General features: G+C 38.1%; 7 protein-coding genes and 2 long non-coding RNA genes across 18 annotated transcripts; 7 read left to right on the forward strand and 2 right to left on the reverse strand.

The window, feature by feature from the left end:
• The first annotated feature begins 33,475 nt into the window (after positions 1 to 33,475).
• On the forward strand, positions 33,476 to 37,475 carry LOC110792438 (NADP-dependent D-sorbitol-6-phosphate dehydrogenase-like). The gene is made up of 6 exons (XM_021997242.2): positions 33,476 to 33,732; positions 35,388 to 35,482; positions 35,593 to 35,710; positions 36,097 to 36,229; positions 36,429 to 36,648; positions 37,081 to 37,475. The coding sequence occupies exons 1-6, from the start codon at positions 33,600 to 33,602 to the stop codon at positions 37,309 to 37,311; spliced, it is 930 nt and encodes a 309-aa protein (XP_021852934.2). The 5' UTR covers positions 33,476 to 33,599; the 3' UTR covers positions 37,312 to 37,475.
• Positions 37,476 to 37,632: 157 nt separating this feature from the next.
• Positions 37,633 to 41,719, reverse strand: LOC110792437 (polyprenol reductase 2). Of its 2 annotated transcripts, none has more exons than XM_021997241.2 (6): positions 41,383 to 41,719; positions 39,987 to 40,336; positions 39,003 to 39,237; positions 38,192 to 38,327; positions 38,034 to 38,105; positions 37,633 to 37,951 (listed from the first exon to the last, which is right to left on the reverse strand). In XM_021997241.2, the coding sequence occupies exons 1-5, from the start codon at positions 41,551 to 41,553 to the stop codon at positions 38,077 to 38,079; spliced, it is 921 nt and encodes a 306-aa protein (XP_021852933.2). In that variant the 5' UTR covers positions 41,554 to 41,719; the 3' UTR covers positions 37,633 to 37,951; positions 38,034 to 38,076. The 2 variants fall into 2 exon arrangements, with proteins under 2 accessions (XP_021852933.2, XP_021852932.2); XM_021997240.2 differs by having other exon boundaries at positions 38,229 to 38,327; positions 41,383 to 41,715.
• Positions 41,720 to 47,060: 5,341 nt separating this feature from the next.
• On the reverse strand, positions 47,061 to 67,921 carry LOC130472001 (uncharacterized). Its single transcript, XM_056842404.1, has 23 exons — positions 67,863 to 67,921; positions 67,505 to 67,564; positions 67,133 to 67,192; positions 65,965 to 66,042; positions 65,813 to 65,869; positions 65,621 to 65,713; positions 65,498 to 65,531; positions 64,345 to 65,218; positions 64,140 to 64,256; positions 63,941 to 64,048; positions 63,173 to 63,376; positions 63,064 to 63,088; positions 62,818 to 62,933; positions 62,291 to 62,732; positions 61,322 to 61,673; positions 61,058 to 61,231; positions 59,815 to 60,606; positions 59,702 to 59,772; positions 58,967 to 59,125; positions 58,728 to 58,848; positions 47,605 to 47,748; positions 47,328 to 47,525; positions 47,061 to 47,165 (listed from the first exon to the last, which is right to left on the reverse strand). The coding sequence occupies exons 1-23, from the start codon at positions 67,919 to 67,921 to the stop codon at positions 47,061 to 47,063; spliced, it is 4,443 nt and encodes a 1,480-aa protein (XP_056698382.1).
• A 2,231-nt stretch (positions 67,922 to 70,152) lies between these two features.
• On the forward strand, positions 70,153 to 73,958 carry LOC110792436 (protein BASIC PENTACYSTEINE4). 8 transcript variants are annotated; one of them, XM_056827335.1, is made up of 4 exons: positions 70,167 to 70,319; positions 72,513 to 72,600; positions 72,731 to 73,308; positions 73,614 to 73,958. In XM_056827335.1, exons 2-4 carry the CDS (start codon positions 72,535 to 72,537, stop codon positions 73,627 to 73,629), a joined length of 660 nt encoding a protein of 219 aa, XP_056683313.1. In that variant the 5' UTR covers positions 70,167 to 70,319; positions 72,513 to 72,534; the 3' UTR covers positions 73,630 to 73,958. The 8 variants fall into 8 exon arrangements, with proteins under 8 accessions (XP_021852930.1, XP_056683313.1, XP_021852927.1 ...); XM_021997238.2 differs by having other exon boundaries at positions 70,153 to 70,277; positions 72,731 to 73,958; XM_021997235.2 differs by having other exon boundaries at positions 72,731 to 73,958.
• A 7,107-nt stretch (positions 73,959 to 81,065) lies between these two features.
• On the forward strand, positions 81,066 to 83,623 carry LOC110792435 (uncharacterized). 2 transcript variants are annotated; one of them, XR_002534408.2, is made up of 4 exons: positions 81,066 to 81,429; positions 82,050 to 82,188; positions 82,324 to 82,495; positions 83,260 to 83,623. It is a non-coding gene; the product is annotated as an uncharacterized lncRNA (long non-coding RNA). The 2 variants fall into 2 exon arrangements; XR_008919390.1 differs by having other exon boundaries at positions 81,066 to 81,377.
• A 20,737-nt stretch (positions 83,624 to 104,360) lies between these two features.
• LOC110792434 (benzyl alcohol O-benzoyltransferase) lies at positions 104,361 to 106,909 on the forward strand. The gene is made up of 3 exons (XM_021997234.2): positions 104,361 to 105,121; positions 105,493 to 105,766; positions 106,051 to 106,909. The coding sequence occupies exons 1-3, from the start codon at positions 104,666 to 104,668 to the stop codon at positions 106,713 to 106,715; spliced, it is 1,395 nt and encodes a 464-aa protein (XP_021852926.1). The 5' UTR covers positions 104,361 to 104,665; the 3' UTR covers positions 106,716 to 106,909.
• A 2,005-nt stretch (positions 106,910 to 108,914) lies between these two features.
• Positions 108,915 to 109,835, forward strand: LOC110792444 (uncharacterized). Its single transcript, XM_021997247.2, has 2 exons — positions 108,915 to 109,452; positions 109,588 to 109,835. The coding sequence occupies exons 1-2, from the start codon at positions 108,915 to 108,917 to the stop codon at positions 109,833 to 109,835; spliced, it is 786 nt and encodes a 261-aa protein (XP_021852939.2).
• A 2,691-nt stretch (positions 109,836 to 112,526) lies between these two features.
• LOC130459619 (uncharacterized) lies at positions 112,527 to 114,719 on the forward strand. Its single transcript, XR_008919134.1, has 3 exons — positions 112,527 to 113,853; positions 113,942 to 114,029; positions 114,189 to 114,719. It is a non-coding gene; the product is annotated as an uncharacterized lncRNA (long non-coding RNA).
• Positions 114,720 to 125,766: 11,047 nt separating this feature from the next.
• LOC130472339 (uncharacterized) lies at positions 125,767 to 127,801 on the forward strand. Its single transcript, XM_056843015.1, has 2 exons — positions 125,767 to 125,875; positions 127,041 to 127,801. The coding sequence occupies exons 1-2, from the start codon at positions 125,768 to 125,770 to the stop codon at positions 127,725 to 127,727; spliced, it is 795 nt and encodes a 264-aa protein (XP_056698993.1). The 5' UTR covers position 125,767; the 3' UTR covers positions 127,728 to 127,801.
• Positions 127,802 to 144,179: the final 16,378 nt, after the last annotated feature.

Here is a 144,179-nt window from a genome sequence, read left to right on the forward strand (position 1 = left end):
GAATGTTTGATTTGTAACTTCTATATACTTGTCCCATTCTTTTTTAGTTGACACAATTATTTTTATCATGTTTGTCAATGCAATATTTTAATTATTAATATCTTTAATTAGGAATTGGAAAAATTATAAAAAGTTGATATTATAAATCTATATAATGAAACGATTATAAAAACATTTCACATGAGTATTTTGTTTTAAGTATAAATCACAATTGATTGTCAAAGTACATTACATGAATAATATTAAAAGTAAACTATGTCCATTAAAAAAAACGGAGGAAGTATTACTCAATTCGTTTCAAATTATCGTTCTTGTTTGGAGAATAACACGCGGTGTTAAAACAAAAAGCAAAGGTGTGTAAGAAAAATCAATAATTGGGAATACTTTTAATGGGAAGGGAAGAAAATAAATTGTTGTTTAAGGGAAAAATACAACAAAGAATAGATGTGAGCATGATTGAGTTACGAAATATTTGTATGGGGAAAGGGAGAAATTTAATCGTTATTTAATGAAAAAGTAAGCTAAAAAGTGGATATGGGGATGGTTTGGTGGAAAAGTACATGGCTAAAAATAGATACGAGAACAACAAAAAGATTCTCGAAAACAAGAATGATAATAGGAGACGGAGGGAATGGTTAACTTGTGAGCTAGTTGGAGAACTATTGGCGAATTATCAAGCGTGTGTTTGTATTAGGCGAGTGGTCTAACCGAAATTGCAGTGAGTCTAATCATCCAATATTTTTCTTCAAGGTAACTTAATTCGGGGCATCATATTGGAAAACAAACGGAGTATTGATATTGTGAAGAGTTTTTTTTTCCTTTTTTTTCCCAAACCTTTTAAATACATCCAATTGGAGTACTATGCTTCCAAATAGTCATATGGGTGACAAAACCATGAATTCACTATGTAAGGAATGGATTTTACAAACCTTCCCTTTAGAGTTTTTATATTGGTGTTGCAAGCTTTTAAGGTTCAAGCCTCCTTACTTGCATGTTTTTCCTACTTCTTTTACTTTGTTTTGTTTTTCTCCTTTTCTTATTTCTTATATTTGTTTTTCCTCTCTTTCTTTCCCGTGTCTCTCTTCTCTCGTCCGTTCCTCTCTCCTCCGTCTTTTCTTTGGTCTGATCTTCCCTAGTCATATTTTTTTTCTAATATGATTTTACTACGGAGTAATTGATTTCAACATGTGGGGGACCGCGTGTAACACCCTAATGATTCCTTGCTTTTATAAAACCATTTTCCAACTTAAAATAAAGGAATTACTAAAGTATTACCGCCACCGTGATAACGGTTAAGACTATTACCAGAATTACGCAGCGGAATTAAATGTCAACTAACTTTTAAAAACATAATTAATGAAATATTGAGGTCTCCTACAATTTGGAACCATAATGGCCAAAACCCAAAGTATAAATAATTCAAATATTTCAAACATAAATAAAGTAAAGTTAAATAGTTCAAAATACGAAAACATGCAACTCTCTCGATCATCCCAAGCCACATGATTCCGATCAACCAACCTGTTATTTTATTCTACTCCCCATCAATGCAAGTGCAAATGATAGATCATCATAGGGTCATTAAGGCAAAGGCCATGACCAAAACACACAAAGCACGTAGTCAGCAAAAGCTGAGTACTTACAAGAATAGAGTAAATGAAACTAAAACATGCATCACTCACTAAGTACTAATCATCATGCAAAAGCCATCTAATAATTAACAACCAATCATGAATACAAGACTCGACTCTTGACTCACAATTTAATTAGAATAAGCTTCGAACGGGCCAAAAGAATATTCCACAAAGGGAAAAGGTGATGGGAGCCAACCATACACCAAATAATAAATAATAAAATCGGGCCATACCGAGTGTCGGGCCATACCGACGGAATTCCTGCGCATAATATAAATGAAACAACGTCTTGTATCATTAGTAGGAGTACGAGCTTTCCGGCAAGACTCCCCCCATTGTTCATACTCAAGGTATATACGTTCCAAGAGTTTTGAAGCTTGTTCTGGTTGCACTTTACGTTTATTAATATTTTATTAAAGGCGAACTCAAGACTCACCAACATGCACACATAAAATTAATAAACAACAACCAAAACAATCTTATTTTAAATGCTTTAGGACTTGTGATCAACAAGGAAAGACACTTGTGATATTACTACCATGTTCCTCCTCACCAAGGTGAGACTCCACATCATGCACATTAACATGAGGGTTGTGCCCTTGCACGACAAATCCTAATTCATTTCATACATAATATTCCCAACTGAACCCTACATGTGCGGTGGCTTACACGAACTAACCCTTCACATGTGGTAAAATAAATAGTACAACGAGGTACGAATAATTGGCTCAAAGTATGCTAGACATCCCGTACAATAGCATACAAATAAATAATCCATCCCTTGCATGTGAAATAAACCATACATGCATAAATATTGAACAACATGACTGACAATGAAATCCATACTCATAATAATTCCAACATGCTTGTTCAACAATTAATCCAATAAATCCAACATCACAAATCACATGCTCGTTCACCAAAATAAACATGATTCCACATAATGTAATTCACATCATCAACAATCATGTAATGTCATTGACAAAAGGTGTGGTCACCCTAGACTTGTACGTACCTTGAATACCTAAGCGTAGGGGCCACTTTGCAATAACGAGCACTCAACTAGAAATCACCTCCTATCATCAAAATAATGAAACTTAAATTATTTCCATGTTCATTAAATTTCCAGCAACTTTATAAAATTTAAAACCTCCTTTAAACTTTAGAATTCAATCGTTTTTCAATAATAAAATCGTCTCAATTTGCAAAATCAATCCCTAGTACAAAACATACTTTTTCCGCCTTTAAAATCAATAAAAATCGTCACTTTAAACCTTTATTCAAATCTGAAAATATAATTGATTATCATAATTAAAATCATCACCTAATTATGCTAATCAATTGACTCATTAGGTCTAGGTTAAAACCCTAACTTGAAAATCCCAAAACACTAGTTTATTATCATAAAAATCAATGCTTTATTCAATAAACAAATCTGAAAATTCATCCTTTAATAATTAAAACAAACCTAATGAATCACAACACGCAAATCCTCAAACCACGGTATTCATAACCGGTTCCCAGCGTTTTAATTACTCAAAACAATATTAATATAATAATTTAAAATACGGAATTTAAATAGAATAGGTAAGGAAGAAGAGAATTATACCAATCCGGCCTATAGCACGGAACAACCACGAATTTAAAGTGATTGGGCGAAAATTGAACAAGAACGAACACGAACAACACACACACACACGCACAATTCGTGTGCGGGTGCGCGCGCAGCGACGAGGGGACGAGGCAGCAGCAGCCGCGCGCGGGGGATGCTGGGCGAGTGAAGGCGAGAGGGAGTGCAGCACCGTGCGCGAGGGCACGAGCGAGAGAGAGCGAGGGAGGTGTTGGGCGCTGTGCGCGAGAGCACGAGCGAGAGAGCGAGGGAGGTGTTGGGCGCTGTGCGCGAGGGCACGAGCGAGAGAGCGAGGGAGGTGTTGGGAGCTGTGCGCGAGGGCACAAGCGAGAGAGCGAGGGAGCGAGGGAGTGCAGCGCTGGGCGTGAGGCCGAGCAGCACGAGAGCACAGCAGCGCGAGCACGGGGCTGCGTGCGTGCGGACGAGCCGAGCAAAAAGAGGAGAGGGAAAGAGGAGTGTTGGGCAAGCAAAGCAAAAATAGGGTTTATGAATTTTAGGGGCTCATTTAATGATGGGGGAGTCCTATTTATAGGCTCCCAAATCCCTTGATGGGCTAAGCTTAGGAGATTTGAGTTGGGCTTAGGAAATAAATGATTTGGGCTAGCTTAGGATTTAAATTAAACTCTTTTGATTGGGCTCGTTTAATAAAACGAATTGGACTTTTTATTTAAAACCCGAAGCTTTAAAAATCATTTGCAACTCATTTAATTTCCCGACTCAAGAATTAAATTCGTTTCGTAATTAATTAAAATAATAAATATTCTAATTAATTAAAATACATTAAATAAAATGCATTTAAATATTATTTAAATGTTAATAAATCGTAAAATGCTTTATAAATATAATAAAATATACTTATAAATATTATAAAAATACGAGGTATTACACCGCGCGCGGTCCAACAACTAGTAAATCAAAAAACGGAGAAAGGTTTTCAAAAGGACATTTGAGAAATAAATCTCCATGTCACATAATATTTAACAAAGCATATATGAGGTGAAAATCGCAAAATAAAATCGCTACTTTTAATTAGGTCTAGTCATTTCGCCATTCAGGTGGGGTTGTTGAGTGTCGCCCATGGTCTAAGTAATAAGAGGGCTTCTCTTCACCTTTAAAAAGTAATAAGTTTTTATTTTAATAATTTTAGATAAGTTACAATCAACTCATTAGGTCCATTATGTTTACTCTTTTACAATTAAGTTTGATCGGTTTCAATTAGGTATGATTAGGTTCATTAAGTATGGTTAGGTTCAATTAGTTCAATCATATTTAATCATTTACAATAAGTTTGGATATATACCGATCGCATCAGGTAAAATGAATGCACCCTAATCAGTAATCACAGAGGCAAATGAGTTTGTATTTTGAAACGGAGAAAATACTATTTTATACAATAAAAAACATAAAAATACAAGGCGGAAAAAAAGACTCCTCCTTCCTCACCAATTTCGGTTCTCTCGCTTTTCCCCGGTTTTCCTCACTCTGGTTGTTCCTGTCGACCGATTTCTTCAGTTCCCTTCTACCATTAATTTTAAGGTATGATTCTTTTCAATGCTTTCATTCAATTTAATACATCACCTAGGTGTTTATAGGGTTTTTTAGATTGGGTAATCTAGAATTCAAGTTGAACGTAATTAGTTAATTAATCAAGGTTCTCTTTGTAAAATTTGTGCATTTCTTTTGGATGACCGATACCTTTTAAATTTTCATTTAAACCCAATTCAATAATGAGATTTTTTGTACTAAATTTTGCAATGAATGCCATATTATAGTAAGAAACCCTAGGTCTTCTGCAATTGGGGATGATTAGGTTTCAATTTTTCATTACCTGCTTGTTGATGCAAGTATGCTGCTATAATTGATGTTGCAGAATTATTTTGGGGTTAGCTATGAGTTAGTGTGTGAATGTGGTTGTTATAAATACTTTTATGGTCCGTTTGGGAACACGGATTTCATTTGAAATCCTGAATTTGACCCAATTACCTTGTTTGGGAGGACATGGGATTTGTAGGGGATGGCAACTGGGCGGGGCGGGTATGGGTACCCCATCCCCCGTACCCGCACCCGCCAAAACATTTCATTCCCGCTACCTGCGGCGGGTACATTTTTAATATCCATACCCACCTATGCGGGTATGTTCCTAAATTCGCACCCGCTCCACTACCGAGGTGGATACCCATCATCCACCTTTAGCCGCCAATACCCGCGTGTCAAATAATGTAAACAAATTGTCTCCGAAATTCTAAAATTTGAACCTACCAATAGAATAATGATTTATTAGGCAGTAGCATACTAATTCAACAATTACCCAAATTAAATCTAATTTGACATAAATATTTATCTCAATTCACCCAATCTATCATCTGTATCTATCTAACTCAAGTATATCGAAAATACCCAAAAATATACCAAACACTAAAAACATTAAGTTGTTATAAATTGATTTATTTAAATTAACCAGATTGTGCTAAAATTTTAAGAAAAAAACAAAAGAAAGGGTTAGTCTTATCATCTATGACACGCGATTCTGCGCCATAGGTAGGCCTTTTAGCACAAAAATGGCATGTGCGCGCGCACAGAAGTTTTATGGGCGCGCACAGTAGGATTGTGCGCACGCACAAAATGAGTCGTGCGCGCACACAACTGAGCGGGGTCTTTTCTCGCGTTTTGTTTTGGGCTACGTGAGCTTTTCTACTCCATTGATCTAATTTCTTCTTTAGTACTATATATACCAACTAAACCTGTTTTTGATTAGTGTGGAGAGTTTATAGTGAGAGAAACACATAAACACAAGAGAGTTAGAGAGAGAAAGTAGATCTAAACTCATTCTCACACCATTTATGCTTGTAATATCTTCTCAAATTTTGAAGTGATTAATACAAGCATCAACCCCCCTCCCGCAAAGTGGATCTAGCCAATTTATGAGTGAACCACTATAAAGTTGGTGTTCTTTATTCCCCAACTAGAAAACCACAAATCAAAATCCTTCGATCTTTATGGAATTAATTAAGCTTTAATTCATAACAAGTGGTATCAAGAGAGAGGTTGTGTTTGGATTTTTTTTTGGTGGTTTCTTGATTGAAGATTATGTCAACTATGTCAATTAACTTTGGCCTTTGGCAAATAAAATGAGGGCTTCATTGAATCAAAATGGAGTCCACAAAGGCCCTTGAAGAGAAGGTAAAGAAACCTGAATCCATGACGGAAGATAAATGGGAAGAGATTGATCTCAAAGCTTTGTCGGCTATGCAACGATATATGCCTCTCAAATGAGGTCTTGCGGGAAGTTGCAAAGGAGGTTACGGCACAAGGTCTATGGTAGAGATTGGAACAATGGTTCATGACAAAGAGTGTCACAAACCGGCTCTTACTCAAAAGTAGGCTTCATGATTTTCGACATGAGGAAGGTAATTCTCTAAAAGCTCACCTTGATTAATTTTCTTCGATTGTTATGGATCTTCAAAATATTGATGTTGAGTTAGATAGTGAAGATCTTGCAATATACTTGTTGTGTTCATTTCCACCATCCTACAAACATTTTCGTAAAATAATTCTATATGGTAGAAATGATTTGAGTATTGATGATGTGATGGATGTTTTGACCCAAAGGTATTTGATTGACAATCAATTAGTTTCTAAGTTATCAAATAACTCTAGTAACGATGGCTTGTTTGTGAGGGGTAGAAATCATGAGAAAGGTTCAACGAGCTATGGTGGAAAAGGGAATGGTAAGAAGAAGGGTAGGTCAAAGTTAAAACCTCCTAACCCTAACCGCAACAAGACTTGTAACTATTGCAAGAAGAAAGGCCACATTAAATATGAAGTTTGGACCTTGAAAAGACAATCGAAAGGGAAAAGCAAGGACCCTCAAACCAGCGCCGAGGCTAGCTATGTAGACACCGATAGTGATTGTGATTCATTGGTTGTCACACTTGGAAGATACAAGGGAAAGGATGAGTGGATTTTGGGTTCGGGTTGCTATTTTCGTATGACCCCCCACAAGGATCTCTTTAGCTCCGATGAGGAGTATAATGGAGGTAATGCCATCATGGGTAAGAATGCTACTTGAAAGGTGATTGGTATTGGGACGATTTCCATCAAGATGTTTGATGGTATTATGAGAACCTTGAACAAAGTTCGACATGTTCCGGAGCTTAAGAAGAACTTGATCTCTCTTGGCACCCTTGACACTAATGGGTGTAGATGCATAGCGGAAGGTGGAGTTATGAAGGTTGTGAAAGGAGCTCTTGTGTTGATGAAAGGTGCCAAATTGGGGAGCTTGTATGTACTACAAGGTTCCACCATGGTTGGCTCGGTAAATGTCTCCACCGGCACTATGAATGATAATGAGACCAAGCTATGGCACACGAGACTTGGTCATATGGGAGAACGTGGAATGTCAAAACTATGCAAGCAAGGTTTGTTAGTAAGCATGAATCTTGGTAACCTTGGATTTTGTGAGCATTGTGTGTTTGGAAACACAAGAGGGTTAGTTTCAAACCCGCGATACACAACCCCAAAGGGATACTTGAATATATCATTCGGATTTGTGGGATCCTTCTAGAGTTCCCTCAATGTAATACCCCGAAATTTTAAATTCGATTTATTAAAATTGAAAATATTTATTAACTTAATTTCGTTTTAAGCAAATTACGAATAATCGAATTTCGTTATTTTAATCGTTTTTACGATTTATTTTAAACGACGAATTTATAAACTGAAATTATTTATTTTTCGTTAACGCTAATTATTTATTTTTAAGGAGTTATTTTAAGTAATTTCCGAAAATTAATTACAATTTCTGAGTTTTTGCAAAATATTGTGAAATTTATAAAAAAAAAAAAAAAAGAAAAGAAAAAAAGAAAATTCATTTTTTTTTTTGCTTGCTCTCCACGCTCAAACCAGGAAGTCAACTTCCTTCCTTCTCCTTTTCCCTCAATCTGATACACATTCATTGCCAAGTTCAAATTGGATTCTTACTCCTTCCCTTTACAAATTCAACAATCAGAGATCAATTTCCTCAACCAAAAACCAAAATTAAAAACTCCAATTCCACTCCCCTCCTCTTCTCTGATTCAAACCACCACCGTGACCACCATCGATAACCACCTTCGACCACCACCACCACAGCGAACCACCTTCGACCACCACCACCCCAACAATCACCTTCGACCACCACAACACCCTCCCCTGCTCTCTCCTCCTCCCGCGTCCCCTGCCTCCTTCTTTCTTCCTCCTGTTTCGCCCCACGCCACCACCACAACCACCACACCACCAGCACCACTCTACTCCTCCGACCACCATCAACAACCTCATCCACCAAACCACCGCCCAGAACCACCCTGCGTTTCCCCCTCTCCCTCGCACCTTCCCCTGCTTCCCCTGTTTTGCACCACCACCCCTTTCCCTTTTCGCAACTCCCCGCCCTCAGCCGCCATTAAACACCACTGCGCTCCGCCTGCTCGCACCGCCCCACCAAGCCCGACCACCCGAGCAACCCGAGCCAACCGCCACCTTCTTCCTTCTCCTCTCCTTTCTTCGTGCCCTGTTCCGTGTTCTTGCTCCCAGAAAACCAAAAATCAGGTTTCAAATGAAACCTTGATTTCATTTACCTCAAACCCAATCTAAGGTTGGGCCATTTTGGCTTGGGCCTTGGTGAGTTAAAAACTGAATTGCATATTCAGAATTTCTAATTACTAATTGGTTTGCCTTAATAAATTTTCATGATTTAGTTATTTTCCAATCAAATTATTATTTTTCAAGTAGAAAAATGTGTATATATATATATATATATATATATATATATATATATATACATATATATATATATATATATATATATATATATATATATATATAATTTCTGGTTTTAACTAAATAAAGTCACTAGCTTGGATTAATAAAAGTGGAATATAAATAATATATATGTATTTCGATTGAAAATTCGATTAATAATAACATTTTCGTTAAATTTCGAAAGTATAATTTTATTAAAAATTCGTTATTTATATTAAAACTCGTTATTTATAAAATTCATTACTTATAAAATTTATGATTTTATAAAATATTGATTTTAAATTATATTATCGATCTAACTAAAATAAGTTACTAAATGGATTTATCAAGGACAAAATTTAAATAAGATTTTTGTGTAAATTAATTAAGGAAAATATATATATTTCGATTGAAATTTCAATTAATTATATTCTTCACTAAAATTGGCGTTTTATTATATTTTCATTTAAAACTATGAAATTATATATTTTTTTAACATTATTATTAGAAAATTGGTTAATTATAAAGTTTCGAAATTATTAAGTTAGATTATTTATCATTTTGGTACTAATTCAATTATTTAATATTTTTAAAGAAATTGGACTCGGAGCTCAGGACGAACGAACCAACGAAAATCCTTAGCAAAGTCGTGGAAGTGAGGTAACGGCTATTGCTAGTACCCGCAATCCCCTTATAAATGTATTATGAAATTATGACGTTATGATTGAATTTATGAATTAAATGTTTTGACATGTTTTATGGATTGTGGGAATGAATTATGATTTGTTTGAATTATTCGTTATAATATGATTTGATTGAGTTTTCTCATAAAATGATGTTCTTATGATGCCACGAATGAAATGATGTTTTATGGATCCCAAGATCCAAATGATGCTTTATGATCTACAAAGAGTTATGTTGTTTCAACTGAAATACAAGCCAAGGCTTGGTAAAAATACATAAAACATGATAAATGAAAGTGAAAGACCTGGTTTGTCTGGCGGTATATAAACTACCATCTTCCTATCTATCGGTCATGCATGCACCACGGACACCTGTCCACCCATGGATTACGAGCCCAGGCCCCATGTTACGATGAGCCCAGGCTCTTATGGGCCCAGGCCCAGTGGAGAATTCTTTCACGGTTCGTACTTGCCGACAACTAGCATGTTAAAATTGCAAAGTTTATGAATGAATTGAATATGATGTTTTACTAAATGTTTTACTTATTCTATTCTCCCTGTGTTATTAAATAAAATGAATTGAAATGAATTTACGCTGCTAGAATAGTTCGTTACTGAGTCTTCGGCTCACCGTTTTGTTTTCCGTTTTAGGTACTGCGGGGAACGATGGACACGAGTAGTGGCGAGGAATTTCACGTTAATAATATTCACCTAGTTTATGCTTAAAGTTTTAATAGTTTTAATTAAAGACTTTTAGTAAGTTATGCACTTTTATTTTGATAATATAAAGGATTATTATATATATTTTGGAGTATTTAAAGGCTTATGATTGATGTTTGCCTTGTAATTTCCGAAAAGGAAGTTACGGCAGGTAATGTCCCGACCAATTAGGATAATTCCGCTGCTAATTATGTGTTAATTATTGAATTAGAGGTCGGGGCGTTACACTCAATGAGTGGTTGTTACTATTTGCTCACAATTATTGATGACTTCTCTAGAAAAGTGTGGGTGTTCTTTCTCAAGCACAAAGATGATGTCTTTGATATATTTGTCAATTGGAGGACCATGATTGAAAAGAAAACGGAGAAGACTTTGAGAACCGACAATGGTCTAGAGTTTGTTGAAAAGAAGTTCACAAGTTATTGTCTCAAGAATGATATTGTGCGGCATCGAACTTATGTGGGTAAACCTCAACAAAATGGGGTTGTGAAGCGTATGAATAAGACTCTCCTTGAGAAATCTAGATGCATGCTCTCACAAACAAATATGGGAAAATCATTTTGGCCGGAAGCCGTTTCTACGGCTTGCTATTTGGTGAACTGTTCTCCTCACTCGGCTCTTAACTTCAAGTCACCTCAAGAGGTATGGTACGGAACTCACATTAATTATTCTAATTTGAAAATATTTGGTTGTCCGGCTTATATACATCAAATTGAGAGTAAACTTAACCCTAGAGCTAGAAAATGTATTTTTTGGTGGGTTATGGAATGGGTGATAAGGGTTATAGAGTATGGTGTGATAAAACTAGAAGAGTTATAACTTCTAGGGATATTACTTTGATGAAAATTGTATGATTACTCCGGGAAAGGAGCTTTGCATTGTTAATGATGTAGGTACTTCCCGTGATACCGAGGAGGAGGTGGAGCATGATGATCATCCACATGAAGATGGCCCCTCACCAAGGAGACCACGTGAAAGTACACCAAGGGCCCAAAAGACATCCATTGCGGTGGAGAGAGCAAATAGGAAAATCAAGCCTCCAAATAGGTACATTGAGGAATGTGAATATGTAAAATATGCTCTATCCGTTGCAAGTCAGGTAGAGATCGACAATGATGATCGTTGTTCCTACAAGGAAGCTATGTTTCTGAGTCTTCGGCTCACCGTTTTGTTTTCCGTTTTAGGTACTGCGGGGAACGATGGACACGAGTAGTGGCGAGGAATTTCACGTTAATAATATTCACCTAGTTTATGCTTAAAGTTTTAATAGTTTTAATTAAAGACTATTAGTAAGTTATGCACTTTTATTTTGATAATATAAAGGATTATTATATATATTTTGGAGTATTTAAAGGCTTATGATTGATGTTTGCCTTGTAATTTCCGAAAAGGAAGTTACGGCAGGTAATGTCCCGACCAATTAGGATAATTCCGCTTCTAATTATGTGTTAATTATTGAATTAGAGGTCGGGGCGTTACAGTTTGGTATCAAGAGCAAAGGTTCTGGACCATAAGTGCTAAACCTTACGGGTTTTCGCACGAATAGAATTCATTAGGCTTTAAGTAAAGAATTTTAAGGAATGAGTTAAAAAGAATGTTCTAAAATCTTGCTAAGTTAAAATGAATATGAGTGTGAGTGTAGGAACGGGATCAAAGGGTTTATTTTATATTATTATTTCGCTTCAATCTGATAAGATATGTTATGCAGAATGTCGACCATTGATGCTATCAACGATGTTACCAACGGAGCTCGCAACGAGCATCATGTTCACGATGATAACGACATTACTCACGAGGAGTATGTCCATGTTAATGGCCATGAGGAAAGGATGGAACGATTGGAAAATGTGAGTGCAATGTTGGCCGAATTAGTCCATGATTCTCGGAAAAAGAAAGATGTTAGTGGGAACGAGAGCGCAACGATGTTCAAGAACTTTTCGTCGCTCAACCCACCGTCCTATGATGGCAAGCCCGATCCAGTTGAGTTCGAGGATTGGATAAGTCGCATTGATTAGTTGTTTGAAACCCTGCAATGCCCTGAGAAATGGAGAGTTGATTTCGCAGTGTTCTACTTGACGGGTCAAGCAGGATTATGGTGGAAAGTTAACAAGGAACGAAAGAATGGGCCTGGATTTGGTTGGAACGAATTACAGAAGTTAATGAGAGACAAGTTTTATCCACCATCCTTGAGGAAACAAAAAGAAGATGAATTTCTACACTTGCAACAAGGAACAATGAGCGTGTTGGAATACGCAAATAAGTTTATGGAGTTGTCAAGGTTTGCACCAGACTTGGTGTCGATAGAGCAGTCCAGGATGAACCGTTTCGAGCGAGGACTGCACCTTAAGTACCAGGATAGGTTGTCCACTCAGAGGTTTACTTCATACCAGGATATGGTTGATATTGCAGCTAACGTAGAGCGAGTGGTACTGCTTCGGGAAGCGAAGAATGTTGGGTATAAAAGGAGGAATGAAAACCAGAGTCAAGGAGGAGCAAAGAAGCCTAACCAAGGCTATCAGGGAAACCAAAGGAGGAACGATGTTGGAAACAAAGGACAAGGTTATCGTAGAAACCAGAATAATAGGGCACAAGAATGTGCCAAGTGTGGGAGAAGAGGCCACATCGAGAGTGAATGCCGTGTAGGATCGAACACTTTTTTTCGATGTGGGAGCCATGATCATTACATCAGAGATTGTCCGAAGCAGGTAACTCCAACCATGAGAGGACCAGTTTCAACTAACAACGATCGTGGTCGGAACAACATCAACACAGGAGGTTCAAACCGCAACCCACCCCGACCACCGCCAGCTGGAAGAGTTTTTGTGATGAGACAGGAGGAGGCAGATGAGAATGATAATGTTATCACCGGTACCTTCTCTATCCATTCTTTAGCAGCCCATGTTCTTTTTGATTCTGGAGCTTCGCATTCCTTTATTTCTCCATTGTTTGCAAAATATTTAAATTTGAAACCATGTTGTGACTTTCATGCTATGAGTGTTTCCCTTCCTAGTGGAGAAATTGTGAAATGTAGAACCATGTATAAGGATTGCCCTATTGTAATAGAGAAAGTTAAGTTTCGAGCAGACTTAATAGCTTTTGACCTATCTGAATTTGATGTAATCTTGGGAATGAATTGGTTGACTAAGTATGAAGCTAACCTTAATTGTTCGAGGCAAAGTGTGACCCTTAAAACGCCAGATGGAGATAAAGTTTCATTCCGTAAGTTAGTAAGAAAACCAACGATTCAAATTGTCCATGCTTTGAGAGCACATAAAATGATTGAGAGTGGTTTATCTGGTTATCTGTGTAGTGTTATTGACTTAAATACCTCTGGACCTTCCATTACCGACATACCTGTTGTTTGTGAGTACCCACATGTTTTTCCAGAAGAAATACCTAGTATGCCCCCACCAAGAGAATGAGATTTCAGCATTGAACTAATTCCAGGATCCACCCCTATTTCTAAGGCACCATATAGAATGGCACCAGCTGAGTTACAAGAATTAAAGAAACAACTAGATGAGTTACTTGAAAAAGGATATATTCGACCTAGTGTTTCATCTTGGGGAGCCCCTGTCTTGTTTGTGAAGAAAAAGGACGGAACTATGAGGCTATGCATAGATTATCGAGAGTTAAACAAGATTACTATTAAGAATAAGTATCCCTTACCCCGTATTGATGATTTGTTTGACCAACTTCGAGGTGCAAAAGTGTTTTCTAAGATTGATTTGAGGTCAGGTTACCATCAACTTCGAATTAAACCTGAGGATATTCCAAAGACAGCCTTTAGAACCAGATATGGTCACTATGAGTTTGTTGTGATGCCTTTTGGATTAACCAATGCGCCAGCTGTATTTATGGATTTGATGAACTGTATTTTTAAACCATACCTTGATAAGTTTGTAGTTGTTTTCATTGATGATATTTTGGTATATTCTAAGAGTAATGAGGAACACGAGGAGCATCTGAGAAAAGTGTTAGATATGTTGATTGAAAACCAGTTATATGCTTAAGGAAATATCATTTTTGGGACATATTATCTCTGAGAAAGGTGTATCTGTTGATCCTGAGAAAATAAAAGCAATTGTGGAATGGTATAGACCAACTAATGTACCCGAAGTACGGAGTTTTATGGGTTTAGCTGGATACTATCGAAGATTCGTTCAAGATTTTTCTAAGGTTGCCTTACCCATAACCCGATTAGTTAGAAAGAATACCAAATTTGTGTGGAATGATGATTTTGAATGTGCATTTCAAGAACTTAAGAAACGTCTCACCACTGCCCCTATTCTTACCCTTCCATCTGGAACCGACGGATTTGTAATCTATAGTGATGCTTCCAAGAATGGGTTAGGATGTGTCTTGATGCAAAACGGAAAAGTTATAGCTTATGCTTCACGCCAACTCAAAGTCCATGAACAAAATTACCCTACCCATGACCTCGAACTTGCAGCTGTTGTTTTCGCCCTTAAGATTTGGAGACATTATTTGTATGGAGTTTCGTGTCAAATTTTCACCGACCATAAGAGTCTTAAGTATATTTTCACCCAAAAAGAACTCAATATGAGGCAACGTAGGTGGTTAGAACTTCTTAAAGATTATGACCTTGATATTCAATACCATCCCGGAAAGGCTAACGTTGTTGCAGATGCATTAAGTCGGAAGTCTCACCTAAATTCTATCCTAACTTTCTCCCGAGTCAACCGAGATGATCTACAAAAGATGGAAATTGAGTTTATCAAAGGAAATGCTTGCTTGAATGTGTTGGTAATGAAGCCAACTTTGATTGACGAGATTAAGGAAGCGCAATGTAAGGACTTGCAATTAGAAAGAATAAGGAGTGAAGTGGAAAATGGGAAGTCACCTGGTTTTGTCATTCAAGAAGATGGCACGTTAAGGTTTCAGGGAATATTATGTGTGCCTAATGATGAGAAGTTGAAAAAGAGAATTTTAGAAGAAGCTCATAGTTCACCATACTCGATTCACCCTGGAGGAAATAAGATGTATAAGGATTTAAGGCAAGTGTATTGGTGGAGCAACATGAAGCAAGAAGTGGCAGAGTATGTGGCTAAATGTTTGACATGTTAGAGAATCAAGATCGAGCATCAAAGACCAGCAGGTTTGTTGCAACCTCTGGATGTGCCAGAATGGAAATGGGATTCAGTTTCAATGGATTTTATCATAGGTTTACCAAGATCAACCAAGGGAATGAATGCTATTTGGGTCCTTGTTGATCGATTAACAAAGTCAGCGCATTTCTTAGCCATGAAGAACAATTCGAGTTTAGATCAACTTGCTGAACTATATGTGAACACCATTGTGCGGTTGCATGGAGTGCCTAGTTCGATTGTTTCTGATCGTGATACGAGGTATCAATCAACCTATTGGAAAGAATTACAGAAAGCTCTTGGGACGAAACTTAACTTCAGTACCGCATTTCACCCAACGACTGATGGACAAACAGAACGTACCAACCAAATTGTCGAGGATATGTTGAGAGCATGTATTTTGGATTTTCAAGGAACCTGGGAGAAGTTTCTACCTATGGTTGAATTTTCGTACAACAACAGTTATCAGGCCACCATTGGTATGGCACCTTACGAAGCACTTTATGGAAGGAAATGTCGAACACCATTATGTTGGAGTGATATCGATGAGGCACGTATTATAGGACCAGAATTGATTCAAGAAACTACTGACAAGATTCGTTTAATCCAATCAAGAATGATGGCAGCGCAAAGTAGGCAAAAGAGTTATGCAGACCAACGTAGAAGACCACTAGAGTTTGAAGTTCGAGATCACGTGTTCTTGAAAATTTCGCCAACAAAAGGAATAATGAGAATTGGTCAAACGGGAAAGTTGAGCCCAAGATACATCGGGCCATATGAGATATTGGAAAGAGTAGGTGCAGTAGCATATCGACTAGCTTTACCAACCGACTTGGAAAAGGTGCATAATGTGTTCCACGTGTCGATGTTAAGAAAATATGTTCCTGATCCTAGCCATGTGATTACGCATGAACCCTTGATGTTGCGAAACGATTTGACTTACGAGGAGAAACCAATTGAAATTCTAGAACGAAGAGAGAAACGACTTAGAAACAAAGTAATTCCAATGGTTAAAGTCTTGTGGGCCAATCACTTGACATCTGAAGCTACATGGGAAGTCGAAGCGCAAATGAGAGCGAAATATCCCCAGTTATTCGTTTAGAAACGATAAGATGTACGAATTTTAATATGTTATTTGAATGATTATGTTATAATGATAATCCGCCATGTTTGTATAAACAAATAGAACGAATAAGTATGAATTGTATGATTTCTATGAATGGCTAGTTCTACTGAGCTCCAGTTTCGAGGACGAAACTTTTTCTAAGGGGGTAAGGATGTAATACCCCGAAATTTTAAATTCGATTTATTAAAATTGAAAATATTTATTAACTTAATTTCGTTTTAATTAAATTACGAATAATCGAATTTCGTTATTTTAATCGTTTTTACGATTTATTTTAAACGACGAATTTATAAACTGAAATTATTTATTTTTCGTTAACGCTAATTATTTATTTTGTAGGAGTTATTTTAAGCAATTTCCGAAAATTAATTACAATTTCTGAATTTTTGCCAAATATTGTGAAATTAATAATAAAAATAAAAAAATAAAAAAATTTCATTTTTTTTTTTGCTTGCTCTCCACGCTCAAACCAGGAAGTCAACTTCCTTCCTTCTCCTTTTCCCTCAATCTGATACACATTCATTGCCAAGTTCAAATTGGATTCTTACTCCTTCCCTTTACAAATTCAACAATCAGAGATCAATTTCCTCAACCAAAAACCAAAATCAAAAGCTCCAATTCCACTCCCCTCCTCTTCTCTGATTCGAACCACCACCGTGACCACCATCGATAACCACCTTCGACCACCACCACCACAGCGAACCACCTTCGACCACCACCACCCCAACAATCACCTTCGACCACCACAACACCCTCCCCTGCTCTCTCCTCCTCCCGCGTCCCCTACCTCCTTCTTTCTTCCTCCTCTTTCGCCCCACGCCACCACCACAACCACCACACCACCAGCACCACTCTACTCCTCCGACCACCCTCAACAACCTCATCCACCAAACCACCGCCCAGAACCACCCTGCGTTTCCCCTTCTCCCTCGCACCTTCCCCTGCTTCCCCTGTTTCGCACCACCACCCCTTTCCCTTTTCGCAACTCCCCGCCCTCAGCCACCATTAAACACCACTGCGCTCCGCCTGATCGCACCGCCCCACCAAGCCCGACCACCCGAGCAACCCGAGCCAACCGCCACCTTCTTCCTTCTCCTCTCCTTTCTTCGTGCCCTGTTCCGTGTTCTTGCTCCCAGAAAACCAAAAATCAGGTTTCAAATGAAACCTTGATTTCATTTACCTCAAACCCAATCTAAGGTTGGGCCATTTTGGCTTGGGCCTTGGTGAGTTAAAAACTGAATTGCATATTCAGAATTTCTAATTACTAATTGGTTTGCCTTAATAAATTTTCATGATTTAGTTATTTTCCAATCAAATATTATTTTTCAAGTAGAAATATATATATATATATATATATATATATATATATATATATATATATATATATATATATATATATATATATATATATATATATATATATATATATATATATATATATATATATATATATATATATATATATATATTTTAACTAAATAAAGTCACTAGCTTGGATTAATAAAAGTGGAATATAAATAATATTTTCATGGAAATCGATTTATAAAATATATATGTATTTCGATTGAAAATTCGATTAATAATAACATTTTCGTTAAATTTCGAAAGTATAATTTTATTAAAAATTCGTTATTTATATTAAAACTCGTTATTTATAAAATTCATTACTTATAAAATTTATGATTTTATAAAATATTGATTTTAAATTATATTATCGATCTAACTAAAATAAGTTATGGATTTATCAAGGACAAAATTTAAATAAGATTTTTGTGTAAATTAATTAAGGAAAAAATATATATTTCGATTGAAATTTCAATTAATTACATTCTTCACTAAAATTGGCGTTTTATTATATTTTCGTTTAAAACTATGAAATTATATATTTTTTTAACATTATTATTAGAAAATTGGTTAATTATAAAGTTTCGAAATTATTATGTTAGATTATTTATCATTTTGGTACTAATTCAATTATTTAATATTTTTAAAGAAATTGGACTCGGAGCTCAGGACGAACGAACCAACGAAAATCCTTAGCAAAGTCGTGGAAGTGAGGTAACGGCTATTGCTAGTACCCGCAATCCCCTTATAAATGTATTATGAAATTATGACGTTATGATTGAATTTATGAATTAAATGTTTTGACATCACTACTAGAATATGTGTATTTAACGACGATAATCTAACGACGGGCTCGATACTTAGTCGTGAAAAGCATGAACGCGCTACAACATTACGACCAAAAAAAAAGTTCGTGGTAATCGGTGAAAAGAAAAAAGAAAAAATAAAAGATAAATAAAATTGTCCGTCGCTATTTCCACTCTTCATAGCGAGACTTTAATTTTTCGAAGCCCTTCCCAAATTTCATTCACCTGCAACCTAAAATCCTCCGTTGAACTCGCCTCCAGCCTAAATTATTTTTCTTCTTCCTCCCTCGCTATAGAATTTTCATTCACGAGACTTCTTCATCAGGTTTATGCAGATTGCAGTGATTTAAATGGTAATTTTTATCTCTTTTCTAATTCCAATGATAAATCCCCTTTGAATTAGGATCATTTTTATTAATATGGTCGTTGCTTCATCGGAGGCACTACTTCAGAAATTGATCTGATTATTTGATTTCCCCTTTAATTAGAAGCTTCTTCCAATAGCTGGTTGGGATTTAAAGATTCGTAATATTATATTTGGAGTTGAAGTCTGGAGAATTGTCTTTCAAATTCGATCGGTATGTTTGTCTTTCTTTTTGTATTTTTTCCTTATGTAAATTATGTCTCACTGTAGTTTTGTATTCAAGGCCAGGTTTTAACATTCGTTTTCAAATTCTGGTTCAGGGCAGTTGATTCATACAGTTTAATTCGCTAATTTTTTTTTTAAGTTTGTAGTTGCGAGTTGTTTGCGATTTGTGAATTGCGAGTTGCATGTTTCGATTAAATGCTTCTCTGTCAATTATTTTATTTATGTCGTACATGCTTAATATTTGGAACTCATGAATTCGTACTCTTGATTGTAGGGGAAATTGGAATTTATGATTTGTTTGTTTTCTGATTTTTTTGTATTGTTGTAATCGATGAGAATTTTAATCTAGTAATAAGTCAATTTTTACAGATAACATTGACAATTACTTATGGCATAAGTCTTGTCAACAAGATTATGTATTATTGTTTGTTGATATCTGATTTTCTTCTTAGAACAACCTATACAAGCTCCTCTTATTCTTTTTAATTAGATTTTCCTTTGCTAATTTTGTTACCTTCATTTTTTTGTGCAAAAATCCCTCTACTTATCTAAAGTCGTGTGCACTGTGCAGCAATGTTCTTAAGATGGTCCCAGTCATACAATGATCTAGGAAGGTTGGTCTTTGCAGGTCTGGCTCTTTCTACCCCCTTCTCTCAATTTAGGATTGTTTTTGTAGCCTGCATCACATCCCTTTGTAATGTCATTAGCGTGTCTGTAGTTGTTGTATCAATGTAATACTTATACTACAAACAAAGACTTCTGGCAGTAATACAATTTGAAAAAGTTGATCATAGAAGCTATGTTTCGTATCTATGTTACAGTGTATATTTGGCCCTCTATTACAGGGTATATTTGGCCCTCTATTACAGGGTATATTTGGCCCTATATAAAAAACTTCAATTACGGAGTACATTGAATAGCATTCCATTTCACCCTAACCACCCTGATATAATAAGAATTCTGTTGAAAGGTTCAAGTGTTGAGCTAATTAATGTTTATACTGGATGGTTCACTTATGCAACATTTTCTGAAAGTCCAGTCTTGTGATTTTGTGAAGAGTTAGACGGGTGTAGTGAAGAATCTTTTGTACTTGCTACGAACTGATTTTTTCTCTAAATTCCAGAATATATCGCTTCTGATATTTATGTTGTTCAAACAATAGAGAAAACAAAGGGAAAGTGGTTGCTATTTGTTTCTGGTATATCTTCACGAACAAGTAGACATTAGGTGATTTATTCCTAAATTATCTTCCTTTTTAGTTGAAAACCATGAAATGCGCTATTATGTGCAAAAATTATCAAAAACAAATATTAAAATGCCTTGTGTAAGGCCAAGTGACTACTGCATAACTAGTATTTTGTACTTAAGAATGTTCACTTATCGTCGAGGAAAGATTTTCTGCATGGAAAAGTCTTGTTTTATCTGTTAAATTACTCCGTATCTGTTATGGAGTACTCTTTAGCTTTAGTGAACCTAGATCAGTGACTACTTGGGTATGATTTCCTGATTTATCGTTTAACCGAGGAAACTCTTATTTTGTTATGTTGCAGTTGAAGACTGAATTAGTATAGGTATCTATCTTTGGTAAAATTAGTTGCCTAGTAGCTTTATTTTCGTTTGGAAATGGGAGAGCTGAGGTTATGCTCATTTTGAACCTTTTGCTACTTGTATAATGTATGTACATATACTATGTGAAATTGTGATTTTTGAGAATCATAAGTGCAACTTATAAGAATATCACCTTGATCAAGTTTGGGCTTTATTGTTGCTTTGAGCTGCAATTATATCTTGGACCGTTCCTAAATCTGTTGGGTCCTTGATTTACCCAAATATTTGTATACTTTGTGGAGTACTAGAGTATTTGACTAAAGAAAACTCTAAAAGTTAAAATTTACTTACTCCATTTCTTAATAGATCCAGAATATTTGTAATTCGAGTATTATTTGGTCTTTGAAGAATCTGGATATTTTTTAAGCGGCGGTCCATTTTGTTTGTTGGTCTTATGGGAGGCACGCTGCATTGAAGCATTTGGTTGGGAACGGAAGCATATCTCTTTTGTATAGTATTGTTTAGAGATAATTATGGTTGGTAAAACACTGAATCCTATTTGCATTTTGTAATGCTGTTGTCTTTTTTAGCTTTTCCTAGTGTGCAGGACTCTATTTATTGGTTTTCATGTAAGTGTACATTTAGTTGTCAACTGAAAGACATGCTTGAATTCAACCTGTTAAGCTTCATAAACTGAGTTAGTGCAGGCCTTTATCGAGTAGTAACTTAATACATCTTTTGAATGTTATGTCAGTGGTTAAAAATCTCTCATTCGGTATGCATAAAACTAATTTGGGGATTTGCAGCTGTGGACAAGTTCAGACTTGTTCATTTTGGGATATGGTAGCTCCTAATGGATGTTCATTGACCTGTAAGAATGTTTGTAAGACTGTTACCTGCAAAAAAGGAGACACCGGACAAAACAAAAAGAATGAGCAAAAGGAAGGGATCTGAATAGTATGAATAGCCTAGGCTATCATGTAGGACTTGATGATTTCCGGTATGTGCTCACTTCATGTACTCGATACAGGTATATGCCTTATCTTCCATCGACAATCATTGCTTTAAGCTCTTATAGTTGGTTTATTGAGCTGTTATCTCTTTCTTTCTTTCTTTTTTCCTAGTGGGACTTATATAGCCAATTGAAGGCTATTTCAAAGTTGAGGCTTGGCAATGTTTTTCACTCAGCCAATATATCATTATGCTCTTCACCTGATGAAAACACAACAAACCATATAAATTTTACATTATATGATGTTTTTTTTAGCACTTACAGAGAATCAAAGTTGCTAATTGTGTGAGTTGTTAATTTACTAATTTTTATACTGTATATAATCAGTTGGGAAAAAGGTGGAAGATCTCTTGGCTGATCAAGATAAGAATGGACAGAATACTCTGCTGAACTTTGTGGAGGTATTATTTCTCCTTGATATTCTAACTGTTCATTTTCGAATTTCTGATTAACTTTGTTCTAAAACGTGCTTTGTGGATCATGTAGGAACCCATATATCTAATTTAAGAGAAGCCAAGGCATTTGCTCTTTTATCTTAGCATGGGATTGCCAAAGGAATTCGTAGAGTGACTGTTGTCGTAGAATGCAATTAATTTGGCATGCTCCCTCGAGCAACAATTGATTGATGCATCAAACATAGATGCAAGCGTGCTGGAGAAAGTTAGTTTGGGATATTGTTCTTTTTTTTCTTCAACACTAGCAATTTTAGCGATTACAGCTTGTAGATGACTGACTTATTAGTTTGGTTGTTTTGAATCACATTGAATTTGTTTATTGTAAATTTTTTTGTGATTGATTACGTTTAATTAATATAAATTAAGTGTATTATTCTATATATTTTTTATGGTTTTGAATGAATTATAGGTTATATATATTTTTCATATTTACGACAAACTATATTTATTTTATAGTCACATTAACGTCGAAATATTTTGTCGTTGTTGGACGATAATTAAAATTATTGTGTCCATTTGATTCTCTTTTTACGTCAACTCTGTTGGTCGTGGTTTGATGTTTGTTCGACGTCATTGAACACATAATAACGACGAACAACATTTTGTCGTTAATAAACAACGACGAACAACCTTTTTGTCGTTAATAAATAACGACCAACAATAAATTCGTCGTGTAAAATTCACGACGAACGTTGACGTTAATACTAATAACGTCGGCAGCTACTACGACAAAACTCACGACGAACTTTGTTCGTCGTTAAAGGTTTTAACGACGAATTTTGAGACTTATAACGACGAAAAAGTTTGTCGTTATAAACCCTTTTTCTAGTAGTGCATGTTTTATGGATTGTGGGAATGAATTATGATTTGTTTGAATTATTCGTTATAATATGATTTGATTGAGTTTTCTCATAAAATGATGTTCTTATGATGCCACGAATGAAATGATGTTTTATGGATCCCAAGATCCAAATGATGCTTTATGATCTACAAAGAGTTATGTTGTTTCAACTGAAATACAAGCCAAGGCTTGGTAAAAATACATAAAACATGATAAATGAAAGTGAAAGACTTGGTTTGTCTGGCGGTATATAAACTACCATCTTCCTATCTATCGGTCATGCATGCACCACGGACACATGTCCACCCATGGATTACGAGCCCAGGCTCCCATGGTTTATGAGCCCAGGCTCAGGGCCCAGGCCCCATGTTACGATGAGCCCAGGCCCAGTGGAGAATTCCTTCACGGTTCGTACTTGCCGACAACTAGCATGTTAAAATTGCAAAGTTTATGAATGAATTGAATATGATGTTTTACTAAATGTTTTACTTATTCTATTCTCCTTGTGTTATTAAATAAAATGAATTGAAATGAATTTACGCTGCTAGAATAGTTCGTTACTGAGTCTTCGGCTCACCGTTTTGTTTTCCGTTTTAGGTACTGCGGGGAACGATGGACACGAGTAGTGGCGAGGAATTTCACGTTAATAATATTCACCTAGTTTATGCTTAAAGTTTTAATAGTTTTAATTAAAGACTATTAGTAAGTTATGCACTTTTATTTTGATAATATAAAGGATTATTATATATATTTTGGAGTATTTAAAGGCTTATGATTGATGTTTGCCTTGTAATTTCCGAAAAGGAAGTTACGGCAGGTAATGTCCCGACCAATTAGGATAATTCCGCTGCTAATTATGTGTTAATTATTGAATTAGAGGTCGGGGCGTTACACTCAATGAGTGGTTGTTACTATTTGCTCACAATTATTGATGACTTCTCTAGAAAAGTGTGGGTGTTCTTTCTCAAGCACAAAGATGATGTCTTTGATATATTTGTCAATTGGAGGACCATGATTGAAAAGAAAACGGAGAAGACTTTGAGAACCGACAATGGTCTAGAGTTTGTTGAAAAGAAGTTCACAAGTTATTGTCTCAAGAATGATATTGTGCGGCATCGAACTTATGTGGGTAAACCTCAACAAAATGGGGTTGTGAAGCGTATGAATAAGACTCTCCTTGAGAAATCTAGATGCATGCTCTCACAAACAAATATGGGAAAATCATTTTGGCCGGAAGCCGTTTCTACGGCTTGCTATTTGGTGAACTGTTCTCCTCACTCGGCTCTTAACTTCAAGTCACCTCAAGAGGTATGGTACGGAACTCACATTAATTATTCTAATTTGAAAATATTTGGTTGTCCGGCTTATATACATCAAATTGAGAGTAAACTTAACCCTAGAGCTAGAAAATGTATTTTTTGGTGGGTTATGGAATGGGTGATAAGGGTTATAGAGTATGGTGTGATAAAACTAGAAGAGTTATAACTTCTAGGGATATTACTTTGATGAAAATTGTATGATTACTCCGGGAAAGGAGCTTTGCATTGTTAATGATGTAGGTACTTCCCGTGATACCGAGGAGGAGGTGGAGCATGATGATCATCCACATGAAGATGGCCCCTCACCAAGGAGACCACGTGAAAGTACACCAAGGGCCCAAAAGACATCCATTGCGGTGGAGAGAGCAAATAGGAAAATCAAGCCTCCAAATAGGTACATTGAGGAATGTGAATATGTAAAATATGCTCTATCCGTTGCAAGTCAGGTAGAGATCGACAATGATGATCGTTGTTCCTACAAGGAAGCTATGTTTCTACAAGATGCCGGGAAATGGTTGATGGCCATGAAGCAAGAAATGGAATCATTGAAGAAGAACAATACTTGGAACTTGTGCCTTGCACCAAAGGGCAAGAAAATTATGGGGTGCAAATGGGTTTATAAGAAGAAAGAGGCTACACTGGAGTTCGGAGGACTCGTTTACAAGGAAAGAGTGGTTACAAAGGGGTTTTCACAAAGAGAAAGCATTGACTTTCATGAGGTGTTTTCCCCGGTTGTGAAGCATTCTTCAATTAGAGTGTTGCTTGCCTTGATAGCCATTGAAGACTTAGAGCTTCACAAACTAGATGTCAAAACCGTATTCCTTCATGGTGAATTGGAGGAAGAGATCTATATGAGACAACCGTAAGGTTTTGAGGAAGTAGGAAAGGAAGGTCATGTATGTCGTCTTGTGAAGTCATTGTATGGATTGAAGCAAGCACCAAGGCAATGCTACAAGAGATTTGATACATTCATGATTGCACATGAATTCACAAGGAGTTCTTATGATAGTTGTGTGTACTTTAAAGAACTTGAAAGTGGTTCCTTCATCTACTTACTTCTATATGTAGATGACATATTGGTGGCTTGTAAGCACTTGATTGAGATTGACAACTTGAAGAAGTTGCTAGGAAGTGAGTTTGATATGAAAGATCTTGGAGAAGCCAAGAAGATTCTTGGCATGGAGATCAAGAGAGAAAAGAGCTCATGGTTATTGTATCTTAGTCAAAGGAGGTACATAGAGAAAGTGCTTGAGCGCTTCTCCATAATGCATGCAAAACCCGTGTCTACTCCAATAAGTGCTCACTTTAAACTCTCAAAGTAGCTTAGTCCTCAATCAAGAGAAGAAGAGGAAGCTATGACTCACATTCCATATACTAGTGCGGTTGAAATTGTGATGTATGCTATGATGTGTTCTAGGCTGGATATTTCTCATGCCGTGAGCATGGTGAGTCACTTTATGGAGAATCCGGGAAAGGTTCATTTGTAAGCCGTGAAGTGGTTGTTGAGGTATTTGAAGGGTACCTCAAACGTTTGTCTTGAGTTTGGAAGAGATACAAACGTACTTGAAGGCTTTTGTGATTCGGATTATGGAGGTGATATGGATGATCGAAAATCGACTTCGGGGTATGTGTTTACCTTGGGTGGTAGGCGGTAAGTTGGCAATCATCGCTACAAGATGTTGTAGCACTTTCAACTACGGAAGCCGAGTTCATGGCGATTATCGAGGCATTCAAAGAGGCAAAATTGCTAAATGGTCTTGTAAGAGAGGTTAGTCCAAGTTCAAAGTTGGTTTGTGTATTTTGTGATAGTCAAAGTGCAATTCATTTGTCAAAGAACCAAAACACATTCTACAAGAGAACGAAACACATTGTCGTGAAGTATAATTTCGTTCGAGACGAGGTTAGGAAAAAGAGCTTGGTCTTGGAGAAGGTTGGTACGAAGACAATCCCGCGGACATGTTGACAAAGCCATTGCCAACCACTAATTAAGTTCACTTTGTGCGTGGACTTAGTTGGTCTTACTCCATTATCGAAGTGATCCCCAAGGGGGCATGTTGGAGGGGGGAAAGCTTGTTGTATATTACTCAAGTTTGAGGAGTGTGAAGGATTGAATTCAAGGTGGAGAATTGTTGTGAATAGGTGAACTAAATTCTAAATGGAAGATTAATATACTTGCGTTTACTAATTATGCAAAGAAGAATTGGAGGAAGAAAGGAAATGAAGCAATTGGCTTCCTCTGTATTGTGCGCACGCACAACCTAAGGGCGTGCGCACGCACGGATTTTACAGTAGCTACTGCCTGTTTTTGGGAATTTTGTGCGCACGCACAACTGAGCGAGGTCTTTTCTCGCGTTTTGTTTTGGGCTACGTAGGCTTTTCTACTCCATTGATCTAATTTCTTCTTTGGTACTATATATACCAACCAAACCTATTTTTGATTAGTGTGGAAAGTTTATAGAAACACATAAACACAAGAGAGTTAGAGAGAGAAAGTAGATCTAAACTCATTCTCAAACCATTTCTAATTGTAATACCTTCTCAAAGTTTGAAGTGATTAATACAAGCATTAATCCCCCATCCCCAAAAGTGGTTGTAGCTCATTTATGAGTGAACCACTATAAATTTCGTGTTCTTTATTTGAGTATTTATTGTTCTTCATTTATTGCCCAACTAGAAAACTACAAATCAAAATCTTTCGATCTTTATTGAATTAATACGGTTTTAATTCATAACAATCTAACATGGGACAATCTTTTAGGGACGGAGGAAGTACAAATGTTACTTCATAATATCAATTTTGGACATTCACTCAGATCTTTATTGAATTAATATGATGAGACAATCTTTTAGGGATGGAAGAAGTACAAATGTTACTCCACAATATCAATTTTGGATATCCCCTCATTTTCATGGTAAAAGAGTCGTATGGACAACTCTACTCCTTTTTTACGAACATGACTCCTCTTTCTTCTGGATATAGTAATATGGACTAATATATGGAGTTTAAATGTTGCGAAAAATATTTTACTTTTTATGCTAACAATAAGTAATGGAGGTTGATTAATGGAGCGATTTCCTTCAATATTGTTTAAAGAACGTCAAATTCCCAAAATGCGCCACTTTTTAACTTAATTCCCACCATACCGTCCACGTCAGCATTAAAACCGGTTTTTTTTTTTACGAAGCGACACTAAACCGCTATCATAGCGGTTTATGTGAGATAGCGGTTTATAATCACTATTTATAAATGGTAAAAAAAATAAGCACGTTAGGTAAGGGTCGAACCTATGACCTTCTGCTTAGGAAACAAACGCTCTATCCATTGAGCTACATACGCTGATGTTGATAAGTTAAATTTGATAATGTTTATAATTAATATTAAGAAGTGGTAAAAAATAAATAAGCGCGCTAGGTAGGGGTTGAACCCACAACCTTCTGCTTAGAAACACGCTCTATCCACCACTGAGCTACAGACGCAATTGATGTCACAAAAGGTTATTTCTAAGTTATATTTCTATTTAAACTGTAATTCATGTTAAAAATAATTTACAACTAAACAAACCGCCATCTGAGATAGCGGTTTTGTTTTAAAGCAAACCGCTATCCCAGATAGCGGGGTTTATAACATTGAACCGCCATCTGAGATGGCGGTTTGCTTTAAAACGAAACCGCTATCTCATATGGCGGTCCAATGCTGAATCGGAAAAAAAAATTTACTTCTCTTTCTCCCTTGCTTACGTGGACGGTATGGTGGGAAATAACTTAGAAAGTAACGTATTTAGAGAATTATTAGATCTTTATGCAATATTGAAGGAAATCGCTCTGATTAATGGGGGAAGTAGGAAGGCAGACAATGACCATGAAAGGAGAGAAGTAATAGTCATCCAAAATTTTATTTTTGTTTTTGAATTACATTTGATAATACTTTGAGATTCCACGTGTTGTACAAAGTTTAATTGAGACTACTCACTGTTGTAGTTAGTAATTACGAAGGTTTTTTTTTACTTTACTAGTAGCCTGGTCGCGCGCGTTGCGTGCGGTATGGCTAGGAGGAGCTACTTGGCACCAACTTTGGTCCAAATACTTTATGTGCATCTATGTGAACGTTATGAAGTGAAGTGTCCTATACGCGTGACAAGGTAAAAAAGAATTTAATAAAAAAAAACAAGGTAAAAGACATAGAGCTTTAGTACAATATAACACCTTGTCATACAATTTGGTGAAATAAAACACTGGAAGCTGTGGTGAACATTTATGCATTGAGGGTAGATTCGGTACATTCTGAAGCTTATAAAGTCCTTGGTGGAATCAGTAGAGCTGCACTTGATGATCAACAAGGTTTGTCATATATGTGAATACCTAATATCTTGGTGAACCGGATAGTATTTATGCTAGAGAAGCAAGCAAATAATACATTCTATTTTTTTTGCTGTCACAGTAGCATTGAGTATTAATTTATTGTCCTTGTGTAAGCTTTTTCCATATAGGCCCTGTATTCATTGTAGAACTGGTTTCTCAATTCTGTTTCCTTGCAAGAATATGAGGTTGACCTTGTTTATCCAAAAAGAGGCAATTGTTGGCACCTTATTTCTAAAAGAAGCAATGTCATAAAACTGATGAAATATGCAATAGTTGAATTCACCAACTTGATGTCAAACTAACTGATCGAGTATAACAAAGCATGATGTTTAAACAAGAATTAATTACCCTACTCAATTACCTTCAATGATGTGATATATAAGTGGATAGATTTGATAATGAATTTAAGTCGTCACATTATTCACGCTTATTTTTAGTTGAACTTGACATCAACTATTTATCTCCTAGCAAATAATGGTTACAGTACAGAGTAAGAAGTAAAATAGTGCTTAATAATTACTTTCCATACTTGAATTATCATTATAGTAGGCCTTTATAATAAGTAAGCTTCAAATTCATAAAAGGCCTATTACTCTGTTCTAGTTAGGAGAAGGGAATATGGGAGTACCTGTCTCATGTGTGTAACTCCATAATACAGAAGATCTTTGGAGGACATGGATACTTGGGATTGAGGCTTCGACATTGTTATTATTGTTGTGGGGCTGGGTTCTTGGTTGACATTTCCATCACAAATGCATACATGTGTAAGAGAAGGTAAACTTACCTACTCTTCTTCTGGTTTTATGAGGGGGCTGATTGAACCAAGTCTTGACGTAGTTCTGCAAATGCTTCTTGAAAATGGCCATTAAGCACAAGTGCACAACATTATTATGCCTTACCATGACTTACCTAGATAATTACACAAGGGTTGACTTAGCAGTTAGCATGTAAGGGAAATTTCTACACCAATCTTACAAAACCTCCCACTTACACCACAAAAAAACTCAGCACATGTTCTTGCAATACCATCAACAAATTTCACTACTAATGTAGATTTTAAGATAATTACACCTTCCAAATATTTACGACCCTCAAACCCAACAGCAAAAAACACCATTTAATAAAGAATCTATAGCAACCCCCTCTACATACATGCCAATTAAGCAACACGTAAGACAAGGCGCCAACTTTCGGAATATGCAATGATATTGCTTAAGGGTCCATAAAAGTGAAGAAAAGACATTTTAATCAAATTCATCAAGCAGCATCTACACAAAAATGTAACAATAACATCACACTCACATAGTATTTACAAAATTACAGGGTTATCTCTCACCCCCGCCTCGGGATAAAGAACAAATTATATAGCAATGGTTCTGATAGCCAATGTACTACCTTTTGCGAACAATTATCCTGCTAAATAATACACATCGGCGTCAAACCATTAAAACCTAACAATACCCCTACTGAAATACCCCCTAAAACCATAAATAACCCTCTGACTCAAATACAAAATCACAATTCAACTACAAATTTCAAAAAAAAAAGAAGCGAAAATTGACCATTTCAGGTACAAAATCAACAAATAATTCTCGAATTTCATCAACCCATAACCCAGAAACCCAGCTCACGCATTCCCACATTGAACTAACTTTTCCCTTTTCCATATTTTACTCTGGCAACTGCTGTACTTTCCAAAACTGCTTACTTGTCATAAGAAATAAATAAAAAGAAATCAAACATAGGACGGCAAGATTGCTTCATTTGAGTGTAAAAATTGGCATGCGGAAGCAATACTCGGGATAAACATATTAGTATATCAAATTGAATGACAGAAGTACTCAAGCACAGAAAATTTGATATTAAATGCATGATGCATGGTCAAAGCTTCCTACTGCAAAGACATTATACAACAGAATAGAACATACCACCAGCTCTTCGCCGTCAACATTGCATTCTCGTAGAGCTTGGAGAACCCCTTCAGCATATTCAATTTCACATAACCCAATCTTCTTGGTGTTCCATCCGACGGATCCTGAGCTCGAAAATAAAAGATTCACCGCATAAACAATGGGACAAAAATATGAAAAGGAAAATTTATACCATGTCAGCATGGGAAGGAAAAAGAAACAAAATAAAAATGGCTTTCATGATATTAACATGTCTCAAGGAGCGAACGTATAACATCACTCTCCAACGAAAAGGCTATTTTGCCAACATAAACAGTAGTTTGTGGTTTCTCTACTGGCATAACAACTGGAACATCAGGGGGCCTAACAATTGGGAGAGTCATTGGAGGACGAAGTCCCAGAAAAGGACAAGAGAACAAAGAGGCAATGTACTAACCTACCAAAGGAACTTCAAGTCAAAATCGTAGTCAAGATATAAAGCTGCTATAACAGATTCTACTATAGCAGGATTCAAAATCACAGTCAATTTACCGAGAATTGAAGAATCACCTTCTGAAGAAATACAGCGGTTACCTGAGTAGTTTAAAGCAGGAACTCTCTAAGAAGAAGAAGAAGAAAGGAAAGCTTCCCAAAGAGGCTCGTCAAAAACTGCTCAGCTGGTGGGAGTTACACTACAAATGACCTTATCCTTCTGTAAGTTTGTTTAGTGCCTTGAGTTAATTCAAACGTCTTAGTCTTAATAATTAAGTTCATCAAAATGCTTAAGCAATAGATGCATGTTTGGGAAGATTATACTGTTACCAAATTAAACAATTAGAACAACTTATCTCTCCTCTTTTTATTTCATTTTTTCGTTTTGTTTAATTAAAAGTTGGTGGGAGTAAAAAGAATAAACGCAAATGGGAGGAAAACCACATATAGAAAACAACCATGATTACCCATTGGAATATCACCAATCGAATAAAATGATAAACCAAATGGATAGATCATAAATACAATTTATGAGGGAAAATGTCAAAAGAAGTTCATTCTCATATACCAAGGAAATTATCCAAACTCACAATGTTAATGCTCAAATACAAGAATCTTAATGCCTACGAAGCAAAACAAAAAAAATAAAGAAAAATGCTATATCAAGATTGGTAAAAAGTGATATTCATAGTTTTTGTTACCCAGTATTCACAAAAATTAATAGATAATAAAAAAAGATACATTTGACAGTAAAATCAACACAAGTTATTCTAAATTACCACTACTCCAAACTGAAACTGAAATCTCAAGAGACTCTCTCTCTCCTTCACCCCTCTCCCTCTCATCATGTGATTTTGCCTCATCAATCCCTAACATAGTTTCATCCATTGAACAAAACCCAATTCAATTCAGAATCAAACAATTGAAACAAATACCCAAAAAACCAATTCCCAAAACAGCACGAACCAATCACATCAAAAAAAAAAACACAAATCAAATACCTATCAAATGAAACCCCAAATCAAAATACAAACACATACCTAGATACCCAAAATTCATGTAGATGAACAATTAAATACCAAAAAAATAGAAATTAATCATTGATTAATAATTATAACAGATAGATAAGCCATGTGAATAAAAGGGTCTAAGCAAATTTTAAAATAATACCTTGAAGGTGAGACCCATCAGTGTTATGGGATTGCTTTTGCGCCTTTTTCTTGTAAGCTTTTCTCTTCTTAGCACCCGATGTCATGATAATTTCTAGCAAAGTTTGAACATTTTGCATTCGATTTCACCAGAAATAGAGAGAAAATTCAGGATGATTCTAGAAATTGACAATTGAGGCAAAATGGAGAGAAAATTTACCAGAACATTAATCAATCTATTAAAAGGAAGATCGAGAAAGTAATAATCCTTTGCTTGAATCCATGCATGAATAAGTCTCCCATGGATGATAGGGATTCGAGGGAGGAAGAAACCAGATGAAGTACGGATGAGAGGAGAGGAGAGGAGAGAGAGGAGTAGTGTAGTGGGGAATACGGAGTAATGCGTATCGCCAATTGTAAAAGGAGAGGAAACGAATCGTTTCATTTACTGTAGATAAGTTACAGTAGGCTTATTCCCACTTTTAAAGGTTAAAGATATAGCCTGATATTGTAATTTAGTACTCCCTCCGTCCCAAATTAGTTGTTACACTTACCTTTGCACAAAGTTTTAGGTAATAAGTGGTTATTTGGTTATCAATTATTATTTTATTAAAAAAGTAGATGTGATAGGAGTTGGTGGGCTATTTTTTTAATTGAATGAGAGAGAGTATTGGGACAAAAAAAGATTAGTGGGAAAAGAGAGACAATATAATAATTGTGGGGTCATTCCTAATTTAGAAGTATAACCACTAATCTGAGACGGACGAAAAAGAAAAGTGTAACAACTAATCTGGGACAGAGGGAGTAGTTAGTACTTCGTATTTCACTATAGTTTTATTTTGGTTTTGAAAACACATAATGATAAACCGGAAACTAGTTTTGAGTTTTCTTAAAACAAAAAACTGAAAACTCACACTTATACCGAACGAGCCCTTATTGGTTGAAAATGGTCGTACAGTAAATAAACTGCTGGTAATTGTTTTTATAGATGGAACATCAGAATATGCCGATTCAAAAACAACACCGTAAAAAAATTACAATCTGAGAGACGCAGAAACAACAAATTCAGCTTCTACGTTATTGAAGTTCATCGCTAAAAACCCGAGTGAGAGAGAGGAAAAATGGCGATCACATTGAACAATGGATTCAAAATGCCGGTTGTTGGGCTTGGAGTTTGGCGAATGGATAAGAAGGACGTCAAAGATCTCATCCTCAACTCCATTAAAATGGGTTATCGTCACTTTGATTGCGCTGGTATTTCTTTCCCCCTCTTCCTTTTTCGATACCCTTTTATTGTTAATTAGCAAATTCTCATATTATGATTTCCCCCTTTTTTCAATTTTAAAACTTTAGGGTAGGTGGTATTTCTGATTATTTCTGGGTTTCGTTTTTTGAGGGGGTTTCGTGATTAATTTATTGTTACTGTGCCCGCTGTGTTAATTATCATATTAAATGATGTTAGTTGGTGTTAAAGTACTACTTCTATAGAATATGAATTCATGATGTAGTCTGCTTTCTGGTTTGTGATTCTCCAATTTCATATGTGTATGTCAATTGTTGCATTTTGGGAAATAGTTGCTCTGTACAGATGTACTAAGTTGTCAAAAAAAGTTGTTATTATAGGTCTGTGTTGGAGTTTTGTTCATTGCAGGTGGTTTTGCTTCAAAAGAACAAATGTTTCCCGTTGATAAAATACCCTCTTATATATTTTTGGACAAAATAATTGATTGAATTCGTGTTTGATTCCGTGAAAGGTCATAATAATATATTTGACCATTCAATTGCATTTCCTTTGATTTGCTCTCTCTAAATATAGGCTAATTGATTCACCTTTCAACTTTATTGTCACAAATTAATTACCTTCCTTTTTTTGGCTCATTGACTAAAGAATATATAAGACACTCTCTCCTTCCAAGGGAAAAGACAGACAAAAAATATTCTCTAGCTTCTCCATAAAAATTGCTTCAAACACTTTGTCCTTCGAGTTCTTGGGTAGTGTCAATTTGGTTCTCAATCTACCTCTTTGCTACACCAACAAGGTAGACGTCGTATAACCTTGGAGGTTGATTGCTAAGAGGCCGTGTGTATGTAACGGGGCAAATTCAACTTTAGTGCAGTGATATCTTGTCATGTTACGACATTCTCAGATAAGCCTTTTGCATTTTTATCTACTATTAATCCAAATAAGTTTGTTATGCTCCATATACAATTAGTCATATTTCCTACACTATGTACATTTTGAAGTTTGCCTAACGTACTCGCTAGTTACCAGATTAGCTCGGTCTAAACCCAACTAAAGCTCGACTTTGGAGTTTGGACGGGGATTTTGATTAGCTTAGTACCCAAGCTAAACTAGGGTTGAGACATTATTAAATAAGAAAAGAGAGCTGGAATGTTTGATCAAATGTATGAATCAAATAGAGTAATGAGTTATGACTTAGTCTTATGAGTACCAATGGATTTTACGAAATACTTATGAAGTCATTAGTATTGGCAAAATGCTAAAACGCCCAAAAGTAGGATTTTTTTTTTTTTTTTTAACTTGAGAGTATTTGCTTTGTTGGAACTCGTTATTAAGGTCGAGTGCTTGAACTCCTTCGGTTTCTTATCAACCATAATTCCAACCAAGTCATAATGGAAGACTTATGGCTCGTCAATAGGTGAAGAGGGTGTTTTTTTTATGTTGCTGTGTGATTTATGATTCTGTACTGTTTGTTTGTTGTTTCAGAATGAATATTAAATTGGAAGGATGTATTTCGAAAACTTGGGGCAGTTTACTTCAGAACAATTTTTTATGCAAGAGCCTTAGAATGACAAGTAGAGAACACATACTGATGTTCAGTAGCACATATATCTTCAGGTCTTTATTGATAAGATTACGATGAGTAAGCAGTTAAGTTTTGTTGCAGCTGATTACCAGAATGAAGCTGAGGTTGGGGAGGCACTTGCTGATGCATTTCAAACTGGGCTTGTTAAGAGGGAGGATCTTTTCATAACCACTAAGGTCAGGCTGTTTTCAAAGGGCAAAAAGGGGACAGTATTTCTAATTTTGGGAGATATCTGGCTCACTAGCTGACAATTGCACTCATGTATCATATCTGATCCCAATTGCAGCTGTGGAACTCTGACCATGGACATGTACTTGAAGCCTGCAAAGACAGTTTAAAGAAACTTCGCCTTGATTATTTGGATCTGTACTTGGTTCACTTTCCTGTAGCCACAAAGCATACTGGTAAAATTAAAAATCTCGACTCTTGAATGATAAATTGCAAATATAGTTATGCTAGGAACAACAGCTGGCTGATAATCGGACAATAAAGATGTTGGGTTTTTGTGCGGTGGTATACTGGTATGAGATAGATGACCCGGTCTCGTACACTTATATAAAGATGTCTTACACTTGTATAATTGTAAATGGTCAAGAGCTCTTCATGTCGAGGTTCTAGGATGTTACATGAAGAATTATTTATACTTTATTTTGATAAACACCCTTAAGCAAAGCCGTCAGTTGTTGTGTGCATGATACTGAATTACTTGTAGATTTTCAGAGTCATGTAGTAACTTATCAGCTGATATTTTCGGTGTAGCAAAGCTTACTTTTCTTGTACAATGTGGCAGGAGTTGGCACCACTGCAAGTGCATTGGATGAGGATGGTGTGCTGGAAATTGACACTACCATATCCTTGGAGACCACCTGGCACGCTATGGAAGATCTCGTTTCTACAGGTTTAGTTCGCAGCATTGGTATCAGGTAACTCCGACAAAGCTTAATAATTTAATACTCTGATGTGAAAATGGAAAAAAGAAAAGGATCTTTGGCCACTTCTTGAAATATCTCATTATTTTCCATTATGTTTCTGCGCTATTTATAATTTATAATTTATAAATACGTTTATACGCATAATAGCTTAGAGTGAGTTTAGATCACTAATTATTAAAATTGGTTGCAGCAACTATGACATCTTTCTGACAAGAGATTGTTTAGCTTATTCCAAAATAAAGCCAGCTGTGAACCAGATTGAAACACATCCTTACTTCCAACGTGATTCACTGGTGAAATTCTGTCTGAAGCATGGGATCAGTGTTACTGCACATACTCCTCTAGGAGGTGCAGCTGCTAACACTGAATGGTTCGGTACAGTATCTTGCTTGGATGATCCAGTTCTTAAGGTAAATAATGTCCCAATCTGTTCTTATGCGGATATTTTCTTGCGAGTATTTAGTATCATCCTCATACCAATATTGTAAATCTTATGCCTCTAGTTTCTTTATGGAACTGTGTCTATATCAGTCATTGTCCGGAAAACAAGACATAAAAGAAGATGTACACCCCTAAATGAATTGTTGCTTTATGGGATGACTTTAATTTTTTGTCCACTATCTACAAAATGTCACCCAAATACCTGGGATTCATTTGCAAAGACCACAACTGTGTGAGATGACAAGATAATAGGATATCAGTGCCAATCAGGTGGTGATATATCCCTTCTTCTTCTGAGAGGCTTAATTAGGGAAACATCAAACTGAAATAACCCATTTTGAATCTGGTTGGCTGCTGCGAACCTGATCTTGTTCCTATTTTTATTTTTTTTTATTTATCAGGGCCTTGCGGAGAAACACAAAAAGACAGCAGCACAGATTGTTCTCCGATGGGGGATCCAGCGCAATACAGTTGTCATACCAAAGTCCTCCAAGCTAGATAGATTGAAGGAAAACTTCCAAGTTCTAGACTTCGAGCTGAAAGAAGAAGACATGCAACATATTAAAGCCATAGATCGCAAATACCGAACCAATCAACCAGCCAAGTTCTGGGGAGTAGATTTGTATGCATGAAGCTAACTATGAATAACATCTTAAGATCTACTCCGTATTAAAGGACATGTTAATGTTTAACGTTGGAATCATTTGTAAGCTAAGTTTAAAAACTTTCCACACATCTTTTGTGGAACTCTGAAGCATATTTTTTTGGCATACAAATTGCCATACGTCATTTTATCCCTGATTCTTCAACTTTATATGCACCTAACTGTCATTATATATGTATTAATTGCCACTATGATCGACTAAACTACAACATGGATATCACATTAGCAGGGTGTTTAAAATTTAGTATAATTCTTTTTCTAAATGTTACAAAAGAAAGGGAGTACTCAGTACTGTAAAAACAGGGGAGAAGAGATGTGATGTTTGAGATAGTCATCATCTCAGCATAGTCATTTAACATGGAGCCGCAGGGCAAAATTTATACATGGAGTTTAGGACTGGTTAACAAATTTCTATACGCTGGGTTCCCTCTAAATGGAAGTTACAACCAGACGATTCACAAACAATTTTCAGCGTATATGTACAACTGTATTATTGATCATTCTTAATAAACATAGGGAATAATGGCATAGCGATTGCTTGGGTAGTTGTCAAATTTGCGGCAATACCATCGCTGTGTCTCTGCTGCTGCAAACACAAGATTAGCCACCTGCAATTCACCCATTCATTTAATATTCTCAGCTTTAATTAAGACACCAAATTACGCCATTCAAGGAAAGAGGAATGAATACCACAAATGCGAAAATCAACCACACAGTCTGGTCTAGGCCTCCGCTAGCAACCACAAGACCGCCATACATAACCTTCATCATTAATCATTAATCATTAATCATTAATCATTAATCAATCATCAGTTTTTATTATTACCAAGGAGGAAATACTATTTTACTTTTTTTATTTGGAAGAGGGAGGAGAAGGAGCATTACTATCTCAGCAAAATAATGAGGACAGGAGACAACTTCGAACCAGTCACCATGAGGGATTCGGTAATCCTTAGCTTCTTCTTTCACTTCCCGCAGATTCCCCTGATTGAATATTAGTAATGTTGCATTAGTATACACTTAATATCTGCAACAGAGTTTGTAAAAGAGAAAGCAAAACTTTTACGGAGTATCTGCTAAAGCTATAACCAAGTCCACAGCCTTTCTCCAAAGATGCATAAAACAAAAGACGAAAAATAAGCAGTTTTTAAATTAAGGGCAATTAAAAACATGTTGAGTTATCCATTGAGTCTTTTAAAAAATAAAAATTTACCAAGGAACAGAAAATACGAGATACTAATCAGCTCAGTGTCTTCCTCAATCACGAAAGCCAAGCTGTCAGAAATCCTTATATACTACGGTCTACAGAATAAAAAAAACAAAAAAATAATAGCATAAGGCTCTCGATCTCAGATGTATGTTACAGCATTCTGTAGCTACCTTAAAACTTACAATTGAATAAGCACCATGGCCTTGGAACTGTTGGAAGGGAGAAGAATATGTAAAAATTCTACCAAATTAAATTCAACTAAGACAGTCTGAATAATTACGATTTTAGTATGGAGAGGATAACATGTTTTTACTTGTTTAGCTAGGGAAAGGACTTGTTAATTGCCATTGGAACAAAAACAAGATATCAAGCAAATTGCTGTAATAATTTGTTCACATATCCAAGATCTTTTTTCATGCCAACTGAAAATTGCAAAGAGGAATACTCACAAGAATGGCATGACAGCGACGCTGATGAAGCCAACCACAAAAGAAAATGACTGCACCAATCCATTGAAACCAACCAAGCTTCAGGAGAGGAGTAAGAAACTCCAACCATTGAAATTCAAGAGGCGGCATGCGATTTTTTCCTTTCACAATAAACTCAGCAACTGTGTTTGCCACAAATGTAAATACTTCTGGTGCACAATTGCAGCAAAGGGACAGTGGTGCTGCTGTGTAAAAGCTTAACACAAAAAGTACAAACATATAAAACAGAGTCCAGCCAATTTAAAGTAAATAATGGCATACAATATACAGTTATGAAAGCACAATGCAAGTTGTTCAAATGTAATAATAAACAACCAATCGAAGAGTTTTTGTGTCTCAAATTAAGAAAATCAGTAATCAATATGTTGAAGAAGCATAATGCTAACTAGATCCTACAACAAAACATATGAAACATGTTAAAACCAAAATAAGCATGTCTTAACAGAGGTTTAAGTGGTGAATTCAAAGGGTATCCTCAAACATTTCAAGTGCTAACTGGTTCCCAAGTTCATTGAATAACGAACAAGTCCTCATTCTATATTCTGAAGTATTCGGCCACCATAAAGCTTAAGCTTGATGCACAACCAAGAATTAATTCCTCAAAATTACAACAGAAAGTCTGGGATCAGAGAAGGGGCAACTGCAGCACTTAATTTCAAATCCAACAAATCAGAAATAAGTAACACTAAAACATATCACTACCAGAAAAATCATCATTTATCAGGTATAGTGCAGATGAGAAATCCTGTGTTTTATGTTCCAGTTTAGCATACATGCATACATCCTTGTTACTTGTTAGGGGGAAATAATTTTCTACGAAGGTTAAAACTCTTAAAAGATGCAAGGAAAATAAAATGTCAGTCAAAGCAGGAACGTATGTAGAATCAGTAATAAGATGCCTATTCAAATCAGGTAACTCTGACATAAAAGATACAAGTATCTTACAAGAAACCTGTTAGATATCCGCAGATATGCAACTGAGCTGTACTGCTGTAGTTAAACACATATAGCGACTCATACAAGCGCCGCAATACTTGAATTTCCATCAATATAAGAAGAAAGACTGCTTGCCAAATCCCAAAGTTGTGCTCCAGTGAAGTTGAATATGTTTTATAAATGGAAAAAACTTGTGAACCTCCAGTCAAGTAGCTGGCAACATTAGAGTGAGATGTCGACTCAGAAACCAATGATCCAATTTTATGTGCATAAATCCAAGTTGTGAGAAGCAAAAATGATGTCCATACCACAGCAAACCCATAGAAATGTGAGAAAAATTTCTGGGGCACTGTGAGTTTCTACAAGTCAACAGAATTACTCATGTCAGCAAGATGATTTGCTTTAAAAAAAGGACCGATCTACAACAAAAGGAAAGAGGTATAATCCTTTCAGATAAAAGACAAGGAGAAGAGTTCAGTATTTTTCAATGAAAGAAAAGTCAAGACTAGAAGCAATAAAATCCAAATACTGCCATTCTATGTCAATCCAATCTATGTAATAGTAAGTACTCAACAGAACATACTGCCACCCCTCAAAATAAAGTATTCAACAGTACATATTGCTTATATCTAGCTGTGCTTGCTAAAAATAACCACATTGTTTAGAAGCATGAGTTTACATTCTCAAGTACAAGCCTCAGCCGAATATATGATTTGAATATGAATCAATATTCTTATTCGTCTCCTTTGCCGTTCAAGCTCCAGCTGAGAGAAAGGCCCACTATTCATCTCAGGAGTTATCAGCTCCAGCTCCAAAGGTAATAATGTCATCCAGGAAATGCAGCTTCATCTACAAGACTATGATTGACCACGATATAACCCAGGTCTCCTTCATTTTCACATAGATAAACACCCTATAATTACAATACTCTAATTGCTCTTCAGTCAATCTGTTGTCGACCCTATATTATCCACAGTTACCAATAACGTTGGTGTCAACTAGCTTAATCGGTAAAGTCGTGTGGTGGTGGTCCACGTACTCATTAACATCTACATCATTGCCTATATGACTTTCTATAGGCTCATAACAAAAGTTCACCCAGTTACAAGTGCTACACCAATCTCCATTTGGGGTACTCAATCCTTAAACCATGTCTAAACCATTAAGACAAACAAATTATCATCTTTTCAAACCAATTAAGAAGGGAAAACAGTATCAAATCAAAATCAAACTAATTTCAATCCAAAGAAAGAACCCCACATGATAATATTTAACATAAGATTTACAATTGAGGATGCAAAAATAAAACACATAGCATAGTCTAACAATTTCAAAAGAACCAAATGAATCAAACCCAGAATTTGAAATTAAACATTAGAGTTTAAAGAGAAAAAAGAGGGATTACATTGAGACGAGAAGAAGACTGGATGATTTTTCCACGACCAGCAAAAACAAGAAGAGTTTGATGCACCGGATTGAGATAAGATGATGGGAAGGAAGCAATTAAAATGGGTAAAATTGCTGCTACCCATGCCATTTTCAGCAAACTTTCAATTCCTAACTCCATTTTCAGCATTCCAGAGACCCTGTTTTTTCTTATTAAGGATGGATTAAGAAGATACTAAGGTTGGGGCAAGAACAAATGGAGGGGCAATTTGATATTTGAGCAGTTTCTGGGTTTTCTTTGGCTTGTTTGGGGGTTAAAGGGCTACATATCTTGACTGCTATTCACTCGTGATTTTGAGGGAATTGAGTCGGGAGCGCAATTTTTTGGCTGCCCTCGGGTACAGCCAAGCTGGCTGTACCCCTAACCAAACGACGTCGTGTGATGCGGGTACAGCCAGCGCTGGCTGTACCCCGAAAACGACGTCGTTCAGCATCTTTTTCCTAAGTTTTCTAACTTTCTTTTTTTTGTTACTTCTTCTTCAAGTTGCGCAATTTTTGTTCTTAGAGTTTATTTCGATTTTTTCTCTCTCCTCTATTTCGATGGAGCTCGCAGTTATGGAAAATTCTGAAGCTCTTTTCGAATCTAATTCTGAAATTTTAAGTACATTGATGTCAGAATGTAAGTTTATATTTTTATTATTTTCATTTATTTGTTTTGATTTCAATGTTTTTGGTTTTGATTGTTTTCGATTTTATATTTTGATTTTGGATAAAATGTGTTTAGAATTTTGATATTTTTCGTGTTTTCGCTGGATATTTCGATTTTGATTTGTATCTTTGTTTTGGTTTTCTGCAGAATTTCTTATTTTTTTGCAATTGTACGTTAGTTTTTTGTTCGATTTTTATTCATAATTTTATTTATTATCAATGTATATAATGTTAATGAATTTTTAGCTCAGATCTTATGAACATTATATATTTTGATAAAATACATATTATGTTATGAATTTTTGAATTGTTCTGTCCCAAAAGAAAAAATTGTTCATTGTTTAGTTATGACATTCTTAACAAATTATGAATATTCAGTTCAAGGAAATTGAATGTTGTCTACAATAATAATGAACATTTTATTTAATGACTTTGAATGTTACGTATATTAGTAATGAACATTGCATTGAAATATATTGTGTCTTTTTTATTTAGATAATGAACATTCTGTTGTATTATATTGAACTTTCTATTAAGATTTATTGATCATTTTCTATTTTACAATGAACATTTTATTTAATATTTTGAATATTACCTATGTTCGTAATGAACATTTTACTTAAGTACATTGAACAACACCTATTTAAACATGGACATTCTATTTTAATATTTTTAACATTACTATTTTAATATTGAACATTTTATTTAAGGATATTGAACATTTAAAATTTCAAAATGTTAGTTATTATTGAAATTGATCATTCACTATATTAACATTGAACAATCACTATTTTAACATTGAACATTTCTTCCATTCGCAGTGAATAAGGAAGTAAGTCTTTTTGTTGAAGGGTCAGAATCTATGTTAATGATGAAGGAAGCTAAAAATGAAGACGAAGCTTATGATTTGTATAATGAATATGCTTTTAGTAAAGGTTTTGGTATTAGGGTTGGGAAAGGTCGGAAACGTCAAAACAGTGAACTTTATACTATGAAACGGTTCTTGTGTAGCTGCGAAGGGGTTAAAGATGAAAAAAGGAAGAGAACAAGGTCTTATGCTAGATTGGATACTCGTATTGGGTGTACTGCTTTTGTTCAGTTTTCTATTGGTAAGGATGGTGTGTGGATGGTTGTGAATCATAATATGATTCATAATCATGCTATGGTTCCTCTAAATAAGAGGCATTTGATAAGATCACAAAGGAAGGTTAGTAAGGAGGCTCTTTACTTTATGTCTACTTTAAAAGCTAGTGGTGTTAAAATGTCTGATACCTTGAGGGTTTTGAGGAAAGAAGTAGGCGGATCTCCTATGGTTGGTTTTACAGCTAGTGATGCTTATAATGCTTTATCACGTGCAAAAGCTAATAAACTTGAAGGTCATGACTGTCATCAGTTAATCAAGTATTTTGCTCAGAGAAATTCCAGTGAAGAAGGTTTTTATTATGACTTTGAGCTTAGTGAAGAAGATGGACTTTTAAGTTTCTTTTGGCGTGATGGTAGGATGAAGAGAGATTATGATTATTTTGGGGATTTATTGGTTTTTGATACTACTTATAGGACCAATAAATATGATATGATTTGTGCTCCTTTTGTTGGTATGAACCATCATGCTAATAATGTTATGTTTGGAATGGGTTTTGTTATCAATGAAAAAACAGAACCTTTTAATTGGCTTTTTCAAATTTTCCTTACATCAATGGGTGGAAATCCTCCAATAACCATTATGACAGACCAAGCTCCATCCATTGCTGCTGGGATAAGGAATGTTTTTCCAGATGCTAGACATAGATTATGTACGTGGCATATTGGGGAGAATTCAAAGAAGCATATTGGGCAGTATAGAGCTTTAGATGGTTTTTCTGACATATTCAATTATCTTCTGAAGTATTGTGAAACTGCTGCTGAATTTGAATATCATTGGCCAAGGTAATTAATTTGTATTGCTTATTTACTTCAAATTAATAAATAATATGTACTTGTAATCTTATGAACATTTACTTATAAAGAAATGAACATTTTATTATTTCATGTTATTACTAAGTTATATGCTTTTTCTGACTCTGAACAAATAGGTATATTCTGATGAACAAATTTGATTTTTATATTGAACATTTTGTTTTTCAGAATGTTGACTCACTATAAATGCGTTGAAAATCCATGGTTGAAGAATTTATATACAATCAGAGAGATGTGGTGTCTTGCTTATTCTAAGAACTATTGGTCTGGTGGTGTGTTATCATCACAGCGTTGTGAAACTACCAACAAGTCAGTTTCCCATCGACTTGATAAGACACAAGGCTTATGTGATTTTTATCATGTTTTTTTGGATGTTATTTCTGAGTGGAGGAGCAAAGAGAATGGTCATGACTACAAAAATTGGAAAGGTAGACCAGAAGTTGCAGCTGCAAATTACGGAATTCTTCTTCATGCGAGAAAGATTTACACTATAGAAGCATATGTTTTGTTTGAAGAACAATTTCTTAAAGGGTTGGCATGTTCTCAAGAAGAAAAACGCGGAAACACGGCTACAGAGAAAAGTTATTATGTGTGGAGGCCTAAAAAAGACTTGATTAAACATGAAGTTCAGTTTAACCAAGAGACTTTTGCAGTGGATTGTACTTGTCAGTATTTTACTAAAATGGGTTTTTTATGTTCTCATGCGCTTCGTGTTTATCATGTGCATTGTGTCCCAGAGATTCCCAATCTCTATATATTGAAGAGGTGGACAAAAGCGGCTATGTGCAGTCATTTGGTTGAAGATGATGGTGAAAAGTCCAATATAGTTGCGGCTTCTGTTTGGAGGGCACAAACCCTTAGGAATTTTGTTAAGCTTGTTATGTCTAGTCAAGATTCTCTTCAAGCTAGGGTTGAGGTTGATTCTGCCTTTGGTCTTTTAAAAGAAAAAGTGGAAAGTATTAGGGGTACTATTGATTTTTCTGAGCCTAAAGAGGGTGAAGATATCTTTGTGCCTTTAGTAAAAAAAACCCACAGAATTTAAGGAAAAAAGGTGAGAGGAATGACATATTGAAGAGTACAGTTGAGAAAATCTACAATAAAGCTAAAGGGAATTTGAGGAAGAGAAAAGCAATATTTACAGATGCAACAAGGTTTAAGGCTCAATCTGCAGTCATGGTAAATATTTATTAATATTGAACATATATGTTTTATAAATTGATCATTTGCACATAACTAATTGAACATTCCTTTTTTTTTCTTTTTTTTTGCTTGGTTTTTGCAGGAGTTGGATGAAGTTGGTGCCCCTGTGATTTTCTCTAATTCTCTTAATGACTCATCTGATCTAGTTGTACTAGATCCTTCACTATTTCAGGTTGTTTTCCTTGCAAAGTTTGAACATTTAGTTATAAATATATTAACATTATTATCTGATAAATGATCACTATATTATTTCAGGTTGATGCTTCTTTTCCGAAGCCACCTCCAAAATATTTTAGAAGAGGTGCTGATGTTGATAAAAATGTAGAATCATCGGACAAGGTAGATAGTAATATTTAATTCTTTAAAATGAATATTTAAATTTCTGTTTTTGAATGTCTTTACATTTTGTGTCAATTTTAGGAAAACAATTCAACAAATGAAACCTCAAATGATTCATATGTTCATGGAAGTACTAAAACCGATGCATGTACAAAAGTTAATGCATTATTGGCTACTAAAGCACCATCGGCTACTAAAGCACCATCGGCTACTAAAGCACCATCGGCTACTAAAGCACCATCGGTTAATAAAGCACCATCGGCTACTAAAGGAACATCAGCTACTAAAGCAAAAAAGGATCAGCAGAGATTTGAGTATGATATCAAGAGTGCATTTGACTTGGGACTTTCACCATCACCAATGGTTACTAAAGTTTCATCTGTTACTAAAGCTCCATCTGTTACTGAAGCTAAAGTTCAAGGACCTATTCATGCTTCAGAAATTATTCAAGTAGTACCTAAAGTTCAAGGATCTATTCAGGCTGAAAAAATTACTCAAGTTGGATCTAAGGTTCAAGGACCTAAAGTTTCATTGGTTACTAAACCTCCGTTGGGTACTAAAGGATCTCATCAATCTGCTAATGATCAAGCTTATTTGAAATTTAAGTATGATGCTTTTTTAGCTCTTTTTGATGAATCAATGGCTGCTGAAAAGGCCATTAAAAGTCAAGGATTTAGTAACTATTGATTATTGAGTTGAAAATTTGTACGTGCATTTATTTGTACTGAACATTTAGTTTAAATAGAATGAACATTGAGGTCAAACGTTTTGATCATTTATTTTTAATAGAATGAACATTGAGGTCAAGTAGTACGTGCTATTATTGTGTTTGAACATTTAGTTTTAATAGAATGAATATTGAGGTCAAACATTTTGAACATCACTATTTTTCATAATATTTTATGTTTGAATTTATTTTATGTTTTTTTAAGACATCCTTCTGAAGTTTATGAACATTTTAGTCAAATATATTCAACATTATCTACTTTTGTTTCCACTTGATTTTGAACAATACGTATTTGTCAATGTGTTTTCTATTTAAAGATTTTGAACAATACGTATTTCAAAGTGAATATTCTATATGAAAATTTTGAGCATTAAGTATTTTTAAAATGAACATTTTATTGAAATACAATGAATATTAGTAATTTTAAAATTGAACATTATATTGAAATACAATGAATATTAGTAATTTTCATATTGATTATTACTTATTTTCTCAATGAACATTGTTTAACGATATTAATCTTTATATATAATTTTCATAAAATCAAGCAGTTAATAAATATTTATCTTGTATGCATTATTGAGTTACAAATTTTGTTGTGCATTTGATTCAATACTGCAAAGGAAACTTAATATTAAACATAAAAGAAATGAACACTAAGTTATATGTTTTTGAACAAACCACCAAAATACCCAAATATTTACTTTACATTGTACTAAAAATCTATCTTTGTTTGTTAACCTTCTTACTATCTGCTTAATTTTTCATTAACTCCTCCATGCTTCATTTATGTTTGACTCATGCTTTTCATTTTGCTTTGAAAGCATTAGGAGACCACAGAAAGTGACACGAAGCTTCCTTATTTGATTTGTCTGTATATCAAAAATTAAAAATGTTTTATGAAATCCAAATATTAAATTATAAAATTAGGAATATAAAAGAAATTCAACAGACAGAACAATAAAACAGAAAAGACAAAAACAATAAAAATAATGAACAAAATACGAAAGAAGAATGAACAAAATTAAACTTACATCATTTGCCTTCAAGTCACATATCCATTTATGTTCTGGATCACCAGTATAGGTCTCCATGTGCTTCATGACATACACACCGCAGTTTGTATAGTCCTTCATGCTTCTCCATTTCATCTTGAGCAAATTCATTTCATACTTTTGCATTGGTTCTACCTCATAACCAAATGTGCCCATATATTTTGCAAAAGCATCCAACTGGAATTTTGGTTCAAAAATGTAAGATAATTATCTTTCGATGTTTCAAATATACATTTATGAATGATTTATTTCTTACCACAACTTCTGGGTGTCCCTCGTATTTAGCTTCAAATTTTACATTTCTTGGTAGAGGCCTGTTGTCAATTACATCCACAGTTGCATTGTAATGGTTGATGACTAGAAGATATAAGTGTTTTGCAGCAAGAACGGGGATGAATATCTGAAAAAGAGATAATTATTTAAGTTAAAAATAATGAATAATAATATACATTAAAATGAACATTAAAGTTTTAGGAATGGGTTAGAAGTTATATAGGTTACCTGTTTAAATTGATGAATGTTTTTGAAATTATAGTTATCCAGTTCTTCGTTAATCCTGCTTTTAAAATCATCAAGCCTTTTTTCGTAGGAGGATCCTGCTGGACATACCTTGTTTGTGCACATAATTGAAGGAAATAATGCCCTTGGTCCAAGTATGCATTCAATGTTAAGTCTAATATAATGCGGTTCAGTATTAATTAACAAGTTAATAATTCAGTGAGATCAAGTGAGCTGAATGCCTAGCTAGAGGCCGCTTCAGTTCAAGTGGAATTAATGATATTAATCCACAGCTTACTCTTGACTGAACCCGTAGGGTCACACAAATAGTACGTAAACGGATCAAGTATTTAATGGCATTAAATACTCCAACTATGGATATTCGGAATCGACGGATCTTGGTTTCAGTGGGAGCTGAGATCGTCACAGGCAAGAAATGAATACTCCGGAAACGATGATATTGCCGGAAACGGAAATATGGATCGTATCGGAAATATAAATATTATCCAAGTCGTAGATGTTGCCGGAAACGGAAACATGGTACGTATCGGAAAATATTATCGGAAATGGAAATATTGCCGGAATCGGAAATATTGCCGGAAACAGAAATATTGTCAGAATCGGAAATATTATCGGAATCGGAAAATAGTTCCGGAAACGGAAATATTAAATATTTGTTTGAAACGAAAATTAATTCCGGAATCGGAAATATTAAATATTGTTCGTATCGGAAATGAATTCCGGAATCGAGAATTTAATCGGAAGCGCATCGTACGAATTAGCATCGGACGAGGCCTGCCAGACGAAGGCCCAGCACGAAGCCGGGCCATCGCCCAGCAAGCCAAGCGCAATAACCACACGCCAAGCATGCGACCAGGCCCAGCGCAAAAGCCAGGCCCAGCCGAAGCTTGGGCGCGCGCGGGGGGCTGCGACGAGTGGGCTGGCGCTGTGCGTGGGCCGCAAGGCCTGCGTGCGGTGCTAGCGTATTACTCGTGTGTGTTACTCGGAATCCTAAGGCTATCGGGATTCGTAATATGATTAAATCTAATCCTAATAGATAAACTTTGTTTAATTAGAATCCTAGTAGGGTTGTAATTAAATAGATTTGTATTCTAATAGGATTATAATTCCTTTCCGTAAACTCTATAAATAAGTGCCTAGGGTCACATATTTATAACGAGTTTTTCAAGTATTCAAAGTGAGTTTTTGAGAGAAAAATTCAGTCACACAATTGCCTAAAAGTGCCGAAAATAATAGTACCTTAAGGGCGATTCTAGTTGGTCAATCTTAAGGCGGATCCGGACGTGCTGTGGACTATCTACGGAGGGACGACACTTGGAGTCCTAAAGACTTGTTCTTGTTCGGTTCGGGCGCAGCTAGGGAAGGCACGCAACAAAAAGTATGCATCTAAACTATGCTAAATGATTATGTGTAAATAATATGTATTCCTGGCTTTATGGTTTTTCCGCATGATTTATGAATTGTCATATGTATCATAACCTAACAGTGGTATCAGAGCCTCTTATTATTTTCATAATCTAAATTTCATGAACATGGTTAAATATTACAAATTTGCAAGAATTAAAAGGGGTGATTAATTTTCGTAATTGTTAATTAATTGCAAATTGCGTTTATTTAATTATACGTACGCAGTTTTTCGGCAGTTTCTTCGTTACTCATCCAAATCGAGTGATTTTTGTGTCAATTCCGCATGTAAAAGGCATTCTAAAATTTTGACAAAAAAAGGATTTTTCTGCCGAACCCAGAATTCTCAAATTCGAAGCCTTACTATGACTTTTCGAAGGTTTTAGTTTTTCGAATGCAAAATTTCGTAAATTTAAAATGTTAAATTAAATATTTGCGATTCTTGTTGATAAATCTTGAATTTTTGATTGACCTACTGTATATGTTTAACAAGTTTGAATGCCTAGCCTTGTTAATTATGCAATCTAATTTGTAATTATGATTAATTTGTTGAAAATTAGAATAATTTAGAATTAATTTGATTTTCATAATTAATTATAATTTAATTAGATACCTATGATTAAAAACCACCATAAAAATTGTAAATTTATGATAAATTTTAAATTTTTATGACCTAGGCTTGAATCCATGTTAATCGGAAATCAATTGAATAATAAATTTTCGATTTTTCGCCCTAAAATTATGAAATTAATATTATTTATTAATTTGTCATTAATTTTAAATATAAATTTTTTAAATTTTATGCGATTCGTTCATATAACTTGCACGCACAAAGCAATGGACGCTACGTGTTACCCTTAAGGGGTGTTGTATAGTGCGGGCATGCGACGACGAGCAAGGGAGCTCGTCGCCCATGCGACACGAATGCAATGAGCAAGGCCATGGTGCACGAGCACAAGGCAGCAGCCCTGCCTTGTGTCGTGGGCTATGAGCAATGGACGAATGGGCATGGGCGAAGGCAAGGCACGGCAGTCGCGTGTGGGCAGCAAGCGAGCTGCGCCACAACGCGCACTGCCTCGCACAAGCGCGCGCAGCCTCGCGCGCAGCGAGCGCAAGCTCGCGTGCCACGAGTGCTGCGCCCAGCGTCGATGCCTCGCATCAAGCGAGCGCTGGAGAGCGCGCACAGCGAGCGCTAGCGAGCGCGCGCAGCGAGCGCTGGCTCGCATCAAGCGAGCGCGCACAGCGAGCGCGCACAGCGAGCGATGGCTCGCAGGATCGAGCGCTGGCGAGCGCGCGCAGCGAGCGCTGGCGAGCGCGCGCAGCGAGCGCTGGCGAGCGCGCGCAGCGAGCGCTGGCGAGCGCGCGCAGCGAGCGCTGGCGAGCGCGCGCAGCGAGCGCTGGCGAGCGCGCGCAGCGAGCTCCAGCTCGCGTGATGTCTTGCGAAGGAGAGCAGCAGCAGCGATGCGAAGCAGCGCATGGGCTGCGCGCACATGGCCAGCGATGGCTGTGTGCGTGTGGCCCATGGGCGTGCATTGCGTGGGGTTGTTGCGTTGCGATTAGATCGTTTTGAAATTTTAATTTGAAATTTTCAGTTTACGTAATTTTAATTAATTTTAAAATTAATAATTTAAATTATTTTCTTGGATTTTAATTTTGAATATTGTAATTATAATAAATTTTATTTATTCTAATTATTTTACTAAAATTAAAATCATGAATTAATTTAAATACGACTGAAATTAAATTAAACTTTTTGGATTCAATTATAAATTTATATGAGCTTTAAATTTTAATTAAATTTGTATGTTTCCGGTTAGACTAGAAATACATTTTTATGTTTAAAATTAGTAAAGCATATGAATTTATTGGTTTAAGTGGGAGCCCTTTTAGTCATAAACTCTTGATTAGGTCTACAAATCCTTAAGGTTAAAACAACTTGATTAGAATTAATAAGGACTGAATAATTTGTAGATTATTGGTGCCCTTGATTAATTGATGCAAATGTTTATGTGATGCATAATGTGTTTTACTAACCAGCTATGTGGGCCATTCATGTTAATGAATGGATGAATGGTATATATTGTATATGTACGGTTTTGCAGGTTATGAAGTGACTAGTATGGCCCAAATAGGATAAAAAATATGGTATGCGTACCATTAATTTGAATGTAATTGGTCTAAAGTACCAAAGTTGTTTTTCAATTCAAATATGGTCTGCGTACCATCAAATAGTTGTAATTAGTTTTAATTATAGCTTATCCTATTTGAAGAAAATGGTGCCTCCCACGGAGATTTTCAAGACGGACTTTGAAGTTAAAGCTTCAAGATGAAGTCGGGCCATACTAGATCACATTTATCTTATGCATGTTATAAGTTATTTATTGCTTTTAAATATGTCTTAAAATGCATGAGATCAAAAGCTTGATTATGTTGCATGATTAAGGATTTTAGTTCACTTAAAATCTAACCAACATAGTAAGAGCCTTAAGTTCCAAACTTAAAAATTGAGTTAAAAGGTGCCATGCCAAAATATACACTTGCTTGGATATCCTTTACATCAATCTAGTAATAATTTTCGCTCAGCGAGGTGTTACTTATTGGTCTTAAAGGGGCAAGGTACACAAATAATTGTGAGTACACGTTAGTTTTGGTGAAACTCAACGATATAAGTAAGGAGTCCTTTTATGTCGTGGCAAAATCGATAGGTTTACCTAATAAGTTCTTAGACGTACCTATCAACCAAGAATAGTTTCTAGACTATTAGCAAAAGGCTTTTGCTTACTTAAAATGTTTTAGAATTGAGTCGACAAACTGTGCTTAATTCTTCAATGGTTTTAGGATCTTGGAATCATTTTATTCACACCTGCCGGAACAATAAATTCGAATAAAATGCTAATAACTTGTTGAAATTGCATGATTGCTTTAATTTTCAAGTTATTACTCATGATAAATGTTCAGACTTGCATGCTTCAATGTATGTTTTAATTATTGTTTATAATTAAATATCTTGCACTGCAGTAAATCCTTTTAGAAAGGTAACAGTAAATTTCCTCGATTGGTAGTGAATCCAAGAACGATTCACGGAAATGAGAGAAAATGAGCAATTTAAAATGTACGTTTCTTTTAGCGACTTTTATGGTTGTTTTCGAATATCAAAATCGAATGGCAAACCAATTGGTGCTTGTGAATTCAAAATACACTGTAGTTTTGAGATCATAAAGCATTGAGCTTAAACGCTCAGCTTTACCAATGGTTAACAACCTAATATCTTTGTCCATTTAATTCTCGAATGAGTCTAGTCCCTAGACATTCGAATAGATCGATGCTTAGAGAACTTTAGAAGCTTCTGGTAAGATCATCTAGTTGAAACAGAATATTCAACATAAATTAAATGGAAAGAACCTTGTTGGAGTGACATTGGACATGTCTAACAAAATATAAAAGTCAACACTAAAGAATTCAATTCTTAAGACTATAAGAAAGGGTACAAGAAATAGGAAAACAAGGAACAAATGAAAGGAATTTACGATTCCGTTTCTACCTATAAGTTTATGTTTAAAGAGAAGTGACCTAGCAATCAAACTTCCCTGGTATCATATACCGCTTGAGGTTCTTACTTCGGTAATAGCTCAAACAATGGAAGCTAGGCTACACTAATGGCCTACAAGTGGGAAATGAAGCATGGCAATGCTACATTAGTTGTAGGGTCATCTAGTTTGTTTTAAGTCCTTTCAAAGGCTGGAACTTAATGGCTATTTTGTTCCATAATCAGCATACCTAAATTTCTGCTTCAAACACAGAAAGACTCACATTCAAGAAAAACAAAAACAATGTTTGTTTGTTTATTTGAATGAAATGGTCAATTACAGGTTGAGTCAATATGCTTGATTAAAACAAACAACTCTTTAAAGAACTTTACTAGGTTCAAATCAACCCCTTGATTTGAGTTCCACTAATCTTTGGCATTGTTGCTTAGACCATATCAACAAGTTAACATTCATAAGCTCTATTTTGATGGACTTTTGAAAGTTGATTGATTTCTAGATCATTTTAAGACAACTAGTCTTACTTGTTGAAAGTAACAAAAGATATGAACTATTGTTAGAACGCCTAGACAATAGAGTTCAAAGCTAAAGAAAGATTTTATGACTTTATTATTTCACATGGATTTGAGTGAATATAGGTTTATTTACTCAAATGTGATATAAGTTGAATCTGTTTGGCTAGTTCAAAGATTCAGAAGTATAAAATCCACTTGGCAAGAAATCATAAAGATCTAGGTTAGATCATGTTGATGATTACTTAAAGAATGATCATCAATGATTGTGTGAAATAAAATTCACAATCTAGCTCCATAAGATATGGCATATCTAAGTTGGAATAATCGAAGTCGATTAGTAATTGATTCGATCAATGATGAATCATAAAGACTTTTCCTATAATTTCTAAAACAAAATGCTCAACTACCACCAAACTAAACCAAATTCGTCAAAGCTATTGAAAAGTAATTTCAGAATATCTTTTCATAATATATCTAAAGAGTTCCTAAACTCAGTGGGGGCTTAGTGTTTGTTATTCAACAAACTAAGGCCCCAAGTATAGATATATGTTTCATTGTGATTTATTCAAATGAGACACAAGGGTATTGTTTCTACCACGAATTTTTGAGAACATAATGTTTGTTTGCTCGAAATAATGTCCTTTTGGAGATTCGTTTCCAAAATGACAAGTGGGAGAAAATAGACCTCGAAAGTCTTCGAGGCGAACAACAAACATAAACGGACATTCCGGAGGCTTTTCGAAGTGCTTCAGAAAACCCGAACGTATTCTTTAAGGACTTTAGAAGTGGCTTTTAAAGAATAGACATCTCTTAGAAGACTTTTCAAGTGCTTCAAGGAGAACAGAATATTCAAAGGACTTTCAAGTGGTTATTGATATTCTATTGTTTGATGTTCTATACCCAAGTAGGCATAGAGTTCAAGTCACTGAAACTATGAGATTCTTCTATTAGATAGTGAAGAAACATGGAGTTCAGGTCACTGAAACTATGCAATTCTTCTATTAGATAGTAAAGAAACCTACAACTTACAGTCAAACTATTAGAAGTGACTTGTAAGAAAGCTATGACGAAACCCAGATTCCCTAAAATGGTTAGAGGCCATATATAGACTCAAATGTTTTAAATGGTTAGAGGCCATAAAACATACTCAATGTTTTGATGACAAAATTGAAATTTTGTTGATTTGCAAGAATAGTTTCACACCTATTGGTTGCAAGTTTGTTTTAAGGATAAAAACCATCAAACATGGAATTGTGTTCACACACAAAGCTAGATTAGTTGCTAAAGGTTACAAGAAAATTCATGGCATGGATTGTGTTGAAACCTCATGCAAAATCGTAATGCTTAAGTCTATAATTCAAGCAATGATTGCATATTGGTACATATGGCAATTGGATGACAAAACATCTTCCTCAGTCAAATGTTGGAAGAAACTATGTACATGGTATGTCATAGGATTTGTGGATCCAAATAAATGCTTGAAAAGAAAAGCTAGTTTATAAAATCTAAGTACAGATTTAAGCAAGCAATTGGGAATTAGAAATGTATTTTAGTGAAGCTAATAAGTATTTTAGTTTCATAAAATGTACATGATTCTTATAGATTTATAAGAAGTTTAGTGGGAGTACGTAAAACTTAATTGGTCCTATGTGTATCACACACATATCTCTCTATTGTGAAATAACATTCAAATGCTAATGACTTAGATTTGAAATTATTCATCAATGATGGACCATGGCAAAACTTAGTACATACTGGGTATTAAGATCTATTTACAAAGATCTTATAATATTGTTTTGGATTGAGTAATGGCATTTACTAAATCAAACACGAAATACTCCATTAGAGATATTCGACCCATGTGAATAAATCTAAGTAAAAAGATGTCTGAACTATGTATAAGCGTTTACTAAGTTAAACATCAAAGGATCTAAGTAAGATTCTTAACCTATATTATATGTCAAAGAATTTAGCTAGATTTAGTATCTACTGAAACTAGATGAGCTAAACTTACATGAATAGAATTCAATTGGGAATTATTCTGCAAAAGAATTTATCATGTATGATATAATATGAGGATCGCCAAAAACGTATCGTATGACTTTAGGCATGACGAACATATACCAATCTCTATTGATCTAAGTGAAGATCAACTAGATTGAGATCAAGAATACTTATGGTACTTGAAAAGGTACATAGGAATAGTTCTTGATTCAAGGAAATAAAGATATGCTAAATATTGATGCTACACGCATAAACACTGGCAAAGGATCAAGCAAGACCCTTTGGAGTTAACCATTTATAAGGACGAGCTATAGAGCATCGTGTTTTGAAATGGCAACATGGATTGGAGACCATGAGTTGTTGCGTGGGAAATTAAATATTAATTTCTATGTTCTAAGATACAACTGGAAAGTCTTCCACATATCTGTGAACTGGTTGGATAGGTAAATCCAAACAAAGCATCACTAGCAACCTATACAGTTGAAGTAAAAGTAATTATTGCCTAAGAAGCAATAAAACAGGGTTGTTTAAAGTTCTTCACTGAACTTGGGTAGATCACTTATCTGCTGGCTTGATGGTTCTTCATTGAAAAATGCGTAGAACCACTCTTGAAGCAAGAAAAACGTCTGCTAACTTGATGGTTCTTCATTGCAAAATGAGTAAAACCACCATCGAAGTAAGAAAGACTAGATCACATAATAAACAAACTCGAAAAGATCTTATCATCATATCTCGAAGAACATTCGATGAAAAGGATATTAAGATTGGCAAAGCATGATAACTAAACCTATGCAACAAGTGAGAAGCAACACTCACGTTGTAGCACTAGAAATCAAGCATAGCTTTGAATTCCATGAACTGTTTTAAAGATGGGTTTGAGGCCCATGGTTATAAAACATTGGGGTTGAACATTTATCATATATGAAATGTGTTTTCATATTCCATTTAATTTGTGGTTTATTAAATGATGAGTCCCTTCAATTTGACAATATATTCAAGATAGACTGTCAGGACCAGTCCTGTGACTAAGAAATGTCTATCAAGTGAACTTGAATGTCAAAGGTTGAAAATGGTCCCTAGTCGGAGTTTTCTATAAAATTGGACGCATAGAAAACGTTAAACGATTAGAATGCAAGATGACTAGTAGTTCTGTTTCTTGAACTATGTGGACATGGCAATGTCATAATCATTTGCATAGATACTTACTTTGGGAAGACTAGTATCGGACAAGACCTATGAAACTTTACTGTAAGAGATGAAAATCTGTCATAAGTAAATTTCATTAAAATTATTAGACACTAAATCCTCAATACCTGAGTGATTTGAGATTACTTGTTTGAGAACTGGTTGCTTTGACGTTGACCAACCGTCGCACCGTAAAAGGAGGCTATAAAGGCAACGCTCAGGTAATCACCTATCAAACGAAGTCTAATCTCAAGATCGCAAGATTGGGATTGTCCTCCCATAAATCGGGATGAGATGCTTAAAAGTTGTACAAGGCCACTCGGAGAGCTAGAAACTGTGAAATGCATGGCCGTGCTCGGATGAATCATAGGCTATGATTATCTGTTTATTTGATCAGTTGAACTCTGAAACCGAGGAACACCTCTGGACATAATAAGGATGACAACTCTTACCTTATGTTCAAGAGCAAGCATCGAGCGACAAAGGAATTAGGAAATGCACACTTGTCCCTAAGGACAAGTGGGAGACTGAAGGAAATAATGCCCTTGGTCCAAGTATGCATTCAATGTTAAGTCTAATATAATGCGGTTCAGTATTAATTAACAAGTTAATAATTCAGTGAGATCAAGTGAGCTGAATGCCTAGCTAGAGGCCGCTTCAGTTCAAGTGGAATTAATGATATTAATCCACAGCTTACTCTTGACTGAACCCGTAGGGTCACACAAATAGTACGTAAACGGATCAAGTATTTAATGGCATTAAATACTCCAACTATGGATATTCGGAATCGACGGATCTTGGTTTCAGTGGGAGCTGAGATCGTCACAGGCAAGAAATGAATACTCCGGAAACGATGATATTGCCGGAAACGGAAATATGGATCGTATCGGAAATATAAATATTATCCAAGTCGTAGATGTTGCCGAAAACGGAAACATGGTACGTATCGGAAAATATTATCGGAAATGGAAATATTGCCGGAATCGGAAATATTGCCGGAAACGGAAATATTGTCAGAATCGGAAATATTATCGGAATCGGAAAATAGTTCCGGAAACGGAAATATTAAATATTTGTTCGAAACGGAAATTAATTCCGGAATCGGAAATATTAAATATTGTTCGTATCGGAAATGAATTCCGGAATCGAGAATTTAATCGGAAGCGCATCGTACGAATTATCATCGGACGAGGCCTGCCAGACGAAGGCCCAGCACGAAGCCGGGCCATCGCCCAGCAAGCCAAGCGCAATAACCACACGCCAAGCATGCGACCAGGCCCAGCGCAAAAGCCAGGCCCAGGCGAAGCTAAGGCGCGCGCGCGGGGCTGCGACGAGTGGGCTGGCGCTGTGCGTGGGCCGCAAGGCCTGCGTGCGGTGCTAGCGTATTACTCGTGTGTGTTACTCGGAATCCTAAGGCTACCGGGATTCGTAATATGATCAAATCTAATCCTAATAGATAAACTTTGTTTAATTAGAATCCTAGTAGGGTTGTAATTAAATAGATTTGTATTCTAATAGGATTATAATTCCTTTCCGTAAACTCTATAAATAATTGCCTAGGGTCACATATTTATAACGAGTTTTTCAAGTATTCAAAGTGAGTTTTTGAGAGAAAAATTCAGTCACACAATTGCCTAAAAGTGCCGAAAATAATAGTACCTTAAGGGCGATTCTAGTTGGTCAATCTTAAGGCGGATCCGGACGTGCTGTGGACTATCTACGGAGGGACGACACTTGGAGTCCTAAATACTTGTTCTTGTTCGGTTCGGGCGCAGCTAGGGAAGGCACGCAACAAAGAGTATGCATCTAACTATGCTAAATGATTATGTGTAAATAATATGTATTCCTGGCTTTATGGTTTTTCCGCATGATTTATGAATTGTCATATGTATCATAACCTAACAATAATATGCTGCATTTAAAGATAATCAACATTCAATTAAAAAGATATGTAAAATTAGTTACAATGATAATGAACATTTCAATTTAATCATTCGTACTTTTTATCTTAATTTTGTTGAACATTAATTATTTCAATAATGAATATTCCATTTCAAACTTTTGAACATTATGTGTTGTAATTATGAACATTCTATTTAAATATATTAAACATTACTTGTTTTTATATTGAACATTCTTTGTAAGAAAATTGATCATTTTATATAAACAAAATGAACATTTTAAATAACATCAATTATTATACTTACATATGGAACTGTTGAAAGAAAGAGTTTATCTTTATGGCCCTTTGCATTTAGATACTTCGACCATGAATCAATCACACAGTCAACCACTTCCACTTCATCAACCAGTGTTTTCATGTCTTCTCTATTGATGTAGTTATATCCATCAAAATAAAGAACCTCACTACAAACAGGAAGAAAATTAGGAGGAAGTATTCGAATTTAAATTTTAAATTACTTTTACGTGAAATTAAAGAAAATACCTGTTGTCCTGACCACTTAAGACATAATCTTCTAGGCTTTGATGCATTGTGTCCAGATTTTTGAACAAGTCTCGATACTTGACCAAATATGGAGAAGAGAAGGCAGCCGGTAGTTTGTGAATCCTCTGAGGTCTTTTTCCTTCGTCACCTTTCTCATTTCTGTATATACAAAAAATTTAACAAAAAATCGACATAATTATAAAAAGAACATATAAGATTAAGAGTACGAACATATAAGATAAATAAAGAGAAAGAATATAAAATTCCAGAAGAAGAACCAAGAAGTTAACAGGTTTGAACAAGAAAGAACAAATAATTTTAAAGTATGAACATATAAAGTAAAAGAATGAACAAAAAGTACAAAAAGAAAGAACATAACACTCCAGAAGAATGATCCAAGAATTTAACAAGTTTGAAAAAGAAAGAACAAAAACTAGAAGAGTATGAACATATTAAACACGTTTGAACAAAACGTATAAAAAGAATGAATATTAACGAAAAACAAAAATATTAAAAAATTAAATCATGACATTTTAAATAACCAAAACATTATTATGTCTTTAAAATTGTTTTCATAATATAACCAAAGTTTCACAAATACAAATTCAGTCTGAATACAGTTAAAATTTACCCTTCTCCTTCATCTTCTTTTTCCTCTTTGTCTTCAAAAATTTCGTCCAATTTCAAATCTGTTTTTGTGCTTGAAATTAATGTTGATATTGAGAATTCATTCACTGGAGTTTTGGTGAAGGAAGAGAAGATTGTTCTGCACCAACAGATTGTTCAGCTTCCACTGCTTTTTGCACCTGCGACTGTGTAGGAGTATGAGGTTATGCTGGCTCCTCTACCATTTGTGTTGCAACCTTGTTCTCAAGCACTTGTGGTTCAACATTTTCATTTGTTTTATATGTTGCAGGCTGCTCCTCAACCCCATCTGTTGTAACCTTCTTCTTAATCACTTGTGGTGCAGGATCCTTTTCATTACTCACTTCTGGTGCAGGCTTCTCTTGAATTACATTAGTTACAGGCATCATTTCTGATACATGCAACTCAGGCTCCACTGTAGCTGCATCCAAGCTCACAATCTTCTCTTCTTGTACAACAATGTTCTCCACTGTTGTTTTTGGTTCTTCTGAAGCTGGTTCACTCACTTCTGATTCTGCTTGGATCATTTTCTTAGCTTTTGCAATTTCATTTTCTTTTTTCTCTTCCTCCCTTCTTTGTTTTAGATTCAGCATAGCAGAAGCCAAAGATTCATCTATTTCTTCCAGTGAAAAACTTGGCGTAGAGGTGGATGTACCAGCTTTCTGACCTTTCAACTTGTCATCATCTACCATCGGTGATGGTGTAAGTCCCAAGTCGAAAGCTTTCTTGATATTATCCTTTTTTGCTTTCTTTTTCTCCAGATCAATTGCATCCAACAACTCTTTTTCTTTCTCCAATAGAGCCTTAATGAAGTCATCAGACCACTCATCTTGGCTTAATGATGGTTCTTTTGCCATTTTTGACAAGAACTCTTCCACTTTAGATACCAACTCATTTCCTGGGAAGAATTCTTGCGCCTTCTTCAGTGAATCAGAAAGCTTTGACAAATTGTCACCAACAGCTTGAATTATACCCACAAACTCATCCATAAACTCCTGTGTTTTAAAACCCATTGACATACATTAGGGAATAGTAAACTTTTAGGTGTTTCAGTTTGAACATTTATAAGTAAAAGTATGAACAACTATATATACTGAATGACACTTGTGCACATACACAATATATAATTAAAGAGGCTTAAACACTTATTTTTATCATTTATTGATACAGTTTGAATAAATAACCAAAGAGGTTTGAACATTTTATTACTTTCTGTATATAATGCACTAATTCTTCATTATGTTATTATATGGATTAGAGAGGTATGAACATTATATGCAAAAATAAAGAACATTTAAGCAAAGGGTTATGAACATTTATTTATATATGTTCTAAAAGTATTTTTTAACATATTAAAGGAAGGAACATAAAATTAATATTACACATATTTATATTTTGCAGAAGAATTAACTTTAATCTATTAGAATGTGATGTATTTAGCAATACCTTGCGAGTTTGTTTTTCTTCAATATTGATTTTGGGTAACACCTTCCCCAATCCAAAGCCACTTTCCTCCAATTTATTCCGTTTTTGTCCTATTTCCTTTGTATAGCAGGACACAAGTGGAATTCGTCTTGGAGGAAAAAAGTTCATTCTTTGAACTCTGTCAAAATAGAAAATCTGACATAAAAAGTATAAGTGTTAGAAAAACCCTATGATTGATCAAGTAGATTAAAATCATAAATTTAGAAGGTGTAAATTATGTTATACCGTCAACAACGGCAATGGTCCTGTGAAAAATGTTGCTTTGTCCTTTAGTTTCAGGTTTTTTTTATACTGTGCAGTAGTTGAGAGCAGTGCCTCCCACACATACTTGCACCAGTTCAAGTTCTGGATCTGCTCATGATTCATCATTGAGAACAAAAATTTGAAGTATGCTTGGTTTGACAATGTGCTTTTGATCAACGTGTTGACAGTCACCACCAAGAAGCTTGTAATGAAATTTGCATCCGGTCCAGCCTCAATTTGGTCTTCTCGACTGTAGTACTTCAAAATTTTCTGAACTGATGGGACCTTATTCCCAAGAGGATTCCACTTTGAATCTACAAAGATCTTTTTCCAACTGTTTTTTTAATGAACAAAATCTAATTAAGATAAACATTCCCAAATAGAAAGGACAAACAATATAAAAAGAAAGAACAAACGCAACAAGAACTATGAACAATTATGAACAATTATATGAATCAGGGTTATAGAAAAAGAACAAGCATATACATATGAACAAAATTTAATTAAGAAAAACAAAATTTCATTAAATATGAACAAAATTTAATTAGGATTCCACTTTTCATGTATTAATGTCTTCTTCAATCTGTTTTTTGAACATATGACTGAAAACTTTGAACATAAAGGAAAACAACTTTGAACATATTGGAGAAAAGCTTTGAACATATTGGAGAAGCTTTAAACATAATAGGGAATTGTTTTGAACATAATTGATAAAAACTTTGAACATAAGGAGGAAAAACTATGAATAATTGTATGAGATAAACGCAGAAAAATCTTTTTCTCATTATAATTGTATGAGATAAACTTTCAAATTCTGAATGTATATTAAGCCATACACAATTGAACAAATAACTTTAAGTAAAAGAACATTTATAGTACATGCATAATGCAGTTAGATTTTTGAACTCTATAACATATTAAAAATAAAAGTATAGACTTAAGATCATTTACCTTGCCATGAATGCAGAAAATTCTTCACTAGCCTTGTCAGACTTTGCCTCAACTATTTCTACTTCACCGCTAGGAAGACCATATATCTTTTTCACGTCCTCAAATTCTATCAGAATTTTCTCATTCTTTGGCAGATAAAGATTTTGGCTGTTTTCCTCAAAGTTGTTACACAGCCATGTAACAAATTGTTGGGATGAAGTAGGTAGCTGGAAATCTAGCAATGCTCCTAGACCAATATTCCGAACGGCCTCCTTCTTCTGTTCATTTATCATGGAAATGAAAGTGATGAATTTTCCGTGTCCTCCTCTAACACCAGTTTTTTCTTGCTCTTCTTCTTCTACTCTCTCCTTGTAAACAGCGATTGATTTCATTGGTTTCTTTCTTGCAGGAACTTCTTTGGTAATCATCGCCAAAGGGGAAGCCTCCCGTTCCACAATTAAATCTGATTAACAAAGCCAAAAATTAATGCAGGAATAATAAGAATAAAAATAAATTACATATATTCATTCAAGTATTTTTATTTTTACCCTTTTCTGAATTGTAAATATCATCATTTTCATTCTCTTCCTTCCCTTCCCAATCCTCATCAGCTATTTTTCTCTTTCGTTTCTTTTCAGCAGGTAGGTTTGCTTTTGGTGTTGTTCTTTTTGATGCAGGAAAAGGAACACATATAAATGAGTTTTAATAACAATCCTAGAATATTTTATCTTATGGAAAACAAATAAATTTTAGTCTTACCTATTTCTTGTCTTTGTTTTTCGAACATAAGCAACCTATCCTTCACTGGTACTGTTTGCTCTGTTAGAGAAGAACATAGAATTAAGAAGTTTTGATAAATATGTAATACAATGTTTAACATTTTATTATTCTAAATATATATACTTTTTTTCATCTTTTTTTGTTGTTTCACTTCTTCTTCTTCCCATTCTTCGTCTTCCTCATCTTCCTCATCTTCTTCCTCTTCTTCCTCTTCTTCCTCAGTTTTCTCTTCATCCTCTTCTTCTTGAACCTCTTCTTCTTGTTCCTTTCTTTTTTTCAAACTTTCTTTCATTTTCCTTTTCCCTTTAGCTATGACTTCTGCAAGTCCTGTCAATAGAACAAAATGGTAAAATTGTTTGAACATATGACCAAAAAACTTTGAATAATTGTAAATTTTAACATATGTCCAAAAACTTTAAACATATGATAAAAAACTTCAAACATTATGCAGAAAACTTTGAACTTAATATAGAAAATTTTTGAACATGATGGAGAAAAACTTTGAACATATAACCAAAAATTTTGAATAACTGTATGAGATAAAAACAGAGAGAATTTTTATCCAAACAAAAATAACATTTTATGATAAATAAATGAACATTCCATGAAATTTTTTTGAACAATGTTAAATTTTATTAAGTTCAAAGTTATTTTATCATATGTTCAAAGTTTTTTGAACATATGATAAAAAACTTGAAACATAATTCAGAAAACTTGAACTTAATATAGAAATATTTTGAACATGATGGAAAATAACTTTGAACATATAACCAAAAACTTTGAATAACTGAGATAAAAACAGAAAGAATTTTTATGCAAACAAAAATAACATTTTATGATAACCAAATTAAAATTCCATGAAAAAACTTTGAACAATGTTAAATGTAAAACCTGTTTTCTGTTCATCTTTCACTTCTTCAGTATCCTTTTTCTTGTTTCTTTTCGTTGCAATCCTAAGAGGAAGAATTCTTCCTTTAACAGATGCTTTTTTCTCAACTCCTGTAAAAAAGATAATAATGTATTTAATATATTAACATTTTATCAAATATCTTATATTATTGTTTAACATTTTTTTTGTATGTATATTTACCTTTTTGCTTTTTTGTTTTTGTGATCTCAACATCCAAAGGCTCATCCTCAACTTCTTTCTCAGCCACTTTCCTTTTCTTTGGAGTATTTGTTACTTTGGAAGTAACTTCAGAAACATCTACATTAATAACAAATACTAAGTACAACTTACATAATAATATATTTGATCATTTATTGAAATAAGATTGAACAATGTAAATATTTACCTTTTCCATCAAATTCTTCTCTGGTAACTATTTCAGCACAAACATTTTCTTGCACTTTCACCATTGATCTTGTACTTCTTCTCGGATTGTATGAATCTGATATGTTGTGCAACTTCTTTTGTAGTGCTTCATCAATATATATATTTTGAATGGCTTTCTTCTTGTTAGCAGTTGTCTTCCTTCCTTTTCTTGTTCCATTACCACCATTGGTTGGATCTGCACTCTCTGAAGCATTTACATTTCCAACCACCTTGGCAATTGCTTTTGTGGCATCATCATCTTCTTTTTTATTTCTCTCAGCTTCTCTTTCCTTTCTCTCAGCTTCTTTCCTTTCCGCTTCCTCTATCAACTCTTTGTTGTTTTTAGCAATAAGCTGACTCATTTTATCTTCATATTCTTTCTTTCTTTCCTCAATATCCTTCTTCTTTGCTTCAGCTTTATCTTCTTCTTCCTTTTTCTTATTAGCCTCCATCCTCTTGTTTTCAGCTTCTTTCTTCTCAGCTTCTCTTTCGGCATCAGCTGCAGATGCCTTTTCCTCAGCCAATCTTCGGGCTTCTGCGTCAGCTGCAGATGCCTTTTCCTCAGCCACTCTTTTGGCTTCTGCATCAGCTGCATATGCCTTTTCCTCAACCAGTCTTTTGGCTTCTTTCTCAGCTGCAGATGCCTTTTCCTCGGCGACTCTTTTGGTTTCTGCATCAGCAGCAGGTGCCCTTTTCTCAGCTCCTATTTTTGCAGCTACGGCAGGTGTAGCTATCCTCTCCTCAGCTTCTTTGCTGGCTTTTGCAGCAGCTGCAGCTACCATTGCTGCATCCTTTTTTTTTTGTTGTTCTGCTTTATGCTCTTTGCTAAAAGTTGTTTCACTAACATGTTGCCCCTGATAAACAAAGTACAAAAAAATTCTATAAATTAAACCAAAAAAAGTGTGATCATATATATGAAAACGTATGAACAATATCATTTAAATATAAACTTACAAATAAACAAGAAAGAAAAAGCTGTTCAATAATAAAGAATAACCCATAAAAAATAAAGAACAAACAATTCCAAATGAATGAACAAACAATGAAACAATTATGAACAAATATGCAGAAGAAAATGAATTGTTAAAAAAAGTAAAATTGTACCTATTTTTTGTAGCAATCTTTTTTTGTACCATAGATTTTGAAGGATCTTCTTGATCTACTTCACTGTTTTTTGAATAAGATATTGTTAATATACATGCTATTTTATATAAAATTAAGAACGATTCAACTAAATTGAAAATTCATATTATTACCTTGATGTTTTTTGAACTTCGGACTGAGATTTTGATGAAGATTTCTCAGTAACTTCAGGCTGGGATTTTGATGAAGATTTGTCGTCTTCTTCACTGTAATTTGAATAATAAGGTGTAAACGTACAAATCATTTTATATAAATTAATAAAAAAAAAATTATTCAAAAAGCTAAAAATAGACATTATATTATACCTCAATGATTTTTGAACTTCTGTCTCAGAAGTTGAAGATGCATTTCCATCTCCTTCACTGTATTTTTTATTAATATGATGTTAATGGACACATTATATTATATAATATTAAAAATTATTCAAATTTAAAACAAAATTGATATTATCTTATACCTTAATACTTTCTGAACCTCTGGCTGGGATTTAGTTGGTCTTCGCTTAAATTTGAGTATTAACCTTTGTGGTTGTTCTCTAGATTTTATAAATGTATAACTAATGAGTGTCCAGAGCAAAATACAGTTTGAAGAAATGAATATTTTATGAAAACAAAATGATCATTTAACATAAAAACAGTTATCATGAGTTTTAATATTAAAAAGGACTTAAGAATTGAACAAAAGTTCAAACATTGAAATTATGAATATAGCAGTTGAAATAATTGAACATTTTCTAAACCAAACTTAGTATATCAGAGTAAACGAACATTTTATAAAAAGGAATTGAATATTTTACCAAAATGAATTGAATATTTTATCAAAATGAGTGTAGTTTTAAAATTTTACGATAGAAAAATTGAATATTAGTACAAAGAACATTTCCATTATGAATATAATTCTAGAAGTAATTCATAGTATATTCAAAAACAAAACTCAGTAACAAAATATATTCCAGAAAAAAATTGAACATTTTTAAAAAAGAAAATGAATATTTTATAAAAATATATTGAACATTTTATATAAAAAAAAATGAATATTTTATCAAAATATATTGAACATTTTGCAGACAGACAGTTATCATGAGTTCTGGACTTAGTTTTTTGGACATAGGAATGAACAAATGTTCAAATCATTTTAATTATATATATAACATTCGAAATAATTCAGTATTCCTAAAGAAAACTCAGTAGACCAAAAAGTATATCCAGTGTGGAATATATGAACATTTTTCAAAAAGATATTGAATATTCTGCTATAATCCATTGATCATTTTGCCTAAGATAGTTATCATGAGTTCTCGAGTTAATTTATTTTACAGAGGAATGAACAAAACTCAGTAGACCAAAATGAATATTTAGCTTAAACAATATGAACATTTACACATAAATTGAACATCTAACATAAGGATAGAAAAACTCAACAAAAGTTCATCACATTTACATTATTATAATAATATTTGAAATAATTGACATTCCCAATCCAAATTTTAATCATCAATAAGATTATTCTTAAATCTCTATGAATATGAACAATGTATCATTATTTTGTAATTGTATCAAATGTCTAAAACGGCACATTCGTAAATTAAATAGAAATTGATATTCAAAAACATAAAAATTACTTACTGGACTTTGTCTATTTGCTTTCCAGTTTCAATTTCATTCTCAATTTGGTATTGTCCAGTTCTGTGACCAAAAAACCAATAGTTAGGGTTTGGTAAAATCACTTCGCAACGAAAATGAACATTAACATAAAATTGATTGATCATTAACATAAAATTGATTGAACATATGTAAATTAAAATGAATTTTATCTACGAAAACTTAAAATAACATACTCCGTCATGTCTGTGACCAAAAAACCAATAGTTAGGGTTTGGTAAAACACTTCGCAACGAAAATGAACATTACATAAAATTGATTGAACATTAACATAAAATTGATTGAACATATGTAAATTAAAATCAATTTTATCTACGAAAACTTAAAATAACTTACTCTGTCATGTCTGATTGCTTTTCAGTGCCGATTTTTGGCTGTTCACTAGATCTTCCAGTACTATAGCAAAAAAATCAGAAGTTAGGGTTTGTTAACATCATAAACCAAAAAAATTGACCATTATAATGAAATTATTTGATCATTATAATTAAAAATACTGAAAATAACTAAATTAAACAGATATTTAACTATTTAAACAGTTGCATGTACGAAATCTGAAATTAAATTACATACGTTTCTTTTTTTTTTTCTTTCGGCATCTTCGTTTTTCTGAAATAGAACGAAAATAAACAAAATTAGATTTCATATTTAGTTCGAAAATAAAATCGAAATATCAGAATCATTTCTAATTACTTACTTTTTGCTTTTCGTTGGATTTTGTAGCTTGTTCATGTCAATTTCATCTCGAACATCCATTTTTCTCCTTTTTTTTCACCAAAAAGAAGGCACAGATTTCTTCTCTTGATATTTTCTGCAAATTCAGCTTAAATAATGAAGATTAGTAGCGGTTTGAAGAGAGAGAAAGTAAATTGAGGTGGTTGCAGGAAGTTTAATGGCGGTTTTAGGAGAGAGAAAGCAATCAACGTAGATGAGTGGGCGGAGGAGAGAGAAAATTTTTTGCGTGCTGAGAATTTGAACGGTTTTCGAAATGATTTTTTTTTTGTATTTATAGGCGATTCCTGCGCGAAATTATTACCCTCACGTGCCATTTTTTTTTAAAAAAATTAACTACCCGCGCGTGGGATTCACGCGCCTAACAATGGTAGGGGGTACTGGCTGTACCTGGGTAGTTTATGAAAAACGACGTTGCGCGTCGTTTTGGGCAGCGGGTACAACCAAGATGGCTGTACATGGGTATAGCAATTAGGGGTATGAGTGGGGAGACTTTGATGCGAAGGGAATGGGGTGTATAGAGTTGACCACTTATGGCCCGACCTGATCCGATTCCGGGATCAAAAGGCAGATTCGGTTTAGTCTAATTAGACTGACATCTCGCTTTCGCGTCTTTGAATTTAAAGCTGGATCCGTCTTGTGGTTTGCTTTAGTAGCCTCTAGACTTGCCAAAATTTGATCCGACCAAGAAACGACCCGAAGATACAGAGTCTTGAACGAAAATTTGTGACCCTAACTTGATTTTAACTCAACCCGAACAAACCGGAAGTAAAGGGTCAAAATCAGACCGAACTCGTTCTTGATCCGGCTGATTGAAAATTGTTGTACTTGTAGTAATAAACACAATAAACATGTTATTGTTACTATTGTTGGGTGTAATATGATTTCGATTTGAATTAATACGCCATTTTATGGTTGAATTTGACTACCTGTATCTTGTATATGATAATTTGCCATTTTGTGCGCATATTTTATATATTGTATTGATATACGGTTAAATTTATTACGCAAATAAAAAAATATAATACGCGTTTTAAAATCTCTCTCCCCGTTAGTCGACCCGAACTCGAAAGTTCTAAGTACGTCATGAACCAAACATTTACAAACCCGCACCCGAAAGTGACCGACTTGAATTAACCAAAACTTGCAGATCTAGTTAGCTCTGATTTTGTGGTTTTATGAGGAAATTGGGGCTGATGCGCCAGATACAATTTATGGTTCATAACTCATAAGTCATTGTTCTATAAGAAGAGGTCTCAATGTTCAACAATATAAAACCAAATATTAACGAGCATGGTAAATCGGTAATACTATGTAGGATTTTCTAGTTCAAATTTGTAGGGCATTGATAAGTGAGTAATGGTACCTCTGTCCCTTTTTGTTTTGTATGTATTTTGGTTAGGGTATCTCATTTGTTCTTTACATTGAGAATCTTTTATTTGATATAGCAATATGTGTACTATCCTTAATTGGTTTAAAAAATAATAAGGGTCTTGATTTGGTCAGAGGAGTAACTAATAAGGGCCTCCTCCTCGATTTGGTCTGACAAAACTTAGTCGAACCATGAGCCGGCTTGACAAAGGTAGACCCGTCAATTGACACCACACTTAAGGTAGACCCGTGAATTGGCACGACACTTAAGGTAGACCTATGAATTGGTACGTCACATAGACCTAACTTAGGGATGACCGGTACAATTTGTACATTTTGAATTGTGCAATCTAATCATGGCTCAACAAACATATCAACACGATCCACTATAAAACCTACTTATGTAACTCTATTAGAAAAATAGTCATCAAGTTTTTATATATTTTCATCCACTTCGGTTCATGTCATGTTTAGATCGCTGGTTAAATATTTCGTACAAAGTACTATGTAGCTTTTAACTCTGATATTAGTCACAAAATCACCATACCTTTAATATCACGAGTAAATTAATTTAGAATGTGACCATATCCATTTTCCATATACCATTTAAAATACTTGCATAATTCGGATTGGATAATCAAATACGAACCCGTTGGCTCAGGTCGGGTAGAACGTCAATTGGCTCATTGGCTGTAAAAAATATTAAAATTTTAATTTTAAAGGACTTCATCTCTTTAGTTTTTACATTAAGTACCGGTGAGTTAAAGTTGGGTTAAGTGGCGGGAAAATAGAAATGAGGTCCTAAAAGGTGGAAAAAAAAAGATATAGGTCCTTAAAGGTGAAAAATGTAAAAGGTTAGACCCCAACCTTTAGCTTAACTCATCAAAAAAGGGGGCAAAAAGGTTGGAAGTAACCACCAGAAAATCATACGAGACACATATTGGCAGCTGCTGCGCTTACTCTCACACAACAAGGGTTTTACTTTAAACTGCTAAGCTTCTCAAATAAGGTAACTTGGCAGATCATTCATACTCATTTTTGCAGAATTTTGGTGAGCTTCTTCTCTTTCATAACAAATATGTCGCTCTTTCCTGAATTTATTTCTAGTATTAGAAAAATGTCTCCTTTTTTGAATGATTTTGTTGTCCTTTTTAATCTGTCTTTTTGCATGTCCTATTTATGTTATCAAATTCCCAAAATTTTGTTTCATCTTTCCCCCATAAACAAACACGCGCAAACAGAGTTAGGTTGAGATTTTGCTGCCCAAAAAACTGAATTTTTTAAGGGTTTTTTTAAATTTTTCGTACTTCCATTGATTTGTTGAAGCAATGTGGGTAACTGAGTTTGATTTAGGGACATGGGTTTAGAAAAACAAAAGAGGGGAATTTTGTTGGTGTTTTCTCTGATTTTTTTTATTTTTTTTTGAAAGGGAGTGTTTTCTCTGAGTTTGTAGGAGAGAATTTTGAGTTTTTCTTATGTGTTACTGTAATCGGTGTTGTTTACCATAAATTCTGTTGGTTTAGCTATTTCAGCAACTTGTTTTTAAGAAAGTGATTTTTTTTTATTGTAATTAACTAATTGATACTAAAGCCGTCCCACCTTAATAGGTCACGTTGACGTCCCAAAATATTAGCCTACCCTTCGTACTAATTAAGATGTTTGTTATGAACAATTGTACAAATTATCAAGGATAATCATGGGTATTTCAAGCAAACGACCTCTTAACCCATAAAAGTGGGACAGACGGAGGAATTAATAAAGAAGTTATTAGCTTGTTAGTTGTTGGTAAAGTCTGGTTTGGAGCATGAAAAGGTTGGCAACTGTTGCTACCAGCCTACCAGTCAGCTAGTGTTTGTGTGTGGTCTTTTTTATTTGAGTGGAAACTGGAAAGGTGCATTTTTTAAGAAAGTAGAATTTTGGCTGGTTTCTGCTTTTGTTTTTTCAGAATAAAAGGAATTTTGTTTGACATTTTGGTCACAAAATGCTTTCTTCTCATGAAGTTGAGTTGAGCTGAATGTTTTCTTTAATGAAATCTGCTAGATCCACTACTTGCTACTTCACATCACTTTCAATAGTTTTACTAGTCTCTGGGAGATATCAGATGTACTGGCCACTGGGTCCGGTATGGATGCTATTCTATCCCTCCTAGTAATCATTTGCTGTTCTAATAGTCCCTTATAACTGCAGCCCTGTGCTGAGTTTTTCATCTTGTTTTCCCTTGACTTGTTGTGTTTCTAGAGATTTATAATGAGAATTATGTTTTCCCTTGTGCTGGTCTCTGCTCATTATTAGGTCCCCTGGATTCTGTTTACTGTGTTACCAAAAACATGTGAAGTTAATGTTGTGGTAGTCTGAAACATAGTTGTAAAAAGATTAGAAGAATTAGTTGTTACAGGAATAGTGTTTTGACTCATAGAGTCAAGTTAATTAGTTACTCCGTATATCTTTTTCTGGCAACTCAGAAGTTTGCTTGTGTACCGAAAGATGCAAGGCCGCCATTTAGTCAGTGTCTTAACTGTCTTTCATAAAGCCGTAGCCTGAAAACAACACCCATTTGGTGGAGGGAAAAGTTATTGTTGCTTGTGCCAACTGAGGCATTAGTATAGGGATAAAAGTTGACAAAATGTGCTCAAGATTCTGAATAAAACTTCCATCACTCCACTGTAGATGATGTCTTTACAAGTCTACAGTAGATTGGAGCTGAAATTATACGTCTAGTGATAATTCATAATGCTTGTAAATTGCTTGTTGATTTGCTTTGCCAAGCTGAACCTAGGCTAGTTTTTCCATTTTCTTCCGTTTGGTTTATAGGATTGAAAGCAATTAGGTTTGGTTGAGATTTTGTTTTCCCTAGTGTAATGCCATATTTTTCACCTTGCTCCTCATCTCCTACGCTCCTTGGCTCCATTTCCTTTTTTCATTTTCTCTGTACCTTTTCGAACAAAACGAATGATGTTTTAACCTGTTCTTTGAAATATAAGTTCCAAAATTCGTTTCAAAATGTTTAAACACAGCACTAGCTTGGGAATTTAACCATTGCACTCTCATCACAAGTGTTAGATTTTTTAAGCAATTTAAACGTGGGAGTACAAAGTTATCCATGTGATTTATGGAGTTCATTTGTTCTTGTATTATTATTTTGGTTGTTTAACACAAAGTATTAATTTGTACCAGTAATCTGGAACAGAATTTGGGTTTCTTGCTTGAGAATAACGTAACTATAAGTCTATACTTGTGGTAGCAGTACCTTTGATTTGCTAATTGCTATGGATTTTGGGGGGCAGCGAGGAGGTGCAAGACATAAGTGTGATCGTTTCAGGGAGCATTCTCCGGTAAGAAACCATATAATCTAAATCTCTCTTTTTCTTAAGTCTATCCTCCTTGAAATAGGAGTTTGATTAGTATATGAAAAATAATGCTGCTGCCACATCTCTTTAATTTTTTAATTTTTTTTAATTTCAGTGGAGTATGATGGCGTACCAGCATGAGGTTAAGGAGCAGACGGCTTTGATTATGAACAGAAATCTTGTGAACATGATAGCTGAGAGAGATGCTGCAATTGAGGAAATGAAGAGAGCTTTGCTTGAAAAGAAAAGGGCCTTTGAAGAGAGAGAAATAGCGATTTCACAGAGAAATTTTGCATATAGGGAGCGCGATGAAGCTATAATGGAAAGAAACAATGCCTATGCTCTTCAAAATTGTATATTAAGTTCAGGAGTTGAATGTGATAACAATTATGTCCCGCAAGAAATCAATGCTTTATCTGAAAGTAATAATAAGTCGCCTCAGCCAAAGAAGACCAAGGAAAGGAAGCCGAGGGAGAAACGAACTTGTGATGAGTTGAAGGTGAAGAAAGAGTGGGATGGTAAAAAAATGGGGTTGAACCGAGTTGATTATGATGACTCTGTAATGCCAAGTCCTGGATGCTCATGTACAGGGGTATTTCGACAGTGTTACAAGTGGGGGAACGGGGGTTGGCAGTCAGCTTGTTGCACGACCACGGTGTCAGTTTATCCTCTGCCACCTGTCCCTAACAAAAGGTATGCTCGTATAGGTGGTCGGAAAATGAGCGCAAGTGCCTTCTCTAAGTTGCTGAGTGAGCTGGCTATGGAGGGTTTTGATTTATCTGTACCTGTGGACTTAAAGAACCGCTGGTCCAAACATGGTACCAATCGTTACATTACAATCAAATAGAGATTAGAGAAAGGCTGATGAAGTAATTACATTACATAGGCGGTATTTCAGATAGAAGTGTGTACAAATCAGTGCAGTGATCCTTTATGCTTGATACTGGATACTATTATTAAGTATAAACTGACTTGTTGTTGGCCTTGTAATGTGGTAGTTTTGCAGGCAAATGAAAATTAGTGAGTGGATGGTGCAATCTCAGCAAGCAAGTTTTCAATGTTTCGAAACTGAACTTGTTTGTGCAAAGCAAGCTCTGATCGTATATGCCTAGATGCATGCGGCAGCGAACACTTCCCTTAATGTATGGGGGTACATGATGTGATTCTCATTCTTCCATGAATGGTAATGATTGAAAGCTAGAAAGAAACCAAATTTTAAGCATTTGGTGTTGGTTGTGTTTGGGTTTATCCCATAAACATATGTTACGAGCCTGGTCAATTACAGTTTGAACAGACCCTTTTTTTGTCACATATATTAACTCGGTTTCATAATGTTCTATTCACGTGTTCTTATTAGATTTCTCGCTACATGTATTTTCAAAATATTAAATTTTTTATTTACAATTTTCGTCATTACATGATTTTAAACAAGTTAGATGACCGGTGACTTGTTATACTTCCGGTCAACAAGTCAATTTTGATTTTATTTATTTATTTACTTTTTTGTATTTTACATGTTTTAATCTAATTTTTGTTTGTTTGTTAATTTTTTATGTTCATGGACATGGTTTTTGAGTAATCTTCTTAACAAAATTTTCGAGGCATTTTTGAAGATGTGCATATTAGACGGGAAAACTATGTATATATTAGAAGTGTACTATCTCAGTCCCTTTTTGTTTTTTACGTTTGATATTATGCATGCGATTTAACGTATAATTAATGAGGATAAACATTTTTTTCTTTTGAAAAAAATTGCAAATTACTCCATTCATTAATCATGTTTTCACTTTATCCAAGATTCATTTATAGTATTTTTTGGATAAAGTGAAAATAACTTTTGTTTTATATTAAAAAATTAATAAAAAAAATATCCCTAGGATTTTAATCCACTAACTAATTTAACAACCAATAAGATTACTTTATTTATTTATTGAACCATTCAAGCCAAAGTGCATAGATTTTTAAATAAAAAAAAGATTCACATTGTAAAGAACAAAATAAATAAAATACCATAAACAAAATATGTAAAGAAGAAAAAGAAAAGAGGGAATAGCGTGCTAAGGTACGAAACAATTCAGGACAACCAACCACTAGTGGAGAAATATGGGCCAAGAATTAAAGACAATAAGCCAAAAAAGGGTTGGCCTTTTCAACCTTGTTTCAAGTTGGAGGGGTCTTTGAGCCATGAATAATGCATGCTTTAGCCTTTACATATTGACCCCCTTAAAAGACTGCTCGCCAATCCTACTGCTTCCTCTTGAATTCCTCAATCATCAAATTTTCTCTAATTTGGTCAATTTATCATCATTTCCTCAGTCTCTTCCATTTCAACGTATATACCCGTACTTGCTTGTTATGAGTTATGAGTTATGAGTTATGACAAAAATCAAATCTGCACGAGCGTTAATTAAATACGTCCATATAAATACCTCATCTCTTTATATTAGATATAGATTAAAATCGGCAGAGAATATCGAAAACTTAAGCCGCGCGCATATATATATATATATATATATATATTATTACATCAAATTAATTAACTTGTACTTCATTTGTTATAGCTTAGGTTATTGGAGGAGTATGGAGAAAGATGGTGATAGATATGTTAATAATAAGCCTACTACAAAAGTAACACTTATCGAAACTCGAAGTGTGGAGGTTGAAGCTAAGGACTTCAAGTCTATGGTACAAAGCCTAACGGGGAAGAACTGTTCTGTTGCATGGATTGGAAATGATACTTACAACGCTTCTTCGAATTCTCTTCAAAACCAGATGAGGAAGCGACCACGTATGACTTCACCACCGCATCAGCCGCCACAACAACAACCACCACATTATGTGCAGGCCGGAAATAGTGGTGCTAGTGTTTGCCTTGGAGCCAATGCTGCTGTTGTTGTTGATAGTATGAATGCCGTTGATCTTGATGAGATGCTGCAAGGTCTACCTCTCATGGAAGAGTTGTACTTGGAAAGTTGGTCTGGGAATTATGTCAACAGCCAACTAAACAATTAGCCTCTTCATCTTGCTCGATCAATATCCGATCCCCATATGTATAATTTACTATAAAGTTTGTAATCTTCTTTATTTATTTTTCCTCTTAGACGTACGTAGCTATGTCGTCCGTCTTTATTTTGTTACTAGTCTTCTGAAATTTTATTTATTTATGCACTCATTCTTGTTACGGAGCACCCTAATGTACTAATCGGATTCTAAAAACTAATTCATTTGCTTCCTTGTTCTTTAATCCTGTGTTTAATAATGTTTCTTCTTGGAAAAGATATTAACCGTAGAGTTGCAAAATGCATGTTCAACCCTTCGCTTCCTCCGTCCTCTTGTAGATTTAACGTTTATTGTTCATCCTAATTTTTGTCATGTAAGTACGTGGATAGGTAGTACTACGTAAATTACATCCTATGCCTCCTTTAATATTGAGATCGATATAATTAGGGTTAAAAGAGGGATATTGAATAGAGTTGAGTATAGTTTGGTAAAGTCAAAGTGTGTAAAGTTGCCAAAAATAAAAAGGTTACAACTAGAATAGACCATAGGATGCATGTAAGAGCACTAATTATATGAGGAAGTATAAATCAATATCTAATATGTATTTCAAGATACACATCACCCCACTAAGCGACAAAATAGGCTAAAGACAAACGCTAAAGGACAAAGTCATTTTTTTTTAAAAATGGCATATGTTCTTTGAAAAAGGGCACTTGTTTTACTGTTTGTCTTATCCCTATTTTGTCGTTTAATAAGGTTGATATGTATCTTAAAATACATATCAGATATTTGCCTCTCCGCCCTCCTAGTGATACCCTATCTATTCAATCTCCTGGACAAACCGTTACAAATAAGACAAATCCTTATCCGGATATTTCATGAAATACCCCCGAGTTTTGCCTTAATTCACCAAATGCCCATCAAGTTTTCAATAATTCACCAAATACCCTTCACAAATGACTTAATACTCCAAATACCCCTCCATGACGTCATCATCCTCATAATCAACCAATTACAAGCTAATTACCCGTCTAATCCCTAACTAACCCCCCTAATTCCTAATTACCCACCCAATCCCCATTAACCCACCCATTTCTTTTTCTTTTCTCTCTCCCTTCCCTTCTTCCATTAACCCACCTTCCTTCTCCCCTGACATTTCTCTCCCCCTTCCCTTCTTCCATTAACCCCCCTTCCTTCTTCCATTAAATGGTTTCACTTCGTCATCGTCCACATCCTCATTTTCCGACAACAGTGGGATCTTCCTCCATCGTCGTTTCTCTTCCTCACCACCATCACGCACAACCACCGACATCGAGGAAGTAGGAAAGGGGGAACACCGACAACGTGCGTGGGTAAGTCTGGGTGAGCGTCGGCGGGGGGGGATTGGGTTAGCGCCGGCGGCGCGCGGCCGGTTAACCTGTATCTACATCAGGTGAGCGAGTCGGCGCCCTCTCTCCTCCTTCCTTCCTTCTCCCTCTGCTCGCCGCCCTCCTTCTCTTTCTGACACTCTCCCCTTCCCCTGAATATTGAAGTTTGGGTCCGATGATAGTGGTGGCGACTAAGGTTTTCCTTTGATTTGAAACTTCAATTTGGTTTCAGCAATGGCGATTAAGGCCTGATTTTAAGGGTTGTTGAAACTTCAATTTGATTTTAAGGACAAAATAATTTTTTTTTAAAATGGATTCCGTTTTTGAAAAATGGCATCTGTTCTTTGAAAAATGACATCCATTTTTCCAAAATGGCATTTGTTTTTGAAAAACGACATCTGTTCTTTGAAAAATGACATCCATTTTTTCAAAATGGCATTTGTTTTTGAAAAACGACATCTGTTCTTTGAAAAAGGGCACATTTTTTAATGTTTTTCTTGTCCCTATTTTGTCGTTTAATAAGGTTGATATGTATCTTGAAATACATATCAGATATTTGCCTCTCCGCCTTCCTAGTTATAACCTATCTATTCAATCTCCTGGACAAAACCGTTACAAATAAGACAAATCCTTATCATATTCGAATATTCTTATCCGTCAAATCAAGTATTCTTTTCATTCCATAACGATATTCCAATTTATAATTTTGTCACTATTCATAATTGGAGATAATCTTCTAAACTATTTCCAATATATAAGAAAAAAAACATATTCATGTGGAATCTTGTCTGATTCGTCTCCATTAGTAATTCAATATTATCAAAATTTTATAATTTTTACTTTTGTATAATTAGATACGGAGTATAAATTATATAAATTGTGCATAGACAAACATAAAATATGAAAATTGAAACATCATTTTGAAACGGATATAGTATTAGTTACTTCATCCGTCCCAAAATTATAGTCATGTTTTTCAAATCGGGGGTCCCATAATTATAGTCCTATTTCCTTATTTGAACACAAAAAATATCCCATGTCACCCTCATTTGGGACCACAAAACAAAAAGAAAATGTACTATATTCCTGTTTAACATGTACTATTATTTTCTCTTCTCCATGTACTTTATTCTTTTTTACATGTGCTATATTCTACTCCCTCCGTCCCAAAATATAATGCATGTTTTCCATTTTGGGTGTCCCAAAATGTGGTACAATATTTAATGTTTGTACCTAGAAAATAGTGTGGTCCAATCATTAATGTTTCTATCATGAAAATATGGTCCAATAATTTGTTATTTTTTGTCTTTTTGTTTAAAATTTAAAATAAATTGTGTACTTTTCTACTAAAGTACAACAACATTAATAGTTCATCATGTTATTTTTCAAGTTTCTTAATTTCCGTAAAAAATGTCAAACGGGCACTATATTATGGGACGGAGGGAGTACTTTTTCATCATCAATGTACTATATTTCAATTTCCCACACACTTAATTCTACTTTTCTTAAAATCCGTGTTTTTAATCAATCGGGACTATAATTTTGGGACGGAGCCAATAATTCCAAAAAAAAAAATCTAACTGGACTAAGCATAATAATGTTTTTTTTGGGTGAAGACTAAGCATAATAATGTAACAACAGTTGATTGTACACTCGTACTCGACAACTAAAAGGCGCATGACACATGATTAGCAGATTATCTACACTTAGCAACAAGATAACCATCGAATCAAAGTAGAGTTGCAACTTTTTTTCTTTATCCGCTCGGTATTGTTGATAATTAGTCTTAACATTATACTTCATCCGTTTAAAAAAATGCAACACTAGCGTGAAATTCCCTCCGAATTCGAATTAACGCTAAGGTGAACAGCTAGTAACACATAAAAAAAAAAATATTACCATCTTTTAAGTTTTAAATTTTAAATTTTAAATTTTAAGTTTTAAATATTAAAATATCCTTTAAATAATGCAATGGAATAAAAATTGTCATCTACTCGTCTTAGACAGAAGTGTTCAATAAACAAAACAAAGGAGATAAAGATAGGCCCAAGCCTTCCCTGATGGGGTTGGGTCGTTGGGGACGGTTGAGACTTACGGGTTGTGTTGGGGAAAGCCCATAGAATTTCCATCCGAAAGACATCTCTAATTGGCTATATATATACTACTCCCTCCGTCCCGGAATACTCGACCCGGTTTGACCGGCACAGAGTTTAAGAAACTTGAATTGACTTATTTAATTTAATAGGTAGTAGTTGATAGTGGGGTATTATTTTAATGTAGTTAGTGGGAGGTGGTTTAAGAGGTGGGGTTAGGGGAGAGTAGGGGTTGAATTTTTAATTATTTTTTGTATGGAGTAGGGGGTGGGTGGGTTAATAGGGGTGGAGTGAGAAATAATATAATATTGTTAGAATATTTCCATTTTTAGAAACAGGTCAAGTATTAAGGGACGGCCCGATAAGGAAAACAGGTCAAGTATTCCAGGGCGGAGGGAGTACTTGTCTACTAGTCCCATATGCACGACATTTTTAAAGTTTTGGTTTTATATATGCAAGTAACGTTACATTATATAAATGTCTTTTTAGCAATAGGGTACTATCGACTATTAGGTGGACACCAAAGTTCTAATGAGTTGACTTTTGCAATAATAGTTTTATATGCACGCGATGCGTGCGAGATTATACACAAACTAAAAGAATAGATGGATATATTGTCACAAATCAGACCAAATTACATAACTTATGGCGATTTCTTTAAAATAAGAAATGAACACAATTCAAACAGTTCAAAATTTGCATCATATAAGTTGAGTAGTTTGCATTTTATAGCATGCTTCATGTCCCAACAGGTGGTGCCCTGGATGAGCCAAGAAAAGTCATAGTGTGTTGCATTGCACATTTACGTCAGAATTGAGTTAACTATTAAATTTTTCTAAGGCAAATTTGTACATATATAAGATGAGAACTGCCTGCTTGCATGTGCATTGATGAAGTAAGGAACAACAGGTAACCGACCAAACGAAACAACATTATGTATTGACTTTTTTTTTCTTCTCCATATATTTTGCGTCAAAGAATTGGGTTGGGGGTACAAACTACAAAACTGACCGTGCTACCAAATTTTATTTGCCCTCCTAATAAACTGACATGTAGATGAAACTCTTAGAGCCACATCATATGTGATCCATTTGTGTACACCTCGAAAGCCTTCAATCCATCAACTGTCACATAAAAATTCAAAATAACAATTAGGATAAATTCATGAATTTAAGCAATACATAAACACAACAATTAACACCAGAAATGCAAATGCACCAGCATTTCCCGTATCTAGCAACCAACCCATCTCAAGTTCGGATTAGTAAGGGTCTATATATTAGGCTTTGAATTACCTAATATTTTAAATATCCACTTAAGTAGGCATTACAATATATAGTCTTGCATTAACCTTTTAGATAACAGAGAGATAGTTATTCCTTGGGGAAACAAAGACTTGACAGCAATATCAGGTCTGAACATAAGCAGTAGTAGTAGCAGCAGAAACAACAACAACAACAACAACAACAACAACAACAACAACAACAACAACAACAACAACAGAGCAACAATGTCAAAGAGATGGTCTATAATAGAGCCTCAACTACCTCAAATACACCCGTCTCATTCATGGCAATGTTTTGTAAATTTTGAAACAAATTCTCGGTACATCAACGAGTCTCACTTCACGTGGCTGTCAATTACTCTAAAAAGCTTCAATTTCTATCTCCTCTCTTTATCTCCTTCCCCTGCCTTTCTTGTGAAGTTCATGCTGCTATAATGAAAATGTAGACCAAACTCTAAAAAGCAATCACTAGTAGAAAAAAACTCAAGTGCTTTGAATCAAGTGCTTGAGTTTTGTTATTAACCCAAGCACTTAATTGCATATTTTACAAGTGCTTAGGTTTTACTATTTACCCCAAGCACTTAATTGCACATTTTACAAGTGCTTGGGTTTTTTATATTTACCCCAAGCACTTTGGACCTTCTTCTTAGGTTAATTTTCTATTCGGTGAAACTTCCCTTTGAAAACTTTTCATGAAACTTTTTTTTTTTAAAAGAATTTTCGTAAAACAAAACCCTGCACTTCTCTCCTCTACACCTCCCCACTTCTTCCCTACCACTACCCACGCCAAACTCTCACCACCGTCGTTGTTGCCATCGTCTCTCCTCCCGTGTCCCATCTTATCTCCTCTGATGTGTGCCATCTTATCTTCTCTCCTCTCCTATCTTCTCTCCTCTCCAGCAGCCAAGTCGCCGATTTGTGTACCGCTTAATACCTCCATCGCCTCCTCTCCTGGGGCAAAGAATCGCGCTCACCGCCACTATCGTCGACTTGCCTCCTACTGGAAACCGCTAAGAGGTTAGCTCATACACCGTTCTGCTGGAAAATCAAATTTCTTTTTGGCTCAAAGGTTAGGTTTTCTAATGTAATCGAATTGAATCGTTTCTTTTTCGTATGTTAATGTGTTTATAGAATTATTTTATAAGAATTGATGATTAGATGTTGGTAGATTTTACTGTAATTGATGCAATATGAATTAATTTCGAGGTTAATTAGGGTTCAAGGACGATTCTAGGACAAAAAATTCAGAAAGATGAATTTGGTGTTCTAAAATACTATAATCTGATTTGAAGAGCTTATTGAATGAAAGAGAGTGTAATCTGCTTTGTGAAATGCGAATTCAGAGAGGCTATGGTTTGGGTGTTATATCCTTCCTGCTGGTAATGGTAGTTTTAATGGTAGGAGCAGGACTAATTAATTTGGTTCTGGTGATGGCAATCAAGTAGATGTGCATACATCATCCTGGCTGTTTACATAATTACATGCTTTTCTGGAAACAACGATGATGATGATTTATTGATTATGCACACATTGTTCGGGCCTTAGTTGAAGTGTTCTCTGGTTGTTTCACATGAAAAATTGGCAATAGTTGCTAAGATGAAACATTGGGGCTAATAACCGAGCCACTTTTGACTTTTTTGTTTTGTTTTATTTTTACTGCTAATTTCCTCCCTCATTCTTTGTATTCAGAGCTTGCAAGTCCCATTCTCGGATACCAAGTGTTGTGAGTCGTGACTATATACGCCGGTCATTTAGCTCCTGGTCTCTTATTCAATCATGTATTGCAACTTACAAGCAGAGAACAAATTCATTTATGATGGATGGCTAGGTAATGATCTAAGCCTTTCTGATCCTTCCCTCAATTAGTATCATGAGATTAAGGAAGAAAATGTTCCTAAATATACACCGCTCTTTCTTTGTTTTTGTACTCCTGCTATACAGCTAAACATAAATTAATTCTCAGGATGTACCTTTCCGAGATGTCGTGGCTTATGTGAAGAAGATATATTCAAGGGCGTACCTGGATTTAGCACCCTTCCTGCTTTTAGAAAACATAATCGAACTTGCGCTTTATGTGCTCAAGAGTTAAGATGTCCTAGCCACCATCTCATGAAGCTCATTGCCTTCCATTGAAGGTAACGTACAGAAAATATAACCGAACTTGCGCTTTATGTTAGATGTTTTGTTTCATCTTACACACTTGCACCTATCTAGAATTATTCTTACATGTTCTCTCTGACCTACAACTGCTGAAGCAGAATTGTCTCTGCTGAAGAATAAAGATTAGGCACTTCCAACTTCTTATAATCAGAAGAAACAGTCTATTCACGTATGATACACATAATATGTAAATATCCTTGAAAGCGTTCAAACTGCTAAACACTAACTAATAAATTATACTAAGTATATATTACGTCTCCATAAAACTATGATGTGGAAGTCTTTTATGGTTTAAAGGAGCTGTATAGGAATAATTCCCTTATCCATATTTAAAAACTTCAAATTAAACTTGCTAAACAAATTTATTTAAAGTATGATTATTATTTTAAGTAGAGATAATGTAACCTTGCATCTGATAAGTCTTTTCTGAATATGTTTCTGTCATTTGGGTTAACTCTAGCTTCACAAATGTGTTATGGGATTTTTATGTAACACAATAACTATTACTCTTATTGTGCATGTCAATGAATGTTACTAAGTGTTTCTATGGTCTCATTGACATGGTTTTAAAAATGTTGTCATTCTGGTGTAGGTTTCTGCTTCTTTTTGTCTCGATCATGATGTCTCTGGTGGTGTGGCCATTAGTAGGAAAGATTTGAATATTTTCAGTTTGATGGGTCTCATAATATGACGTATTATTGAAGTGTTTATTTGACAATCTTTCTTGTTTGGATCTCAGGGTGTAGGGTTGCTTCTGCTGCTGCTCTGTATGTTGTTTCTGCTTTCCTTCGGCTGTTGCTCTATATGTTGTTGTTTCCACATGATTTCAGTACGTCAATTGGTTCATATGAAGCAGTTTCAAGGACAAGTCTTCTTATCGGTCTGCTTGTTTCAGCTGGATTATCACACTTAATTGCCAACATGGTGTTGTTCTTCGGAACTCCAATTAACATTTGGTTTTTTTCTTTGCATTGTTGCTCTTTTTTTAGTGGTTATTCTTTTGATTCTTTGTTCTTTGAGTTGTAGGAAGATCTGTGTTGGTTCTGCAGTTGCTGTAAGTTTATCTGAATTTATGAGAAAGGCAAGAATTTCTTCGTTGGTGATAGGTTTTTTGCGTTTTCGGTTTTTGTTGAGGTTCAGTGTTTGTCCAATGTGCTTGATTGCTTGTAATATGTGATTTTTTTTTTCCTGTAAATTTGTCCTTCTTAATGCATATGCTTATGACTTGCTGGTTATATTTGCGTGTTTTCGAGCTTGTTATGAGGTTCCAACTAGAAAGAAAAAGGCGTGCGTTTGCTTCATAGGTTAATCATTATGAAATTTGTTGCTTGTGGTTAGCCTATAATGCTTCTGAGTTTGCTATACGTGTTTCAGTCAGTTTGGGAAGGGGTGGGAAGGGGTGTCGGAGTTGCTGCCTTCTGCTTCTTGTTTTTGGTTTTCTTGTCAACGTTACCAGTTTTGAGTTGCTGAAGTTTTGTGCCTGTTTTGGTAGTGTGTTTGGTAGTTGTGCTCTTGGTAATTAAGAAAATAATTGGGCTTCTCTAAGAAAGATTAAACCTGAAATGGCTAGATTGTGGGGATTGTAAGTTTCTGTATGACCGTAGCTCATCAAGATTTTGTATCGCCGTTTTTATATATTTATATGTTCTACTTTTTCAAATGGTAAAATTGCTACTGAAGAACCTCATGTTATGCAGTAATTACTCATGAGGATCACTCTTTGAGTCTTAGCTTAGAAAAGATTGCTTAACAAGATTATTAGGTAAGTAGCATTGACTTGGAAATTGTAGTTCAAACTTGCTGTTGTTGTTGGTAAATAATTTTGATGTTTAGCTTTTTGCATAAATGTGAGCCTGCTAGGACAGATGACATATCTTTAGCTCAATGAGATTACCAATGTAAGTCTGCAAAGTTTTGTGCAAAAATCGCAACATGGATTATACTGGGGACTGTGGCATTTTGGATAGTAAGATTATTTACTAAATCTTTTTGATCCCTTGCTGGTGTGGTTACTTTTAACATACCTCGTATATTTGTTTTGGATTATTGATCTGCTTGTTTCAGCAGCTAAAGGTCTGGATTATCACACTTAATTACCACGGGTGATGGTATGTTATTAGGTTGCATATATTTCAACATCTGATGATGGGCGAGGTCAGCGTTAAAGCAACTTTGATGATTAGAATTTGCAGTCTGTGCTTTCTCCAGTTGTAGTTTTACTCATTCTCAATCTGGTACCTTGATGTTGTCACTTCAGTTTTTATACAGTTTTTTTGTTTGGACTCTGACTGCAGTATGTTATGTTCGTATTCTTCTCCTGTTTAATCAACAGAGTGTTATTTTTCGGAACTCCAATTGATCCTTGTGATTACGTACTTAATTAGAGACCTGTGAAAGTTGTCGGGCTCTGCCAGTTTTCTCTCTGTATATAGTTTGTAAAAATTCTCGTGTTAGTTCTCTATGTTAACTTATACTGTTATACAATATTAAATATTGAATTCTTTACTTGTAAATTTTGTGAATTACAATTGAATAAAGTTTACTTTATAGTCAAGATCGATATTCTAGTCTTTATTATTATATTGTAATCTTAAGTTTTATTTGAATCTGGATTTATTTTTATGCGTCGATTTAGTTTTAAAAAATGGGAGGAAATAATATTTTTTTTATAAAAACTTGGACGCAAGTGCTTGGGGTTTTTTTTTACAACCCAATCAAGTGCTTGGGGTTTTTCTTATTACCCAAGCACTTGAAATGTCAAGTGCTTGGGGTTTTTCTTATAACCCAAGCACTTGACATGTCAAGTGCTTAGGGTTTCTTAAAACCCAAGCACTTAATTTGTCAAGTGCTTGGGGTTAACCCCAAGCACTTGAAATATTATCAAGTGCTTCACCTCCAAGTGATGGGGGCATAATCACCAGCACTTGAGGGCATTTTCCCCCAAGCACTTGAGGTTTTTTCTACTAGTGAATAATGAATGGGACTATTAACATTAAAATCAATAACAGTGACTAATAAAATTCGGACTGTAACTTCAAAATTACATTATTAACGAGACTATTATATCGGAAAGGAAGAAACAATAATGAAGCAAAATTGCAGAGTAAAATTGAATTAACGGGATTTACTCCCTTCAAAATTATACTACAATTATGATTAGGACACAAAATTAAACATGAAATAATAAATAAATATTTACCATTATCATTATTCAAATTTACCGTTACATATTTGTACAGAGTACTGTTTTTAAGTATCAATTTTTGTTAAATTGATCAAATGCTGATTTATCGTGGTCGGTGGACGATAGTGACACACTATTCCAAAAATTCTAGCTCCACCACTGTTTCCAAAAATTCTAGCTCCACCACTGTATATTGTTAGTTGGTTTGTACTCCAATGGTTAACTACTACGAAGTACGTAGTAGCTTACTCCCTCCGTCCCTTAATACTCGCACCGCTTTCCTTTTCGGGTCGTTCCTTAATACTTACACCGCTTCTATAAAGGAAATTTTTTATCAATATTATATTATTTCTCACACTTACCTACTACCCCACATACACCCCTATTCTTTACAAAAAGTTATTTAAAGATTCACATCCTCCACTCACCACTCCCCACTTCTTACACATTTTCCACTAACAATATTAAAAAAATAATATCCCACTATCAACTAACACCATTAAATTAATAAGTCAATTCAAATGTCTTAAATTCCACACCGGTCAAACCGGTGCGAGTATTAAGGGACGGAGGGAGTATTATTTAATTGTGTCTCATTTGTCATTTATCAATCAACCATTGATTAATTTTTGTCAAGCAAAAATTAGCTAGGGTAGCTAATTTGCATGGCCAACCCGTTTTGTCATTTCCACTAAGTTAAGCACAAAGTTAGGGTCATCATTAAACACTTAAAAAAAAGTTACAGTAAGCATTCACATTTGCAAGCATCCCAATAATTTTGTAATCAACCAAAAGCTTAATCTCATTTGTAATCAGGTACATCAAGCAAGTTTTACAGCAATAATCAAGCATTTCACATCTGCAAGGAAAATAAATGACACATTGACACATTACTCTAAAGAATACCTATGCCAATATATCGAGACCGAGGACGGCGGTGACAGAGCAAACGGAAAGAGCTTCATAGAGGAAATCACAGAGAAAGAAAATGATGGAACCGAGGAAAGGAAGAGCGGCGCGAAACTCGAAAGACCGGTGCTTGTAAATGAAGATACGAGAGAGCGCGGTGAGGGAGAGAATTGACCAGATCGAGAGATGGTTGAAGACGAGAGTGCCATGTGGGGGAGATCTCTCTGAGGTAGTCGTCTATGGCTATGTATGAATATGTTGCTGGTCCGAGGCCGCCGCCACTTCTGATCGGTGGCGACACCGCATCATGGTTGTTGTAGCAAAGACTTGTATTTAAAACTCAAACCATAGCTCACAATTACCTAGTTCCTTAATTTCATACCGACTCCAATCAAATCAATGATTTTTAATATATAATTTTTCTTTCCTAATATCTAATAACCTCATTCACTAAGTGTTCCGGTGTTGAAGTGGATGGAACAATGGGCTTCAAATGAAGGCCCTTTTGTGTGTGTTGAAGATCTTGCTAGCTCGAATGTGTCGTGTCCAAATCAACCTGCACAATAAACAAGTTACTAGCCTCGGGGGTGTTTCCGAGGAAAGCCCCTCCGATGCCTAAGTAAGAACAATGCTCGGATTCTAGATAGAGAAGTTCTCTAGAAGAGTAGTCTTAAGGCGTGAAATGGACGTACCTTGGTATGTGAGCCATGGCGGCTTATTTATAGTGTTTGTACAATAAATCCCCTTAGGTCATTTATTGCAAGTGGGCCTTGGGCCTTGATTGGTGGCTGAATAGCCTTTTGGAATGTAGTGCTTGTGGGTTTGATGCTGCTATATTGAGCCATTGGGCTTTGGACTTAGTGGCCCAATTGATAGTCAATTGGGAGCCCGAACAACATGCCCCCCAGACCCGGTCCATTTAGGAATAAATGGGCGGGTTTCCATGTATCAGAAGTTGAAAAGTTTTCCCTCTCTTTTTTCAAAAGGGGGCGTTGGAACCATGCACTAGTGGGGCAGGTGTCACATGGATGCTTCATGAATGGCGTTGATCGAACGGCCCAGAACAAAGTGGAAGTTAGGTAGTTTCAGTGGGTGGTGGCCTATAAATACTCGACCCAACCCTTCGTTCAAAACTTTATTCGCAAAAATCTTTCTCAAATCCTCCCAGAATTCCGGTGGTTTTTCTTGTGAGTTTCCTTTAGATCTTCGCGAATTTGTCAAGAATCAGCTTCGGGTCTTTGTTCCGTTCGACTTGTCGGCGATTTCCGCTCCGAGGAAGGTAATTTGTTTCTCGTTTTCTCTTTTTTACTCTCTGATTCTTCGTATTTCGGCACTCTTTCTTTAGAGTTTTTTCCATGGCTGGGGGAAGATGGAAGACGAAGACGGGTGTGGTATCCTCGTCTAGTGGCTCCGAGGATAGATCGGCGAAGACCTCTTCTGAGGCTGAAGAGCGCTCAAAGAGTGGGGCTCGCGCTGGGCCGAGTCATGGAACCGGCGCTACTGGCCGTTTTCCTATTCGCCCTTTCTTCCCGAGGCGGTGGGAAGAGGCGGATCCTAAGGGTAAACTTGCGGCTCTCTTTGATGATCCGAGTGAGATTGCTGGTCCCGATGGCACGGCCGTTGAAGGGGAGTGGTTAGTTGAAGCTCGTCGAGGGCATTATCATCGGCTCGCCAAAGATCTTTATGGCATTCAATATGCCTTGGGCTACTGGTGTGATCTTCCGCTTCAGAAGCACGCTCGGGTGACAAGGCCGCCCCCAGGCTTAATTGCTGTGTATCTCCACCACTTTGATTATGGGCTTCGATTTCCTTTGGATCCGTTCGTCTCCCGAGTGTTGGAGGAGTATAACATTTCTTTGGCGCAGTTGACGCCGAAGTCGATGCATCATATCATTTCTTACCGCTGGACATGCGACTTTCTGGGTTATCCCCCGTCTCTCGAGGTTTTCAAGGAGATACATGAGCTCGGGAGGAATCAGAATGCCCAACATGGTTGGTGGACCATTACCAACAAGCGGCTTCGGAAGAGCGACTCGCAGTATCTGACTGCGTTCCCTTATGTGTCTTCGGTTCATAACTGGAAGAAGCAATGACTTCTAGTGCGGGTGCCCGTGGATCCGAAGCATCCCCATTATTATGCGCCACCGAAATGGTTTGTCAGGGTGGATCCGGAGATGTCTAAGGTTGGCCCGGTCGATCTGGGGAATCCGGATCATGTTGCTCTTCTGGAGTGGTTCCGAGCGAAAATGACTAGGGAGCCTTTGCATTGGCTTCCTAACTTCCATTATATCACTCAGGAGGCTCTCCTCGCTGCTGCCGGTCTCAGTCGGATCTATGATAGGGGTGAGATTTCTTGTGCTGAGATCGTGCTTCAGCTGAGGTATTTGCCTCTCCTTGGCTTTGCCTGTATCTGACCCTCTCTCTTGTTTTGTTGTAGCGTACGGAGAGGCTGCTATTGACCCTCAGAAATTGGGGTACTCCTTGGAAGGCGAGGTTCTTGAGAGTTTCCCTCCCTACGATTTCAAGGCATCTAACCCTCGGCAGCCGAGGCTAGATAGCTACAAGTTCTCGGATCACGCCTTGGCCCATCTTGAAGACGTTCGAGCCGACCCTTGGTCTGCCGACTGTGAGGGGGTCGAAAAAGCACGAGGCTAATGCGTGACCTTGTCCCTCATGGGTGTGACGTTTCTTTTTGTCAAATCAAGTGTAATTGGATTTCCTGTGAGTTTACATCCAATTGACTAGTAATATAGGAGTCGCCATTCAGTTTTTAACGACAATGAGAAAAACTGACAAAACCCGATTATCGTGACATAAAGGGAGTGGAATTATGTTTGACCACGACGGCCGTAGGTTCCCTTGTGATCCCTGGTGTGGGGATCTCTCAACGTACACCCGCAGGGTAGAGATTGAGGGTTCGGGGGACTGTAACTACCGAGAGGAGTACTCGCTCGTCGATAACTCCAGAGGCAGGATATCCTTACTAGCTTAGCATAAATAATTGAAGGGACATGCGTTAACTATTAAACTAATCTGAGTTGATTTTAACAATATGCAACATATAATACTAAATCGAGCGCGATTATCTGATTTAGATTGTATTAAGGGACCTAGCATGATAATCCAATTTCCCAAAAATATTATATTTATTAGGCGTGATAGAACAATCAGATTCAATTAGTTTAACAGTTCATAAAAGGGCGAGGAAAAGGGCGAGGAAAGCAATTAAATCATGGAAAAGGGACACATTACGACGCACCCTTGAGAGGTGCGTCACGGTTCTCAGAAAACTAACCACTTTGACTTTGCTATTTCTCCTTTTATTTAACGAATCTCAAGGTACGGGACAGGATACGTTCTGTTCGATTTATGGATCGATTGCGACAGAACGCGTGATCAATTTCGCAGCGTGAGGCTTAGGCTTAGGGGTTGGAGTCAATGCTCAGAAATAATAATTGTGTGTGTTTTCACGTCGGCTTTAGGGGTCTATTTATAGGAAAGAGTGGCGTAGAAAGATAGATTTTCAGGAATTTGAATACGAAACGGATGAGGAAAAGAATCCGTCCTAGGTATTTTCGGCGCCCAGCTCTGGGCGTCAAAGATTTCGGCGCCCAGGGCTGGGCGTTGAAAATAGGGTCTGGGCAGAATTCTTTGTCAGATTGGACTCTAGAGTATGGAGTCCATTAAGAGACTTAATCCGAGTTATTTGGTGCGTATCAATTTACGACGGAATGCGTCTGGGCCCTTTACGAACTCTAGGTTCGTTATGAGTTTAATTAATACGTTAACTCTTTTATCGAACTGCGATAGGAATAGAATTCCTTTTACAATTTCTATCTCTTTTAGGATTTATGTTGGAGTGCAACACCTAATTCTGACAGGTTTCTATCTTTTTATTCTTACTACTTTTAGAAACTACCCTTTATGGCAGTTACCATTTTTAGCAGGTTTCCATAAATAGCAGGTTTCTATAAATAGCAGGTTTCGGGTGAAATGAGAAGGGTGATTGAGAATCGTTATTTTATAGGAGATGCGTTGCCAAGTGGAGATTTATGCTTTCATCATCGAATCTTCCCTTTCGGGAATGGGGACAAAAGTAGGTGTCTACACCGACCGCCCTGGAGAAGCCGTTCCGAGACAGACTGTTCTGCCTGAGCTGGTAACTACTTCTGATCCGGTAACATTCTTGTTTTATCTTTTTGGGTATGAGGTGTTTACTGCTGGGGTAGAGATTCATCTCTTTCCTTTGGTTGCAGGGTCCCGAGGTGACAGTTACTGCTCCCGTTGTTTCGTCCGCCTCATCTCCTCCCTCTTTTACCCTTCCCGAGGTAAGCGTTGTTCTTTCTCCATCTTCCTTGTTCTATTTTTTGCCAGCTTTCTCACTCCTATCTTTTATAGGAGCCGCGGAGGTTGAAAAAGCGAAAATCTTCGGAGGAAGAAACTTCTCAGAATGGGAAGTCTGCTTCGGGGGCGAGCCCAAAGAAGAAGAAGAAGTCTTCCAAGGTAACTCCCCGCCCCGAGCTTCTTGAGTTTCTGAGCCAACGGCCTTTTTTAACTAAGGAAAAGGTTCAACAGGTTGTTGCCTCGGATCCAAGCCTCGCTGAAGCAGGAGAGCGGTACCTTGCTCGGCAGGAGAAGGAGATGGTTCTCCCCGAGAATCTGCGTCGCTTCATTCCCCTCCATGGCCAAAGGTTGAAAAGCGTCGCCGTGCTGGTGACTAATGATTCTGTGGATCAGCCTTTGGCCAAGGAGACTGATGTTCCTTCGCCGCTGAAGCCCTTGACTCCAACGGAAGTGTTCGTTGAGGACATTACCCACGAGTTGGAGCAAGCCGAGGTGGATATCCCTATGGTTCCCACTGAGGGTATTGCTTCTGAGGAGGTTGCTGCTGCGATGGGAGAGGATCCTCAGACTCCACCTAGGGTAGTGGTGGAGATTTCTGATTCTGAGGCTGCGGAGAACCCAACTTCTGCCGCCGAAGGTGCCGAGCAGCCTTCGCCTCTCCAACTTGCTGAAGGTGGACCCTCCGAAGGTCGTGGGGTTAAGAGGCCTCGTGAGACTTTGGGCTCGACTTCCACTTCTGTGTTGGAAGGGTTGGTCCATGGCGACCCCTGCGCGGATGTTCCTTTGAAAAGGATTCCGTCTGAAGTTCGGGAAACCATGGCTCGCTACGCTCGCCCTGATGTGTTGGGTGAGGACCCCTTGGCTCATGTGGGTTCTCTGGTCGGTCCCGAAGCTGCCCACGAGAAATTGCTTCGCGGGATCCCGCAGTTCCGCATTCCTGGGGAGGTGGCGAACCATCCGACAAAGATGGCTCAGTATCATCTGAATGAGGTAATGTGTGCGTGTTTTACTTTTCGTTTTTTATCGCTTTCTTTTCCTCGTTTCTCCTAACTTTGCCTTCTCCCAGTCTGCATATTGGAGCTCCTTTGCTGCCGTATGTCAGTTTCATGATGAGAGGCGGCTCCGCAAGTTTGAAGAGCTCTATGCTCGGGACATCCCCACATTGATCGAAAGTTCAGCTTCCTCGTGTCCGAGCTTGCGAAAGCGAGGCGGGAGGTCGCTGAATTTACCAAGGAAGGTGGGGATGCCTTGCTTCAGATTGGCAAGGAGGTTGGCGTTTTGACTTTCCAAGTGGAGGAGGGTGCTCTAAAGCATGCTGCCGAAGCGAAGAAGAGCGCCGCAGAGCGAGCTGACCTCGAGGCCAAGCTTCACAAAAGGGACGGTACTATTGTGGAGCTTCGGGAGAGCAATATGAAACTCCAAGACTTTGCTGATCGGGTTCCCGTTCTTGAAGATGACGTCAAGCGTCTGAAGGAGCAAGTTCGTGAACTTGAGGAGCAGAAGGCCCAGATGTATACTGGAGATCAATGCTAGGATATGTACTGGGAGGGGATCCTCGGCTGCCGCAGGATGTTTGCCAAGAACATGCCTGACTTTAAGTGGGCAGAGAATGTGCCTAAGTGGCTCGCAGCTGAGGATAACCAGGTGGAGTGCCAGGCTGATAGGAATGACGCTGCTAAGGAGCAGCAAGCTCGGAGGATCGCCTCGGAAGGTGACACCACTGCGGCTGCTTCTCCGAATATATCTCCTCAGGGACCTGTTGGTGAAGTCCCTTAGGAATTCGGGCAGTCGTCTTCTTCGGAGTCGGTTGGTTCCAGTTGAGGGCCTCCGAACTTGTGCTGACTTTCCCCCCTTTTGCCTCGGTGCTGCGTCGTACTTTTAATAATTTTTGCTTTCTGTGTACTTCGGTAGGCCGATTTTAATCTGTTGATGGCTGCCGATTTAACTGTTCATTTTTATTTTCAATTTTTTAGGGTCCTCAGGTATGTTCCGAGTTGACTGATGTGCTTGTATTTTCCCCCCAAATATTGAATAAAAAATGATTGTTTGTTAATTGACTGCTTCTCTATCTCTTATGCTACTTCCGAAGTATCTAGTTCTTTTGTCCTTGAATCCGCAGATTTATTGAGGCGCTTCTTTGTTTGTGAGTCAAATCCATAGATTTGTTAAGGGATTCGGTCTGCTCCTGAATCTACTTCGAGCTCTTTTGTAGCGCTGAAGATGTTTAGAGTCTGCTTTTGAGCTCTTCAGATCCGTGGATCTGTTGAGAGTCTGCTTTTGAGCTCTTTTCCCGTATTGGATATGTTTGGAGTCTGCTTTTGAGCTCTTCAGATCCGTGGATCTGATAAGAGTCTGCTTTTGAGCTCTCTTAATGTTTGTAGACATGTTTAGAGTCTGCTTCTGAGCTCTTCAGATCCGTGGATCTGTTGAGTCTGCTTTTGAGCTCTTTTGATGTCTATTTCTGTTCTTCCGACTTCTTGTGGTTCGGAAACCTGGGCAAGAAATCGCAAGTCTGATTTAGTTATGAGTTTCGGGGATCCGTGGATCTGAGCCGAACTCTTTATAACTGTTCGAGACTTTTTTTTGCGAACGGAATGTCCCTGGGTACCGCGAATCCGAGGATTCTGGACGGTACCTTGCGGGTTGTTTCGAATTAGCTATTTCTTGGGCCTTTTGACCCTAGGAAATGGCTACATCGGGTTGATTTTAGCTTCGGATTGATCAGATCCGAAGTTGCATGTATTCGTATAAAAACATAGTGATAGAAAAATAAAAAAGACATAGGGATATGTTTAATGAAACACATGGTGCCAGTGGCTTTCCTCTTCTCATTAAACGACTTACTTGGAATACAAAAGGAGGGGTGAGATCATACAAAATATTTCTTGAGAACATCGGCATTCCAATGGTTCTTCAAGATGGTTCCATCTAACTGTTTAAGCATAAAGGTGCCAGTGCTCTTTTCAGAGTGGATGATGTATGGTCCTTCCCATGTTGCCGAGAGTTTCCCGTGGATCTTTCCCTTCTGAACTGCAGCAGCATTTCTGAGCACTAGATCACCGACCTTTAGAGGTATGGCATTGACTCTTCGGTTGTAGTGCTTGCTGACTCTTTGCTGATAGGCTGCGTTGAGAGTTCTGGCTTCGTCCCGAGCCTCATCTAGTAGATCCAAGGATTCGGACAGAAGTTGATTGTTGCTTTGCCCATGGATTCCATCATACTTGTTGTATGCTTGGACCCTTAGGCTTTCTGTTCCAATCTCTACAGGGATGACAGCTTCGGAACCGTAAACCAGGTGGAAGGGTATTTGTCCTGTGGCTTCTTTCTCGGTGGTCCGAAGGGACCAGAGTGTCCCAGGGAGCTCCTCTAGCCATTTGCCTTTTTCGTTCTCAACTCTCTTCTTGAGTGCGTTGAGGATGAGTTTGTTTGTTGCTTCGGCTTGGCCATTGCTCTGAGGATGGCACACTGGTGAGTAAGTGAGGCGGATACCGAACTGTTCACACCATCTTTGCAGTGGTGTGTTGTCGAATTTCTTCCCATGGTCAAAGACCATTAGCCTCGGTATCCCGAACCTTGTGATGATATTTTGCCAAATGAACTTGCGGACCTGTTGCTCCGTGATGGATGAGACTGCCTCGGCCTCAATCCATTTACTGAAGTAGTCGACCCCTACAATCAGCCACTTTTTCTGATTCACAGCCGAAGGGAATGGACCGATGATATCCAAACCCCATTGTGCAAATGGTAAGGGGTAGAGTGTTGCTTGCAGGGTTTGGGCTGGCTGGTGGATTGCAGGTGCGAACTTTTGGCATTTCTCACATTTCCTTGTTAGCGCCTTTGCTTCGGAGACCATGGTGGGCCACCAGAATTCGGCCCTTAGTGCCTTGTGTGTCAGTGCCCTGCCTCCGATGTGATTTCCACATATGCCGAGGTGGATTTCCCTTAGGATATAATCGGCATCGGTTGGGCCTACACATTTCAGCAGTGGGGCTGAGAATGACTTCCTCATGAGCTCTCCGTTGGCGTCAATGATGAACCACTGGTTGAACCTTTTCAGCTTCCTTGCTTGCAGCTTGTCTTCGGGAAGTTCTCCCCTCTCTTTGCACGCAATGACTGCGTCCATCCAGCTCGGTTCTGGACGCACATTGCACACTGTGGGGGGTGGCATGTCAATGCTTCTTTCTTGGTGTACTTCCACGTGGACTGACCTGTTTAGGTTGGTGAGCGTTGAGCTTGCAAGTTTGGATAGTGCATCTGCTTGTGCGTTCTGACCTCGGGGGATGAGTATGACTTCGAAGGATCTTAACTTCGACGTTAAGGATTTGATTTTTGCTAGGTAAGCTGTCATTCTTGGCCATTTGGTTTCATACTCCCCTCGGATCTGGTTGGCTACGAGCTGAGAATCAGTCTTGAGACAAACATGTTCGGCTTCCAAAGATAAGCACAGCTCTATTCCTGCGATTGCGGCCTCGTATTCGGCCTCGTTGTTGGTTGCTTTGAAACCGAACTTTAGGGCGTACTCTATGTTCTTTCCCACTGGGGGTATCAGTACTACTCCGGCTCCCGAGCCGTCCACAGTGGAAGATCCGTTAGTGTAGACCTCCCATTGAAGGAAATAATGCCCTTGGTCCAAGTATGCATCAATGATAAGTCTAATAAATGCGGTTCAGTATTAATTAACAAGTTAATAATTCAGTGAGATCAAGTGAGCTGAATGCCTAGCTAGAGGCCGCTTCAGTTCAAGTGGAATTAATTGTATTAATCCACAGCTTACTCTTGACTGAACCCGTAGGGTCACACAAATAGTACGTAAACGGATCAAGTATTTAATGGCATTAAATACTCTATCTATGGATATTCGGAATCGACGGATCTTGGTTTCAGTGGGAGCTGAGATCGTCACAAGCAAGTGAATACTCCGGAAACGATGATATTGCCGGAAACGGAAATATGGATCGCATCGGAAATATAAATATTATCCAAGTCGTAGATGTTGCCGGAAACGGAAACATGGTACGTATCGGAAAATATTATCGGAAATGGAAATATTTCCGGAATCGGAAATATTGTCGGAAACGGAAATATTGTCAGAATCGGAAATATTATCGGAATCGGAAAATAATTCCGGAAACGGAAATATTAAATATTTGTTCGAAACGGAAATTAATTCCGGAATCGGAAATATTAAATATTGTTCGCATCGGAAATGAATTCCGGAACCGGGAATTTAATCGGAAGCGTATCGTACGAATTAGCATCGGACGAGGCCTGCCGGACGAAGGCCCAGCACGAAGCCGGGCCATCGCCCAGCAAGCAAGACGCACGCCAACACGCACAGCCCATGGCAGCGCCAGGCCCACCGCAAGGCAGGCCCAGCGCGCCAAGGCGTGGCTGCATAGCGTGGGCTGCGTAGCGTGGGCCAAGCGCACGCACGCGTGGGCGCCCTCGTGGCTCCGTGCGTGTGTGTGTTTGTGTCCATGCACAATTCCTAAATCTATTAGGATTTGGTGTATGATTAAATTCCTATTCCTAAAAGGATTATTTAATTTATTAGAGTCCTTGTAGGATTCTAAGTTTAATTAAATCGTATCCTACTAGGATTCCAATTCCCTTTCCAAACCTCTATAAATAAGGGCCTAGGGTCATAATTTATGGACATGGGATTGAAGTATTCTAAGGGTAAGTTTTGAAAGAAAAATAAGCCTAACACTTGCAAACACTTAACCGAATTTCCTAGTAACCTTAAGGGCGATTCTAGTTGGTCTAACTTGAGGCGGATCCGGACGTACTGTGGACTATCTACGGAGGGACGACATTTGGAGTCCTAAAGGCTTGTTCTTGTTCGGTTCGGGCGCAGCTAGGGAGGGCACGCTACAAAGTGTATGCTCCTAAATTATGCTAAATGATTATGTGTAAATAATATGTTTCCTGGCATTAAGGTTTTTCCGCATGATTTATGTTTTTGTCATATGTTGTAAAGAATATCTCTTTTAGGATTTATGTTGGAGTGCAACACCTAATTCTGACAGGTTTCTATCTTTTTATTCTACTACTTTTAGAAACTACCCTTTACGGCAGTTACCATTTTTATCAGGTTTCCATAAATAGCAGGTTTCTATAAATAGCAGGTTTCAGGTGAAATGAGAAGGGTGATTGAGATTCGTTATTTTATAGGAGATGCGTTGCCAAGTGGAGATTTATGCTTTCATCATCGAATCTTCCCTTTCGGGAATGGGGACAAAAGTAGGTGTCTACACCGACCTGCCTGTTAGCCTTTGCACGTCCCTCTTTGTCTTCGGCTCGGGTAAATCTAGCGCAGCTTGGACTTTGTCCGGGTTCGCGTCTATTCCCCTTTCGCTCACCATGAATCCGAGGAATTTCCCTGACTTTACCCCGAAGACACATTTCTTCGGGTTCAATTTCATGTTGTATTTCCTCAGGTTGGCGAAGGTTTCATCCAAGTCTTTGATGTGATCTTCTTCCTTCACACTTTTTACTATGGAATCGTCCACATAAACTTCGATGTTCCTTCCCTTTTGATCGGCGAAGACGTGATCAACTATTCTTTGGTAGGGGGCTCCGGCATTTTTCAATCCGAAGGGTACATTCTGTGGTTGAACACTCCCGCGCTTGTGATGAAGGCGGTCTTCGCTCTATCGTCGGGGTGCATGAACACTTGGTGGTACCTTGAAAAGGCGTCCATGAAGCTCAGCAATGCATGGCCACTGGTTGAGTCCACTAGCTGATCTATCCTCGGGAGGGGATATCAATCTTTTGGGCAGGCTCGGTTCAGATCAGTGAAATCGACGCACATGCGCCATGAGCCATTCGCTTTTTTGACCATGACCACATTGGCCAACCACTTGGGGTACATGCATGGCTCGATGAAGCCTGCCTCTTGTAGCTTCTTCACCTCTTCGGCGATAGCTTTGTTTTTCTCCGAGGAGTAGTTCCTTTTCTTCTGTTTGATTGGCCGAGCTTCGGGACTGACATCCAGCTTGTGACAGATCATCTTCGGATCTATCCCTGGCATGTCAGCCGCCGACCACGCGAAGATGCCTTTGTGATCCCTCAGCAACTGGATCAACTCTATTCGAAGTCCCGAGCCTAGGCCTCTGCCTATTCGGATACTTTTGTCTGACTCATCCTCTAGGGGGATGTCTTCCATTTCTTGGTCTGGTTCGGGGGAAAGGGTCTCTGGTCGAGCATCAACCTCTGCGGGTTTTACCAGACTGCTCGGCTCTGCCTTTCTCCTCTTGGCATCCTTTTCTCCACCTGGGGGAGGGCTCTTCTCATCTTCGTCCAGTACTTTGTGGACATTGTGGTTGTTGAGATCCATTTCGATCACCAACGGGTCGTCATGTTTGTACTGGGTCCCGAGGTAGTCATCAGCAGTGAAGGTCATGTTCGGGGGGGTAGGCTGGTTCTCCCCAACATTGCTGAAGTTGACTCGGTGGGAGAGAGCTCTTAAGTGTTTCTTGCTGGCGTGGCCGGACCTTTGTCCTCCGAACACCACGAGAATTGGTTTCTTCTTTTGCCCCTCGGTCTCATGGGCTCTTCTCTGGGCTTGCTCTTGTAGCTTTTCAGATGTTGCTTTTTCTTTTTCTTCCCTCTCCGTTCTACGGTCGAGCAAGTATTGCTTTAGGTAGCCTCGGCGGATGAGGTCCTCGATGTTGTCCTTCAGCGAGTTGCATTCCTCAGTGGTGTGGCTGAAGTCATCGTGGAACTCACACCACTTGTTCTTGTTCCTACGGAGGGGGTTGGATCTAAGCTTGTCTGGTAGCTTCCACTTTTCATCATCTTTGTGGAGATTGAAAATTTCTCTTCGGGGTATGCCGAGTGGAGTGTAGTTGGTGTATTTGGGTTGAAATTCACCCTTTTTCCCATCCTTCTTTGGGCTCGCCTCTCTCGCACCCACCTTCTCTTTCCCCTTTCTCGAGTTGCCCCCGGGCTTACTCTGATTTGCTTTGTTGTCTTTCGGATCTGAGGATCCTCTTAGCCTTGCTGCGGCCTTGTTGAACTCTTCTGTTCTGATGAACGCATCTGCCATTTGGAGCACGTCCGCTATCTTGGAGGGGTTTTTCATTGTCAGTTTGTCTCAGAATTTTCCCTCCCGTAGCGCGTGCTTCAAGGCGAAGATTGCCACGTCTGGCTGCATGTTCGGAATGTTGGTGGATTCTTTCATGAATCTGGCCATGAAGTCTCGCAGGCTCTCGTCCCTTTCTTGCTGTATAGAAGTTAGCTCGGCAGTGGTTCGTTCTGGGCGATTGTTACTCACGAACTGCACACATAACCTCTTCTTCAACTTCTTCCAACTTTTGATCGATCCCTTCGGCAGCGATCTGAACCATTCTCCCGCGACTCCTGTCAGCGTGGTTGGGAAGTATTTGCACCAACAGGCTTCAGAGTAGGGACTTAGAAACATCTGTTGTTCATAGGAGATGACGTGATCTCTCGGATCCGTAATCCCGCTGTATGTCAAGTGTGCTGGCAGCCTCACTTTGGGGATCGTCTCCATGATAATGTCATCCGAGAATGGGGACGATGCTGGAGTCATGATCCTCTTTCCTAGCCTCGCCCTGATACCTTCGCTCTTCGAGTTTCCTCTAAGGGATTTCTCGGGGGCGTGTAGGGGGCTAGGAGTTCGGTCACTTCTCCTTCTTCTTCTCGACTGGCCACTGCCTTCGGGTTGTCTACTGGACCCACAGGGGCTACCCAGCCTATCATGAACTGAAGGTCGCAGTCTGCTATGGATCGAGCTTCGGATCCGAGTGCGATCACTTGCCCCGCTTTGGAGAGCTTGCGGTGTTGGAGACGGCGTTGCGAACCACTCTGGCTGCTGTGCAGCTCTCTGCTGCGTGTCCCAGTGCTCTCTCTCCACATTGTCATCAGGTGTGTTCCTGACATTGTGGAGAGATCTTGCTCGGGCCTCACATTGTCCTCGTCAGTCGAGGGCATGTTCAGCAAGACCTGTCGCCTAGCTCTCCTCGCCTCTCGCCGTGCTGCTGCCTGGGCTTGTTCTTTCTCGTTGAAGAGGAAGTTCTGCATGATGGTCATGGCCGCAGCGAGCTCTTCGCGAGAAGGGAGTGGTCTGCTGGTTGTGGCAGTGGCCCTTGTTGGCTGCGATCTCGCCACCGAGTGCAGCTGTTCTCCTCCATCGGAATCCGAATCCGTTTGGACAAGGACATCTCCCACCTGGTTGTCATTGTTGGGGATTTCCATTTTTTACGTGAAAAGTGAAGTGTTTTTCGAAGCTTTCAAGTGTTCTTCCCCACAGACGGCGCCAAATTGTTCCGGTGTTGAAATGGATGGAACAATGGGCTTCGAATGAAGGCCCTTTTGTGTGTGTTGAAGATCTTGCTAGCTCGAATGTGTCGTGTCCAAATCAACCTGCACAATAAACAAGTTACTAGCCTCGGGGGTGTTTCCGAGGAAAGCCCCTCCGATGCCTAAGTAAGAACAATGCTCGGATTCTAGAGAGAGAAGTTCTCTAGAAGAGTAGTCTTAAGGCGTGAAAGGGACGTACCTTGGTATGTGAGCCATGACGGCTTATTTATAGTGTTTGTACAATAAATCCCCTTAGATCATTTATTGCAAGTGGGCCTTGGGCCTTGATTGGTGGCTGAATAGCCTTTTGGAATGTAGTGCTTGTGGGTTTGATGCTGCTATATTGAGCCATTAGGCTTTGGACTTAGTGGCCCAATTGATAGTCAATTGAGAGCCCGAACACTGAGATTTTCACACAAAAAAAACTTGATATATAATAATGACACTAATTCATGAAAATACCGTTGCTAAAATTATATTGATACTGGACACTATTAACAAAATACAAGAAAAATACACTGAAAACCATTAACAAAATACAGGAAACCATCCTTCAATTTCAAATCTTAACTTTAATTGATTATTTACTTAATTGATACTTACCGGAAACCATTAACAAAATACAAGAAAATATAAATGCTATTGAGAAAAGCACCTAAACAAGCGAAAATAGAAACCAAACACACAAAATCGAAAACCACAAATTATATGATGTCACGTGTACTCTAATCAATGGGACTAACCTTTTAACAAAGGGGATTAAACTTTCACAAAGTTGGGTTAACTTTGGCCGGAAATTATATCATAGGTCCTCAATGGTGAAAAAAAAAAAAAAAACGCGGGTCCTAAACGGTGAAAAAATCAAAAGATGAGACCCCAATTTTATGCTTAACTCCGTTTCCACTCTAATAGTCAAGGTAGTACACGACTACACATCTCTATTATATAAGTGAAAATGTGAAGTTATTTTAATAAATTCATTTTTGGTGTCCCCTTATATTACTAAAATACCCTCCACACTTATAGAATAGAGAATATAATGACAAACTATTCAATAGGAAAAACCCAAAGAAGCATTTTAATCAATCGGCCCCTTAAATAAATTTTTACCATTTTAATTAATCTGTTTATATGCGCTCAACTCTATCTAACTTATACGTTTTTCTATATTTGCACGCATCGCATTTATATTATATTTTTTACATGTTATTTCAAGTTTAAATGTAATAACACAGATACGTTTTTTATATTCGCGCTCATCGTGTGTATGTACCACTAGTCTTTATAAAATGACACTACTAGACCTAACAAAGCCTAAAACCTTATTGGAAGAGCAAGTAAAAGTCAAGAATTTTTTTCAAAACAACTCATGAGAAGGCTCTTAAATTCAAGGTATATGAACTTGTATGTCATTATGTGCAAAATAAGTTAATAACTCATTAGAAGTCTTTTATTTTGCGAGACAGGACATATTAAAGGTCGTGGCTTGAAGAAAGAACAAGCTGCTTCAAGCTGAATATTAAATTAGGAAGACTTTGGACTTCCAAGTCTTAATAGTCATTAGTCAATCAACAATTAAGGACAAGTTACGTATAAAATTAATTAGAGTCGTTAGCAACTGCCCCTTATTTTTCCTATTAGGTATTCACCAAAAACAATTGCCAATTAGATTCTTTAGTTGATAGTTTGGAAGCACTTATTGAAAGAATCTTACCTTACCCTTCATAATTTATGAAATGTAATTAACTAGTAATATGTTTTGAGATATATAAAGATACAGAACACTAAAAATACGACATACTGAAAGAAGTCCTTTCTTCCTTGGAAATTACTCGCTCTGTAATTAACTCCGATCCGTTTTTAATAGATTGTTTTACTTTTCCTTTTGGTTTATCTCTTTGATATATTGTTCTATTTCCCATAGGAGTATCCGAGTATGTAAGATGGTCCTCATTACTTCTTTCTATCCCCCCCCCGCCCCCCCCCCCCCCCCCCCCCCCCCCCCCCCCCCCTACCTCAGTATTCAAAAAGACAAAATTATTTACCTACTTGATTCAACTCTTAGTATTTCTATTATGTATTTCTATTATAGCATTTCTATTATGTATACTCAGGTAAATAGGGCAATAATAGCATATCTATTATGTATACTCAGGTAAAGAGAAAACGCCTACTAAAGTTATACCTCTTGTAATCTTCTTGGTCAGTTTCGTTCAAATTTATAAGTCAGACTAATTTGAAGTGGCTAGTGAGGGTGGAAGGATAAAATAATCCCCACCCCAAAAGAGCCTTTTGTTGAGTGTTTTTTTTTTTTTTTCTATAAGCTTTAAAGACATTAGATTTAAGCTTTTGCAATAACTCCAATAGATCAACCCTGGATTGGTATGAGTCTCTTAAGAAGTGGTGTTAGAATGTCGTAAGACTTGTACATGTTAGTCTTTAGTTCCATACTACTAATCCAAATTTTATTTTCACAAACACTTATGTCAAGGTTTTTTAAGGGACTATTTTGACTATTATTCAAAGGACCACACTATAAAACGAGGGTGGATGAATTTGAACCTCGTAACATTTGTATTACGCTGGCTCTGATACCATATCAAAAGACCAACTCAATTAGAAGTTTAAGTTGATAGTTGAAGTTTCAAGATGAGTTTTATATGTACTCCATCAATTATTATCTTTAAATATTGTTTCCATTTTGGAAAAAGAATTACGAAGTACAAAGTTACTCCGCAGTAGCATAGTATTCCATATATTTTTTGAAAGGAAAAAAAACGAGTTAGTTTAGGACAAAATTTTAATTACAAATTGAGATGAATATAGCAAACTTACACATGATTATGATACTTTCATATAAAAGGAACACAATATAACTTTTACATAAGTGAAAAATTATGTGGTCAAATTTGTAAAGTTAGACCTTGAAAAATTGTTTGTAGCAATTATTTAGAACGGAGAGGTTTTAATTTTCCTCCCAAAGTAAAATTATTTGGAACAAGCATTTTCCTCATTAGATAGCGAGGAAGGAAAGAGAGAGGAAACTTATTTCTAAATTTTCATGTTAGGTTGACAAAGAAAGGTCGGTCAGCACTCAACAGTCCACAACATGTATTTTGACAAGTCTTTGGCTCTTTGAATATTATAAGTACAATATACAAGTTATACAACAATGACTAGTCAATCGTTACTGGACTCAATTATGAACATCTACAAATTTCACGTACAACGTGGTAAATGTAGTACTCCATAAATGTTTTCCATGCTGCCAAAAAAAAAAATGTTTTCCATGACACATAAAAATTTCTTTACAAACTCACAACATGTATCAGGTCACACATTCTTCAGTGTTGTTCAAATATTATATGGATTATAATAGGACATAATTAAAAATTAATGGTCACGTTAATCGGTAAGATAAAAAGAGAAACCTTTAACCACTTGGTTTAATTTACATTTCAAAAAAATTAAGTTATTTCATACAAGAACCGTAGTCACTTTCAAGAAATTAATTAAAGCGAGTTCAATTAGACCCCTTTTAGAATATAATCCACTTTCTCAATGGGAAATTAATTAAAGCGAGTTCAATTAAACCTTTATTTGGAATATAACCCATTTTTTCAATGTAAAACATACACTTTACTCTAGAAGGAAATGAACCCACTTAATGATATTTGTGCATTTGTCAATTCCTAAATGCAATATTAGCAAGCACTGAAGGAAATTAGAGCCCATGCAATTTCGTAGAAATTACGCATGTTATCACTTATCAGGAGTTCAGGACTAGTGGACTACGTCCTTTTCTAATTACGGATTACTTATAACAATACAACCAGTCGATCATTAATTGATTAATTACGGAAAGTGGCCACAAAAAGTAGTTTCTAATTATTTATTTTTGTCTGTTTTTAAAAATAAACATGATTACTATAGATATCAACTATTTTAAGATTATTATTCACTAAAAATCATATGACTTTTAAAAACATAAAGCCTAAAACTGAAAATTAATTTTAGTTTCTGTCCCCTAAACTTGAGTATAATTGTATACTCCGTACTTGTTATACTATATTGCTCACATTTTTTCCGCCCCCCTCACATAAGCTAATCAAAACCCGGCACTAATACCGAACAAATCAAAACAAAAGGAATAAAAAAATAAGGGTGGTAGGCTACGCATTATTTAACTTTCCCCAGTGGACTATTATGTTTGGTTCATTTCCTTGTAAATGCATGGATAATTTCGTTTGTATTTTCACTCTTTAATTTCCTCACTATAAATACAAGTAGAACACCTCTTATTGCTTCACAAAACAAACTCAAACTAAACCATTATATCTCTCCATCCTTTTTCTCTTTTATATATATACTCCAATATACAATGGTAACTTCCCTAGTGTTCAACGTTACAAGGCGGGCCGCGGAGCTAGTCCCTCCTTCAGGGCCAACCCCATACGAGTTGAAGGAGCTTTCCGACATCGATGACCAAGACGGCCTCCGGTTTCAAATCCCGGTAATTCAATTCTACCGGAACGGGGACGAGCATCCTGGAGGGTTTGGCCTCAAAGGGCGGGACCCGGCCAGGGTGATCAAGGAGGCTGTGTCAAAGGCGTTGGTGTCGTACTACCCCTTCGCGGGGCGGTTAAGGGAGAAAGCCGGGAGGAAATTGGTGGTGGAGTGTAATGGGGAAGGGATCATGTTTGTAGAGGCGGATGCTGATATTAGTCTTAAGGATTTTGGGGAGGCACTTCAACCACCTTTTCCTTGTTTGGAAGAGCTTATCTATGATGTCCCTGGTTCTACTGGTGTCTTAGATTCCCCTTTGATTCTCATCCAGGTAATTAATCAAATACACTTTGTGTGATAAACTACTTACAAGTTACAAGTACTCCGTATTAGTTATAGCTTCCTACGTCCAAAAATTGACCCATTTTTTAATTAAGCTGTGACAATATATATATATATAAGAGTATTATGCTAGATTACTTTATGAAGGCTTAGAAAATATGAACCGTACAATTTCATAATAGCCATGGTAAAGTCTTCCGACACAAAGTCAGTTACTTGAATGGCAACACCGCAACTACCACTTCTTAATTACAAAATGATAGGTTCTTTTTTATAGTATTTTTACTTGAGAATAACGCTTCAACATTTTTAGCAACAATAATTAATACCCATATGAAATGTCACTTTCTTTCTGAACAGGTGACCCGACTCAAATGTGGTGGGTTCATACTAGCACTCCGGTTGAACCACACAATGGCTGATGCTCCGGGTCTAGTCCAATTCATGAGCGCAATAGCTGAACTTGCTCGTGGAGCCAAATCACCGTCAATTCAGCCCGTATGGGAGCGTCACCTTCTAAGCGCTAGGGATCCTCCTCGAGCAACCTGTGAGCACCGCGAGTATGAAGAGGTAGCGGACACGAATGGCACCATTATTCCACTAGATGACATGGTTCACAAGTCCTTTTTCTTTGGTATGTCTTTCTACTTATTAGCTTCCATCTCTTATCCAAATTTTATAATTAACCAAACTTTATTTAATGAAAAAGGATCATATATGTGACCACTACTATTGACTACCAATTAAAAAAAATACTCACTCTCTTGGACCTCTAAAAATTCAAAACTATTTTACCAAGTATAGGAGGTATATAATGTGATTATTCATCCTAACACTCCGATTATTTTACGATCGTTGTTAATTGTTACACTTGTAAACTTGGATTTGCAATGACACTTTTTTTTGAATTATAAACAGGGCCCACCGAGATAGCGGCTCTAAAGCGATTCGTCCCGCCACACCTAAAATCATCAACATTTGAAATTCTCACAGCATGTCTCTGGAGATGCCGTACGATTGCCCTACAACCCGACCCGGAAGAAGTAGTACGAATTATGTGCATTGTCAACTCTCGTGCCCTATTCAACCCACCTCTTCCTTCGGGTTTTTACGGCAACGCCTTTGCTTTTCCGGTAGCCATTTCCTCCGCCGGGAAGCTTTCTAGCAACCCGGTTGGATATGCCTTGGAACTCGTTAAAAAAACAAAGGCTGACGTCTCACAAGAGTACATGAGGTCACTTGCTGACCTCATGGTCCTTAAAGGTAGGCCACACTTCACCGTGGTCCGAACCTTTGTGGTCTCTGACGTGACACGAGCCGGATTTGCTGATCTGGACTACGGATGGGGCCCACCCGCTTATGGTGGGCCCGCTAAAGGTGGGGTCGGAGCTATACCCGGAGTTGCGAGTTTTTACATTCCGTTTAAGAATGGGAAAGGAGAGAAAGGGATTGTGGTTCCACTTTGTTTGCCTGGTAATGCTATGGAGATCTTTATTAAGGAGCTAAACGGGTTGTTATGTGATGTTCCGGAGCATCCAATTGCTAGTTCTGGATCTTCCTGTTTCATTTCTTCTTCCTTGTGAGGGCTCTTAAAGTGTGTACGTGGTAGTAAAAAAAAAAAAGCTAGTCAAATAAAATGAGTAAGAGGACTTGTTGTCAATCACTCTTGCTTGGTGGAAGAAATTTTGTAATACTTCGTATAAAATTGGGGTGAAATTGTGAATTAAAGTATTATGGAGTTTACGTAAGATATGATACTAGTTGTTTTTTTGTCCAAGTTTTAGAATATGAAGTTAGTATAGTACCCGTGCAATACACGATTCATAAATCGCAATATTTATTTTGTAAATTATGAGTGTACGTGTTGCTTTCTCTCCAAGTTTTCTCTTGGCGCATGATAGCTTATCGTGCACCGTCGTCATGGAAAGAAAATGTAGGGGAAAATCGCAAGGTAGTAAGCAAGATAATGCGAAGAAGAAGCCTCGTGGACCTTCATCTGACTCTCAGGCACTCAGAACTCGTCCTATTGATGGAGTTTTAGGCGTGGGAGCGTTAGATTTTGGGATGGAAAATGAATTTCTTACGCCGAAATCGGGATTACATCATCTCCAACTACGATCGAAGGTGAGGATCGAATTCCTTCAATGAATGGATGCACAGATTCATCTCTCATCTGGCATTGTGCGCAATACTCAGAACAAAGCAAATGTGGATATTGGTATGATTTCTGTCCCTATTTTACAGTAGTTTGATGAGGTAGTTGTAAATGAAAATGATGAAATTGGTAGCATTACTGTTAATTCAATCTCAGATAATTCGATTGAAATGTTAGGCCCTGTTCAGATTGAGTTGGATGATATACAAGAGGAAGTGGATTTTCGAAATTCTATTGTAGTGTGTTACGTAGTTGGGGCTAATCCTCCCATTCATGTTATGGAGGGATTCATTAGGAGGATCTGGAAGAACTTTAAAGTTGATAAGGTAGTAATGGTGAAAAAGGGGATTTTCTTAGTTCGTGTTTTAACCATGGACATGAGGGATAAAATGTTCACAGGACATTTTTTCTTTGATGGTAAACCACTGATAATAAAACCATGGGATGTAGAGATGGATATGGAGAAGGAGGAGATTAAATCAATCCCTATTTTGATTAAATTAAAACTGAGTTTCAAGTATTGGGGGGAGAAGGATTTGTTTAAAATTGTGAGTCAAGTTGGTAAACCTATTAAGAGGGATGCTGCTACTTCTCGTAGGGATAAGATCCAGTTTGGTAGGGTCCTAGTTGATATGCCACTTACTCAGAAGCTTCCTAATCAAGCTTTATGCATGGATGAGCATGGTGATTTAATTAAGGTAGACATTAATTATGAATGGAAGCCAAGCATTTGTGGAGTGTGCAAGATAATAGGGCATCAAGATACTGAGTTCAGACTTGGTACTAGAAGAATCTAGGTTCAGAAGAGACAACCAGCGTTACATACACCTGAGGTTGATCAAGAAGGCTTTCGGAGAGCTCTTAGACCAATTAGGGTGAGGACCTCTACTGCAGAACCAACTCAGGTTACTAATGCATTCCAGCTACGTACTGAATGATGATACTCATGATGATCATAGCATTGTAGATATGGGTGGTGTGGATGAATATGGGGTGGATTATCCAGGAAGAGGGGACTCTTCACATCCTTATGGATAAAATATTAGCATGGAATGTCATGGGCCTTAATCTAACTCATAAACAAGGTGCTATGAAGAAATTTATTCATAAGCATCAATTTGGGGTAGTGGGGCTTCTAGAGCATAAGGTGAAGATTGCTAAACTAGGAAATCTTTACCAGAAAGTATTTTTAAATTGGTGTTTCACTAGTAACAGTAGTTATCATGATGGGGGGGTTGTTCTTGCTTGGAATCCTAGTATTTTTGTGGTGAATATTCTTAATGTTACAAGTAAGCTCATTCATTGTCTGGTCAAGCCAATGAGTGGCCTAAATAGCTTTTATTGTACATTCATTTATGCTTTCAATGAAAGTCATAAAAGGGTAGAATTGTGGAGGGGTCTTAAAGCATTGCATACTCGAGAAGCTTGGATTGTGTGTGGGGACTTTAATTGTGTAATGTCCCTTAAGGGAGAGAATATGAGCTCCTGTCAGGAACTTTGAGATAGTAGATATGTGTGAGTGTATTCATTTCTTTGGTATGGAGGATGTCAAAAGTGGTGGGAACTTCTACACCTGGAGAAACAAGCAGCATGGTACATCTAGGGTATTCTCAAAATTGATAGAATAATGGTTAACTCTACCTGGAAAGATACTTATCCTACAGCTGAGGTGTGTTATATGAATGAAGGTACCTTTTATCATTCTCCTTGTTTGCTTACACTGTATCCTAGAGATGGAGGGAGTAAGAAACCTTTCAAATATTTCACTATGTGGAAGACTTCTCCAATGTTTTCAACCATTGTACAAGAGCAATGGAATAATCAGTTCCATGGTAGTAAAATGTATGTGGTGGTGAGCAAGTTGAAGAAAGTTAAGGTTGCATTGAAAGAGTTAAATAGAGTTAGTTTCTCTGATATCCAGGTTGCAGAGTTAAAAGCCTATAATGATATGATTGCAGCTCAAACTGCTATGCATTTGCATTCTTCAGATCAGTTGCTTGGTGACTTGGAGCTGCAGGATATTCATGATTACAAACTAAGGCATCAATATTATTTGGACTTGTTGAGGCAAAAGGCAAAGATGGATTGGATTAGGGCAAGTGATGAAAACACTTCTCTTTTTCAACAAAGTGTTAGACAAAGGAATTCTCAGAATCAAGTCTATAGTATCCATGATATGCATGGGATTTAGAAGGGCAAGTCTGCTGATGTGTCTCATGCTTTTCTAGAGTTCTACACTACCTTATTGGGATCAACTCACCCCAATAGAAGTGTAGTACTAAGTCATATTGTTCATTAAGGTCCTCTCATTACTGATCATAACAGAGCAATACTTACTGCTCCATATACTGCTGCTAAAATGAAGAAAGCCTTATTTTCAATTCCTGGTGTTAAAGCCCCAGGTCCTGATAGATTTGATTCCTTTTTCTTTAAAGATGCTTGGAGTATAGAAGGAGATGAGGTGGTTGCTGCTGTTTTGGATGTCCTAAAGCAAGGGAAGTTATTAAAAGAACTCAGTCATACAGTAATTACTCTTATCCTTAAGTGAAGGAAATAGTGCTCTTGGTCCAAGTATGCATATAATATTAAGTCTAATAAATGCGGTTCAATATTAATTAACAAGTTAATAATTCAGTGAGATCAAGTGAGCTGAATGCCTAGCTAGAGGCCGCTTCAGTTCAAGTGGAACTAATTATATTAATCCACAGCTTACTCTTGACTGAACCCGTAGGGTCACACAAATAGTACGTAAACGGATCAAGTATTTAATGGCATTAAATACTCCATCTATGGATATTCGGAATCGACGGATCTTGGTTTCAGTGGGAGCTGAGATCGTCATAAGCAAGAAATGAATACTCCGGAAACGATGATATTGCCGGAAACGGAAATATGGATCGTATCGGAAATATGAATATTATCCAAGTCGTAGATGTTGTCGGAAACGGAAACATGATACGTATCGGAAAATATTAATGGAAATGGAAATATTGCCGGAATCGGAAATATTGCCGGAAACATTATCGGAATCGGAAAATAATTCCGGAAACGGAAATATTAAATATTTGTTCGAAACGGAAATTAATTCCGGAATCGGAAATGTTAAATATTGTTCGTATCGAAAATGAATTCCGGAATCGGGAAATTAATCGGAAGCGCGTCGTACGAATTAGCATCGGACGAGACTTGCTAGACGAAGGCCGAGCATGAAGCCAGGCCCGCGTCCAGCAAGCCTGCGCGCCACACAAGGCAGCCAAGGCCACGCCAGGCCCAGCGCAAGGCCAGGCCCAGCAGGCCAAGGCGCGCGCACGAGTGGGCTGCGAGCTGCGCTGCTCGCGTGGGCCGCAAGGCTTGCGTGGGCTGAGCGCTCGCGAGGGTCGTGCTCGGGGGTGTTTGTGTCCGATACAAATCCTAAATCTAAAGGGGTTTGTTCAAAGATTAAATTCCTAATCCTAATAGGATAAAATAGTTAATAAGAGTTTTAATATAATTCTAATTAAGCTAATTAGTATCCTAGTAGGATTCCAAATCCTTTCCATAAACTCTATAAATATAGGCCTAGGGTCACATATTTAACAGACAATTATTGAAGTATTCAAGGTAAGATTTTAAGCAAAAATCAGCCAAACACTTGCACCCAAATAGCCGAAAATCTAAGAACCTTAAGGACGATTCTAGTTGGTCAGTCTTAAGGCGGATCCGGACGTGCTGTGGACTATCTACGGAGGGACGACACTTGGAGTCCTAAAGACTTGTTCTTGTTCGGTTCGGGCGCAGCTAGGGAGGGCACTCTACAAAGTGTATGCACCTGAATTATGCTAAATGATTATGTGTAAATAATATGTTTCCTGGCATTATGGTTTTTCCGCATGATTTATGTTTATTCATATGTATCATAACCTAACAATGATATCACGAGCCTCTTATTATTTTCATAATCTAAATTGCATGAACATGGTTAAATTTTACAAATTTGCAAAGAATTAAAGGGGTGATTAATTTTCGTAATTAATTGCAAATTGCGTTTATTTAATTATATGTACGCAGTTTTTCGGCAGTTTCTTCGTTACTCATCCAAATCGAGTGATTTTTGTGTCAATTCCGCATGTAAAAGGCATTCTAAAATTTTGACAAAAATAGTAATTTTCGGCCGAACCTAGAATTCCCAAATTCGAAGCCTAACTATGACTTTTCGGAGGTTTTAGTTTTTCGAACGCAAAAGTTTGTAAATTTAAGATGTTAAATTAAGTATTTGCGATTCTTGTTGATAAATCTTGAGTTTTTGATTGACCTACAGTATATGTTTAACAATTATGAATGCCTAGACTTGTTAATTATACAACCTAATATGTAATTATGATTAATTTGTTGAAATTCGAATCATTTAGAATTGATTTGATTTTCATAATTAATTAATAATTTAATTAGGTATCTGTTATGGGTCGTTTTGTACGACGTGAGGTCGACGCGGGAACAAGTGATCGCTTATCAGTCTATGCCGGTCCCTAGTCAAGGTTGGTTCCTATAATCAAGGAGGCATTATCTCCACCACTTAACCTAGTTAAACCACACATAGCGGTTGCTTGAAAGACAAGGTGAAATTAGTTGGAGAGTATCAAGGGAGGTGGAGGAGATCAAGGAACAATCACCAGCATGATTCTCTCAACAATGCCACACTATAATTCAGTATAAATACCACCATCAAGTGAGACAAAGGGGACGACTGATCCACAGTGGAACTCTTACTTTCCATCATCTATTTCCTCCATATAACTACTTTATATCTCCTGTGAGTCTACGACTTATTGCTGCTACCTTTTCCATAACCCACCAAATGAATCCAACTACTATTATTTATTCACGGCTTCTCCCTCTTAACCTATTGATTCTCACAAGCCTACCTTCCTAACAATACCTATGCCCTACGCCATACACCATCATTAGAGGATTACCTTCTCCAATGACCATTATTATTGATCCGTCGTCCATTCAGTTCATCCACTCATATCTTCTACGCTACCTTATACTCATGTATTACTACTAGATATCTATTTACATATGCGCGAATATATAATGTACTTGTACTTAATATGGCTCTTTACGCCAGCAACTTAGTGGATTGGTGGATTCATGGCCACCCGCGGTTTTAATCCCTTTCAGGTTTTCCGCGTCACCATCTCTTGTCTCGTCCCTCTTTATTTTCGCCCTTTATTTCTTGTCATTTATTTACTTTATTTAATCTAGTCGTCTATGTCCCAACCAAAGGTCGTCCATACGAAATTTGGCATAAACAGTTTGGCGCCGTCTGTGGGGAGATGGCTAGATTTATCTTCAAACACATATCCACAAATATCCTCCCAAACACAATATTCGACCCACTTGGGCTCACCAATAAAGTTACCGCCAGGCGAGGGATTGTTGTCATACTGTGTCGCCACCATGAGATGGAGCTGCGTCAGGGCACATGTCGTCGACATGATAGGTGTCGTCGACGGGTCAGGTGTCGTCGCGGGTCAGGTGTCGTCGGCGGGTCAGGTGTCGGCGACAGGTTAGGTGTCGTCGACGGGTCAGGTGTCGTCGACGGGTCAGGCGTCGTCGACGGGTCAGGCGTCGTCGACGGGTCAGGTGTCGCCGACGGGTCAGGTGTCGCCGACGGGTCAGGTGTCATCGACGGGTCAGGTGTCGTCGACGGTCAGGCGTCGTCGACGGGTCAAGTGTCGTCAGCAGGTCAGGTGTCGTCGCCAGGCTCGTTGGTCGATGGAATATGGTATGACATCAGGGTACATGTCGTCGCCAGATCAGGTGTCGACATCAGCAGGTGTCATCGCTAGAAGTGACGCGTTGCAGTGGTCGAATTCAACCTAGATGATGCATATCGTGACAACAACGACACCAACGCTTGATGACATCGAAAATAGGTACTAATATTTATAATATTCAACTCTAATCGTTTGGCCTCGTTTTCGAATACGTGACAGGTTTTGGTCTAGACGTCACGGACCGTCATGCAGATGTCGCCACAAACAAGATACAATATGAGTTGTCTCATACCTTGACAAGATCTCGAGACGATTTGATCACTTGACGCCGCGAAAAGTATGGTATAAAACTCAACCCCAGTGATTTTGATTTAAGCTAATATTGTTTCTAGTCTTTGTTGTCACTAAAACAGATGCGAACACGTGACGTCATCCACCAATGACATGACATCAACATAGTTTCGTCTAACGTCACCTCCATATCAGTCGACGACGTCTCCACAAACGAAGGCGACAAATGGAGATTCAACAACAAATTGTCGGCAATACTAGATTTTGTGGCTAACTTCAGTCCAAGTATCAAATAGGAGAATTTGTAGTTGTCTTGAAGTCGTCACAGGGGAGCATATAGTATACTCTATCTCATTTAATTTTCATATAGTATACTTTACTTGATTTGCTTTTTATATAGTATACTTTGCTTGTTTTAATTTCCAAAAGCACTTTGAAATATATGCTATACGTTGTTATCCCACTTTTTGTACTAACGTCGTCACCACTTGTCGTTTGATCATGTCGTGTCGCCAAGTATTGTCTTGTCTACAGGTATATTGATGTGTCTCTTGGCTAGGTCATGAGTACATCAGGCGACCGACGTTAGAATGCAGGTGACAAGGTATTGTCTTGTCTACAGGTACTGACGTGTCACTTGGCAAGGTCGTGAGTAAAGCAGGCGACCAACGTTAGAAGGCCGTGAGAATATAGTATACTTTATTTGATTTAAATTTCATACGATATTTTTGATGCGATTTAATTTTCGAAAGTATCTGAATTATTATTGCCATGTTGATGCATGTCGCTTGTTATGATTTCAAGTTTAGTTAAAAATAAACTCTTCATATGAGAATGTGGTTATATACAAGATGTTAGCCAGGTACATGACATCGGGGGCTCAACATCAAATGACTATTCACACAACCGGACCCAAAAAACATAACACCTCAAAGTGACTTCCCACATCAACATTGCCAAGCCTACAACACAATCACCTCTCGAAAAATTAACCTTTCGCCATCACACTTTCCATGTCATCATATTTTCACCCCACACCAACATCAAACCACTTGACATCATAAACGCAACGACGTGTCCTTTTCCCATGTCCTCATCACCAAGTTCTTCATCAGCACATCATAACGCGTTGTTACGACAACATGTCACGACAGCAGGACGCGATCAGCCACACAAGAAGATAAGAAATCATTTGGCATCAAGTATGACACATAGAAATAAATATCTAACATTTTTTAATTTCTTTGGTGATAGTGTTACACGAGGTCACGACACGACACGAGGTCACGACGGCACAACATGACGCCACGGCAGCAAGTCACGACAGCAGGACACGACCATTCCGGTTACCCCCATGACGACAAGAAGTTTCTTGTCGTTAAACATGGTACGTAGAAGTAATTATCCAACATCTTTATTTTAAAAATATATTTCTTCGTAAGTTCGCCAACAGATCGTTGATACATGAATATCAATGGGGGCTAGAGGTACGAACATACTTTCGAAATAAGTTATCTTTTATTTATAATATATACGTATTGTCGCTGCCATGTACATCGCAGATCGTGAGGGCCATCAACACAATCGAATGGTATGAGTGACGCAATTCATTTATGTTAATTAATGACGTCAAAATTTTATAAACTAACACCTCATACCACATTGAAATTTTCTCACATATCATCCGTGACAACTATTTTTCATTCACTAACGACATGTCCCGACTATACGCGTTAGTATGTATGACAACAAATTACCTTGATCATGACGGTATGCCCCGACGCCACGAGATGGCAATGACCGATGACACGACGCCACCAGCCTCTACTGAGAAAGCTAAGGAAATTGGAATGTCGAATAATCATCATCAATGACCATGATGACACATGAGTAACTTCTAAACTATTTTTCACACAGTTTCTCATTTCAATTCATTCATTGTTGTTCTCTTGTATTAATATGTCTCGTATTCAACATTCATCAAGTTAACTAATAAATTATTGCATCGCACCATGAATATCTCGATTTCTCTAATGACTAAACCATTTTATCAAATTGTTTCGAGGTAATTTGACTTGACAGGACGTTTAGAGGTTGCATCATGCTGGCACGCATGTACGACGTCAAATATATACAAACGTCATTATATCTGTGGCCGACTTCAGTCATGATATCTTCCTAAAGCCGCCACAGGGGGCAAGATAATACATACTCCAGTTCAGTTTAATATACTTGTTACAACTTTGAAATTTAACTAACGATGTGATACAATTTATTTTCATGGTGATCTTGTCGTGAGATTTTGGTAACAGGTACGACGCTAAGACAAATGTACAAACATTGGGGGCTCAACCACTATCACGTGTCGAAATAGGCGGATAAAGAGAAGTCATTGGGTTTCCCAAAGACGACAAGTGATAGGACGTCAACCGATTAACAAGAAAAGATCAACCAATAAGTCGACCAACGTTGGAATGGACAGTGTCAAGACCAGCGATGTGTCGACCTCATTCAACGTGACGGGACGACGCCAGATGTGACGACGGTGGTACAAGCGATGACAATGATCTCAGGAACGAAAACAAGATCGTCGACGAGAGGTGTCACGACATCAGGACAATGCTGCTGATTGTAGAATCGTCATCAAGGGACAGTCAGCGACACGACGTAATTTCGTTACACGAGCCCATATTAAGTAATATCTAACACTTACTTTGTGCGTTAATTAATTTATTACATTTTTCAAGACACTGCGATTAAAGTTCAACTTCAGTTTTTGTTATCTGTCGCATTGAATATATCTTTCCAAACGCAATTATATTATATTTATGTTTCATCTTATTTATTTGAAAATCAACGCTAACATCGCATCAAGCGAACGTCCACCTCTACCTTTTCTATTCTCTACAGATCACTTCTTGACGATATCACCAACGACAACAGCAACGAACGACATCATCAGAAGACGACATCAACGAACGACGCTATCAACTACAAGCGACAACGTCTCCATGGTCATGACCCTTAAACTTATTGGATCCCAACGACGACATGTCGCTTCTAAGCGCGACCACTACAGACGACGCAGGTACTATTTATGTGCACATAACTTTGTTCTTTGAGTACCTCACAGGTGTCATCTATTCCACAACGAACAAGAGACAGCGTAAACAAAATTTTAAGCTAACGACGTGTATGCACCCTCGACGCTTGTCCAAACGCCTAACCAATCGCCAAATACAAAACAGAGAAACACACGTCTTTCCCCCTCAACACTGATGACAAACAAAGCCGACCCAGAATGCTCATGTCCTACTTAAACTGTTGTTATGAATATCCCATAGGCTAAAGTCTCCTTCCATAGATTGCGCCATCTAAACATCTTATCCCTTGTCCTCGTGTTATAGGAAACCTCAAAACCCTTCGACTCTTCTTGACATTCGTCATAACGTTGCTTCGAACCATCCACTTTATTCACCTGTAACTTCAACTCAGTCGTCTGCTACCTATCCTCACATGACATTGCAACCGTCTAAAACGATTCGACCATATGCCCACTCGACGTGACTTCCTTCTCTAAATTCTTCGCATGACTACGAACAAAAGAAGAGGCTCATATCGCCTGCCTACGATAGATGTCACACAACAACGAGAGACTAAGATGCAACAGTTAGCCATGACGCCCGTAAACATCAAACGACAGACTAAGATGCAATAGTTGGCCATGACGCCTGTAAACATCAGACGACATACTAAGATACAACAGTTGGCCATGACGCATGTAAACGTGAAACGACGGACTAAGGCACAACGACAGTTGGCCGTGACGCCCGCAAATATCAAACGACAGACGAAGATACAAAAGTTGGCCATGACGCCAGATACCCGACTAACGTCATGTCTTGACATGTTTTCGCACAGGTTTCTTAAGAATTACATTATGTTGTCTTACGCTCGTTAAGAAAAACGATTCTTTCACAAGATGCCAGGGTTACATCTAATTAAGTTGAGGACACCGACGGCCACATGAAGACACCACTGTACGCATGACGACATCAAGTGCTGTCAGAAATCATGGATGACACCAGGTAGCGACGTCATTGATCAAGGTTAAGTACGGAAGACGACGGACAGACCGAAGACAGTGACGGATTAGCGTCGACAGCAAATGAACGTGGTGACAGACTTTGAAGATTATTTTCCTAACTTCCAGCTCGCTTCAATTAGGAAAATGGGGGCTATTGTTATGGGTCGTTTTGTACGACGTGAGGTCGACGCGGGAACAAGTGATCGCTTATCAGTCTATGCCGGTCCCTAGTCAAGGTTGGTTCCTATAATCAAGGAGGCATTATCTCCACCACTTAACCTAGTTAAACCACACATAGCGGTTGCTTGAAAGACAAGGTCAAATTAGTTGGAGAGTATCAAGGGAGGTGGAGGAGATCAAGGAACAATCACCAGCATGATTCTCTCAACAATGCCACACTATAATTCAGTATAAATACCACCATCAAGTGAGACAAAGGGGACGACTGATCCACAGTGGAACTCTTACTTTCCATCATCTATTTCCTCCATATAACTACTTTATATCTCCTGTGAGTCTACGACTTATTGCTGCTACCTTTCCCATAACCCACCAAATGAATCCAACTACTATTATTTATTCACGGCTTCTCCCTCTTAACATATTGATTCTCACAAGCCTACCTTCCTAACAATACCTATGCCCTACGCCATACACCATCATTAGAGGATTACCTTCTCTAATGACCATTATTATTGATCCGTCGTCCATTCAGTTCATCCACTCATATCTTCTACGCTACCTTATACTCATGTATTACTACTAGATATCTATTTACATATGCGCGAATATATAATGTACTTGTACTTAATATGGCTCTTTACGCCAGCAACTTAGTGGATTGGTGGACTCATGGCCACCCGCGGTTTTTATCCCTTTCGGGTTTTCCGCGTCACCATCTCTTGTCTCGTCCCTCTTTATTTTCGCCCTTTATTTCTTGTCATTTATTTACTTTATTTAATCTAGTCGTCTATGTCCCAACCAAAGGTCGTCCATACGAAATTTGGCATAAACAGTATCCATGATTAAAATCCACCATAAAAATTGTTAATTTATGTTAAATTTTTAATTTTTATGACCTAGATTTGAATCCATGTTAATCGGAAATTAATTGATTAATAAATTTTCGATTTTTCGCCCTAAAATTATGAAATTAATATGTTTTATTAATTTGTCAATAATTTTGAATTAAAAATTTTAAATTTTTATGAAAACGCTCATGAATGTTGCACGCACAAAGCAATGGAAGCTACGTGTTACCCTTAGGGGGTGTTGTATAGTGCGGGCACGCGACGACGAGCAAGGGAGCTCGTCGCCCGTGCGGTACGAATGCAGCGAGCAACAAAGCGTGGCGCGCGCGCGAAGCAAAGGAGCTGGCCGTGTGTGCTATGCGATGGGCGAGGGCGAAGGGCAAGGCAAGCGAGCAGTCGCGTGTGGGCAGCAAGCGAGCTGCGCCACAGCGCGTACTGCCGCGCGCAGCGAATGCTGGCCCGCGTGCAGCGAGCGCTGGCTCGCGTGCAGCGAGTGATGGCTCGTGCAGCGAGCGCTGGCTCGCGTACAGCGAGCGGTGCCTTGCGAGGGTGAGAAGCAGCAGACGCAACACAGCACAGAGGCTGCGCGCATCGTGGCCAACGATGGCTGCGTGTACGTGTGGCCTATGGCTGTGCGTTGCGTGGTGATGTGCGTACCTTGTGTTACGATTAAATCGTTTTAAATTTTAATTTGAGATTTTCAGTTCGAGTAATTTTAATTAATTTTAAAATTAATAATTTAAATTGTTTTCTTGGATTTTAATTTTGAAATATTATAATTATTATAAATTTTAATTTATTCTAATTATTTTACTAAAATTAAAAACCTTGAATTAATTTGAATTCGACTGAAAATAAATTAAATAAGTGGATTCAATTATAAATTTATATGAGCTTTAAATTTTAATTAAATTTGTATGTTTCCGGTTAGACTAGAAATACATTTTTATGTTTAAAATTAGTAAAGCATATGAATTTATTGGTTTATGATGTGGCCTAAAAGAATGCCACCTGACTGTACTATGAAAGCCCAGAAAAAAGGCCCAAAAGCCTGCCTGAGGGATTTTCTCAACTTCACAGGGCCAAGGCCCAAACGATTAAGAGGCCCACTTGGTCCAAACCAAGCCTCCAAAAACTTAGCAGGACACGTGTCCCGATCTTGCATAACACCCAATCATGCAGGACGAGTTCCCGAGAAACCCTAGCACTATAAATAGTGCAGACCTAAGAATTATCTTTGCCCTGCCTTCTCTCTAAAATTACTTATCTCTCTAGCTTATACTTACTTAAGCATCGGAGGGAATATTCCTACGGGAATATTCTTGTTTTGCAGGTTGCCAGAAGTTCGTGCCAGGTCATACTTGATACCTCCGAGGAACGCGTGCCACGTCAGCACCGTAAAAGATCCCACAACATTTGGCGCCGTCTGTGGGGAGGTACAGTGTCATGGCCGAACTACACTCTGACAGAGAGTACGCTGGTGGAGAAGAAGAGAGACGACACATTGAAGAAGCCAATTGAATCGCAAATGCAGGGAACACACCGCGACGGATGCAGGTTGAGGTGGTTGTAGAAGAAGAACCAATAACCGAGGCGTCTCCGCCAGGCGGCCATCTAAGCCCCAGCGTCCGAGACGCCGTGTTAGACGAGAATCTAGATTTTCCAGTCTCGGTGGGCTCCCTACGCGAGATCTTAACAAGATTCCAACAGCAAATGAATCAGACCTTTCGACAACAGATGAGCACTACACTGCAAGATGAAATTCGGAAAAATATGCTAATCTACTGCGCTGAGAGGACGGCTCCGAAGAGGCCCCTCAGTCTAGGCGTCAATCGGATAAGCAGAATGCCGCTCAGTTTCAACGTTTGGAGTGCTGGAGAAGGTTCTCGTCCACAAGAAAGCAGGGGAGTCAGCCCTGTGCCTGAGCACTCGGGAAATGGCCGTGACCCCCCCACCTTCTTACCTCGAAGGGACCCGGTCATACGACCATCGTCTAGGGGAAGCCCACCAGCCGTCTTACGGCCAGCCTCAAGGCGTCAAGAACATTATGAGGCTGAATCTGAACTATCAGACACCGGGTCCACTCCTGTGATGGAAGATCCGCCATTTTATCCCACTACACGTGGACCGACCCAGATGACGCCCCATAGGGTAAGCATGCGCCCCCGCCTGCTATCCAACCGTCGTGAACCAACCTATCATATTCAGCAAGGGCTCAACAACCTGACGTTAAGGCACATGAGTACCCCTTTCTCTGACGAGATCATGAACGCCCCGAAGGAACCCAAGGTAAAAACTCCTACAATTGAAGCTTATGACGGGACCACCGATCCCGATATGCACCTTGTCGCATACCGCCATCACATGTACGTTCAGGGAACCAATGAAGCCACTTGGTGCAAATACTTCCCAGCCACGCTTAAAGGAGTAGCGTCTAAATGGTTTGAACGGCTTCCCCCAGGATCAATTGCCTCTTTCAACGAACTATAGACTTTGTTCTCTACGAGGTTCATGGCACACAAGGAAGAAAGGAAAACCAGCATGCATTTGGGATGGATCCAACAAGGGAAAGACGAGTCCCTAAGAAGCTACGTGAAGCGTTTCAATCTAGAGGCTGGACAGATCCCAGACTTACCTGATGGCGTCTCTTTTGATAATTTTATCAGGGGATTGAAGAAGGGATCCTTCAAGTTTGACCTGGTTAAGAAGAGTGTAAGGACTATGGCCGAGGTCCTGGACGAGGCTGAAGCATTTATCCATGCAACAGAAATATGCAGCGCGTCAAAGGAATGAAGGATTGGAGAAACAACAGACTCCTCCGGGAAGAAGGATAAAGTGGACCGAAAATCCCCACGAGTGAATGGCACATGGGCTCTCTCAAAAGATCATGATACCAACTTTCCTGGGCACAAGAGAGAACGACCGCAAGAAAGGGAATATTTTGAGTATAACACAGATCTTCTTACCATACTAAAAGACGTGGGGACAAGGTACGACCTTGATCGACCTTTCCCCATGAAGTTTCCTGCTGAGACTCGAGATCCCAAATTATATTGCCAGTTCCATGAAGATATAGGACATGAAACCAAGAATTGTAGAAGCTTGAAGAGGGCTTTAGATGGCCTAGCCTCCAAAGGACACCTCAAGAACTACTTACAGAAGAATGTTCATGGCTTTGGAAAAAACCAATACAAGAAGAACAAGTCACCTGCCTCGCCGACTAAGGGACAACACAGCGACGGAGGATTTGTAGCCGTCATATCTGGAGGACCGGCCGCTGGAGGACCCACCATGAGAGGACAGAAAGATTATGCTCGCCGCTTAGGACAAGTGCTGCTGTCAGCCAAAGCGCCCATGGATCCATTCCCAAAGATAGAAATATGTGAGTCAGATGGCGGACGGATAGCCACGCTGCATGATGATCCCCTTGTGGTTGAATTCAAGATATCTAACATGAGAGTTAAACGCATACTAATAGACACGGGAAGCTCGTCCGACATAATGAGTCTAAAATGCCTCAATCGCCTAGTGCACGACCCCAAAACCATCGAAAGAATTCACTATCCCATCATTGGTTTTGGAGGGAGTATCATTCACCCTGTTGGCGTCATCACTCTGCCGGTTAGAATTGGGGATAGGAAGAATGGGCGAAAGATGGAGGTGGACTTCCTAATTGTTAAAGACTTGACTGCATTCAATGTCATCTTGGGACGACCCACCTTAAACAAGATTAAGGCTGTAGTCGTCACCCATCTGATGCTTCTGAAGTTTATGTGCGATGATGGAGTTATAGGAACCATACATGGAGATCAACAACAGGCTAGGGACTGTTACCTGACGACCCTCAACCCGTCAGCATGGAAGCAAGATTCTGCCGAAGTCAGAGGAAAACGAAAGCATGAAGATGAACCCCAAGTCGCCAAAGAAACTAGACCCGTCCTAATAGAAGCGGTCAAAATTGAAAAAAGTGGCTGAAAGTAGTGAAGGAAATAATGCCCTTGGTCCAAGTATGCATTCGATGTTAAGTCTAATAAATGCGGTTCAGTATTAATTAACAAGTTAATAATTCAGTGAGATCAAGTGAGCTGAATGCCTAGCTAGAGGCCGCTTCAGTTCAAGTGGAATTAATGATATTAATCCACAGCTTACTCTTGACTGAACCCGTAGGGTCACACAAATAGTACGTAAACGGATCAAGTATTTAATGGCATTAAATACTCCATCTATGGATATTCGGAATCGACGGATCTTGGTTTCAGTGGGAGCTGAGATCGTCACAGGCAAGAAATGAATACTCCGGAAACGATGATATTGCCGGAAACGGAAATATGGATCGTATCGGAAATATAAATATTATCCAAGTCGTAGATGTTGCCGGAAACGGAAACATGGTACGTATCGGAAAATATTATCGGAAATGGAAATATTGCTGGAATCGGAAATATTGCCGGAAACGGAAATATTGTCAGAATCGGAAATATTATCGGAATCGGAAAATAATTCCGGAAACGGAAATATTAAATATTTGTTCGAAACGGAAATTGATTCCGGAATCGAAAATATTGAATATTGTTCGTATCGGAAATGAATTCCGGAATCGGGAAATTAATCGGAAGCGTATCGTACGAATTAGCATCGGACGAGGCCTGCCAGACGAAGGCCCAGCACGAAGCCGGGCCATCGCCCAGCAAGCCAGCGCGCCACAAACGCACCAGCCAAGGCTGCGCCAGGCCCACCGCAAGGCAGGCCCAGCGCGCGCCAAGGCTACGGCAGCGAGTGGGCTTGCGGCAATGGGCTGCGAGCTCGCGGGCTGCGCGCGCGCGCATGGCGCCCCTCGTGGGCTGCTGTGCGTGCGTGTGTGTTTGTGTGCTACTCGAATCCTAAAGCTACCGGGATTTGTCATATGATTAAATCTAATCCTAAAAGATTTAGTTTATTTAATTAGAGTCCTAGTAGGATTTTAATTAAATAAATTAGTATCCTAATAGGATTCCAAATCCTTTTCCATAACTCTATAAATAGGTGCCTAGGGTCACATATTTAGATCGAGCATTCAAGTATTCAAAGTGAGTTTTGAGAGCAAAATTCAGTCATACAATTGCCTATAAAGTGCCGAAAATTCTAAGTGTTGTGGGGTTTTTCCGGTGAGATACCTTGGAGGTTTCTTGGTAACTTTTAAAGATTAAACAAGATTGTATTTTTATAGAGAGAGAAAGTAGAGAGAAGGCAGAGCAGCAATTGCTCTAGAATGTATTGATTGTGACCCCTTTTTCTAGGGAAGTGGGAATATTTATAGTACTAGGTTTTTGTGGGAATGACCTAACATTCCCCTTACATGATTGGCTGGGGAATGGGAGGAGGACACGTGTCCTTTCTCCTTACAATTCTCTGGTCCCTTTTAGCAATAGTGGGCTATTTGGGCCTATTGTGCTTAGTCATTCACTTGGGATACATACTAATTAAGCCCTTTTCCAGGTATAGGTTTTATACGTACATTTATACACACTTAAATACATACATTGTAGATACCTAGATTAATACTCATGCCCCGGAGTAGACTTCGTATGATTTCTGCTTAGGGGGCGCAATACGTGCCAGGTGTCACATCCTCATTGGTACACGAAGGCACGGTAATTTTGCCCACAACATTTGCCCCTCAAGAAGGGCATTTCTGGAAACACTTTCCGGGTATCGCTTCTTGACCTTTGATTTGCATCTTCATCTTTGGGTCAGGTGTTGAGGGGGTGACACGTGTCACCTTTCTCCATTTTGCCCCTCCCTATATATATAGAGGGGGGGGGGTAAATTTCATTTTTTTACATTTCGTTTTCACAGAGCTCTCATAGGCGATTTCCGGCGTATTCCCACCACCATCAGGCGATTTCCGGCCACCACGAGACTCATCCTTTTCCTCGTCAAACTCATCCTATTCTTCGCGAAACTCATCCTGTTCTTCGCGAAACTCATCCTGTTCTTCACCGAGTATCTCGCAGATCTTTCAAGGTTAGTTTTCGCCTTTCTTTCTTGTTTTTGCTATCCTCTCGTCACTTTTCTCTTTGTTAGCGGCCGACCTCTTAGTAGGGGTTTGAAGGTTTTATTTAAGATTTTTCCGCCGTTCATCTTTTGTCGGGGCGGACGTCCAATCACGTCTTTTTCTTCATTGTTGGTCACTCCTAAGCCGTGCTTCGTTCACTATGATGAAGGCATGGCTAGAACCAAGCAAACGGCAGATCCTACGCGCCTGCGCTTGCGGGAAGAAGCATCGACACCCCTTAGGGAGAGATATTCTTCCACTGCCTCGGCAGTCGACGAAGAATTTGCCGAACTCTTTCAAGAAATCGACGAGTATGTCGAGGCGGGGGAGCAGGCGGCAAGCTCGTCGGAGGGTACAGCGAGCCAGGCAGTGGGGGAGCCAAGCGTCGCTCCATTGTCAACGGCCGCCGGGGAGCAAGAGGCTGCTCCCCAGCTTGTTAGGCCCAGAGGACGGGAGGAGGCCCAATTGCTTCCGTCAGAGATTCACCAAGACGTGGGCTGGATGCGGTGGCTAGACAGGCACGGAGCCAAGATGAGGGATGACCTCTGTGTGGGGGAAGGGTATCAAATGCGCGTGCCGGCTGGTCTGGACTCGACCGTCAGCCTGCTTGCCGAGGGAGAATTCCCTGTGTATGCCGCATCCATCAAACTCGGCATGAGATTCCCTCCACACCCCTTCGTTGTGGAGGTGTTAGATGGTTTTAACATTGGGGTGGCCCAACTGACCCCCAACTCATGGGCGGATATCTTTGGCTATATTGCCAAATGTGCGCTGAACGACGTGGAGCCGTCCTTCAACGCTTTTCTGCATCTGGTCTCCCTCTCTCGTTCCCCCAGCGCCGCCAAAGGGTGGTTTAATCTGAGCAGCCGTGGTACCTACCAGACAGTGGTCGGCAAGCTCAGCAAGTGGCATATGTGGAGAAAGAGGTGGGTCGTGTTTTACACGGACGACCAGGAGATGTATGAGCGGATGAGCCGCTGGAACTGCAACGCCAACTACATGGATCGTGACGAGCCCCATCCACCCCTTACTGCCGAAGAGTGGGATCAGATAATGGTCCTGTTCAGGGCCAACACTTACCACTTAACAGTGGATAAGAGTTTCCATGTGCCGGCCGAATGGTTGCCGCACATTAGCCAGTTTCGCAACGAGGCCTTTCTAGCGGCCGTAGGCTTAGGATATTCCATGACTCGAGGTTGTATGCCAATTTATGTGCCGCTCTGCCTTGGTCTTATTTATCTTTCTAACTTTGGATTTCTTTTGTTCACAGAGGAAGGAATGAGCAAGCTGTCGGCGGCGGATACCGGGAAGGGCGATATGACCGATTGGATGGCAGACATTTATGAGGCCAAAATGCAGAAAGCCAAGGCCGAGTTGGAGGAGAAGGTGAGTATTCTCTTAGGTTGTTTTTGCAAGTTAAGCTTCCCCCGTCCAGTGTCCACAGTGGACGTCTTTTTAGTGCTCGTCACTTTTTAATGACGGGCCCCTTAGTTAGTGTTTTTCCTGCGGTTGCCAAGGTGCGCCTCGTCACCTTTTAATGACGGGCCCCTTAGTTAGTGTTTCTCTTTACAAGTGACTCGTGGTTGATAGGGTACGCCTCGTCATTTTCGAGACGGGCGTCCTTTTTAATGACGAGCCATTTTTCCATGAGTTCTTGCACTTGATAAGGTACGCCTCGTCATTTTTAGGACGGGCGTCCTTTTTAAATGACGAGCCACTATTTAGTGACTTGTGATTGATAAGGTACGCCTCGTCATTTTGGAGTCGGGCGTCTTTTTAATGACGAGCCACTATTTAGTGACTTGTGATTGATAAGGTACGCCTCGTCATTTTGGAGACGGGCGTCCTTTTTTAATGACGAGCCACTATTTAGTGACTTGTGATTGATAAGGTACGCCTCGTCATTTTTGAGACGGGCGTCCTTTTTAATGACGAGCAACCGTTCTTCGCGTGACTTGTGATTGATAAGGTACGCCTCGTCATTTTGAGACGGGCGTCCTTTTTAATGACGAGCCACTATTCTGTGAGTGACTTGTCATTGATAAGGTACGCCTCGTCATTTTGAGACGGGCGTCCTTTTTAATGACGAGCCACTTTTCTGTGAGTGACTTGTGATTGATAAGGTACGCCTCGTCATTTTTAGATGGGCGTCCTTTTTAATGACGAGCCACTATCTGGTGAGTGACTTGTGTTTGATGAGGTACGCCTCGTCATTTTTAAGATGGGCGTCCTTTTTAATGACGAGCCACTATCTGGTGAGTGACTTGTGATTGATGAGGTACGCCTCGTCATTTTTAAGATGGGCGTCCTTTTTAATGACGAGCCACTATCTGGTGAGTGACTTGTGATTGATGAGGCACGCTTCGTCATTTTTAAGATGGGCGTCCTTTTTAATGACGAGCCACTATCTGGTGAGTGACTTGTGATTGATAAGGCACGCTTCGTCAATTTTAAGATGGGCGTCCTTTTTAATGACGAGCCACTACATGGTGAGTGACTTGTGATTGATGACGAGGCTTAATATTTGACTGTCCTTTACTTTCTTTTTTAGCAAGCTAAGGACGCGGCTAGGGCGTCAGGGAAGAAGAAGGGGACGACTCTGTCCCAGCTGAAGAAGAGAGCTGTGCCAGCTGGCTCGGAGACTCCGAGTACCTTCAAGAAGCCAAAACCCCTACCCCGCCGTCTCGTGAAGAAAGACGAGTCGAAGGTTGCTGAGGGGGGATGCCCTGATGACGAAGAGATGGGCGTGGACAAGCCGTCTCTGGTGGTGGACTTGGTGTCCAAATCGAGGTCCGGTGGGCATCCGGACGAGCTGGAGGACCCTCTTTCTGGAATCCCGGCCGACGTCCGCTCTCAGATACCTGCGGAGGTGGCCCGCCGAGCTAGGTCTTCGGGCGGTAAGTATTATTCGAACGTCGTTCAGACGTATCGAGCCTCCTCTGGCAGTTCTTCTTACTCTCCGCGTCATCCTAAGGCCGTTGTTTTTCCTATAGCCAAAGACAAAGGGAAGGATGCAGCTGCTGCTGAGGACGAGAACGTACCTGCTACTCCCCACTATTCGTCAAAGGATAGGGTGGCTATATGCCGCAAGGTTTTTAAGGCCGTCCCCGCAGAGTATGTTGCTTCTCTTCCTGGCCGCAAGACTGACGCCCAGTTTGGTGCGATCCAGGCCACTCTTCTCGACGTAAGTCTATTTCCAACTTGCTTGTACTTGTCTTCTCTTTTAGTCATTTACTAACATGTAGCTCCTTTTGCAGTTGTTCTGCCGCATGGAGTTCTGCAAGAGTTGGAAGACCCGCACTGCTGAGGAGCTCAAAGCTCAGGTGGCTGAGTCCACCCACCATGGCGACTATGCGTTCAAATCCATTGAAGAGGTCTGCCTGCAGATGCAGACGACCATAGACCTTCAAGCAAAGGAGGTAGCTTCATTGAGGTCTGACAAGGCCGAGCTGCTTAAGAAGATCTTGGCGTAGGACAAAGACATGGTGACAATGGTCGAGGAGGCCAAGACAGCGGCGGCGGAAATACGGACGCTTTAGGACCAGTTGCGGGAGTACCCTCAGGTCAAAGAGGCGGCTGAGGAAGCCGAGCATCTTCGGGGGGAGCTGGAGACGGTCAGGTCGCAAGTTTGCACCTTGCGTGAGCGTCTTCTGGAATCCTATGATCAGGGGGAGCAAGCGGCCAAGGACGCTGTGAAGCACGCCTGGGAGAGCCATATGCCAGAGTATGATCTCGCGTGGTTCCAGCGGCGATTGGAACACAGTGCCGCTGTGTTGGCTGCTGAGCGTCTCGGTCAGCCGCCCCCTGAGTTTGTACCTTCTGATGATGAGGACGATGCGGCTGCTCCCTGATTTGCTTCCTTCCAAGTTCTTCAAAATTTTATTCAAGTGTTCCCATGCCTAAGGGCAAAAACAATTATTTTGTTAAGTTTTGGCGCTGCTGGCGTCTGTACCATTGTGCCTGCTGAGCACACAACAATTTCTTTCTTTTTTGTTTTTGAATTCTGGGCTACTTTTACACGCCTTTCTACGGGCGTTGTTTTATAAGTAAATAGGTTATTTTGTTTCTTCTTTTATCTCGCATTTATTTGCTCTTCGTAATTTGATTATTCCTTAATCAATAGGCTTAATCAATAGGTATGGTAGCCAAGGTGCAACTGAGTGTACACTAAGCACGTTGGTGCCGCAGGCAACTGAGCATGCGCTAGGCACTACTATGGTCGTCTCTTTCTTTGGCGAGTATGTCTATAACGTTATTGATTGACGCGAGTCAATCAATAGGTATGATTGCCGCTAGACATGCTCGTCAAATGGACTGGACGGCCAAATATTCGTGCCGCCGAACTTCTGAGCAAACAACCCTTGTTTCGAAGTTAATCGTGCCGCTGAACTTTTGAGCGAACAACCTTTGTTTCGAAGTTGTTGGTGCCGCTGGCAACTGAGCATGTGCTAGGCCTCACTTTGGTCGTCGCTTTTTTTGGCGAGCGTGTCTATAACGATATTGATTGACGCAAGTCAATCAATAGGTATGATTGCCGCTAGACATGCTCGTCAAATGGACTGGTCGGCCAAACGTGCATGCCGCCGCACTTTTCAGCAAACAACCTGTTTCAAATTATTGGTGCCGCAGGCAACCGATCATCCGCTAGGCACTACTGGGGTCGTCTCTTTCTTTGGCGAGCATGTCTATAACGTTATTGATTGACGCAAGTCAATCAATAGGTATGATTGCCGCTAGACATGCTCGTCAAATGGACTGGACGGCCAAATATTCGTGCCGCCGCCCTTTTGTTTCAACGTTGTTCATGCCGCTGAGCTTTTGAGCAAACAACCTATGTTTCAAAGTTGTTCATGCCGCTGAGCTTTTGAGCAAACAACCTATGTTTCAAAGTTGTTCATGCCGCTGAGCTTTTGAGCAAACAACCTATGTTTCAAAGTTGTTCATGCCGCTGAGCTTTTGAGCAAACAACCTATGATTTAAGGTTTATTTGTGCCGCTGGCACTTACTATGCCGTACTGGTCGGCCAGCGGCTTGCTATACTGGGAAGGGAGTTGGATAGGTGATCAGCCTACAACTTGTTGCTAATCTGGGCCACTTCTTAGGCTTCAAACAATTAGTCTTGCCGAGAGTTTTTGCTAATCTGGGCCACTTCTCAGGCCGTCATACAATTAGGCTTTGGTTATGCATTGGAGTGTATATTTTTATATTCATTGTTCGAGCAATAAATATTGTGAGACAAAATAGAGTAGTATTATTTATAACTTTGCAAGGCGAATTTAGCCGGTTACAAAAGTAATTACTACCCTACTATGACCATTAGAGGCCGCCCCTTGGGCAATGGATCGTGGTAAGTAAGACAAGGCTTAGCACATATCTAGAAGAAATACTTCTTGAGATTGTCGGCATTCCAAGTGCGCAAAATAGGCCGGCCTTGCATGTCTTGAATGCGGTAGGTTCCATCTCTAACCTCATCATAGATCTCGTAAGGTCCCTCCCAAGTGGGCGTCAGCTTACCCTGTTCATTTGCTCGTCCTGTGGACTCCATTTTCCCGAGGACAAAATCTCCCACTTTGAGCACTCTATTAGAGACTCTCTTGTTGTATTCTCTTGCCATCCTTATCTTGTACAGCTGTTGTCTGAGCGCTGCATTTCCTCTAACCTCGGGCAGAAAGTCCAAGGCTGCTTTCATTGTCTCCCAGTTAGCATTTTCGTCGTACAGCATGACTCTCAACGTCGGTTCACACATTTCTATGGGCAGGACAGCCTCGGCGCCATAGGCTAGCAAGAAGGGTGTTTCACCGGTTGAATTCTTAGCCGTAGTGCGGATGGACCATAAGACATTTGGCAGCTCATCAGCCCACAGACCTTTGGCTTCGTCAAGCTTCTTTTTCATTCCTTCGGAGATAATTTTGTTGAACGCCTCAACCTGACCATTGGCTTGGGGTCGTCCAACTGATGCAAAACAAGTGTGTATACCGTGATCTGCCAGCCACTCTTTCAGCTTAGGCGTCTCAAACTGGGGCCCATTATCAAAGACGATAGCCTGTGGAATCCCAAAGCGAGTCATGATGTTCTTCCAAATGAATGCTCTCACATCAGTAGTTTTTATGTTTTTGAGCGCTTCTGCCTCCACCCATTTGGTGAAGTAATCTACAGCAACGATGACATAACGCCTTCCTCCTGGTGCGGTCGTAAATGGGCCTAGAAGATCCATCCCCCATTTAGCGAATGGAATTGGGCTTGTAATGGGCGTCAGAACTCGTGCTGGTTGGTGTTTTAGGTGAGAAAAGCGCTGGCATTTATCACACTTCTTGACCAGTGAGATTGCGTCCTCCTTAAGAGTCGGCCAGTAATAGCCGGTTCGAAGTGCCTTTTCAGCCAAAGCCCTTCCACCAATATGCGAGCTGCACAACCCCTGATGAAGGTCTTCTAGAATTTCCTGCCCCTTCTCAGGTGTTACACATCTTAACAAAGGACGGGAGTAGGCCTTTTTATAGAGGGTGCCGTTCCACATTTCAAACCAAGAACATTTCTTTTGAAGTCTTGCCGCTTCCCTTGAGTCTTCGGGCAAGACTCCATTCATTTTGAAGTTCACTATGTCATCCATCCACGTGGACGTTCTGTCAAGAGTTTCCACCTCCATTTGCTCAACACTTTTGTGCTCTTTTACCTCCCAAAACACGTGCCGAGGGGTATCACAGGACGCTGAACTTGCCAACTTTGACAGGGCATGAGCTTGGTTATTTTCCGAGCGAGGGACTTGCCTTACTTCAAAACGTTTCAGTGGCTCTACTTCCTGATGGACGGCCTGCATGTATTTGACCATAGTCGGATCCCTAGCTTCGTAGGTCCCATTAACTTGGCTCACAATCAGTTGGGAGTCAGATAGTGCTACAATATCCTCGGCGCCTGCGGCCTTACACATTTTAATGCCACAAAGCAGAGCTTCATATTCGGCTTCATTATTTGACGCCTGGAAGTTAAATCGCATAGCATACTCAAAAGTATCTCCTTCTGGGGAGTGACAGATTATCCCTGCTCCACATCCATTCTGTGTGGATGAGCCGTCTACATGCACTGTCCACACCGTGTTTGTATTCTTGGCAAAGTCTGGCCTCGTCATTTCAACAATAAAGTCGGCACATGCCTGCCCCTTGACAGCTTTCCTCGGCTCATAGGTGATATCAAAGGCGTTCAGCTCTATTGCCCAATTTAGCATTCGTCCTGACGCCTCCAGCTTTGTGAAGGGCAATTTGAGCGGTTGATCTGTGTAGACCACTATTTTGTGAGCTAAGAAATAAGGACGGAGCTTTTTGCTGGCCATGAATAGAGCTAAGCCAAACTTTTCCATTGTAGGGTATCTAACTTCAGCATTTTGAAGAACATGACTGACAAAATTGTTAGGTTATGATACATATGATAATACATAAATCATGCGGAAACAACCATTAAGCCAGGAATACATATTATTTACACATAATCATATAGCATAATTTAGATGCATACTCTTTGTTGCGTGCCTTCCCTAGCTGCGCCCGAACCGAACAAGAACAAGTCTTTAGGACTCCAAGTGTCGTCCCTCCGTAGATAGTCCACAGCACGTCCGGATCCGCCTTAAGATTGACCAACTAGAATCGCCCTTAAGGTACTAGAATTTTCGGCACTCTTAGGTAAGAAATATGACTGAATTTTTCTCTCAAAACTCACTTTGAATACTTGAATTAATCTCTTGAAAAATATGTGACCCTAGGCACGTATTTATAGAGTTATGGAAAGGGAATTGGAATCCTAGTAGGATACGAATTAATTAAACTTAGAATCCTACAAGAACTCTAATTAATTAATTTATCCTTTTAGGAATAGGAATTTAATCATATACTAATTCTAATAGTTTTAGGAATCATGCATGAACACAAACTCACACACACACGGCAGCCACGAGGGCCGCCCTTGCGTGCGTGCGAGCAGCAGCCCACGCAGCGAGGCCATGGCCTTGGCGCGCGCTGGGCCTGCCTTGCGGTGGGCCTGGGCGCTGCCTTGGCTGGGCGCGCGTTTGGCTGGGCGCGCGTTTTGCTTGCTGGGCGATGACCCGACTTCGTGCTGGGCCTTCGTCCGGCAGGCCTCGTCCGATGCTAATTCGTACGATACGATTCCGATTAAAATTCCCGGTTCCGGAATTCATTTCCGATGCGAACAATATTTAATATTTCCGATTCCGGAATCAATTTCCGTTTCGAACAAATATTTAATATTTCCGTTTCCGGAATTATTTTCCGATTCCGATAATATTTCCGATTCTGACAATATTTCCGTTTCCGGCAATATTTCCGATTCTGGTAATATTTCCATTTCCGATAATATTTTCCGATACGTACCATGTTTCCGTTTCCGGCAACATCTACGACTTGGATAATATTTATATTTCCGATACGATCCATATTCCCGTTTCCGGCAATATCATCGTTTCCGGAGTATTCATTTCTTGCCTGTGACGATCTCAGCTCCCATTGAAACCAAGATCCGTCGATTCCGAATATCCATAGATGGAGTATCTAATGCCATTAAATACTTGATTCGTTTACGTACTATTTGTGTGACCCTACGGGTTCAGTCAAGAGTAAGCTGTGGATTAATATCATTAATTCCACTTGAACTGAAGCGGCCTCTAGCTAGGCATTCAGCTCACTTGATCTCACTGAATTATTAACTTGTTAATTAATACTGAACCGCATTTATTAGACTTAACATAGAATGCATACTTGGACCAAGGGCATTATTTCCTTCAGTCTCCCACTAGTCTTCCCAAAGTAAGTATCTATGCAAATGATTATGACATTGCCATGTCCACATAGTTCAAGAAACAGAACTACTAGTCATCTTGCATTCTAATCGTCTAACGTTTTCTATGCGTCCAATTTTATAGAAAACTCCGACTAGGGACCATTTTCAACTTTTGACATTCAAGTTCACTTGATAGACATTTCTTAGTCACAGGACTGGTCCTGACAGTCTATCTTGAATATATCGTCAAATTGAAGGGACTCATCATTTAATACTAAACCAAGATTAAATGGAATATGAAAATTCATTTCATATATGATAAATGTTCAACCCCAATGTTTTACAACCATGGGCCTCTAACCCATCTTTAAAACATTTCATGGAATTCAAAGCTATGCTTGATTTCCAGTGCTACAACGTGAGTGTTGCTTCTCACTTGTTGCATAGGTTTAGTTATCATGCTTTGCCAATCTTAACATCCTTTTCATCGAATGTTCTTTGAGATATGATGATAAGATCTTTTCGAGTTTGTTTATTATGTGATCTAGTCTTTCTTACTTCGATGGTGGTTTTACTCATTTTGCAATGAAGAACCATCAAGTTAGCAGACGTTTTTCTTGCTTCAAGAGTGGTTCTACGCATTTTTCAATGTAGAACCATCAAGCCAGCAGATAGGTGATCTACCCAAGTTCAGTGAAGAACTTTAAACAACCCTGTTTTATTGCTTCTTAGGCAATAATTACTTTTACTTCAACTGTATAGGTTGCTAGTGATGCTTTGTTTGGATTTACCTATCCAAGCAGTTCATAGATATGTGGAAGACTCTCCAACTATATCTTAGAACATAGAAATTATTATTTTAATTTCCCACGCAACAACTCATGGTCTCCAATCCATGTTGCCATTTCAAAACACGATGCTCTATAGCTCGTCCTTATCAATGGTTAACTCCAAAGGGTCTTGCTTGATACTTTGCCAGTGTTTATGCGTGTAGCATAAATATTTAGCATATCTTTATTTCCTTGAATCAAGAACTATTCCTATGTACCATTTCAAGTACCATAAGTATTCTTGATCTCAATCTAGTTGATCTTCACTTAGATCAATAGAGATTGGTATATGTTCGTCATGCCTAAAGTCATACGATACGTTTTTGGCGATCCTCATATTATATCATACATGATAAATTCTTTTGCAGAATATTTCCCAATTGAATTCTATTCATGTAACTTTAGCTTATCTAGTTTCAGTAGATACTAAATTCAGCTGAATTCTTTGACATATAATATAGGTTAAGAATCTCATTTAGACTCTTTGATGTTTAACTTAGTAAATGCTTATACATAGTTCAAACATCCTTTACTTAGATTTATTCGCATGGGTCGAATATCTCCAATGGAGACTTTCGTGTTTGATTTAGTAAATGCCATTACTTAATCTAAAACAATGTTATAAGATCTTTGTAAATAGATCTTAATACCCAATATGTACTAAGTTTCGCCATGGTCCATTATTGATGAATAATTTCAAATCTAAGTCATTAGCATTTGAATGTTATTTCACAATAGAGAGATATGTGTGTGATACACATAGGACCAAATAAGTTTTTATGTACTCCCACTAAACTTCTTATACATCTATAAGAATCATGTATATTTTATGAAACTAAAATGCTTATTAGCTTCACTTAAAATACAGTTCCAATTCCCAATTGCTTGCTTAAATCTGTACTTAGATTTTATAAACTAGCTTTCCTTTTCAAGCATTTATTTGGATCCACAAATTCTATGACATACCATGTACATATTATATTCCAACATTTGATTGAGGAATACGTTTTGTCATCCAATTGCTATATGTACCAATATGCAATCATTGCTTGAATTATAGACTTAAGCATTACGATTTTGCATGAGGTTTCAACACAATCCATGCCATGAATTTGCTTGTAACCTTTAGCAACTAATCTCGCTTTGTGTGTGAACACAATTTCATGTTTGATGGTTTTTATCCTTAAAACAAACTTGCAACCAATAGGTGTGAACCTATTCTTGCAAATCAACAAAATTTCAATTTTGTCATCAAAACATTGAGTATGTTTTATGGCCTTTAACCAATTAAACATATAGTCTATATATGGCCTCTAACCATTTTAGGGAATCTATATTTCGTCATAGATTTCTTACAAGTCACAAACTCATTAATCTATATGATAATAGTTTGACTGCAAGTTGTAGGTTTCTTCACTATTTAATAGAAGAATCTCATAGTTTCATTGACCTGATCTCTATGTTTCTTCACTATCTAATAGAAGAATCTCATAGTTTCAGTGACTTGAATTCTATGCCTACTTGGGTATAGAACATCAAACAATAGAATATCAACAGGCACTTTGAGAGTCCTTTGAATATTCTATTCTCTTTGAAGCACTTGTAGAGTCTTCTAAGAGATGTCTATTCTTTAAAGCCACTTCTAAAGTCCTTAAAGAATAAGTTCGGATTTTCTGAAGCACTTCTAAAAGCCTCCGGAATGTCCGTTTATGTTTGTTGTTCGCCTCGAAGACTTTCGAGGTCTATTTTCTCCCACTTGTCATTTTGGAAACGAATCTCCAAAAGGACATTATTTCGAGCAAACAAACATTATGTTCTCAAAAATTCGTGGTAGAAACAATACCCTTGTGTCTCATTTGAATAAATCATAATGAAACATATATCTAGACTTGGGCCTTAGTTTGTTGAATAACAAACACTAAGCTCCCACTGAGTTTAGCAACTCTTTAGATATATATAATTGAAAAGATATCCTGAAATTACTTTTCAATAGCTTTGACGAATTTGGTTTAGTTTGGTGGTAGTTGAGCATTTTGTTTTAGAAATTATAGGAAAAGTTTTTATGATTCATCATTAATCGAATCAAGTACCAATTGACTTCGATTATTCCAACTAAGATATGCCATATCTTATGGACCTAGATTGTGAAATTACAACACACAATCATTGATGATCATATTTGGTCTCAAGTAATCATCAACATGATCTAACCTAGATCTTTATGATTTCTTGCCAAGTGGATTTTATACTTCTGAATCTTTGAACTAGCCAAACAGATTCAACTTATATCACATTTGAGTAAATAAACCAATATTCACTCAAATCCATGTGAAATAATAAAGTCATAAAATATTTCTTTAGCTTTGAACTCTATTGTCTAGGCGTTCTAACAATAGTTCATATCTTTTGTTACTTTCAACAAGTAAGACTAGTCGTCTTAAATTGATCTAGAAATCAATGAACTTTCAAAAGTCCATCAAAATAGAGCTTTTGAATGTTAATTTGTTGATATGGTCTAAGCAACAATGCCAAAGATTAGTGGAACTCAAATCAAGGGGTTGATTTGAACCTAGTAAAGTTCTTTAAAGAGTTGTTTGTTTTAATCAAGCATATTGACTCAACCTGTAATTGACCATTTCATTCAAATAAACAAACAAACATTGTTTTTGTTTTTCTTGAATGTGAGTCTTTCTGTGTTTGAAAACAGAAATTTAGGTATGTTGATTATGGAACAAAATAGCCATTAAGTTCCAGCCTTTGAAAGGACTTAAAACAAACTAGATGACCCTACAACTAATGTAGCATTGCCATGCTTCATTTCCCACTTGTAGGTCATTAGTGTATCCTAGCTTCCATTGTTTGAGTTATTACCGAAGTAAGAACCTCAAGCGGTATATGATACCAAGGAAGTTTGATTGCTAGGTCACTTCTCTTTAAACCTAAACTTATAGGTAGAAACGGAATCGTAAATTCCTTTCATTTGTTCCTCGTTTTCCTATTTCTTGTACCCTTTCTTATAGTCTTAAGAATTGAATTATTTAGTGTTGACTTTTATACTTTGTTAGACATGTCCAATGTCACCCCAATAAGGTTCTTACCATTTAATTTATGTTGAATATTAAGTTTCAACTAGATGATCTTACCAGAAGCTTCTAAAGTTCTCTAAGCATCGATCTATTCGAATGTCTAGGGACTAGACTCATTCGAGAATTAAATGGACAAAGATATTAGGTTGTTAACCATTGGTAAAGCTGAGCGTATTAGACTCAATGCTTTATGATCTCAAAACTACAGTGTATTTTGAATTCACAAGCACCAATTGGTTTGCCATTTGATTTTGATGTTCGAAAACAACCATAAAAGTCGCTATAAGAAACGTACATTTTAAATTGCTCACTTTCTCTCATTTCCGTGAATCGTTCTTGGATTCACTACCAATCGAGGAAATTTACTGTTACCTTTCTAAAAGGATTTACTGCAGTGCAAGATATTTAATTATAAACAATAATTAAGACATACATTGAAGCATGCAAAGTCTAAACATTTATCATGAGTAATAACTTGAAAATTAAAGCAATCATGCAATTTTAACAAGTTATTAGCATTTTATTCGAATTTATTGTTCCGGCAGGTGTGAATAAAATGATTCCAAGATCCTAAAATCATTGAAGAATTAAGCACAGTTTGTCGACTTAATCCTAAAACATCTTAGGTAAGCAAAAGCCTTTTGCTAATAGTCTAGAAACTATTCTTGGTTGATAGGTACGTCTAAGAACTTATTAGGTAAACCTATCGATTTTGCCACGACATAAAAGGACTCCTTACTTATATCGTTGAGTTTCACCAAAACTAACATGTACTCACAATTATTTGTGTACCTTGCCCCTTTAGGACCAATAAGTAACACCTCGCTGAGCGAAAACTATTACTAGATTGATGTAAAGGATATCCAAGCAAGTGTATATTTTGGCATGGCACCTTTTAACTCAATTTTTAAGTTTGGAACTTAAGGCTCTTACTATGTTGGTTAGATTTTAAGTGAACTAAAATCCTTAATCATGCAACATAATCAAGCTTTTGATCTCATGCATTTTAAGACATATTTAAAAGCAATAAATAACTTAAAACATGCATAAGATAAATGTGATCTAGTATGGCCCGACTTCATCTTGAAGCTTTAACTTCAAAGTCCGTCTTGAAAATCTCTGTGGGAGGCACCATTTTCTTCAAATAGGATAAGCTATAATTAAAACTAATTACAACTATTTGATGGTACGCAGACCATATTTGAATTGAAAAACAACTTTGGTACTTTAGACCAATTACATTCAAATTAATGGTACGCATACCATATTTTCTATCCTATTTGGGCCATACTAGTCACTTCATAACCTGCAAAACAGTACATATACAATATATACCATTCACCCATTCATTATCATGAATGGCCCACATAGCTGGTTAGTAAAACACATTATGCATCACGTAAACATTTGCAGCAATTAATCAAGGGCACCAATAATCTACCAATTATTCAGTCCTTATTAATTCTAATCAAGTTGTTTTAACCTTAAGGATTTGTAGACCTAATCAAGAGTTTTATGACTAAAAGGGCTCCCACTCAAACCAATAAATTCATATGCTTTACTAATTTTAAACATAAAAATGTATTTCAAGTCCAACCGGAAACATACAAATTTAATTAAAATTTAAAGCTCATATAAATTTATAATTGAATCCAACAAGTTTAATTTAATTTCAGTCGTATTTAAATTAATTCATGATTTTAATTTTAGTAAAATAATTAGAATAAATAAAATTTATTATAATTACAATATTCAAAATTAAAATCCAAGAAAATAATTTAAATTATTAATTTTAAAATTAATTAAAATTACGTAAACTGAAAAATTTCAGATTAAACATTCAAAACGATTTAATCGTAACGCAAACACCCTACGCATCGCACGCCCATGGGCCGCACGCACACAGCCATCGCTGGCCATGTGCGCGCAGCCCATGCGCTCGTCGCATAGCTGCTGCATCTACCATCGCAAGCCATCGCACGCTATCGTGCTCGCTGCGCGCGCGCCAGCGCTCGACGCACGTGAGCCATCGCTCGCTGTGCGCGCTCGCCAGCGCTCGCTGCGCGTGCTCCATCGCTCGCTGTGCGCGCGAGCCATCGCTCGCTGTGCGCGCGAGCAATTGCGCGCGATCAATCGCTGGGCGCAGCGCTCGTGGCACGCGAGCTTGCGCACGCTGCGCGCGAGGCTGCGCGCTCTTGCGCGAGGGAGTGCGCGTCGTGGAGCAGCTCGCTTGCTGCCCGCACGCGACTGCCTTGGCTTGCCTTTCGCCCATGCCCATTCGTCCATAGCTCGTGGCCCACGACACAAGGCAGGGCTGCTGCCTTGTGCTCGTGCACCATGCCTTGCTCATTGCATTCGTGCCGCACGGGCGACGAGCTCCCTTGCTCGTCGTCGCATGCCCGCACTATACAACACCCCTTAAGGGTAACACGAAGCGTCCATTGCTTTGTGCGTGCAAGTTATATGAACGAATCGCATAAAATTTAAAATTTATATTTAAAATTAATGACAAATTAATAAATAATATTAATTTCATAATTTTAGGGCGAAAAATCGAAAATTTATTATTCAATTGATTTCCGATTGTCATGGATTCAAGTCTAGGTCATAAAAATTTAAAATTTATCATAAATTTACAATTTTTATGGTGGTTTTTAATCATAGGTTTCTAATTAAATTATAATTAATTATGAAAATCAAATTAATTCTAAATTATTCTAATTTTCAACAAATTAATCATAATTACAAATTAGATTGCATAATTAACAAGGCTAGGCATTCAAACTTGTTAAACATATACAGTAGGTCAATCAAAAATTCAAGATTTATCAACAAGAATCGCAAATATTTAATTTAACATCTTAAATTTACGAAATTTTGCATTCGAAAAACTAAAACCTTCGAAAAGTCATAGTTAGGCTTCGAATTTGAGAATTCTGCGTTCGGCAGAAAAATATTATTTTTGTCAAAATTTTAGAATGCCTTTTACATGCGGAATTGACACAAAAATCACTCAATTTGGATGAGTAACGAAGAAACTGCCAAAAAACTGCGTACGTATAATTAAATAAACGCAATTTGCAATTAATTAACAATTACGAAAATTAATCACCCCTTTTAATTCTTGCAAATTTGTAATATTTAACCATGTTCATGCAATTTAGATTATGAAAATAATAAGGGGCTCGTGATACCACTGTTAGGTTATGATACATATGATAATACATAAATCATGCGGAAACAACCATTAAGCCAGGAATACATATTATTTACACATAATCATATAGCATAATTTAGATGCATACTCTTTGTTGCGTGCCTTCCCTAGCTGCGCCCGAACCGAACAAGAACAAGTCTTTAGGACTCCAAGTGTCGTCCCTCCGTAGATAGTCCACAGCACGTCCGGATCCGCCTTAAGATTGACCAACTAGAATCGCCCTTAAGGTACTAGAATTTTCGGCACTCTTAGGTAAGAAATATGACTGAATTTTTCTCTCAAAACTCACTTTGAATACTTGAATTAATCTCTTGAAAAATATGTGACCCTAGGCACGTATTTATAGAGTTATGGAAAGGGAATTGGAATCCTAGTAGGATACGAATTAATTAAACTTAGAATCCTACAAGAACTCTAATTAATTAATTTATCCTTTTAGGAATAGGAATTTAATCATATACTAATTCTAATAGTTTTAGGAATCATGCATGAACACAAATTCACACACACACGGCAGCCACGAGGGCCGCCCATGCGTGCGTGCGAGCAGCAGCCCACACAGCGAGGCCATGGCCTTGGCGCGCGCTGGGCCTGCCTTGCGGTGGGCCTGGGCGCTGCCTTGGCTGGGCGCGCGTTTGGCTGGGCGCGTGTTTTGCTTGCTGGGCGATGACCCGACTTCGTGCTGGGCCTTCGTCCGGCAGGCCTCGTCCGATGCTAATTCGTACGATACGATTCCGATTAAAATTCCCGGTTCCGGAATTCATTTCCGATGCGAACAATATTTAATATTTCCGATTCCGGAATCAATTTCCGTTTCGAACAAATATTTAATATTTCCGTTTCCGGAATTATTTTCCGATTCCGATAATATTTCCGATTCTGACAATATTTCCGTTTCCGGCAATATTTCCGATTCTGGTAATATTTCCATTTCCGATAATATTTTCCGATACGTACCATGTTTCCGTTTCCGGCAACATCTACGACTTGGATAATATTTATATTTCCGATACGATCCATATTCCCGTTTCCGGCAATATCATCGTTTCCGGAGTATTCATTTCTTGCCTGTGACGATCTCAGCTCCCACTGAAACCAAGATCCGTCGATTCCGAATATCCATAGATGGAGTATCTAATGCCATTAAATACTTGATCCGTTTACGTACTATTTGTGTGACCCTACGGGTTCAGTCAAGAGTAAGCTGTGGATTAATATCATTAATTCCACTTGAACTGAAGCGGCCTCTAGCTAGGCATTCAGCTCACTTGATCTCACTGAATTATTAACTTGTTAATTAATACTGAACCGCATTTATTAGACTTAACATAGAATGCATACTTGGACCAAGGGCATTATTTCCTTCAAAAATATACCGGCATCTGTATTCCCTCCCTTTCTGTCAGTAGAACGGCACTCAACGAGTGCTCGGACACAGCGAGATACATGTACAAAGTCTCTCCTAGCAAGGGGCTAACAAGACGAGGCAAGGTATGCAAGTGCTCCTTTAAACTGACCAATGCCGCCTCGGCCTCGTCCGACCATTCAAACTTGGCCTTCTTTTTGACAGACCTGAAAAAGTAGTGGCACTTGTCTCCAGCCCTGGAAAGGAATCTGCCCAGGGCGGCCAAGCAACCTGTGAGCCGCTGGACCTCCTTCACTGTCTTTGGTGAGCTCATATCAATTACTGCCTGGATTTTGTCTGGGTTGGCTTCAATTCCTCTTTCATCAATCAAGAAACCTAAGAATTTGCCTGCCGTCACCCCGAACACACACTTCTTAGGGTTCAACCTCATGTTGTAAGCTCGAATAGTCTCAAATGTCTCCTTGAGATCAGTTATATGCGCCGCCCTCAGCTTACTTTTTACGATCATATCGTCAATGTAAGCTTCAATATTCCTGCCGAGCTGCTTGATGAACACAGTGTTAATAAGACGCTGAAAGGTGGCCGGTGCATTCTTTAAACCAAACGGCATCACCTTGTAGCAGTAAAGGCCTTGTTCAGTAACAAATGACGTTTTTTCCTGGTCGTCAGGCCACAACGGAATCTGGTGAAACCCTGAGTAGGCATCCATAAAGCTCATCATAGCATGCCCTGCTGTAGAGTCGACGAGCCGGTCAATCTTGGGCAGTGGGAAGCTGTCCTTTGGACATGCCTTATTGAGGTTGGTGTAGTCAACACACATTCTCCAGGTACCATTAGGTTTTTTGACGAGGACCACGTTAGCAACCCAATCGGGGTACTGACTAGGCCTGACGAACCCAGCCTCCATCAACTTTTGTATTTCCGCGGCTGCCGCCTGATTTCTATCTTCCCCATGGTTCCTTTTCTTCTGACGAACCGGTTTGAAGTTTGGGTCCACATTCAGCTTATGGACGGCTACAGCAGGGTCAATACCCGGCATTTCGTCCACTGTGAAAGCAAAGATATCTTCAAGTTCTCTCAAAAGGTGGACCAACTCTGCCGCCAGCGGGTCGTCAGGAGAAATCCCGATGGGCACTACTCTGTCAGGTTTATCTGTGTTTAATACCACATTGAAATGGGCCCCAACAGGCTCTGGACGTCTCTCTTCCATGTGCCCTGCTGAGATAGTTAATGTTTCTTTGACGACCTTGTGTTGCGTGTCGCCACATTTTCGTTTGTTGCTCGATGTCCCTTTCTCTTCACCCGTCCCCCATGCTTCTGGACTCAAGGTGGTTAGGTAGCAATCTCTAGCTTGTTGCTGGTCACCATGTATAGTGCTGACGCTCCCATCGTCACAAATGAACTTAAGAAGCATCAGATGAGTCACAATGACAGCCTTTGCCCTGTTCAACGTGGGACGCCCCAAGATGATGTTATATGCCGTCAGATCTTTCACCATGAGAAAACGGACATCCATTTGCCGAGATTCCTTTTTATTTCCCATCCTCAGAGGAAGGGTAATTATGCCGACTGGGTGGATGACACTACCTTCGAAGCCTATAATGGGATAGTGGATTTTCTCAATCTTTGAGGGATCATGTTGCAGCCGATTCAAGCACTCTAGACTAATTATGTCCGACGAACTTCCTGTATCAACCAAAATACGCCTAACCCTTAGGTTAGCAACTTTTAACTCAATTACCAAAGGATCGTCATGTGGGGTGGAGATTTTCCCACGGTCGGCCTCGCCGATTTCAACTTTTGGAAACGGGTCAACTGTGGCCTTGCCGGACAGCATCACTTGCCCAAATCGCTTGGCATAATCCTTCTGGCCCCGCATGGTCGGCCCGCCGGCGGCCAATCCTCCTGAGATGACTGCCACGCACTCTGGGTCGGTACGATTCCCATCTTCCTCCGAGGGAGGGGATTTGTTTTTCTTGTAGAAGGGTTTGCCAGAACCTCCCGTGTTCCTGCTGATATAACTTTTTAAGAACCCCTTGGTGGCTAGGCCATCCAATGCCCTTTTCAAGCTCTTACATTCATTGGTGTCATGCCCAATGTCACTGTGAAAGTGACAGTACAGTTTGGGGTCCCTACTTTCTGGTGGCGACTTCATGGGAAATGGACGATCAATGTCATATTTGGACCCGACGTCCATCAGAATTGTGTACATGTCTGTGTTATACTCGAATCGCTCCCGATCATAAGTTCTGGGCCGTTTCTGACCTGCCGCTCCGGGGGCCCTGTCTGACTCTTTTGCAATAGCCCACGTCCCGTTAGGCCGGTTCTTCTTTTCGAATTTCTCCTTTTTTGCCGCTAGCTCGGTGGTATCACTTCCTCTGGGGTCTTTCGGGACGCTGCAAATCTCTGT

This window comes from Spinacia oleracea, chromosome 4 (genome assembly GCF_020520425.1).
Source record: "Spinacia oleracea cultivar Varoflay chromosome 4, BTI_SOV_V1, whole genome shotgun sequence".
Taxonomy (NCBI): domain Eukaryota; kingdom Viridiplantae; phylum Streptophyta; class Magnoliopsida; order Caryophyllales; family Amaranthaceae; genus Spinacia; species Spinacia oleracea.

Coding starts and splice junctions, on each gene's coding strand:
- LOC130472001 (XM_056842404.1), bottom strand. CDS start 67,921: ATGGATGTTCGAGATGAAATTGACATGAACAAGCTACAAAATCCAACG. Junction 61,674..62,290: donor TTTTCTGCATTCATGGCAAG/GTAAATGATCTT, acceptor TTAAAAAAACAG/TTGGAAAAAGATCTTTGTAG. Junction 47,749..58,727: donor TTCTTTCAACAGTTCCATAT/GTAAGTATAATA, acceptor TCTCTTTTTCAG/ATATTCATCCCCGTTCTTGC.
- LOC110792436 (XM_021997238.2), top strand. CDS start 72,535: ATGGATTTTGGGGGGCAGCGAGGAGGTGCAAGACATAAGTGTGATCGT. Junction 72,601..72,730: donor GTTTCAGGGAGCATTCTCCG/GTAAGAAACCAT, acceptor TTTTAATTTCAG/TGGAGTATGATGGCGTACCA.
- LOC110792444 (XM_021997247.2), top strand. CDS start 108,915: ATGGTTAACTCTACCTGGAAAGATACTTATCCTACAGCTGAGGTGTGT. Junction 109,453..109,587: donor TTCTCAGAATCAAGTCTATA/GTATCCATGATA, acceptor TTGTTCATTAAG/GTCCTCTCATTACTGATCAT.
- LOC110792437 (XM_021997240.2), bottom strand. CDS start 41,553: ATGCTGAAAATGGAGTTAGGAATTGAAAGTTTGCTGAAAATGGCATGG. Junction 38,106..38,228: donor CTCATTATTTTGCTGAGATA/GTAATGCTCCTT, acceptor TTAATGATGAAG/GTTATGTATGGCGGTCTTGT. Junction 37,952..38,033: donor GGTTGATTTTCGCATTTGTG/GTATTCATTCCT, acceptor GGTGAATTGCAG/GTGGCTAATCTTGTGTTTGC.
- LOC110792434 (XM_021997234.2), top strand. CDS start 104,666: ATGGTAACTTCCCTAGTGTTCAACGTTACAAGGCGGGCCGCGGAGCTA. Junction 105,122..105,492: donor CCCCTTTGATTCTCATCCAG/GTAATTAATCAA, acceptor CTTTCTGAACAG/GTGACCCGACTCAAATGTGG. Junction 105,767..106,050: donor TCACAAGTCCTTTTTCTTTG/GTATGTCTTTCT, acceptor AATTATAAACAG/GGCCCACCGAGATAGCGGCT.
- LOC130472339 (XM_056843015.1), top strand. CDS start 125,768: ATGAGCAAGCTGTCGGCGGCGGATACCGGGAAGGGCGATATGACCGAT. Junction 125,876..127,040: donor AGGCCGAGTTGGAGGAGAAG/GTGAGTATTCTC, acceptor TTTCTTTTTTAG/CAAGCTAAGGACGCGGCTAG.
- LOC110792438 (XM_021997242.2), top strand. CDS start 33,600: ATGGCGATCACATTGAACAATGGATTCAAAATGCCGGTTGTTGGGCTT. Junction 35,483..35,592: donor ATCTTTTCATAACCACTAAG/GTCAGGCTGTTT, acceptor TCCCAATTGCAG/CTGTGGAACTCTGACCATGG. Junction 36,230..36,428: donor GTTCGCAGCATTGGTATCAG/GTAACTCCGACA, acceptor AATTGGTTGCAG/CAACTATGACATCTTTCTGA.